We start from the raw sequence: 144,179 nt of genomic DNA on the forward strand, positions 1-144,179 counted from the left end.
GAAATCACTCACCAGCTAATGTGTGTCAGTGCTTACCGTGTGCCAGGCACCTTTGAATCCTCCCACAGCCCTTGAGGCTTTTTCAGTGAATGCTGAGAGGCGGGTGCTTTGCCTGGCTGCCAGGGCCCTGTAATCAGCAGAGCCGGGATTTGCGCCTGGGGGTCCAGGATGAAGCTAAGTGTTAGCGCATCCCCGAGATCCTTCCCAGTGCCCAGACTTCCTGCTTCTCTAGTTCTAAATCACTGGCCATCTGACTGTGGGAGACTATGGCTTAGGCTGGCCACACTTATTCTGATCTTGGGGGCTAGGATGTCCCAGATGGCTGCATCCTGCCATGACCATGGGTAAACAGCTTCACTTGCCCCGAAGCTTCCTTTACAGGGAGAACAGGGCAAGACCCCACAGCAGCCACAGCAGATGCGTGGCTCTCACCACCAGCCTGTGTTTTTAAGGGCAGAGACCTTGTCTTCTCACTTTTGTATACTGCCCCTCTACCCCATGCTTCAGAGAACACGGCACGTGGTACGTGTTCCTTAAACGTTTCTGATTAAACCCAGTGACAAATCCTTTTGCAAAGATATATACCACAGTTGAGCTCTGGCATACTTACTCATGAGATTTTTAAGCATTCATTTATTCAACAAATATTTATGTATGTATTTATTTATTTTGTTTCATTTTTTAAATTACTTTTCTTGGGGGAGGGGGGCTTTCCAGCAAAAACCAGAAAGCCTGCTAGACAAACTCTAAAAGAGCTGTTAACACTTCAACAAATATTTAAATGAGTGCCTACTCTCTGCCAGGCACACACCAGGTGATACGTGATCCAATGGTGATCAAAACAATAGGTCCTCATGGGGTTACAGTCTTGTGGGGAAGAAATGGACTAATCAGTTTCCCAAATGCACATAAAATGACAGCTATGAGAAGGTGACTGAAGGAAAGGGTCACAGGACTGTGGAAGCATAGGCAAGAGGCCTGCCTGGGCTTCAGGGAGGCATCCCTGAGGTGAAGGCTTGCACATTGATCCACCCACCTACCATCTAGTAGGGACCACATTCCAGAGAGACCTACCTTCCTTCCTTCCCTTCCTTCCCTTCCTTCCCCTCCTTCCCCTCCTTCCCCTCCTTCTCTTCCTTCCCATCCTTCCCTTCCTTCCCCTCCTTCCCCTCCTTCTCTTCCTTCCCATCCTTCCCTTCCTTCCCCTCCTTCCCCTCCTTCTCCTCCTTCCCATCCTTCCCTTCCTTCCCTTCCTTCCCTTCCTTCCCCTCCTTCCCTTCCCCTCCTTCTCTTCCTTCCCATCCTTCCCTTCCTTCCCCTCCTTCCCCTCCTTCTCTTCCTTCCCATCCTTCCCTTCCTTCCCCTCCTTCCCCTCCTTCTCTTCCTTCCCATCCTTCCCTTCCTTCCCCTCCTTCCCCTCCTTCTCTTCCTCCCATCCTTCCCTTCGTTCCCCTCCTTCTCTTCCTTCCCATCCTTCCCTTCCTTCCCTTCCTTCCCTTCCTTCCCCTCCTTCCCTTCCCCTCCTTCTCTTCCTTCCCATCCTTCCCTTCCTTTCCCTCCTTCCCCTCCTTCCCTTCCTTCCCCTCCTTCCCCTCCTTCCCCTCCTTCCCATCCTTCCCTTCCTTCCCATCCTTCCCTTCCTTCCCCTCCTTCCCCTCCTTCCCTTCCTTCCCCTCCTTCCCTTCCTTCCCCTCCTTCCCCTCCTTCCCCTCCTTCCCATCCTTCCCTTCCTTCCCATCCTTCCCTTCCTTCCCCTCCTTCCCCTCCTTCCCTTCCTTCCCCTCCTTCCCTTCCTTCCCCTCCTTCTCTTCCTTCCCATCCTTCCCTTCCTTCCCCTCCTTCTCTTCCTTCCCATCCTTCCCATCCTTCCCTTACTTCCCCTCCTCCCCTTCCTTCCCCTCCTCCTCTTCCTTCCCCTCCTTCCCATCCTTCCCTTCCTTCCCCTCCTTCCCTTCCTTCCCTCCATTTTTTTGAGACAGGATCTCACTCTGTCTCCCAGGCTTGAGTGCAGTGGTGAGATCCTAGTTCACTGCAGTTTCAAACTCCTGGGCTCAGGCAATGCTCCTGCCTCAGCCTCCTGGGTAGCTGGGACTACAGGTGGGTGCCACCATGCCCAGATAATTTTTAAAAATTTATAGTAGAGATGAGGTTTCACTGTGTTGCCGAAGCTGGTCTCGAACTCCTGGCCTCAAACAGTCTCTGCCCATCTCTGCCTCCCAAAGTGCTGGGATTACAGATGTCACCTGCCGCGCCTGGCCCACAGGAACAACTTCTGTAGTAGGCAGGTGGATCCTCTATGCAATGATAGAAATTAAATGAATGTCCGTTCAAACTATTTGGAGGCCACACTGCACATCCATTCAGTTATCAAAAATAAATTAACAATATGAAACCTACCATTGACAAAGCCATAGGGAAATAGGTACAAACCATGTATTGCTAGGAGCACTGCAACTTAGTTCAACTTTTTTGGAGGACAACCTGGCAACATGTAGCCAGAGCTTTAGATACTGTACCCTAGGGGTTCGCTTTGGGGAGTGTTTCTTTTCTTTTCTTTCTTCTTCTTCTTTTTTTTTTTTTTGTTTGTTTTGTTTTGTGTGACGGAGTCTTGCTCTGTCACCCAGGATGGAGTGCGGTGGTGGGATCTCAGCTCGCTGCAACCTCCACCTCCCAGGCTCAAGTGATTCTCATGCCTCAGCCTCCCGAGTAGCTGGGTTTACAAGCTCACGCCACCACGCCCAGCTAATTTTTGTATTTTTAGTAGAGACAGGGTTTCACTATGTTGGCTGGGCTGGTCTTTAACTCCTGACCTCAAGTGATCCTTCCACCTTGGCCTCCCAAAGTGCTGGAATTACAGACATGAGCCACCACGCCTGGCTAGTTTGAGGAGTATTTCAAAAGGAAATGCAGTGATATTTATAATAAAAAAAAAATTTAAAGGAAATAAGACCCGATTAATATGTGAAAAACAATAATACATAAATACATGGATTGCAGCAGGCACTGACAGGGTTGTAGTTGTTTATGCGCCTTCCTGACGTTCATGAACGTCACCTCCTTGGATGCTCATGTCACTTCTATGAGGAACAGGAAGCTCTGGGCACCCAGCTGGTGAGGGCAAGAGTCATGTGTGCCCCACATGACACCACACTGCTAACTTCCATCTCACCGGTCCCCAGGCTGTCTGTGCTCCTGAGGGGACTCTGGGGCACGGTGACACTCCCCAGTGGGCAAGGGAGCTGAGGTCACAGTCTGCTTTCAACACTCATACCTGAGTCACTGCCTGGGCCTGAGTAGGGGAAATCCAGCCCCTGCCTGCTGCAGCCACATGGCCTGGCTCCCCCGGCTCTGGGGGATGTCACTGTTCTGTGGGTATCAAGCTGTGTGACGGTGAAGCCAGGTGCCCTCTCCCTACAGCCGCCCTTGGCCCACGGAGCCTGCCTGCTGGGATGCGGAGGAGGGGGTCCCAGCCCCTCCTGTCCCATGTCAGGTCTGTAGCACACAGACTGCCTGCCCAGGGTCCTCAGATCAGCTGTCTTCGCTCTGACCTGCAGGTCTCGGCTCCTGCATACTGCAAGCTGGGTGCCTTCCTTCTACAGAACCCAGGCGCCCTTGCAAGGAAACCATGGAATTTCCCCAGCAAGGAGTCTGCGGCAACTCCAGGCCACAGGAAGGTCACAAATGGTCAGACAAGGAATGAATTCCAGGGAGGAAGCACCAGCCCTGCCCACGCTGTCTGGGGCCCCTACCAAGGGGACAGGAAAGCTCCACAAACAGAACCCGGAGCGTCCAGGGAGCGTCTGGGCTGCAGGTAGGTGTCGCCTTACACACTTTACACCAGGCCCCTTCCTGCCTCCCATTTAGAGCCTCTTGGACCAATCACATCAGAATCTCTAGGGCAGGACCTGTGGGCATCCATGCTTTTTAAAAGTCCTCCAGGGGTTTGCAGTGTGCCGACAAGGTTCAGGGCCACTAATTTAAACCCTGAAATTCTTACACCAGATCTTTCTACAGTTTGGGGTAAGCTACTTTCCTGTCTATGGAAATCCTGCTTGTTCTACAGGGCACATCTCAACCGCCCCCCATTTGATGAAGCCTTCCTTGACTTCCCAGTTTCCTGAGGCGAAGTTAATTGCTTCCCCACCATCATTAATTCTGGTGGGGTCCGGGCCATGCCTGGGTGCAAATCCTGCCTCCATGACTTCCTAGTTGTGCCATGGCCACGTCTCTCCACTTCTGCAAGCCTCAATTTTCTTATCTGTAAAATGAGGCTAATAATAAAAGTACCTATTTTATAGGGTTAGTGTACAATTAAATGCAATCATCTGCTTATAACAGTGGTGGTCAGTAAATGCTAGCCATTTCTTATAACTCAAATTCTTTTCTGCCTTGTCTGTACTTTCAAAATGCAAACTCCTTGAAAGTTGAGCCTGAGTCCACCCCAGCCTCGTGCTCCCCGCACCCTGTCTACACCATCCTCTGCACGTAGCAGTATTCAATAACTATTTGATGAATAAATGAATCGGAAGGGAATCCTTATGTGACATTAGAACTTGCTTCCCAATTTAGCTCTGGAATAAATCCAGAGTCCATATGTTGATTTGTTGAGCAATGTTTTCCTTTATTGAGTGCTTCCTATCTACTGGGCTCTGAGAATTTAAAGATAAACACACAATTACTGTCATTGAGGAGAGTCTGGCGGAGGACACAGATTCATGACCTTGTTGTTTTATTTTATTTTATTTTATTTTTGAGACGGAGTCTCGCTCTGCCGCCCAGGCTGGAGTGCAGTGGCCGGATCTCAGCTCACTGCAAGCTCCACCTCCCGGGTTCACGCCATTCTCCTGCCTCAGCCTCCCGAGTAGCTGGGACTACAGGCGCCCGCCACCTCGCCCGGCTAGTTTTTTGTATTTTTTAGTAGAGACGGGGTTTCACCGTGTTAGCCAGGATGGTCTCGATCTCCTGACCTCGTGATCCGCCCATCTCGGCCTCCCAAAGTGCTGGGATTACAGGCTTGAGCCACCGCGCCCGGCTCTTGTTGTTTTATTATGCTTGTAACATTGTCTCAGAAGTGCCACCGAGGCACAAAGGAAGAAGAGGGGAAGGGGAGGGAGCAAGGAAGTGTTAGTGCAGAGGATACAAGGAGAAGGAGTTTGCTGGGTAGAGAGGCAGGGAAGGGTATTGGAGCTGAGGAAACAGTACCTGCGAGGCCAGAAAGGCCCAAGAGGGCGAGCGGCAATCTGCCAGCCAGGGAGGGTCTGGTCGTGTTTGTGTTCCGAGAAGGTAAACAGAGAGCACCTGGGCTGGTTTCCTTCTCTCAGGCCGTCCTGGCAACCACGCCTTACTGAAAGGAGTCCTGACTCAGAGTTGCTGTGCTGTCCCTTCTCCTGTCCCTGCCTGGAAGAGGCCTCTCAGGTTGACCAAGCTTTGCTCCCACCTGTGGGTGAGAAGGGCAGATGGCCGAGAGTGGGTGCGGAGGAGGAGGAAGATTGGATGGCAATGGTCCTGGGAGTTTCATTCACTGGAGGTGTAACTTTCAGGCTCAAACTAGAGGCAAAAGATGGGGCAGTCCATGAGAAACGGGCGGGGGAGCAGGCGTAGCAGAGGGGCCCCGGCTGCTGCCTGGCCGGGAACTTGCCTCTTCTGTTTGTTTGTTAGAAATCATGACTCTGCCATTATTTGCTGTGACATCTTGGGTACTTAACCCCTCACTCGAGACCTCAGTGTCATCTTCTGTAAACTGAATGGCGTGGGCCAGGTGATCTTTCAACTCTCTAATTCCAAGGAAGAAGGAAGTTCAGGGAGCGGTGTGGATTTTGTAGATAAGGGGCCGAGGGTGGGGACTCCCAGACAGGACAAAGTCTCTTCTGGAGGGAGCAGCAGCTTTTTCAGAGTGGGTGGGTGGCGGAGCTCACCTTCCTTTGTTGCTCCTAGGCCTGGTGCAGCCTCAAACCCCGGCAGATACTGAGGAGGTTGGGGAGTGGAGCTCCTCCCCTCACCCAGCAGAGAGGAGCCGAGCGGAGCAGCCTCAGCGAGGGGCGGAGCAGCCTCAGCCAGGCGGCCCGGGAAAAGTGCTAGGGTACAGCTGCCCCAGGCACCTCTGATCCCGATCCCAGCTGCTCTTCTCCTCCCCAGCACTGTATAGCCCACAGGAGCTAAATCCAGGGCAGACCTCAGGCTTCTGCCGAAGGGTAGAGGGTGGCAGTGGGAGATCAGCCAGGCGTCTGGGCCAAGAGCCCAGAGAAGAGCTGGTGGCCATAGCACAGGCTACGTGAGGCTGGGTAGCGGGCTCACCTCCCCTCAGCCCCCACCCACCTCCTGCTGGCCTGAGGCATCCTGGGGACCCCTCAATCCCCACATCTTAGTCACAGTCCCTCAAAGTCCCCGGGTTCACAAGGATTCTATTTGAAGCAATGGTTCTCTCTACTTTTTTTTTTTTTTGAGACGGAGTCTTGCTGTGTCTCCCAGGCTGGAGTGCAGTGGCGTGATCTCGGCTCACTGCAAGCTCCGCCTCCCGGGTTCATGCCATTCTCCCGCCTCAGCCTCCCGAGTAGCTGAGACTACAGGCGCCCGCCACCACGCCCGGCTAGTTTTTTGTATTTTTAGTAGAGACGGGGTTTCACCGTGTTAGCCAGGATAGTCTCGATCTCCTGACCTCGTGATCCACCCGTCTCGGCCTCCCAAAGTGCTGGGATTACAGGCTTGAGTCACCACGCCCGGCCGGTTCTCTCTACTTTTATAAGCACCCAGCACCAACCTTTTGTGAAGATATAAAATCAAAGTAAAAATCTCTATAATTATTATTATTATTATTATTATTATTATTTTGAGACAGAGTCTCGCTCTGTCGCTCAGGCTGGAGTGCAGTGGCGCCATCCTTGGCTCACTGCAAGCTCCGCCTCCCGGGTTCAAGCGATTCTCCTGCCTCAGCCTCCCGAGTAGCTGGGACTACAGGCACCTGCCACAACACCGGGCTAATTTTTTTTTTTTTTTTTTTGTATTTTTAGTAGAGATGGGGTTTCACTGTGTTAGCCAGGATGGTCTCGATCTCCTGACCTCGTGATCCGCCCGCCTCGGCCTCCCAAAGTGCTAGGATTACAGGCGTGAGCCACTGTGCCCGGCCTATAATTATTTTTTTTTAAGCAAACACTCACACATGGATTAAGAGGACCTGTTCACCATTCGCGCGGCAAACGTTTACTGAGCATTTAGTATGCCAAGCCCCGTGCTGGGCTCAGGAGGACCCAGGACCCAGGGTGGGAGCAGAACCCCATGGAACTGCCTAGGAGGTTCAGGAAAGACTCCTTTAGAGAGGAGAACCTTGAGCTGAGACCAGGAGAGCTGGAGAAATGTGGCCAACTGAAGGAGACAGGCCAGCCTGAGCCAGGGCCAGGAGGCAGGGACTGTGAGTAGTTTATTGTGGTTGAAACAGGGAGTTGACAGGGAAATGTTCCTTTTCCTGCACTCACACAATTGTAATGATCTGTGTTGCTATTTGTTTAGTGTCTGTATCCCCTGCTAGACCACAAGCTCCAGGAGTGGGTACAGTGTATATGTTCACTGTTGCATCCTAGCACCCAGCACGATGCCTAGCACAGGGGTCCCCAACCCCCAGACCAAGGACCAGTACTGGTCGTGGCCTGTTAGGAAGCGGGTGCACAGCAGGAGGCGGCTGGCGTTACCACCTGAGCTCCGCCTCCTGTCAGATCAGCAGTGGCATTAGATTCTCCTCGGAGCTTGAACCCTCCTGTGAACTGTGTGTGTGAGGGATCTAGGTTGCACCCTCCTTATGACAATTTAATGCCTGATAATCTGAGGTGGAACAGTTTCATGCCGAAACCAGCCTGCCCCGCCAGCGGAAAACTTGTCTTCCATGAAACTGGTCCCTGGTGCCAAAAAAGTCAGGAACCACTGGCCTAGCACATAGCAAGTGTTCACTTAAATTGGTGTCACAGGAACAAGTAAAAGAAATAATTCTCATGTGGGTGAGAAGGGGCTGTGAAGTCATGCTAATGAGTTTGGACATTATCCCAGGGCCAACAGGAGCCACTGAAGGTTTTGGGTTTTTTTCTTATAATCATTTAGAATTTTGGGTGCAGTGGCTCATGCCTATAATCCCAGGACTTTGGGAGCCTGAGGTGGGTGGATCACTTGGGGAGTTTGAAACCAGCTTGGCCAACATGGTGAAACCCCGTCTCTACTAAAAGTACAAAAATAGCCAGGCATGGCCTGTAATCCCAGCTAGTGGGGAGGCTGAGACGTGATAATCACTTGAACCCAGGGGGCGGATATTGCAGTGAGCTGAGATCGTGCCACTGCACTCCAGCCTGGGCAACAGAGTGAAACTCTGTCTCAAATAATAATAATAATAATAAATGATTTTATTTTTGTTTTTATGAGATGGAGTCTCACTATGTTGCCCAGGCTGGTCTCGAACTCCTGAGTTCAAGCAATCCACCCACCTGAGCCTCCCAAGGTGCTGGGATTACAGGCGTGAGCCACTGCGCCCGGCCCACCGGAGGTTTTAAATAGAGGAATGACATGGTCATTTTTGCCCTTTACAAATCCCTTTTTGGCTTTGGTGTGGAGAACGGCCGGGATCAGAGAGTTCACTTGAGACCTGAAGTCAGTGGTGTCTCTGGAGGGGCCAGCACAGCTTTGAGAGTTTAAGGAGACTCGATTCAGGGGTGCAGGGAGTGACTGGATGCCAGGAGTGAGGGAGACAGAGGTGGCTGGGAGGACACCAGGCTTCTAGCCCTGGCAGGTTTCCCACTGTGGTCCCCTAGGACGGTGTACACGCCCACATTGCCATGCTTACCTCAGGGCATTGTTGATTGATCGTCTCTTTATGGGACTCGCCCCAGCAAGTGGGCCAGGGAGGGAAGGCCAGGGCAGGCCCTGTTCACCTTTGCAGCTCTCATGCCCAGCACATGAGGGTAACTGCTCAGTTACTCTGAGCATAGTAACTGCTCAGTTAATGTTTAGTGGATGAAATTCTGGTTGGAATTTGTGTATACAGCTTTGTTTTCAGAAGGGTGGGAGATAAATTACTGTTTAGTAAATGCAATGTCTTAGACATAGTGCACCCAAAAGAAAAAAATCATTTCAGGGACAGGTGTAGTGGCTCATACCTGTGATCCCAGCAATTTCAGAGGCCGAGGCAGGAGTATTGCTTGAAGCCAGGAGTTTGAGACTATCCTGGGTGTAGGGAAAAGAAAGAGAGATCAAACTGTTACTGTGTCTACATAGAAAGAAGTAGACATAAAAGACTCCATTTTGTTCTGTATTTGAGATGCTGTTAATCTGTGACCCTACCCCCAACCCTGTCCTTGCAAGAGACATGTGCTGTGGTGACTCAAGGTTTAAAGGATTTTGGGCTGTTCAGGGTGTGCTTTGTTAAACAAGTGCCTGAAGGCAGCATGCTTGTGAAAAGTCATCACCATTCTCTTAATCTCAAGTACCCAGGGACACGTACACTGCGGAAGGTCGCGGGGACCTCTGCCCAGGAAAGCTAGGTATTGTCCAAAGTTTCTCCCCATGTGATAGTCTGAGATATGGCCTCGTGGGAAGGGAAAGACCTGATCGTCCCCCAGCCTGACACCCGTGAAGGGTCTGTGCTGAGGAGGACCAGTACAAGAGGAAAGAAGGCCTCTTGGCAGTTGAGGTAGAGAAAAGCATCTGTCTCCTGCCCGGCCCTGGGCAATGGAACATCCTGGAGATGTGGAGAGGAGGCTGGGAGTGACCTGGAGAAACAACTGTTAAGGAGGGGGCAGAGAATCGAGTGGCCAGGGAGCTCGGGGACACACTGGGAGGGCCACCTCAGGCCCGGAGGTCCTGTTGCCTCTTCTCCTGTGCCGTTACCCAGCAGGGTGACCAGGGGCCTGGGAGAGGGGCCAGCACTTTATGAACAAGCCAGTGCCTTGGGGTTTTGTTTCTTCCGGGTTCTGGCTCACCTTCCTCTTGTGGTCAGAAGAATGCAGAATCCTGTGGTTTCCCGCCGCGCCGTCACACGGCCTGCCTGCCGCACTTTCCTTCAGCTCCGTCACTGAACTTTCATTTCTGCAGACGAACCTTATCACCCTCCTCATAACCCCGGTTTCCCCTGCCTCCGCCCCACCCCCAGAGCGGTCCTGCCACCCTGCAAGTGAGCCAGGCTCTTCCCAGCTGCGCTCTGAGTGGGCTCAAGGGTGTTTCCTGGGCATGACACTACCTCTCCCTCCCACTGCCTCCCTGCTCCTGCTTCCCTTCCCTCTGGTCTGGCTGAGGAAAAGGCCCAGAGCTGGCAGAGCAGGTGGAAAGCCCAAGGATGGCTGTCCCAGCTGCTGCACATTCAGGTTCTGGGAGCTGTGGCCCAGGTGCAGCGGTGTGTTGCTAAATGGATAACAACAGGCTCTGGGGGAAAGCAGTGCAGCATTCGCTGGTTTCTATGACACAAATACTCCCAGCACGGACAATTTTAGGCGACCACCATGATGTTACTGAAGGCAGAATGGGAAGAGGTGTGCAGTAGCACCTGCCATACGATATTTCCACTCCACAGACCCAATGGACAGGAGTAGCCTCAAGAATATCTATAATTGCAAAACGGACTACAAGAATTAGGAAGTGATATGTTTTGAGTATTTATTGCTTTTTAAATAATTTATTTTCAGTCAGGCACGGTGGTTCACGCCTGTAATCCCAGCAATTTGGGAGGCTGAGGCGGGAGGATCACCTGAGCTCAAGAGTTCAAGACTAGCCTGGGCAACACGGTGAAATCCTGTCTCTACTAAAAATAAAAAATTTAGATGGGTGTGTGGCATGCACCTGTAATCTCAGCTACTCGGGAGCCTGAGGTTGGAGGATCACTTGGACCCGGGAGATGGAGGTTGCAGTGAACCAAGATTGCGCCACTGCACTTCAGCCTGGGTGACAGAGCAAGATTCTGTCTCAAAAACAACAAAAGCAAAACCTTATTTTCTCATAAGTTGTTATAATTTAATTTTTAAAATGATGACAATTTAACAACTGCTTTGCAAAATTTCTGAAAATTCCACAATTAGCTCTTGCAAGCAGTACAAACTGGATCCAGCAAACTACTAGCACCAGGAAGAAAGGAGGAGGCTCCAAACCCCACACTCCAAGAGACATGTTCACAGGGCTGTGTATCCTCTCCCAGCATCCAGCTTCCACCCTCCCTCTGCCTGGACACCGTCAGTCTGGGCATCAGGTTGTGGGCAGCAGGCCTCAGAATGCCTGTGTTGGGTCAACCCCAGTGGGAGCAGAGCGTGGCCCCAGGCAGCCCCTCCCACTCAGCAGACCAGCTCTTTCCTGGCCTGGACCTGGGGACCTGGTGCCGGGCAGAACCCAGTCCCCCGGAAACCTACCCTGGCAGGCCTAGAGCAAGGACGTTTCATGGTGCAATGTCCTTCCCCTTGGAAGTGTGAAGCCGTGAGGGCTGGAATTTCCACATTGCTCAGACAGTGGGCTTGCTCAATCATCCCCAGTGAAGAAAACAAAAGAGAACAAGCGGCCACGGCCTCTTTCTAGGTATGTTTCTTCCCCTGGGCTGCAAGGGGCCTGCACTGGGTCTGAACAGAGGGGAAACAGAGGAAAGCTTTGGGGATGCAACTCAACCCGGAGCCATTTCTGGACGGTGAGAATGAACGGCAGTGATGGCGTCATTCACCACATTCCACATGTGCTCCTCTTTGCACTAGGCCTTGGAGGCATCAGGGTGGTGACTCATAGCGGTAAAAACCCTGCCCTGGCTACCCCAGGAAATGAGTGGCATCTGTGGCTTGATGTTACTGTGCTCTTGCTGATGAACCACTCACGATGTCCACGTAGTGGTTCCTGCCAGGTGCTTGTGAAAGCTGGAGAAAAGGGGTCGCCTTCCTACCACGCCCACAGTGTGCCTCGGCCCCTTGTTCATTTCATGGCCCTCGGCCGCAGATGCCTTTCCTTTCTCTCAAGCGCACAGCCCAGCCCAGCCCGAGCCCCCTCTTGGAGGAGCCTCCTCTACACCTAGGGCTCTCCCCCGGGGTCTTCCTTTGAGCGTGGGGTTTATGTGCACTGGTTTCTAAGCTCAAGAAGGTTAAGACCTTGCCATTCATTCATTCATTCATTCATTCAGCAAGCGGGGCGGGGGTGCTGGGAAGCAGGAGGACGGAAGTTTCAAGCAGTCACAAAATATAACGAATGAAAACAAAACCAAAAAGAGGACTAAGGGAAGGGAGGTGGGAAAACACCAAACCCCTGTTCTACCCTCTTCTGAGGCCCTGCGCTGGCGGGTGCCCTTGTAAACAGTGCAACAGTCACCCCAGGGCTGCGAGGTAGGGCTACTTTCTTTATCAGCCCGGAGGTTACTTCTCAGAGAGCGTTTCCGTGGATTCTACGGGGTCCTCACCTGTTTGTGGGCAACCTCACCCCAGCTTCCTGCCTTGTGATAAAGAGCTTTTTATTTCTTTCTTTATTTTTTATTTTATTATTATTATTTTTTTGAGGCGGAGTCTCGCTCTGTCGCCCAGGCTGGAGTGCAGTGGCCGGATCTCAGCTCACTGCAAGCTCCGCCTCCCGGGTTTACGCCATTCGCCTGCCTCAGCCTCCCGAGTAGTTGGGACTACAGGCGCCCGCCACCTCGCCCGGCTAGTTTTTTGTATTTTTTAGTAGAGATGGGATTTCACCGTGTTAGCCAGGATGGTCTCGATCTCCTGACCTCGTGATCCGCCCGTCTCGGCCTCCCAAAGTGCTGGGATTACAGGCTTGAGCCACCGCGCCCGGCTTATTTCTTTATTTTGAGCAGTCACTTTCCCCTAAAATATTAATATGTTGTTCTCACTAAGAGGCCAGCTCTAGCTATATACCATCTGTTTACAGTGGTTGTAAGTTTAATATCTCTTTAGCATCCCTTACAAAATATTTTGGGAGGCTTAGTTTAAACCCAGGCACAGCCTGTGGAAGGCTCAGACGCAAGGCTAGGGCTCCATCTCCTGGTCGATTTTGAATACGACAAAATTAAACTTGGATTGAGCCTCGTGTTTATACAGGTGAAAATCAGCTGATTTAAGTTATAGGTGGAAAGGTGTGAGCAGAAACACATGTAACTGATAAGGCACTTTTGTCAGAATCTATAAAGAACTCTTACAATTTAATATAAAAAATCTTAGCGATTGGGCTGTTAAAAAATCAGTAGAAAAATAAGCAAGAGGCTTAAAGGGGCAATTTCTAAAAGAGGATATCAAATGCACAATAAATTTGTGAAAGATGTTCAACTTTTTATTCTTCGAGACTGCTGGTGGAGGAGAAGGCGGAGGAAAGCCCAGGAAGCCTGTATATTCTGTAAAGAATCATTCAGGTAATTCAGATTTTACCCACTAGAGGGCGTGCCACCCACTTTAGATGTTTTAAATTTGCCCTAGGGAAATATGCAAAATAAAACCGCAACGACATGCACTGCACTGCAGCCTGCCAAGTTGGCAAAAATGGGGGGTAGCGGGTACTCTCATACACTGCTGGAGAAAGTGCAAATTGGTATAACTTTGAAAAATTGTTTGGCATTATCTAGAAAAAAGTTAAAGCATAGGGGTATTCTGTGTCATAGCAACTTCACTCCTTGTTATATGTCCAACAAAAATGTGAGTACATGGACACTAAGAAGCATACAAGATTGCTTATAACAGCATTATTGACAGGTAATAACAAGAACTGGAAACAATTCAAATGCCCACGAAGAATAGGCTGGAAAAATAAATGGTAGTATATTGATGCAATGGAATATCTAACGGAAAAACAGACAAACAAGCCAACAGAACCTGCAGCTACAAATGGCGACAATATGGATGGATGGATTTTATGAACATAATGTTGAGTAAACGAAGACAGGTATAAAATAATCATGGTCATATATAAAGGCCAAAGCAGGAAAAACATTTTATAGTGCTAAATGTCAGGATCATGGTACATTTAGGCCCGGAGAATGAAGGCAGAGATTGGGAAAATATTTAAAATAAATTTTAAAAATACATTTAACAGTTCAATTATAAAGTTTAAAAAAGTTACAGATGGAATGGTAGAGTGGGATTTCTAACCAATAGAATTAGGCAAGAGTGAGGGACAAAATCGAAAATTTGGGAAAGAAGAAAAGCAGGTGTAGGCTGCAAGAAGCAAAACCAAAACAAAACCACCAAAACACCTCCAGGTAATTCAGATTCTCCCCACTATAGGGCGTGCCTCCCTCTCCTTGCCCCGAGTGTTCTTGCCCTACGCAAACATTTGCTTCGATGTGTTTTTTTTTCCTCCCTTGAATTACTAGGTTAGTACAAAAGTAATTGGGTTTTTGCAATTACTTTTTATTTTTATTTATTTATTTATTTTTTGAGACGGAGTCTTGCTTTGTCACCCAGGCTGGAGTGCAGTGGCGCGATCTCCACTCACTGCAAGCTCCGCTTCCCGGGTTCACACCACTCTCCTGCCTCAGCCTCCCGTGTAGCTGGGACTACAGGCGCCCGCCACCACGCCCGGCTCATTTTTTTAAATGTATTTTTAGTAGAGACGGGGTTTCACCGTGTTAGCCAGGACGGTCTCGATCTCCTGACCTCGTGATCCGCCCGTCTCGGCCTCCCAAAGTGCTGGGATTACAAGCGTAAGCCACCGCGCCGGGCCGCAATTACTTTTAATTAATATATCCATGGGAAGAATTTTCATAAGAGGAATAATTTGGCCAAAGGATATAACTATTTTAATGCCCTATTTTATGAATGTTGCTAGATTGTTCTCCAGAAAGAGTGCACAAATCGATAGCCACCCAACAAAGCGTCAAACTGTGTTCCTAAGTCATTCAATGGTAGACTTTTAAAATGGTAGGTTTTAAAGAGCTTGTTGATTGAACATTTGCAAAACAGTAGTACCAAAGTGGATTAATTTACATTTCTTTAGTTATTAGTGAAACAAAACATTTTCCTTTAAAATGCTTGACAATGATTTCCTCTTATACACACTGCCTGTCAAGGTGGCCTTTGCCTGTTCAGACAACTAGGTTAGTGCAAAAGTAACTGCGGTCTTTGCCATTACTGTTAATTACATAATTACTACTAATGCCAAAACCACAACTACTTTTGCACCAGCCAAATATGTTCTCTTTATGTATCTATATTTGATCTCTATATATTAGTAAATTTTTTTATCTATCAAGGTTGTCACAGTTTCTCCCATTCTAATAGTTACTTTTTTTTTTTTTTCTTTTTTTGAGCTGGAGTCTTGCTCTGTTGCCCAGGCCTTGAGTGCAGTGGTGCAATCTCAGCTCATGGCAACCTCCAGCTCCTGGGTTCGAGTGATTCTCGTGCCTCAGTCTAAAGAGTAGCTGGGACTACAGGCGCCTGCCACCATGCCCCGCTAATTTTTGTATTTTTAGTAGAATGGGATTCACCATGTTGACCATGCTGGTAGTCTCGAACTTTTGACCTCAAATGATCCACCCACCTCAGCCTCCTAAAGTGCTGGGATTACAGGCATGAGCTACCACACCCGGCCTATTTTTTAATCTTAATTTTTATTATTTTCTTTTGAAATATACTTGAATGTTCTTGTAGTTACGCTTTTCCATTTTTAACTCTAACTTTTTTTCTATTACCCATAGTATTACACATATTTCTTCCCAAGTTGTGATAAATTTTTTTCTTCTAAAGAGTGTTTTCCAGACTGATTTTCTCTTATTTCTTTGGGTCTGAAAACTTTTCTGAAGGAGTTCCATGGTCAAATAAATTGGGAAAATATTTACACAAAAATAAATCCCTTCCTTTATTTACAGTAATTATAAAACCTTAACGATGGTAATTGATTCATTGAAGAAAATATTTGTTGAGCACCTACTCTGAGGCAGTCTAGGGGCTTGTACAGCTGTGAACAAAAGAGACAGATGCATGTGGTCTATTTCCAAGACAGGGATATCATATACAGATTTTTTCCAGTGTATTTGAGCAAAACTTTTTAATTTTTATTTATTTATATATTTTTAGAGACAGATACTCACTCTGTCACCCAGGCTGTAGTGCAGTGGTGCAGTTATAGCTCACTGTAGCCTCGACCTCCTGGACTCAAGTGATCCTCCCACCTCAGTCTCCCGGGTAGCTAGGACTACAGGCATGGCAGGCTAAGTTTTAAAAATGTTGTAGAGATGGGATCTCACTCTGTTGCCTAGGCTGGTCTCCAAATCCTGGCCTCATGTGATCCTCCCTCTGTGGCCTCCTAAAGTGCTCAGAGTAGAGTTGAGAGCCACTGTACCTGGCTGCTCCAAAACGCTTTTTTTATGCCTCCCCTACTTAGTCTTTTACACTGTTCCACAGAATATCAGAATCTAGAATTTGTTCCAGCATGAAGTGAAAGAATATGAATCAACTTCCATTTTTCCTCATCAATTCATCCATATTTTTAGCAGAATTTATTAAATATAATTCGTCTTTGGTTTTGCTGTCTTCTGTTCATTGAATAGAATTTTTTCTATAATTTGGGAATTTCTGGCATATTTACTTTGTTTCATTGGTTTATAAAGAATAACTGTATCCAGGCTGGGCGCGGTGGCTCAAGCCTGTAATCCCAGCACTTTGGGAGCCCGAGACGGGCGGATCACGAGGTCAGGAGATCGAGACCATCCTGGCTAACACGGTGAAACCCCGTCTCTACTAAAAATACAAAAAAATTAGCCGGGCGAGGTGGCGGGCGCCTGTAGTCCCAGCTACTCGGGAGGCTGAGGCAGGAGAATGGCGTAAACCCGGGAGGCGGAGCTTGCAGTGAGCCGAGATAGCGCCACTGCACTCCAGCCTGGGCGACAGAGCGAGACTCCGTCTCAAAAAAAAAAAAAGAATAACTGTATCCAAAATGAACGAAACTCAATTTCTTCGCCCTCAATTGTTGCTAACATTAAGTGGTACCTGAGGTTTCAGCTTCCCCAGGTACCTGCCAGCTAGAGGCATAAGCATGACAGCAGAGGCTGCAAGGTAACTGGAAACACTGAGCCTCCACAGACCCATCTGGCCACCAGGACGGCTAGCCCTTCCTGGGGGAGGAATACTTGGGAGATGGGGAGGGCTAGCCATGGAGGGAAAACGTGTAGTTAGTGACTACTTGTTGTGTGCTGGTCACATTGTATTAATATATTACTCAGAAACCCACTGTGCAAATGTGGGAAGTGAGGTAGCTTGTCTAAGCTAGCCCAGATGCTGATCCACATCAAGCCCAGTCACAGCTGTTGCTCCTGCCCTGTACTCCCAGTTGACATCTGCCACCACCACCATCACCATCACCACCACCACTACCATCATCATCACTATCACTACCACCACCAGTGCCACCATCACCACCACCACTGCCACCGTCACCACCATCACCACCACCATCATCACCACCACACCATCACCATCATCACCACCACCACCACCACTACCACCATCACCACCATCACCACCACCATCATCACCACCACCACACCATCACCACCACCACCACTACCACCACAGCCACCAAAACCACTACCACGCCAATACCACCACCACCACCATCACTATCACCACCACTACCATCACTACCACCACCACACCATCACCACCACTACCATCACCATCATCACCACCATACCACCACCACCACACCACCACCACCATCACCACCACCACCACACCATCACCACCACCACTACCATCATCATCACCATCACCACCACCACCACCAGTGCTACCATCACCACCACCAGTACCATCATCACCATCATCACCACCGCCACTACCATCATCATCACCATCACCACCACCACTGCCATCATCATCACCATCACCACCACCACTACCATCATCACCACCATCACCACCGCCACTACCATCATCATCACCATCACCACCACCACTGCCATCATCATCACCATCTCCACCACCACACCACCACCACCATCACCACCACCACCACACCATCACCACCACCACCACCAGTGCCACCATCACCACCACCACTACCATCATCACCACCATCACCACCACCACTGCCATCATCATCACCATCCCCACCACCACACCATCACCATCATCACCACCACCACGGCCACCAAAACCACTACCACACCAATACCACCACCACCATAACCACCATCACTACCATCATCATCACCACCACTATCATCACTACCACCACCACCACCATCACCACCACAGCATCACCACCACCACCACCACAGCTACCATCACCACCATACCAACACCACCATCACCACCACGACCATCACTACCACCATCACCACCACCACCACCACCACCACCATACCATCACCATCATCACTACCATCACCATCACTACCACCACCACCATCAGCATCACCACCACCACCATAACCACCACTGTCACCATCACCATCACCACCATCACCACCACCACCACCATCACCATCACCAAACTCCTGACCTCAAGTGATCCACCTGCCTCAAACTCCTGACCTCAAGTGATCCACCCACCTCGGCCTCCCAAAGTGCTGGGATTACAGACATAAGCCACCGTGCCCGGCCCTTTTCTGTGATTCTTTTTCTTATTAGTTGATTTTGCTGTTCTGATTAGCAGGAAAGCAAAGGTCTTGCTTCCCCATATATAAGGATTTAGGAATTTACAAGCATGCCCATAAAAGTACCAAGCGTGACCTTTGTGCTACAGTTCTTCCTTCTCGGGTTCTCTTTCTGGCAGCTGTGAAAATGGCCACGGTGGCAACAGTGGAGGCAGATGGCTGCCCGGCAACTCAAATAGCTTGTACTTGATGAAAATAGTCTCACTCCTTCTGCTACTGCTTCCCTAGGAGCCCTTGCCAGGAAGATGTGAGCCTCCCCAGGCTGAACATGGGGCATGAAAAGAAAGGACTGGGCTCTGGAGGGCTCCAGCATTTAAGGAGCCAGAGGAAGTGGTCAGAGAGGTGAGAGGAGAGCCAGGAGAGTGCAGGCATGGAAGCAAGGAGGTGTCTCCAGGGCACCCTGGTCACAGGGTCAGAACGGGCAGGGCCAGTGAGAACTCAGCTGCACAGGAGCCGGAGGCAGCTCTGCAAGTCCTCCCTTGGGAGAGGCTGAGCTAGGTTCTGGAGTGAACAGGACAAAGCCGCTAGCAGGAGGTGTGTGTGTGTGGCACGTTCCTTTGTGTGTGGCGGGGGCGGAGGAGAGGCTTGGGGATGTAAACTCTGGAAGAAGACATCCAAGAAGCTAATACAAGTGGTTACTTTATTAGGGGACAGACAGTGAGGACAACGGGAGCAGGAGGATGAGCTATTCACTGTCTTTTTAGATTGCTTTGATTTTTGGATCGTATGAAGGTTTACGTGTTGAAAATAAAGAAAAATATTTACGGGAGGCTGAGGCAGGAGAATGGCGTAAACCCAGGAGGCGGAGCTTGCAGTGAGCTGAGATCCGTCCACTGCACTCCAGCCCGGGTGACACAGCGAGACTCCATCTCAAAAAAAAAAAAAAGAAAAATATTTAAATCTAGTAACTTAAAGGGCTGAAACATGTCCAGTGGCTATGTCACTTGGAATAGCATTGGTGACCTCAGGGGAGAAATTTTGGTCAAGCAGAGACAATGAAATCCAAAGTATATTAATCGATGGGTCGGGCACGGTGGTTCATGCCTGTAATCCCAGCACTTTGGGAGGCCAAGGTGGGCGGATCACCTGAGGTCAGGAGTTCAAGACCAGCCTGACCAACATGAAGAAACCCTGTCTCTGCTAAAAATACAAAATTAGCCAGGTGTGGTGGTGCATGCCTATAATCCCAGCTACTCGGGAGGCCGAGGCAGGAGAATCCCTTGAACCCGGGAGGTGGAGGTTGCAGAGTCAAGGTGGCGCCATTGCACTCCAACCTGGGCAACAAGAGCAAAGCTCTGTCTCAAAAAAAAAACAAATAAAATAGATCAATAGGTGTGATGGATAATATTAGATGTCTCGATTGGATTGAGGGATGCCTAGATGGTTGGTAACATGATTTCTGGGTGTGTCTCTGAGGGTGTTGCCAAAGGAGACTGACATTTGAGTCAGTGGACTGGGAGAGGCAGACCCACCCTTAGCGGGAGTAGGCACCACCAATTGACTGCCAGTGCAGCTAGAGCCAAGAAGGCAGACGAAGGAGGATGGGCTGGCTTGCTGAGTCTTCTGGCTTCCATCTTTCTCCTGTGGTTCCTCCTGCCCTTGGACATCAGACTCCAGGTTCTTTGGCCTTTGGACTCAGGGACTTGCACTGGTGGCCTGCCTGGGTCTCCTAGGCCTTTGGCCACAGACTGAAGGCTGCACTGTCAACTTCCCTACTTTTGAGGCTTTTGGACTAGGACTCAGCCACTACCGGCTCCTCTCTTCCTCCTGCTCCAGCCACGTGATGCGCCTGCTCCCGCTTAGCCTTCCACCAGGATTGGAAGCTCCCTGAGGCCCCTCCAGAAGCCGATGCTGCCATGTTTCCTGTACAACCTGCAGAACCATGAGCCAATTAAACCTCTTTTCTTGGCCGGGTGTGGTTGCTCACACCTATAATCCCAGCACTTTGGAAGGTTGAGGTGGGCAGATCACCTGAGGTCAAGAGTTTGAGACCAGCCTGGCCAACATGGTAAAACCCCATTTCTACTAAAAATACAAAAAAAAAAGTTAGCCAGCGTGGTAGCAGGTGCCTGTAATCCCAGCTACTTGACAGGCTGAGGCAGGAGAATCACTTGAACCTGGGAGGCGGAAGTTACAGTGAGCCAAGATCACGCCACTGCACTCTAGCCTGGGCAACAACAGTAAGACTCCGTTTCAAAAAAAAAAACAAACTATTTTCTTTACAAATCACCCAGTCTCAGGTATTTCTTTATAGCAACATGAGATTGGACTCATAGAATGGACGAAAGGGATTTTGCCTGTGAGAGGAGGGATGGAAGCAGGGCAGTGCCAGAGGTAGACTAAAGGTCAGGGTGGCCTAGTTTGTTGTTCCTCCAGCTTGGGAGAGATCAGAAGATGGAAGGTTGGAGATGGAGGACGATGGAGCACAGGGGGGTGGAACTGAGAGCCCAAGCAGCCCAGTGAGCCCCGCTGGGGCCGGGCATAGGGTGGCCTGAGGCCTGGATAGGTGTGGAGTCACAGGGACAGCCCAGGATTTTTGGATTTTGGGATATTTGTGCTTTGCAGAGGGTTGTGCAGATAGCTTCTGAGGCCCCTGCCCCTGTTTTTCTGTGATTCTAGAGCAGTGGTGTTCAACAGAACTTTCTCAATAATGTTAATGTGCTAAACCTGTGCTGTGCAATATGGCAGCCACTAACCACATGTGACTGTTGGGTGCTTGAAATGTGGCTGGGGTGACTCAGGAACGGAATTTCTAAACGTATTGAATGTTTTTAACTCTTGTTTTAAATTGAGATATAACTGACATAGCAGGGTCTGCACATATTTAAAGGGTACAGTTTGGTAAGTTTTGGGACATGAGTGCACCCCTGTGAAACCATCACCACAATCAGGACAGTGAACACATGCAGGACCCACACGAGTTTCCTCCGGCATCTTTGTAATCCCTCCCTCCTGCCCTTCCCTGCTGCCACTCATCCCCAGACAACTACTGACCTGCCTTGCGTGACGATAGGTTGCGTTTTTTAGAATTTTACTTTTGCCCCGTCTTACGATGCTGAGCATTTTTAAGAATTGTATGTAAGTGGAATCCTATGGTATTTACTCTTTTTTGTCTGTCCCTTTTGCTCAGCATAATTATTTTGAGATTCATCCATGTCGTTGTGTTTATCAATAATTAATTCCTTCTTATCACCCAGCAGTATTCCATTGTACGGATATGCTATGATTTGTTTATCCGTTCATCTGTGGATAAATATTTTTTCCCCAGTTTTTAGCCATTGTGAATAAAGCTGCTATGAACATCATTATATAAGTCTTTGGACGTATGCTTTAATTTTTCTTGGGTAAATACTGAAGAATAGAATGGCTAGATCATTTAGTAGAATTTAATTTTGATTAATTTTAATTAACATTTAAATGGCCAAATGTGGCTAGTGATTACCATATTGGACAGCACAGCTCTGGATATTCCTTAATCCAGTGATTCTGTAACAGGGAAAGACTTCCACTCCTTCTCTAAAATCTGAATTTATTTGCTCATTATTCACTCAGCAAAGATTTATTGAGACTTACTTTGTGCCCTACATTGTGGTGGTTACTAAGGATGGGATGGGGCAAGCTGGACATGGGCCCTGTTCTCAAGGTGCTTATAGTCTAGTGGACTCAGTTTGGTTGGGCTATGAGTGTGTTCAACATTGAAGTCAGTTGAGAAATGGGAGGATGAATCCAAAGCAAATTTATAAAGCGGAGTGATTTCTGTTTCGGCATTGAGATGTCCCCAGGAGAGGTGTGGGGTTTGGTGAGGGATCCAGGCTCTCCCACTCCTACTGAGATAATCTGTAAAATGAGAAGCAGGTACAGGGATGAGGGAGGTGAGTTTGGAGGATGGGGTGTAGCTGTCTGTGAACCTGGTGTTTCAGGTGTGTGTGGGGTGCTTATTGAGAAGGAAGGGGAGGAGGAGGACGTACTGTGCTAGTACAGCTGTGCCTGTCCTGGGGATGTGGTGGGGGAACAGTGGGGGAAGATTCAGCTCCTGAGAAACTCCTAGCAATCCGAGCTCTCATTCTGTCACTGTGACACGACATACACACATCTCTCGTTAGGTCTCTCCCTAGAGAAAAACTATTTTTAGGCCATGATTGAGTGGGTGTGGACGCATTGAACCAAGAAGCTTCCGAAGAATTTTTAGGTCCTTCTGCTCATGACTCATCAGGTTCTGCTCCTAATTCTGCAGAAGCAGCTCCAACCATAGGCTTTTGGTGGAAAGATGAGGGAAGGGGCTGTGATAGGATGTCACTCCTGAGCTGATGACACGTTCTGAGCTGGGATGATTATGAGTGATGGCTTCTGAAGCAGACCCTGTATCCTACTGGTATATTTAAGTCCGTGATTTTGAACCTGTTAGAAGGGTGCTTGGAAAGATGGTGAGGCTAGGGAAGCTTCTAATGAGGCTAGGGAAGCTCAGGAACCCTCAATAGGAATAATGACAACCATAGCCACCATTTATTGACTACTAACATATGCCAGGCATTTTGCATGCATTATCTCATTTAATTCTCACAACAGTCCGACAAGGTCAGCTAATATTATGAGTCCCCATGTCACTGAGTGCCCGGAAATGAGCTGTCTTCTCTCCCCATTCCCCCTGTTCTCTATTTTCTACTTAGCCCTTCAGAAATGCAAATACAACCTTTCACCTCCCCCTCACCAGACACTCCCTGCAGACAAGTTCTTCTGTGTGCGCCAAGACAGATCTCTCTTGAGAGCTGGCAGATTTGCCGACTGTGTCATGCCCACCACGGAACTTTCACCTCCAGAGGGTTGCCTTGGGACATTCATCCACCAGGAGGGCACAGCAAAAGCACATCCTTTTCCCACTTGGCCATTTTACAACTTCTGCCCAGGAAGGTGCCAACTCAACTGGATGGTAAATAAGGCACCAAAGTAGCAGAGGCACCCCCTGCCCTTATGCATTCCCCTCTTACTTTATCAAAGTGTCTCCTTTCCGCTCCAGAGGGGAAGCAGCACATTTGAAGGCAGGACACTTGGTGCTCCTCCCCAAGCTAGTGTGAAAGGAAATTAAATCTTGGGACCCTCAAATCATGAAGCTAAAGGAAAAAGTCAAGCCGGGAACTGCTTAGGGCCCTTTGCTCACTGAAATAAATGCATATCTGATTGCCTCCTTTGGAGAGGCTCGTCCGAAACTCAAAAGAATGCCATTTGTCTCTTACCTACCTATAGGACCTGTAAGCCCCCTCCTCCCCGCTTCCCCCTTTCCAGATCGAACCAGCGTTCATCTTGCACATGTCAACTGCAGTCGCATGTCTCCCTAGCAGGTATAAAAGGGAAAACTTTGCTCTGACCACCTTGGGTACATGTCACGGGTGCACATCCTCAACTCTGGCAAAATAAACTTTCCAAATTAACTGAGACCTGTCTCAGATTTTCAGGGTTCACACCAGCTTTGCAGTAAATTCACTTTTTTACTCTCAGGCCTTGCTCTTGTTGGACTGTACATGCAACGAGCAACCAACCTGCATTTCAGTTACACCCACTTTACCAGTGAAAAATCTGAGCCCAAAGAGGTCAAATAATTTATCCAAGGTCACACCAGCTGAATCTAAATTCAAACTCAGGATCAGTTCTTCCCCATTGCGAGGCTATATGTATGAAATGACCTGGCCTAAAACCCCTGATAACAGTTTCTTTCCATTGTCGACGAAAAGAGTCAAACTATGTAAAATATTTGAAGAGATTATTCTGAGCCAAATATGAGTGACCATGGCCCATGACACAGCCCTCAGGAAATTCTGAGAACAGGTGCCCAAGGTGGTTGGGAGATGGCTTGGTTTTATACATTTTAGGGAGACATGAGACTTCAGTCAAAAACATTTAAGAAATACATTGGTTCAGTCCGGGCGCGGTGGCTCACGCCTGTAATCCCAGCACTTTGGGAGGCTGAGGCGGGTGGATCATCTGAGGCAGGAGTTCAAGACCAGCCTGGCCAACATGGCAAAACCCCATCTCTACTAACAATACAAAAATTAGCTGGGCATGGTGGTAGGCACCTGTAGTCCCAGCTACTTGGAAGGCTGAGGCTGGAGAATCACTTGAATCTGGGCGGCAGAGGTTACAGTGAGCCGAGATCATGCCACTGCACTCCAGCCTGGGCAAGAGACAGAATGAGACTCCATTTCAAAAAAAAAAAAAAAAGAAATACATTGGTTCAGCCCAGAAAGGTGGGCCAACTCAAAGGGGTGGGTGGGGATTCTAGTTTATAGGTAGATTTAAAATTTTTCTGGTTGAATATTGGTTGAGTTTATCTAAAGACCTGGAAGCAACAGAAAGAAAATGTCTGGGTTGCAGTAAGAGGTTGTGGAGACCAAAGTTTTATCATGCAGATGAAGCCTTCAGTTATCAGGCTGCAGAGAGAATAGGCTGTAAATACTTTTGATCAGACTTAAGATATGTGTTAATGTTTAATGCTGACAGGTATAATGAGGGGTATATGTCCCCCACTTCCAGTCATGGCCTGAACCAGTCTCTCAGGTTACATTTTATGGGTCCTGGCCAGGCGCAGTGGCTCACGCCTGTAATCCCAGCACTTTGGGAGGCCAAGGCTGGTGGATGACTTGAGGCCAGGAGTTTGAAACCAGCCTGGCCAACATGGTGAAATCCCATCTCTACTAAAAATACAAAAATTAGCTGGGTGTGGTGGTGCACACCTGTGATCCCAGCTACTTGGGAGGCTGAGGTAGAAGAGTCGCTTCAACCTGGAAGGTGGAGGTTGCAGCGAGCCAAGACTGTGCCACTGCACTCCAGCCTGGGCAACAGAGACCCTGTCTCAAAAAAAAAAAAAAAAAAAAAATTTATGAGTCCCTTGGCCAAGAAGGAAGTCCCTTTGAGACAGCTGGGTGGGAAGGGCTCCCTGGCAGAACCTCTGACAGCCCGCACACTGGGAGAAATGCACACTGGGGTGGAGCCCTAGGAAGTTAGCGCCCTTGGCAGGGAAGGAGCCTGGCCTCTCTCTCGTTGCGGGATATGGTACCTGGGATTCAATCTGCGAGGCAGGAAGCACACTAGCAGGACTCTGGCTTTGCAGATTCCCTGTTTCCCTTTTTTTCCTTTTCGCCCAATAAATCCCATTTTTCTCACCCTTCAAATTGTCTGCGAGCCTAATTTCTCATGGTCGTGTGACAAAGACCCTGCCTGTATCTGAACTAAGGAAAAGTCCTATAACACATTCAGATGGTTGGCCTCAGAATTTCATTTTTGGTTTACACCATCCTTAGATTAATCCCTGAGGAGAGAATCTACCTGAATTAGACTAAATTAACTATGTGTCCAGTAGGGAGGCCCTCAATTTCTCAATCATAGAGTAAGGAGTGCAGGGGGTTGGGGGATGGGGAGGTGGGGAGAGATAATGTATCAAGAACTATGCTAGATGCGGGTTTTTTTTTTTTTTTTTTTTTTTTGAGAGTGAGTTTCCCTCTTGTTGTCCAGGCTGGAGTACAATGGCATGATTTCAGCTCACTGCAGCCTCCGCCTCCCAGGTTCAAGCAATTCTCCTGCCTCGGCCTTCTGAGTAGCTGGGATTACAGGCATCCACCACCATTCCCAGCTACTTTTTTGTATTTTTAGTAAAAACGAGTTTTCACTTATGTTAGTCAGGCTGGTGGTCTCCCAAAGTGCTGGGATTACAGACGTGAGCCACCGCGCCTAGCTATGCTAGATGTTGTATGCACTTTTAGTTAATCCCTAAAGCAACCTTGTGAATGAAGTTCAGGGTGTTATTCTGTTGTACAACTGAAGAAAAAAGGCTTAGAGAGGTTTCGACCCTTCCCAAGATCACACAGCTATTAAGTTCATACAACTGAAACAAAACCCACTTCAGCCTGGATCCAAACCCTCTCCTTAACATCCTACCATGCTGGTTCACTAACAAAGTGGACAAGAGAAGAGACAGTAAGAGCATAGCCCCCTCAGGGTCTTTATTTGCAGAAAAATTCAGAAATCCTCTGGTAGTTCTAGGAGAGATGGGGACAGAGTGAAAGTAAGTGTATATACAGTTGGGCCATTATTGATAGAGCAGGCTCCTTCCCACCGGGCCCTCCTCACTCACATCCGCCGCATCCACACAGCTTCCCCTGCAGGCAGGTTCTGTCTGTGGCCTGGGGCAGCCACCCAGCCTCCTCAGGAGGCTTATGAGAATGTCATGCAATTCTGCACTAGATCATGGACAGTGTTGGTCCCAGCTGGAGAATCTCACCATGAAGGTTAAGACTGGGAATGCTGGAGCCAGATCAATTTGTATTGGAATTCCAGCTCTGCTACTAATTAGCCAATCTTGGGAAGTTACCTAACTTTTCTCTGCCTCAGTTTCCTCATGCATACAACAGGGGTGATAGTAATTCATAGGACTGTTTGGTAGGATTCGCTGAGTTAACACCAAAAAAGCTTTTAGAACAGTGCTTGGCAAGTACAGTGTGGAACACTCAATCGACATTTATTATTATTATCATTATACAGACAGCTAGACTGAGCCCTAGCAAAACAGAGTAACGTGTCCGGCGAGACACGTTTAGCAAAGCTGGGACCAGAACCAGTTCTTCTCTTATTTCATTTTATTTTATATTTAGATATAGGGTCTCACGATATTGTTCAGGCTAGTCTCAAACTGCTGGGCTCACGTGATCCTCCTACCTTGGACTCCCAAAGTGCTGGGATGACAGGGGTGAACCACTGTGCCTGGCTGTCTCTTAATCCAGGGTATATGTATATACTTGGTTAAATATTTTAACAGTGAAGATAAAGATTATTGATTTTTAAATCCATTAATACTTTGAAAGTATCGTCAGCCACTTTCATGTTGGCTCACACCTGTCACCCCAGCACTTTGGAAAGTTAATGCAGGAAGATCACTTGAGCTCAGAAGTTCAAGACCAGCCTGGGCAACATAGGGAGACCTCATTTCTACCAAAATAAATAAATAAATAAATCAAAAAAATTAGCTGTGCATGGTGGCACATGCCTACGGTCCCAGCTACTTGGGGGGCTGAGGTGGGAGGATTGCTTGAGCCTGGGAGGTCAAGGCTGCAGTGAACCATGATCCCACCGTTTCACTCCAGCCTAGGTGATGGTGAGACCCTGTCTCTTTAAAAAAATAAAATAAAAAAGGTAGTAAGTGAGCTCTCCCACAGTTTCAAGCTGCAAAGAGTCACCTTATTAATTCATTTAAAAAATAGTCTGTTATTAAAAAAACAAGCTGTTATTAGCAAGGCTAGAATTGTTGTGAACCAGCTCAGTGCTACCACTGGGCTGACAGGGAGATGATCATGTTCTGTAAGGGACAATAACTGCTGGCCATTACCACTTTTAGTTGTAATTATATTATTGTCTGGAGTGTTTCAGAAATGTAGCTAATTTCTGTTGTAAACTTAAAGAGATAACACAAACCGTAAAGACTTGCATAGATACAGTATATAACTACACATACTCTAAGTATAAAAACCCAAGTCTTTGTAATTGGGAGATGGCAAATCTGGAATATTTTTATAGAAGGGCAGTTTTATGTTAGGGTTTCAGTTACATTACAGGAGACAGGTTAGAGCCTTGACAGTGGGGGTTCTTAGGGCTCCTTAAAATTTTTCTGTGCAGAGATAGATATTTAATGAATCCCCAACTGTGGGGACATTCATGTAGCCTATGAGTGTTCACTGTCTCCCACACTGGAGATTCAAAGACCTAGGTCCTGCCCCAGTGGCTGTGGGTGATCGACACCATGGCTCTCCATGGTGACCAAGTGACGGAGGCACCAAATCATGGAGGCCTCCTTCACATGCAGGAGCAAGAAACCTTCTTGGAGATGATTCTGGAGGGAAGTTGTTAAGGAGCCGTTGGTTTCAGTGAGGTACAGAAGTTGAGGAATAAGATCTTCTACGTAAAGAAGGGAGCAAAGATGAGCTGCAAGATGAGCAATGCTCACTTAGTCCAGTAAAAATAACAGCAGGCACTGCATTTGTGAAAATTAACTTGTGGCTAAGCACAGTGACTCACACCTGTAATCCCAGCACTTTGGGAGGCCGAGGTGGGTGGATCACTTGAGGCCAGGAGTTTGAGACCAGCTTGGCCAACATGGCAAAACCCCATCTCTACTAAAAATGGAAAAATTAGCCGGGCATGGTGGTGTGTGCCTGTAGTCCTGCTACTCGGGAGGCTGAAGCAGAAGAATTGCTTGAACCCAGAGGCGGAGGCTGCAGTGAGCCAAAATCGCACCACTGCACTTCAGCCTAGATGACAGAGTGAGACTCCATCTCAAAAACAACAACAAATAACAACAAACAAAAGAAAAATCAACTTGTAGTAATAATAGCTAACATTTGAGTTTTGTGTGTTCTCAGTATATTTGTGATATAGCTCAGTTAATCCTCGTAAAAGTCACATTAGAGACAGTTATTATCCCCGTTTTCTGATGAAGAAACTGAAGCACAGAGAAGTTCAGCAACTTTCCCCAAATCTCACTGCCAGGGAGAGCCACGATGGAAACCCAGGCAGCCTGCTGAGTCCCTGACTCTGTGTGATCTCACAAGGAAAACATCTAAGTATTTGGTTTGGAGCTACCTAGTAACTAACCCAGATATCAGCTGGATCTTACCCATTCCTCAAACAAGATAAGATCAGTTTTAACCTCCAATTCTGTGACTTGTAGAAACTTCAGTGCCTTCCTGGGTGTTTCTGTGAATTACCAGAGGCTTATGTTTTTGTTTTGTTTCCAGTGGGTTCATATTGTCTATGCAGCATTTCCTAGCACTTTGGGAGGCCAAGGCGTGTGAATCACGAGCTTAGGAAATCAAGACCATCCTGGCTAACACGGTAAGACCCCATCTCTACTAAAAAATACAAAACATTAGCCGTGCGTGGTGGTGGGCGCCTGTAGTCCCAGCTACTCGGGAGGCTGAGGCAGGAGAATGGTGTGAACCCGGGAGGCGGAGCTTGCAGTGAGCTGAGATGGCACCACTGCACTCCAGCCTGGGCGACAGTGGGAGACTCTGTCTCAAAAAAACAAACAACACAAACAAAGTGCGCAGCAGTGTCTGGAATGCAGTCAGGGCTCAATAAGTGTTAGCAGTTATTTATTTCCTTGGTTAACCAAAAGCTGCCTATAGTTTGGTACGGCTGACACATGGGAACTAGGCTAGTGGTGGTGGGAAAGGCTGGAACTGCAGGGTGTCGAGATAAGCAGTGACCAGACCAGGACTTTGCATGTCATTACCAAGAGGATGGACTTTATCTTCCTGGTCACAATTTCTGAAGCCATTCCTAACGGGAGACAAGTGTGATCTTCCACCTACAGGAGTGGGGCTATGGCCCAAGAAGCCCTCCAAAAACATAACAGTGTTTTGTTTCTTGTTTAACTTTAAAAAAACCCACAGCTATTGTGTGTTCTATTTCACAGCATGTTCAGTGGCAGGCTGATGATCTTCCTAGGTAATTCTTGGTTGAATATAAAATGGATGACATTTGGAATAATCTCAGTCCACTTCAGAAAAAAAATTCCCGCTGGGTGCGGTGGCTTATGCTTATAATCCTAAGCACTTTAGGAGGCCAAGACGAGTGGATTGCTGGAGCCCAGAAGTTCAAGACCAGCTTGGCCAGCATAGTGAAACCCTATTTCTACTAAAAATATAACAATTACTTGGGCGTGATGGTGCATGCCTATAATCCTAGCTGCTTAGGAGGCTGAGGCACAAGAATCTGTTGAACCCAGGAGGATGAGGCTGTAGTGAGCCAAGATCACACCACTGCAGCCTGGGCGACAGAGTGAGACTTTGCCTAAAGAAAATTAAAAAAAGAAGGAAAAAGAAAAAAACCATTTCCAACCTCTTGACCCAACCTTTTTTTTTTTTTTTTTTTTTTTGAGACGGAGTCTCACTGTCGCCCAGGCTGGAATGTAGTGGTGCGATCTCGGCTTATTGCAACCTCCGTGCCCTGACCCCGCTCCCAGTTCAAGTGAATCTCCTGCCTCAGCCTCCTGAGTAGCTGGGATTACAGGTGCATGCCACCATGCCCAGCTTATTTTTATGTATTTTTAATAGAGACAGGGTTTTGCCATGCCATGTTGGCCAGGCTGGTCTCAAACTCCTGACCTTAGGTGATCTGCTTGCCTCAGCCTCTCAAAGTGCTGAGATTACAGGCGTGAGCCACCGCATCTAGCCTGAACCAACTTTTTGAGATGTCAACATTTCAATATCATGATATCTTAAAGATGAGATATCTTTTTTTGAGACAGGATCTCACTCTGTCACCAAGGCTGGAGTGCAGCAGCACAATTTCAGCTCACTGCAACCTCGACTTGCTGGGCTCAAGGGATCCTCCCAAGTAGCTGCGACTACAGGTGCGCACCATCGTGTCTGGCTAATTTTTTGTAGAGATGGGTTTTACCATGCTGCCCAGGCTGGTCTTGAACTTCTGAGTTCAAGCGATCCTCCCTCCTGAGCCTCCTAAAGTGCTGGGATTACAGGGGTGAGCCACCACGCCCAGCTGAGAAACACTTCTAAAACCAAATACACGTCAATGACTAATACACTAAATTATATAACACTCTGTTTTAAGGTTTAAAAAATATCCTGGACTTTGGAAAATATTCTTATATAAATAAGCAAAAAGATGATGGAACAGACTTGTGCTAACACTGAAATTCCAGTCAAGCTGTAAACTGAGAAAGAACGTGTTGGAACTAGGAATTGCCCCATAGCCTTCACAGGTGAGTATGATAGATTAATGAATGGAAGTCCAGGAAACACTTCTTACTTTCACCTCAGTCCTTCATGCCCCGACTGAAGTCAAACATTCACTGTGATCACTGTTCAAAGGTAACTACTGGTGTAACCATTGAAGCTGTTAGCAGGTTTTCTCTGGAAAGGAAGTGGGGTCAGATCTTCAAATGCTAGGAGAGTCAAGGGAGCAGAGATGGTCTGTCTTGCTTCAGGGCTAGCCTTGCTTTCATGAGGTCTCCAAAATTTTCCTACTATAAAAAATCCTACTCTCTTACCAAGAAATAGCTCGGTGTATTTTGGAGAAAAAACAATCCATACATATTTTTCCCATAGCATTAGCATTTTGTTGAAGTGACAGTGTTAAACAAACAAACACCAACTAACCACAAACCAATGTGCAGAAACTGGCAAGTGAAACACAGACAATAGGAATTTGAAAATCAAACCAGAAAAAAAAAAAAAATTTTAAGTCCAGGAGACATGGAAGCAATTTGATAATTCACACAGTATCCCCTTCATGTTTGTAGGGTAAGACCCATGGCCAACTTTAATTTGTAGTGCTCTGTAAAAGTTACATGAGAGCCTGTTAAACCAGAATGCTGCTTGAAAATGTTATCTTTGGTGATAAGACTGGATTTTTAAACCTCCTGTCTTAAACACATGACTCATGTACAGATTATATTTTGTCATAGGTTTCATACTTTCTATTTGTGCCTAGTCTATTTCATCATAGCTTATAGCAATTATTATTATTATTATTTTTTGAGACGGAGTCTCACGCTGTTGCCCAGGCTGGAGTGCAGTGGCGCGATCTCGGCTCACTGCAAGCTCCGCCTCCCGGGTTCCCGCCATTCTCCTGCCTCAGCCTCCTGAGTAGCTGGGACTACAGGCGCCCGCCACCGCGCCCGGCTATTTTTTTTGTATTTTTAGTAGAGATGGGGTTTCACTGTGGTCTCGATCTCCTGACCTTGTGATCCGCCCGCCTCGGCCTCCCAAAGTGCTGGGATTACAGGCTTGAGCCACCGCGCCCGGCCGCTTATAGCAATTATTATGGGATCATAGTTGAAGTCGAAATATAACCCAATAATACTATCCTACGAATACACTAAAGTTTAGCATAAACAAGAGCTTGTAAGACCACAAATTAGTATTTAACATCTGACATGGACCAAAAAAATGACACATCAAAATAGAAATATGGCTAGGTAGACAATCAAATAATACGTTAACATCTCAGCCTTTACTAGTATATATAATACATATATATATATATATATATATTTTTTTTTTTTTTTTTTTTTTAAACAAGGTCTCACTCTGTCGCCCAGCAGGCTGGAGTGCAGTGGCATAGTCTTGGCTCCCTGCAACATCTGCCTTCCAGACTCAAGCAATTCTCCAGCTTCAGCCTCCCGAGTACCTGGGACCACAGACGTGCCACAATGTCTGGCTAATTTTTTTATTTTTTGTAGAGATGGGGTTTCACCATTGTTGCCCAGGCTGGATTCAACCCCTGAGCTCAAAGTGATCCATCTGCCTCAGCCTCCCAAAGTGCTGGGATTACAGGCTCAGTCTTTACTAGTATGTTTACAACTATATTTTATTACAATATGTGTTAAATATTGTTGTCCTTTGCTAGGAAATTTAAAAACCTTAAAGAACATCATTTGTGAGCTCTCAGTTGGCACAAATTACCTTTTCTTAACTTTTTGTGATAACAAGTGAAAACTCTAAAAATCAACTGAATAAGCTTTTATGTTGAAAAGTATTCTTAGGCCGGGCGCGGTGGCTCACACCTGTAATCCCAGCACTTTGGGAGGCCGAGGCAGGTGGATCATGAGGTCAGGAGATCGAGACCATCCTGGTTAACACGGTGAAACCCCGTCTCTACTAAAAACGCAAAAAATTAGCCAGGCAGGGCGGCGGGCGCCTGTAGTCCCAGTTACTTGGGAGGCTGAGGCAGGAGAATGGCGTGAACCCGGGAGGCGGAGCTTGCAGTGAGCCGGGATCGCGCCACTACACTCCAGCCTGGGCGACTGAGCAAGACTCCGTCTCAAAAAAAAAAAAAAAAGAATACTTAAATGATCCTGCTGATCACGGTGTTCTAGTAAGAAAGTGCTCTGCTAGTGATGTTACAGCATATTGCACATGAATAATATTTGATATCTTGCTACTTTTTTCTTATACTCTGCCCCAAACCCAAAGGAAGATTAAAAAGAGAAAAAAGGTAAAGGTATGAAAGAACCTTTGGTGACTCAGGTGGCTTCAGATTTACGAGTCACAAAAACTTGCAAGCAGGTTCTAGGAGACTTCACTGCATCCATATATGCTGTTATAGTTTTTTTTTTTTTTTTTTTTTGTGAGATGGAGTCTCACTCTGTTGCTTGGCTTGCTGCAACCTCCACCTTCTGGGTTCAAGTAATTCTTCCACTTCAGCCTTCTAAGTAGCTGGGACTACAGGCACCTGCCACCATGCCAAGCTAATTTTTGTATTTTTAGTAGAGATGGGGTTTCACCATGTTGGCCAGGCTGGTCTCAAACTCCTGACCTCAAGTGCCCACTCCGGCCTCCCAAAGTGCTGGGATTACAGGTATGAGCCACCGCACCCAGCTTGTTATAGTCTTAAAACAGTCTACACCAGGGGTTGGTAAACGTTTCCTATAAAGGGTCAGATAGTAAATATTTTATGTCACTATGCAACTCTCCACAGTAGCATGGAAGCAGTCATAGACAATACATAACTAAATTAGTGTGCTGTGTTCCAGCAACGCTTTATGGACACAGAAATTCACTTAAAATCCATATAATTTTCACATGCTATGAAATTTTTTTTTTTTTTTTTTTTTTTTTTTTGAGACGGAGTCTCGCTCTGTCGCCCAGGCTGGAGTGCAGTGGCGCGATCTCGGCTCACTGCAAGCTCCGCCTCCTGGGTTTACGCCATTCTCCTGCCTCAGCCTCCTGAGTAGCTGGGACTACAGGCGCCCGCCACCGCGCCCGGCTAATTTTTTGTATTTTTAGTAGAGACGGGGTTTCACCGTGGTCTCGATCTCCTGACCTTGTGATCCGCCCGCCTCGGCCTCCCAAAGTGCTGGGATTACAGGCGTGAGCCACCGCGCCCGGCCATGCTATGAAATATTAATCTGTTTTTTTTTTTTTTTGGTGGGGGACAGGGTCTCACTGTCACTCAGGCTAGAGAGCAGTGGCACCATCACAGCTCAGTGTAGCCTAGACCTCCTGAGCTCAAGCAATCCTCCTATCTCTCAGCTTCCTGAATAGCTGGGATCACAGGCACATGCCACCATGCCCAGTTAATTTTTGTATTTTTTGTAGACATGAGGTTTCACCATGTTGCCAAGGCTGGTCTTGAACTCCTGGATTCAAGCAATCCACCTGCCTTGGCCTCCTGAAATGTTAGGATTACAGGTGTGAGCCACTGCACGCAGTGATTTATTTCTAATAGATGTAAAAATCATTCTTAGTTGTTGGGGCAAATAAAACAGGCTTGCAGGCCAGATTTGGCTTGGGAGGTATAGTGCGGACTGGTCCACATGATTGGAGAGTCAGCAGGCTCTTACTCTCAGACTTCCTGGTCCTCACCAGTCTATTTTGTAGTGGCTTCTTCCTTTCAGCCACTGTTGATGGGACTGTAAGGTCACTGCATGTGACTGACACAAAAAGAGAAAGGTTCTTTTAATAAATCTTTCCATACTATCTAGAAGATTTTTTTCAGTTTTATTTCTTAAACATATAACAGGGCATCCTAAAATGACATAATAAAACTAGATAGGTTATAATAGATTTTCTTCTGTTTTTAAGAACAATGTTTTTAGGCCTAGTAATATTACTTAATAAAAAGAACAGATATTTAAGGGACTGTACATTTTTATTTAATAAACCACATGGCAAAACAACACTTTAATAAATGTATAGGAAATTACAATTTGTAAGTTGCAAATACAGTACATATATATATATATATATATATACTTTGATCTTAATTAACATGGACAAACCCCAGCTTCAAAATCTTTCTAAAATCAATTATATGCAAAATACCTGGTTTCTGAAAGGGCATATGATAAAGTATATACAATTTCTTAAACTGTGATATGGCTTATTTAATAACATGTATTTATTGAGAGAAGCATAAACTTTCCAAATATACAGTATCTTCCAGGTAGAAAGACGACATACTGGCATATTTCAATTTTGTGTTGCAGTTATTTGAGAATATACTAAATTACACTATTTAAATGGACACTGTCATAGATTTAACTGGGAAAGTCTTCATAAATGTTTTCCAGTCTTATCAGAAATCAAATTGGTCTTCAGTGATTGGAAGAGCAGGTTAAACCCTTTATAAGCGAGAATTCAATGACGGGTGGGCCCGAGTGCACACATGTAATTCAATACTGAGGAACTCCCACAACACTGTCTTCTAATTTGCATGCTCCCACGAACATCACAAATAATATACCTGATTGGCAATCAGTAAAACAAATCTCAAGCCCTGGCTGTCAAGATTCACACGACACATCTGGAGTTAGGTTTTGCAAACTGTATTTTGGCTACAGAGATATTGAGCTTTATCAATTATTTGGAGATCAGACTTGCCTCCCCTCAACATAGCATATAGTGATGTGTGTTCATTTATGACTAATAACCAACTGGCTCATGAGCTTGGCTTGGTTCAAAGACAAACTGAACCAAATGAACTAATCTTATATCTAGGAAACACTCTGTAACTTTAAATTTGCTATATACAAATCAGAGCCGACAGCAAAACTGACTAAAACCTTATTTCAAAGGGGCTCATATTCTGTAAGAACACCATATTATGTTGAACCAATACCATATATGCATAAAAGAAAAACAGATTTAGCTAACTGCTTGTTTCAGAATCAAATGATTAATTCTACAAAAGCTGTGAGAATGGCTGTTTTGAGAAACATGACGCAGAGTCTTCTCAGCAATGATATTCACTGGTGGTTGCGCAGTGTAGTCTCTTTGTCTACCACACTTACTCTACGAAGTCCAGCATGCAGAGAAATCTGGATCAGAAACAACCAGCCATTTTAAAAAGGTTCTTTCCTACCTGGAAATACATTTCTAAGTGGTGCCTTGTCTCTGAAAGATGATTTTCCTCACATTAAAATGAGAGAGAAGCTCATGTGTCTGATCTTGATTATGTCTATTCTGGAAAGTCTACCAAAGACAGACACTGTCAGGTGGGACACCTGGGTTCAAGAGGAACACTAAGTCTCGTAAGAGCAAGAAACTTGGTTTTAGAGAATGGAAATAAAGCACCCAAAGTTGAAAAGAAAACAGTAAAATAAGAAAACCGGTGATGTTGCAAAAAACACTGATGGGAACTCTTAAGTTGTAAAAATCTGCACTCACATTACATAAGGCATAGCTAATGGAAACGTATGTAGGAATTACAATAGCTTCCAGTTCTGCATATCAAAACCTTCTGAGATATGCTTTCTTCAATTACACTCCCATTACGTTTCTAAGGCAGCATATTTGTTAGTGGAATAATAGATCTTTTCCTGAAACAGATCAAAAGGCTGCATCTGGCCATAGTTGTAAAACACAGGTTTATGTACACAAGTAACTCTGATTATTTGCAAATATTAATTAAAGTATGTCACACCAAAGAACTGCCAAGTTTTTATATTGTGGTCTGTGGCCCTGTCGTAATCTGTTTTCCCAGTGCAAAATTAACAATGCTATGTGTTCATCCAACTTAGTCACTGCTTTTCACAGGGCATAGAGCTCGTTGAGAGCTCAGCTGAGAAGTGTAATGAATGGTTGTAGCTCAACAAGTGAAGGGTAGACCAAACGCTTTTTGTCAGAAGTCATTCAGTCCTTGGTCCTATCTGCTTTTAACATCCTTTTCTGTGGGTTTTGTTAAGTTACAAAAAGTGAAATCAAATTCTCAAATCTCATAGACTCAGTAAGGTACAGATACAAACTAGGTAGTTCTTGCTACAAAAACAAAGCACAGGAAACTTTATGTGTACCTCACTTTAAGCAGAACACAATAGTTAAGATTTACAAAAGTTTAAATCTTAAACTTTTGGCCGGGTGCAGTGGCTCACACCCTGTAATCCCAGCACTTTGGGAGCCCAAGATGGGAAGATTTCTTTGAGCCCAGGAGTTCAAGACCAGCCTGGGCAACATAAGGAGACCCCATCTCATTAAAAAAAAAAAAAAAAAGACTTACAAAGGTTTGCAGTGTTTCTGTATTTTACAAAAGGATTATTTTTGGCTGGGCACAGTGGTTCATGCCTACAATCCCAGCACTTTGGCAGGCCAAGGCAGGCAGATCATTTGAGCTCAGGAGTTCAAGACCAGCCTGGGCAACAAGGTGAAACACTGTGTCTACCAAAAATACAAAAAATTAGCTGGGTGTGGTGCTGCATGCCTGTGGTCCCAGCTACTTGGGAGGCTGAGATGGGAGGATCGCTTGAGCTCAGGAGGCGGAGGCTGCAGTGAGCCGAATTGTGCCACTGCACTCCAGCCTGGATGACAGTGAGATAGCATCTTAAAAAATTTAAAAAAAAATTATTTTCAATACTCAAATGAATTTTAGCCTGTTTTATCAAATACATTTTTAAGGAACAGGTCGATATAAAAAGCAAGATATGCCTTTATAAGATAAAGAAAAGTTTATAAGAAGCTCAATAGATATAAAAAAAGATTAGAGTATGATGAATATTTTTTTCCTTTCTACTTGCTAGATACTCAAAAGTTCATAAATATGTCCAGATGTCCACTGAAATATCTCTCATTTATTACTTGGTTTCTATATGTAAGAATATTTTGATTTAAATAGTTTATATGCTCCTGAAATTTCTGAGAAATTCAAGTCATTATTTTAAATGACTTTACAATAGGAATCCCATCATGTACATTTTCTTTTCCTTTTTTTTTTTGAGATAGGGTCTCATTTTGTTACTCAGGCTGGAATGCAATGATGTGGACATGGCTCACTGCAGCCTCAACCTTCCGGGCTCAAGCACTTCTGCCACAGCTTTACAAGTAGTTGATACTATAGGTGTGCATGACGCCTGGCTAATTTTTATATTTTTATAGAGACAGGGTCTCCACAAAAGACCATGCTGGTTGTGAACTCTTGGCCTCAAGTGATACTCCCACCTTTGCCTCCCCAAATGCTGAGATTACAGGCATGAGCCATTGTGTCTGGCCACATAAATTTTCAGTTCAGTTCAACAAACATCTACTGGGTTTCATTAGAGGGACCATCAATCCTTTTATTGACACCATTAACTCCCAACAATCTTATAGGTAAATCTGGGTTTTCTTATCTTAGGTTTGCTTATAGTAAGGTACTTGGTAAGAAGATAAAATGTTTCCTATTCTTCATTTATATTGTAAGTCATCTGCATTCTTATCTAGAATTTCAACTCACAATTTGCCTGGTACATTGTTACCCTACTCTGATTCTTAGAGGAGCCCAAGAACCATATCCATTTTTGGTGTAAGAAACTGTCACTGTTGAAAAGGGACTCCAAATGTACATAAAAGATAATCTTCAAACCAATGGTTGCAAAATGAAAGATGAACAGTTAAGCTCCTTCTTTAACAGAGGCATTTACAATCAGGTTGCCTTCAGTTTGGAAACCTCTATGTTTAGTTTCCCTGCAACACAGATTTAATGTCCATCCCTATCTAGTGCTTTAAAACACACACATACAGGCCAGGCATGGTGGCTCATGCTGTAATCCCAGCACTCTGGAAGGCCGAGGCAGGCAGATCACCTGAGGACCTGAGGTCAGGAGTTTGAGACCAGACAGGCCAACATGGCGAAACCCCGTCTCTACTAAAAATACAAAAAAATGAGCTGGGTGTGGTGTACCTGTAGTCCCAGCTAGTTGGGAGGCTGAGGCAGAAGAACCACTTGAACCCAGGAGGCAGAGGTTGCAGTGAGCAGAGGTCACACCACTGCACTCCAGCCTGGGTGACAGGGTGAGACTCTGTCTCAAAAACAAAAACAAAAACACACACATACATAAGGTCAAAAATCCTTTACATTTCTGTTTTCTCAAAGTAATGTCTTCCCCCAACCCCTTGGACATTTCTGCTATAGTATTATTGGAAGACCTCAAAATTGTATTTTAGGGTTTCTGGAGTCCACGGAGAATCCTAACCCATATCATAAAACATTAAATATATAATAAAACATAACCCACATCATAAAACATAAAATTCTCTCTGGAGTAATGTTGTGAAACTATATGTGAAAGGTGGGAATTATAAACTGAACCCTCTAGCGTTTACCCTGAAAGGCACACACAGATGACCTGGTGTGGAGGCAGGAACCAACGTACCACACTTTTTGTACAAATTGTTGGCAGTTCTTAAAGGGACAGAAGATTACTGTTTACATTTTGCAGTCTCTTGCCTTTTTAAGACAATTCCATGAATGATAAAAGTGATGTCGGGAAGACATAAACCTGAAACTCCAACAGCCATCCTCGTTCCTTTATTTTGTTTTAAATCATTATATAGTAATTTAAGTTTAAGACTAACTTCAGCCATTCAGAATAATATTGAAAGTATTTCCTAAATCATTTAATAACAGCGACCACAATAAGTAAAGATTTGGTTCTAAGATTACAAATAATCAAAAATGTTAACTTTGAGGTTCAAAACCCTGTAGCATCTGGAAAAGGTTGTTTATAAAGTATAACCGTAACAATAACATTAAAACTTATTTGTGAAATAAAACATTTCTGAAACACTTAGAATACATGCTTATTCCACTTTTGGGATAACTACTAGTACTTTCTGAAATATGTTGGGTAGTGATTTCTGTAAAAAGAAAGCAGCAATTCCAGAAGCTGGGTGTCGAGATTATTGTACATAATAAAAAAATTCAGTTTTCCAGCACTGGCTTAATATAAAATGGACTTAAAAAGTATTTTTAAATGCAAATATTGAATTCTTGATGCTTCCTTTAAGATATGTACTCTGTCAAATTAATGAAGTATGATCTTGGATTGTCTTCTATGAGGTATCTGTAGAGTCACGTCTCATTCTGTAAACAGTGTTTGGGAAACATCTTCATCTGAAAATTATGGCAAAGTCTCCTTTTACCATTAAACAGAGACTAGCACTGTCAGGCTGGGGTGACTGTTTGAGAGACTGATGCTTGATATGGACACAGCTGTCAGGGATTCCATTTTCTCATTTAGGTTTGCATTTATTGCTCTCAAGTCTGTGACTGCAGGATAAATAAGGCAGGAGTCCCCAAAATGTATAAAATTAGGGACTAGAACTCTGACAATTTGCACAAGTTCTGTCCACTTCTTGCCTGTAACTCTGAAGCTGAATAGTACATCTATACATGCCAAATGTGTTCAATAATAAATGGTTTGCTTTGGACTGTACTTCCTCCCATTTAGATGAACTTCCAGGAACTGCAATGTCAAGAAAGTATCATTACTATCCATTGTACAGTTACATCTTGAATAAGATACAGGGAAAAAAACAACTGAAACATACTGGGAATATATTTTAATTAGTCTGATTTCTACCCTCTCTAAGCTATTCTGTTAGATAAGTATGTCAATTTACACATCCTTAATGGCTTCTCATTATTCTAACTTCTCCAGTCTACTCTCACGTAGAGAAAGAATACCAGACATCAATTACAATCCTGTCATTAAAAGATCTTATGCACATTAAAAGTAAAACCTCATGCATGTATTATTTTGATTTAAAAAGCATCAATAGCATGAATCTGTTAAATGACTCGAAGAAATAAAAACGTTAAGAATCTAGCTTTTCCGCTGGGTGCGGTGGCTCATTCCTGTAATCCTAGCACTTTGGGAGGCTGAGGCGGGCCGATCACCTGAGGCCGGGAGTTCAAGACCAGCCTGACCAACATGGAGAAACCCTGTCTCTACTAAAAGTACAAAATTAGCCAGGCATGGTGGTGTATCCCTGTAATCTCAACTACTTGAGAGGCTGAGGCAGGAGAACCACTTGAACTTGGGAGGCGGAGGTTGCAGTGAGCAGAGATTGTGCCATTGCACTCTAGCCTGGGCAACAATAGTGAAACTCTGTCTCGGGGAAAAAAAAAAAAAAAAAAGAGAATCTAGCTTTTCCTATGTAGAAAAGAGCATGGGAAACATTCTTTCTTTCTTTTCTTTTTTTTTTTTGAGATGGAATTTCACTTCTGTTGCCCAGGCTGGAGTACAATGGCGCCATCTTGGCTCACTGCAGCCTCTGTGTCCTGGGTGCAATCAATTCTCCTGCCTCAGCCTCCCAAGTAGCTGGGATTACAGGCACATGTCACCACGCCCAGCTAATTTTTGTATTTTTAGTAGAGATGGGGTTTCATCACGTTGGCCAGGCTGGTCTTGAACTCCTGACCTCTGGTGATCCACCCACCTTGGCCTCCCAAAGTGTTGGGATTATAGGGATGACCCAACGTGCCAGGCCAGGAAATATCCTTTTTTTTTTTTTTGAGATGGAGTCTTGCTCTGTCACCCAGACTGGAGTGCAGTGGCGTGATCTCGGCTCACTGCAACCTCCACTGCATGAGTTTAAGCAATTCTCCTGCCTCAACCTCCCAAGTAGCTGGGATTACAGGCATGCACCACCACGTCTAGCTGATTTTTGTATTTTTAGTGGAGACGGGGGTTTCACCATGTTGTCCAGGCTGGTCTTGAACTCCTGACCTCAGGTGATCCACCCGCCTCAGTCTCCCAAAGTGCTAGGATTACAGGCGTGAGCCACTGAGTCGGCTGGGAAATATTCTTAATGCCTTTAATCTGAAGGTTAAAATCAATTTGTAATATCTCTAAGAGAGAAAATTATTGTTCTGGTATCAATACTGACCTGCAACTTACCCTTTAAAGAGCCTTTTGTTTAAGGCTCTTAACAAAAGCCTTTGTTTTTTAAAGACAAGGCTTTTGTCTTAAAACAAATCTTTTCAGCAGAAAAGTCTTCCTACATAATTATAAGCAGGGATGTTTAGTTTCAAAGGCAGAAGTCCACCAACCCCAGGCCCATTTACTACCAGCAACATACTTAGCTGTATGTGAACTATGGCAGTAGATTTTCCTGAAGTGAGAGACCAGATATTTAAATCTTCGACTGAATATACATCTTCTATTTTCATCAAGGCTTCTTTGACATAGTCTACATTCAAATGGCTTGGCACACCTATTAGGAATATATAATTTAAAAGTAAAATTTATTTTAGAAAAAAGGAACTTTTACATTACTGATAAGACATTTCTCAAAGAAAACAAATGGCTTTGCTAAATTCAGTTTAAACAAATACTTTAAAACATTAATACTTTAAGATAAACCATGTACACATATATTTTTATTGAAAATGTAAGATATATACAAGAGGGTAATGCATACTTTAAAGACATACTCATTCTCACTAAAAAGGAATGCCAATCAAACCAGAATACTTCATTAACAGTTAAGCTAAGACAAAAAGGAAAAAAGAAGGAAAGAAAAGAACATATAATGATGATAAACCTATTGTTAAGAACTTTTATTTTCATGCTTACACATAGTATCAGTAAGGGAAGGAAGCAGTAAATACAACAAAGTCACAAGTTAAGTGGGAATTAAGGAATTAATACATAATCTAGAATTGCATTTTTGTCCTAGTGCTATAGTTTATTAGCAACATGACCTTAACCAAAGTATGTTATCCCTCTGAATCTCAATTTTCTTATTTGTAAATAGGGATAATTTACCACATTATCTGCCTTACCTACTCTGCTTAGCTATTATAAGTGTCAAACGGGTAAAAGATGGGAGAGTGCATTGATTCTTAAATGTTATATACATGTAAGGTACTGTTATATAGCCTAATAGGTATTAGTAGAAAGTAAAAGATGTAATTCCTATTCAGAATGTCCCCTGACTCCCAATCTGCTTTAGGGATGTAATAAACTCATAATGAGGATATTAGTGAGATCTTACCTTCTAGTATTATAACTACTGTATCCCATATGATTCGAAATGTTGTAAAAGCCACAAGTAATGAAAATACGTATGTACAGATGGGATCAGCAATCTTGTATTCTGGCTAAAGGGTAATAGATCAAAATTTATGATTAAATATAGACAGACATAAAACAGACTACGAAGCAAAGCAAGGAATATGTCCCTTCTTCCTTGATTTTCTTTAGCAGAATTATAGAATATCTTTAAAACTTGGATATTGTAATTGAAAAGCATCTTCACTCTATCCTAGACTATTTACATTACTTGCCTCATGGGACCTATTTCCAGAAATGTAATCACTTGTTCTATTGCTCCTTGTGCCGTCTCTAAATCTTCTAGAATATCAGAGCGGGAAAGAATTTTGCGTCTGTGTGTGTGTGTGTGTGTGTGTGTGTGTGTGTGTGTGTATTTTTAAAGACAAAGTCTTGCTATGTTGCCCAGGCTGGTCTTGAACTCCTGGGCTCAAGTGATCCTCCAGCCTCAGCTGGGATTACAGGCACAGCCACTGCACCCAGCTCTGGAAAAAGTTTTAGCAGCTACTAGTCTAAGCCCCTTACAATAAAGAAGAGGGAACTCAAGTTTAGAGTTGAGGCATTTGCTCTCAAGGTGAAAGCATTAATGGCAGAGCCAAGACTAGAACCCACCCAGGTCTCTGGATTTTTAGTCCAGTGCACATTTTACTACTAGCAATTCAATCACGAGTTTTAAAATTGAGTTATATGGGCAAGCATGGTGGCTCACGCTAGTGATCTCAGCACTATGGGAGGCTGACGTTGGTGGATCACTTGAGGCCAGGAATTCAAGACCAGCCTGGCCAACATGGCGAAACTTTGTGTCTACTAAAAATATAAAAATTAGCTGGGCATGGTGGTGTGTACCTGTAATCCCAGCTACTTGGGAGGCCGGGGCACAAGAATCACTTGAGCCTGGGAGGCAGAGGCTGCAGTGAGCCAAGATAGTGCCACTGTACTCCAGCCTGGGCGAGAGACTGAGACTTTGTCTCAAAAACAAATAAATAAATAAATAAGAAAATTGAATTATCCAGTGAAGGCACTACAAAAGCCAAATATAGATAAGTTACCCTGTGATGTGATATCATCTTGTTTACTGCTAACAAAAGAACTATAATGACTGTCAAGTAAACTTATATCAATGTAAAATGAATAGAACTGGCATTGATGTCCAGTATACTGATAAGACAATCAGCCTTAGTTTTCATGTTGAAATTAAATACATTTTAAAATAGAAAAATTACCAATCATATTACCTTGAATCGTATGATGTATGCAGCTATTAGCACACCAACACTCTGTACCAAATCTCCCAAAGCATGTACAAATGCAGCTCTCACTGCCAGGCTATCCTGCCCATGGTTGCGTTCACACCCAGAACCTGTGGTAGGGGAATTTGAAGGCAGGGAGTGGGAATGGGAGTGATGGTGACCAGACTGGTTCAACAGAAACCCCATTCTGTTAAAAATAAAAGAAAACATTATTATTTTTCCTAATATTGACAAAAACATTTGTTACTAGTCAGACACTAATGAGGTAACATGGAACTCATTTATTTAATAAATTTGGAGCAACTATTATTTATCAGGTACTGTTCGAGGTGCTGGGGTCAAAACAGTGATAACACAGACATATCCCTATCCCCATGGAACTTATGTTCTAGTAGAGAAGGCAGAGAAGCCAACAAATAAATACATAATGTACAGCCAGGCAATGTGAAATGCTTTGGAGAAACATAAAGCATTGTAAGGGAATGGAGGATGATAGGCAGAGTGGTAAGGGAAGGCCTCTCAGATTATCTCTGAGCAGATACCTGAAGGAGGTCAGGGAGCAAGTGGTAGAAGAGTGTTCTAGGCAGAAGAATAGCAGAGCAAAGGCCCTAACATGAAAATGTGCTCCGTGGACTTGAAAAAAAAAAAAGACAGCCACTGTGGCCAGAACAAAGTGAGCAAAAGTGCTAGGAGATGAGTTGTAGAGGTACACAGAGTCTTATTAACAAGACTGCAGTAAAAATTTGATTTCATTCTAAGTATAAATAGAAGCCACTAGGGCAGGGATTGGTAAACTGTGGCTGGTAGATCAAATTTGGCTCACCGATTTTTTTTTTTTTGTACATAAAGTTTTATTGGAACACAGCCATGTTCATTTGTTTACATGCTAAGTGTGGCTGCTTTTGTTTTATAACAATAGTGTTAAGTAGCTTTGAAAGAGAATATATACATCTCAAAGCTTAAAATATTTACTATCTAGCCTTTTACAGAAAAAAATTGCTGACCCTAGTCTAAATGATTAAATCTGTAACTTCAACTTTATTATTTTTTGTTTGTTTTTGAGACAGGGTCTTGCTCTATTGCCCAGGCTGGAGTGCAGTGGCCCAATCAGAGCTCAATGCAGCCTTGATATCCTGTGCTCAAGTGACCTTCCCACTTCAGCCTCCCAAGTAGCTGGGACCACAGGCACGAGCCACTGTGCCAGGCTAATTTTTATTTTTAGTAGAGATGAGGTCTCACTATGTTAGCCAGGCTGTCTTGAACTCCTGAGCCCAAGTGATCTGCCCGCCTTGGCCTCCCAAAGTGTTGGGATTATAGGTGTGAACCACTGTATGTGGCCTAACTTAAAACTTTAAAAAGTTTCTCCCCTAAAAAGTTTTAAGGGAAAAAAATTGATAGCTTAAGAAAAAAAATCTAGTTAACACAAAAGTATTCTAAAAGTTAAAAACAAAAAACTTTGTCCTACCTAAATTCATAATTTTGACTCAATTTCCAATATACCTGGGCAAACTAATGAGGAATTTATAATGTCCATAGTGTTTCATTTATCAGAAAAATTAATGAGCTATATAATTTTTAAAATATCAAAATATCACTGAATATTACTGAATGCATATGCAATAGTCTCTGAGTTCTCAGTACTTGAAAATATTAATGTGAAAAAATACAGCTTACATTACATTAACTGCAACTCCAACAGCTGCGGTGATGAGCATTATATCTCCATTTATTTCATAGTTCATATGGATAGTTCTTTGCACAGCTTCATATAAGAGGAATCCCATAAGTATATACACCAACAGCACACTAATCATAGCTGACAAAACCTCTAGAGGGAAAAATACATATAACAAATACATTTTCACCATGGTTATTACACTTCATACCAACTAAATATTATACAGTCTTTTTTATATTCTTTCCTCTAAGGAGATAAAAGCACTATATCGTTTCTGTCACGTCAATTTTCTTTTTTATTTTTTTGAGACAGGGTCTCACTCTGTCACCCAGACTGGAGTGCAGTGACCTGATCATGATCATGGTTCACTGCAGCCTTGATCTCCCAGGCTCAAGTGATCTTCCCATCTCAGCCTCCAAGTAGCTGGTACTACTGTAGGCACAAGCCACCACACCTGGCTAATCATTTTTCTTACTTAAAATGTGTTTAGCACTTACAGAAAAAAAAAAATGTTTAGCAGCTTGACTGATCTGGATCCTCCACTAATTTACCCTTACCTCTCCCTACCCTCCACTCATCTCTCTCCAGGGTCAAATTATGCATATTTACAGACCATGCACAAGGTAAAAAATGACAAAATGAGAAAAAATATTTGTAACATATGTGATCATGACTAATTTCTTGATATAAAAAAGTACACTCAAAAGTCAGTAACAGGCTAGGTGTGGTGGCTCATGCCTGTAATCCCCTAACACTTTGGGAGGCTGAGATGGAAGGATCCCTTGAGCCCATGAGTTTGACATCAGCCTAGGCAACATAGTGAGACTCCATCTCTCTTTGTTCTTCCCTTCCCTTCATGTCAAATGGGTAATGTGCCAACATTATAACAAGGTTCCAGGGTGGCACATGTCACAGATGTATGCGAACACTTAATTACCAAGCTCATGAACTACAAGAGGATCAAGACTCTATCTCTAAAAAAAATTTTTTTAATTAGCTGGACATGGTGGTGAGTGCCTATGGTCCCAGCTACTCGGGAGGCTGAGGTGGGAGGATTGTTTAAACCCAGGAGGTCCAGGCTGCAGTGAACCATGTGCTACTGGACTCCAGCCTGGTCTCCAGAGTGAGACCCTGTCTCAAAAAAAAAAAAAAAAAATCAATAAGAAAATTCATAGTAAACAGAAATGGCCAAATTCTCAAAATCAGTCATAATAAATGAAATTCAAATAGGAATAAGATTTATTTCCTCCTACAAAACTGGCAAACTTTTTTTTAAAAAATCAAGTTTGATAATAGCCAGAGTTAGCAAGGATCTACTGGTGGAAGTATCAAATAGTATTACCTTTTTGGAGAGCCAATTGGTAAAACTAATCAAAACTTAAAATGTATACATTCCTTGATCTAACAACTGTACTTTTAGGACTCTACCTGATAGAAACACCTCCACGTGTGCAAAAATACCTACAAGGCTTTCACTGTAGCATTGTCTGTAGTATCCAAAAAAAAAAAAAAAAAAAATCTGGAGACATCCTAAATGTCCACCAAAGAGGAACTTCATAAGTTATGATTTATATATATATATAGTGGGGATACCACACAACCATTTATTTTTCTAAAAAGGAAAAAAAGAAAAATATCAAATTGATAATCACAAGAAAGTATTACATTTGAGAAGTGGTACTAGAACTTTAGGGGATTTATTTTTCACTGTATTATTTTTGGTAATATTTGAAGTGTTTTAAGTTTTTACCATAAACACATATTACCTTTAAACTAAAAAAAATTTTTTAAGGCATGCAAATATTCATGCCTTCATGAAGGCTATTAATTAAATGCTGTATATAATAGCAAATTACTGGAAACAACCAAAAAAGTGATTAGTAGGGACCCTGTAACATGGAATACTATGCATGTATAAAGAAGAAAAAAGCTTATTCTGGTAAGGAATAATGCCCAAGACATAGTATTATGTGAAAAAAAGCAAAGTACACAACTGTGTATGATATATTACCATTTGTGTAAAAAAAAAAAAAGAAAAAGAAAAAAGAGAATATATGAATAATCACCTGTAAATGCAATCTCCAGAAGGATTATACAAAATACTCATAAAAAACTGGTTATCTCGGGTGAGGAGAACTGGTGGCTGGGAGACAGGGATGACCTTGCCCTATATATGCTTTTGTACCACTTGAATTTTCTACTATGTAAATATAAAGCAAAATAATTTTATATATTTTCAAAACAACAAAAAGAGCAACGTGAAGTACGTTTAAAAACAATAAGGCCAGATGCGGTGGCTCATGCCTGTAATCCCAGCACTTTGGGAGGCCAAGGCGGGCAGATCATCTGAGGTCAGGATTTCAAGACCAGTCTGATCAACATGGCAAAAGCCTGTCTCTACTAAAAATACAAAAATCAGCTGGGCCTGGTGGTGGGTGCCTGTAGTCCCAACTACTTGGGAGGCTGAGGCAGGAGAATCGCTTGAACTCAGGAGGCGGAGATTGTAGTGAGCCGAGATCATGCCACTGCACTCCAGCCTGGGTGAAAATTAACATTATTATGTGAAACAAGCATTAACCCTCAAACAATAAAAGCAAGAAAATAATTTAAGGAATATTTTTCCTTTAGAGAAACCTGACGCTAATCCTGTAAGTGTTAATAGGTAAAATAATCTGGAAAACTGTTACGTAGGACAAATCATTGCTCAAAAGTTGTTTAAGTATATTGGACTTTGACACATTTTCATTCCAACTTATAAATTATAACACAAAACAATTATCTAGCAATTATAGGCTATTTCCTGAAGACACCTAATGTAGCTAAAACTCCTATAAAAACTGCCAGGCACGGTGGCTCACGCCTGTAATCCCAGCACTTTGGGAGGCCGAGGCGGGTGCATCACAAGGTCAAGAGTTCGAGACCAGCCTAGCCAATATGGTGAAACGCCATCTCTACTAAAAATACAAAAATTAGCCAGGTGTGGTGGCAGGCTCCTGTAGCCCCAGCTACTCAGGAGGCTGAGGCAGGAGAATCACTTGAACCCGGGAGGGCAGAGACTGCAGTGAGCCAAGATCATGCCACTGCACCCCAGCCTCCCCGACAGAGCGAGACTCTGTCTCAAAAACAAAAACAAAGAAACACTCCTATAAAAACCTGTGCATCAACAGAACAGATATTAGAATAAAACAAAAACATACCATTTCTATTCAAAAACCATGGAACACCTATTACTAACATACAGATAATCATACTTTGAAAGAGATATATTAATATACTTTTAAAAGAGATGTAAGCTGGGCCGGGCGCGGTGGCTCAAGCCTGTAATCCCAGCACTTTGGGAGGCCAAGACGGGCGGATCACGAGGTCAGGAGATCGAGACCATCCTGGTTAACACGGTGAAACCCCGTCTCTACTAAAAAATACAAAAAACTAGCTGGGTGAGGTGGCGGGCGCCTGTAGTCCCAGCTACTCCGGAGGCTGAGGCAGGAGAATGGCGTAAACCTGGGAGGCGGAGCTTGCAGTGAGCTGAGATCGCGCCACTGCACTCCAGCCTGGGCGACAGAGCGAGACTCCGTCTCAAAAAAAAAAAAAAAAAAAAAAAAAAGAGAGATATAAGCTGAAAGAGAAAAGATCAAATGAAATATACAAAGTTATGGAGAGACCTCTATATTAAGTACAGACTATACGCTTTTTGAGGATATGGTCCAAGTCTTATTCCATGTCATATTTACTGTAGTACTTAGGAGAGTAGTTCACATATAGCAGGTATTCAAATATTTATAGATGATTTTGTAGAATGAAATTAGTCAAGGGTTAAGCAAGGGAAGATGATAAAAGGCTATACAATTAAGAAAATGAAGCTAAATATGAATAATAGGTTATTACTTAATCCCCCAAAAAACAAAAAGTAGTAAGTTGAAAGAGAAGGCGTAAGCCAAATAAAAAAAAGAAAATACATGGGATTTCTTGTCAAAGTTATAACTGCTGATGGTAAAGTACACATATAAAAATACTGTAAAGAGGTTGGTGGCAGTGGCTCATGCCTGCAATCCCAGCACTTTGGGAGGCCGAGGTGGGCAGATCACCTGAGGTCAGGAGTTCAAGACCAGCCTGGCCAACATGGCAAAACCCCATCTCTACTAAAAGTACAAAAATTAGCTGGGTGTGGTGGCAGCCACCTGTAATCCCAGCTACTCAGGAGGCTGAGGCACAAGAATTGCTTAAACCTGGGAGGTGGAGGTTGCAGTGAGCTGAGATTGCACCACTGCACTCCAGCCTGGGTGACAGAGTGAGACTCCGTCTCAAAAAAAAAAACAAAAAACAAAAAAAACAAAAACGAAATAAAACTGTAAAGAAGAAATAATTTTAAAAATTTGAAACTGTAGAATCTCGTGTGCTTGTGGTAGCCTCCTACCACCAGGAGAACTTCAACCAAGTATCAAGGCTGAAGCCAGCAGTTAGCTCACCATAGTTTTTAAGGTGCCCTAATCAAAATTTTAATACAAAAATTATAAAGCATGTGGTGGCTCACACCTGTAATCCCTGCTACTTGGGAAGCTGAGGGGGCAGGATAACTTGAGGTCAGGAGTTCAAGACCAGCCTGAGCAACATAGTGAGATCCTGTCTCTCCACCCAAAATTGGCCAAGTGTGGTGGTGTATGCCTGTTGTCCCAGCTACCTGGGAGGTTGAGGCAGGAGGATCACTTGGAGTTTGAGGCTACAGTGAGCTATGATAGTGCCACTACACTCTAGCCAGGTTGAGAGTGAGACCCCTGTCTCTCAAAAAAAAAAAAAAAAAAAAAAATTACAAAGCAATACACTTTACATTTACAAAGATTCACAGCCACACAAGTTAATGACATAGAGATGTGCTTGGTTATGAAAATTTAAAACCCATAATTAAAAATTACTTCAAAACCCCTTATATAAATTAGGTTGTCTATACTTTCCAATTTTTCTGGGATAGTCCCAGTTTATGTTTGCTGTTCTGGCATAATTATGAATAGTGCCCCGTTTCACTCTCAAAACTGTTCTGGTTTGGATGATAAATTATAGTTACCCTAGTAGGTCTGTCAGATATAATATTGGATGCCCAGTTAAATTTGTATTTCAGACAACAAATAATTTTTTAGTGTAAATATGTCCTATTCAATATTTCAGATATATTAGGCATGCTGTGAGTATGCTAAATCTGGCAAACCCCACACTCCAGTGATTTTACTAAACCACTTAAAAATCACCTTTTTGTGAATTCTCAGATAAGGCAAACCTACATTCAAGATAAAGTGAAATGAAAGTCAAACAAAAAGCATGAACAGAGCTCCCTGGCAGGACTCCCACCCTTACAAGGCCCACTATATTCTGGCAGCCTGCGGCTGAAAAGTCAGTCCTCTATGCCACAGTTTTCACCCACATGAGCAGGATAAGAGATTCTAATACCTGCCTACAGTTAACAGTAAAGGAATTCAGCTGATTTCTAGAAACTCCCAAAATAGCATATTAAGATACTGCTATCAATGATATTCCTTTTCTAGTCATTAATAAAGAATATGCCTCATTAATAAGGAATATCGTTCCCTTGGTGAAAAGCAAAGACACTCGTCTGTTATCTTTTATTCTAATCACCTGCCAAAATATCTTCTGGGATACAGTAGTAATAAATGCAAAAGGGAAAAAAAGAAAGTAAACTTTTAAGTAGATTTTTAGGGCTGAGACTTATAATTGGAAGTATAAAGCACAGACAATACTATCTAAAAATTCTAAGAGCAGAAATATAATCATTTATTCTGATAATACAAAAAACTCTTTCATTTGAATACATTAAGCTTTGGTGAAATACCATAAATAGGACTAACTTAGGGTTTAAAAATTTTTCCTTCATGATATTCTTAACATGATGGAATGCAGATAAAAATAGGCAAGATTCTGCTCCCTCCCACTCCCCTATTTAAGAGAGAGGGAAGCTTTCAATCAACAACCAAATTATATTATTTTATATATATATAATAATATAATTATATATATCCAATTTTCTCCTTCTTGCTCTGGGTTGGTCTTCGGTCACATAACTTACAATAAAGTTTTCCAAGACAAAAGGAGTACATATCGGATGACTACTTCATTTTCTTAAAAGAGACGCAGGAACTTTCACAATTAAAATTCTGGATTTCTGTGAAAGCTACCACCCCATTAACTTCAGGTAAATTCGTTTTTTTAAATAGAGGCCGGGTATCACTATGTTGGCCAGGTTGGTCTTAAACTCCTTGCCTCAAGCAATCCTCTCACCTCAGCCACTTTAGGTGAACTTGAATGGTCATATTTCAATCAAAACAGAAATTTAGCATTTAAAAGTCTTGAAAAATGGCCGGGTGTGGTAGCTCATGCCTATAATCCCTGCACTTTGGGAGGCTGAGGAGGGCAGATTGCTTGAGCTCAAGAGTTTGAGACCAGTCTGGGAAACATGGTGAAATCCTATCTCTGAAAAAATAAAAATAAAAATAAAAAAAAAGTCAGGTGTGGTAGCACATGCCTACAGTTCTAACTACTCGGGAGGCTGAGGTGGAAGGATAGCTTGAGCACAGGAGGTCAAGGCTGTAGTGAGCCTTGATCATGCCACTGCACTTCAGCCTAAGCAACAGAGAAAGACCCTGTCTCAGAAAAAAAAAGATTTTTATGAAAATACTACAAAACCCATTAGTATAGTTTCGTTTTGTTTTGTTTTGCTTTGCTTCTCTCTGTCACCCAGGCTGAAGTGCAGTGATGCAATCTCGGTTCACTGCAACCTCTGCCTCCCAGGTTCAAGCAATTCCCTTGCCTCAGCATCCCGATTAGCTGGAATTACAGGCACATGTCACCATGCTTGGCTAATATTTTTTGGTATTTTTAGTAGAGACGGGGTTTCACCATGTTGGCCAGGGTAGTTTCGAATTCCTGACCTCAGGTGATCCACCCATATCGGCCTCCCAAAGTGCTGGGATTACAAGCGTGAGCCACCACACCCGGCCTAATATAGTTTTAAAATATATTTTGCCAACTAAGTCTACACATATATATAATTAAATCACTCTACTTGGCTGAACTGGAGCATGAAAGGAGGCAGTAAGATGAGTGATTATGTGTATTTGCTACAAGATCACGGGTCTTTTCATTCAGCTGAAATATAAACAAATGTTTATAGTCAATGATCTAATAAAAACTAAAACACACCCTGAATTTCATATATAGAGAATAAACAGTTTGAATGGCTAATAAATTGTAAAAGAAAAAGTTAAATAGGAGAACACATAGATGATTATCAAGTTTTAATAGTGCCATAAAATATGAAAATTGTTTACTGTATATTTTAAAACATCAATACATTGCCAAAACTAGGAGTTTGCAAGGTTCACATGAAAAACACTGGAGTCCTTCTCTGTCATCCTGTTATTTTCCATCAAGTACCTTATTCTTTCTCTTCCTAGCATTTATTACAATTTGTTATTATTTTTATGCTTGTATACATACGTACTACCTATTTCCCCACCTATACTATTATTCATTCATTCAACAAGTAACTATGAGGCACTATAACAATTTGCTTCAACTAGGTAAACCACACACAACCCAAGCATATTTATTTTCAGGGGTGTTATATAAATGTACTGACCTACCATAACTGTTAACTTTGCTAACGCTATGATGCCAGTAAGGAGTACCGTTCACTTAACAAAACTCAGTCAGTTTCACTTAAACTATATAACACTTGTCTTTCCATTGCTGAAAAAAACTATATATAGCAAACATTCAGAGGTCTATAAAAATGAATAGGGAAGGAGAGTGGAGCTATATTCTCTCTTCTACTTCCTTCTGCGCTATTTTTCTTTTCTACCTTCTTCCAATAGAGGATAGGAAGGAAACAGAAGGAAAAAGAGTGGGCTATATTGGATTTGCCTAGGACTTCTAAACTAGTACACATTTGTGCACCCCTAATGAGAAAATTCAAAACTCGAAATGCTCCAAAATTTGAAACTTTTTGAGCACCATTATGATGCTCAAAGGGGCATTTTAGATTTTGAATTAAGGATGCTCAACCTGCATTTGTATTTCAACTCAGGCTAAAGACATCATATAGGATTTCCAGTGGCCCACTGTCACCACCAGAATGGCAAGCTAAACTCCAAAGTTTGTCTTTCGATCTTCTCCCCTTCCATTATAAATAATCTCCTACTCCTGCCTTATTGCTCCCCCTACACCACACCCAAGGTGCCTTCTACTCTCAAGGTGACGTCTAGCTATCCAGCGTGGACTACCTCACTCATGCCTTCTTTCAGTTTCAATAAAAACTCCCATCCCTAGGAAATTCTAGGAATTTATTCTTTTCCTATAGATGTTTATTTGATGTGATTAAATTCTCACTAAGACGTGAATAATTAATAGGCATAACTTTTGTCAGTGGTGGGAGGAAGTTTGTCAAAATCAATCACTAGGAGATTATGGGTTTTTTTTTTTTTTGGCTGTGTGTTTGTGGGAAGACTTTTTAGCTGAATACTTTTCTATCCCTAGAGCATGAGGGGATTAAAAAACCCAACTACACAGAATTAGCATTGTAACCAGGTACCTAACCCAGGACAATGCATCATCTAGCCAGCTCTGCCAGGGTTTCTGCTCAGTAAAACTACACATCATTAGGAAAGACACCTATCCTATACTGTCGCTTAGCCATGAGCCTAGGTTGTTTTTTTTTGTTTTTTTTTTTTTGAGACGTAGTCTCACTGTGTCACTCAGACTGGAGTACAACCTTCAGCTCACTGCAACCTCCGCTTCCTGGGTTCAAGCGTTCCTCCTGCCTCAGCCTCTTGAGTAGCTGGGACTACAGGTGCGTGCCATCATGCCTGGCTAATTTTTTTGTATTTTTAGTAGAGACTGGGTTTCACCGTGTTAACCAGGATGGTCTCAATCTCCTGACCTCATGATCTGCCCGCCTCGGCCTCTCAGAGTGCTGGGATTACAGGCGTGAGCCACTGTGCCCGGCCCAGGCTGAAGATTTTTATCACCATAGTGCAAATCTTGCTTTTTATTTCAAATACAAACAACTCTGCGTGCTACAGTCCTTTCACATGATTGTTATCTTTATCTAATTCGCACAACCTCTTCAGCCCACCATCTGGAAGAAAAACCATATAAATATAGTCAATTACTTTCACCAGAAGGACAGAAGGATAGAAGGATAGAGGCAGAAAGTAAGCAAGGGGGTGGAGCCTGTTCTCTTTAGAATGGCATCTCCTCTTTGTCTGGAAGAGAATGCTATTCCTCCTGAGAACTTGTGGGATTTCTCCTGCAGTGTGGTTTCATTACATTCAAAATTATATTAGCTTCCAGAATAAGATTACATGCCCACAATCAAATAAATCCAGGCATGTAAAAATAACTCACATATGGCTCCTACCCTGCTCTCCATCTTCCTACACAAAGCTGTGATTGTAATTCATTATAAAACAATGAAATAAAATAGATGAAAAATAAAAACCTGAATGATTTTATACAATCTGTAGTCTCACATGAAGGAAAAGTAGCAACACAACAGAACTGCCTCCTGGAATAGCCACCGTATCCCACAAATCTAAGACTGCCCTTCTCTCACCTTGACGGATTTTTGCTAAAATGAACTGTTACACTGCAAATAAATTACCAAAGACTTACAAGTTTAAAAAGCATGTCTTTAAAAACCGTTATTTAATCATCAGAGTGAATCATCTTTTTCCCTACTATTTAGCTGAGATAAGAATTCTGATTGGGGGAGAATAACAGTAGGCCATTCTGGACCATGGTGCATCTTGAGAGATACGAAAAATCTGGGTAAGATGATATACAGGCAGGAAGAAGAGGTAAGGAAAAACAGAAGGCTGAAGTTAACTTTTATTGGGAATTTACTCTGTGCCAGAACCATGTTAGGTACTTTATTTTCCTTACCACATTATTTACTTTTCACAATTCTGCAATACAAATATTATCACCCCTAGTTTACAGAAGAAGAAACTTCTAGTTCAAGAGAGTAACTTACTCTCCAAAAGGTCATATAGATGGATCTCAGATTTGAACCAAAGATGATTTATTTAACCACGAAGTTCTAAGTGGTAAGTACTAAAGCAAACAAACAGGACCGGCCGGCTTGAGTATTTTTAGTCTATTCTGTGAACATGACCACAGTTTTAGAATTACAGAAAAATATTTTCAAGTTCCAAATATTTAGTCCCCAAATTACAAAAACACCACTACTCCAAGTTTGGCAACTGGTTTCATTTACTCCCAAAACAAATGATTTAAGGATTATGCATTGTTCTAAACTGTCTGTTTCACAGCTTTCATGCCCTTATTTATTCAGCCCGAATACGCAAACTTACGCTTTTGTCTTGTTTTAGACAGTCTTGCTCTGTCCCCTAAGCTGGAGGGCAGTGGCATGCTCACTGCCCTGACCTCCTGGGCTCAAGTGATCCTCCTGTCTCAGCCTCCTGAGTAGCTGAGACTATAGGTGCGTGCCACCATGGCTGGCTAATTTTTTAAAAAGTTTTTGTAAAGATAGGGGTCTCGCTTTATTGCCCAGGCTGGTCTCAAACTCAAGGGCTCAAGAAAACTTCCTACTATGGCCTCCCAAAATGCTGTGATTATAGGAGCGAGCCACCACGCCTATCCAACAATTAGTGCCAGACACAGAGAGTTTAATATTACCTGTTCCTGTCCTGATTTACTCATCGTCTAGGAGACAGAGTTTCACAAAAATAGCTATAAAGGCCGGGTGCAGTGTGGCTCATGCCTGTAATCCCAGCATTTTGGGAGGCCGAGGCAGGCGGATCACGAGGTCAGAAGATTGAGACCATCCTGGCTAACACGGTGAAATCTTGTCTCTACTAAAAATACAAAAAAAATAAAAATTAGCCAGGCGTGATGGTGAGCGCCTGTAGTCCCAGCTACTTGGGAGGCTGAGGCAAAAGAATGGTGTGAACCTGGGAGGTGGAGCGTGCAGTGAGCCCAGATCATGTCACCGCACTCCAGCCTGGGCAACAGAGCGAGACTCTGTCTCAAAAAAAAAAAAAAAAAGCTATAAAAGATGTGATAAATGCTGTTAACCACATATAAATTGTTATGAGAACATGAAATAAACTTAGAGGATGATACTACTAATATCTGTCATTCACAGACACAAATCCTTTTTTAAAAAAAAATCCAAACTTATAAACAAATCAAACAGGGGTGACTTCATTCTAAAAACAATTCTTCATTACATATTTTTACATTAGTGACTTTTTACTTTTCTTTTTTTTTGAGATGGAGTTTCGCTCTTGTTGCCCAGGCTAGAGTACAATAGCACAATCTCGGCTCACTGCAACCTCCACCTTCCAGGCTCAAGCGATTCTCCCGCCTCAGTCTCCTGAGTAGCTGGGATTATAAGCATGTGCCACATGTATTTTTAGTTGAGATGGGGTTTCTCCATGTTGGTCAGGCTGGTCTCCAACTCCAAGCCCAGGTGATTTGCTCGCCTCGGCCTCCCAAAGTGCTAGGATTACAGGCATAAGCCACCACGCCCAGCCTATATTTTTTTGTTTTTTTGAGACAGGGTCTTGCTCTGTCACCCAGGCTAGAGTGCAGTGGCCTAAACATGGCTCACTGCAGCCTCAACCTCCTGGGCCCAAGCAATCTTCCTATCTTAGCCTCTCAAGTAGCTGGGACCACAGGCGTGTGCCACCACATCTGCTAAATTTTCTTTTGGGGTCTCACTATGTTGCCCAGGCTGGTCTCCAACTCCTAGGCTCAAGTGATCCTCCTGTCTTGGCCTCCCAAAGTGCTGGGATTAGAGATATGAGCCACAATGCCTGGACTATTAGTGACTTTAAAAGGTTCCATTCATCAGGCCTGGTGCAATGGCTTATGGTTGTAATCCCAGCACTTTGGGAGACTGAGGTGGAAGGATAACTTGAAGCTAGGAGTTCAGGACCGGCCTGGGCCACAAAGCAAGACCATGTCTGTACAAAAAATTAAAAAATTAGCTGGGTATGGTGGTATGTGCATGCAGTCCTAGCTACTCTGGAGGCTATGAGGGTAAGATTTCTAGAGCTCAGGAGTTCAAGGGTGCAGTGAGCTATGATGGTGCCACTGCATTCCAGCCTGGAAAACAGAACAAGCCCCTGTCTCAAAAAAAAAAAAAAAAAAAAAAAAAAAAAAAAGACTCCATTCATCTAAAGATAATTTACACAAAAATTTCAGAAATACATCTGCCTGTTTGTCTACTATCAGTTTCTATACACCTTCACATGTATAATATACTTTTATTGAATACTACTAGATAATCCAAATTAGATACATGTATCAGCTGTAATTTGACATTAACAATATTAGAAATAAATATTAAAAACTCTTTATTACACAAGGAGAAGCAAAGGCACAGTAAAACTATTTACCCTAGATCAACAGGACAAAAGAAGACCCGAAATTAAGTTTCATTTCCTCATTTTGTATTTTATTCAATAAAAGCTAATCCTTTTAGAATGTCATGGACTCACCGGGCACGGTGGCTCACGCCTATAATCCCAGCACTTTGGGAGGCCGAGGCGGGCGGATCACAAGGTCAGGAGTTTGAGACCAGCATGGCCAATATGGTGAAACCCTGTCTCTACTAAAAATACAAAAACTAGTTGGGCGTGGTGGTGGGCGCCTGCAGTCCCAGCTACTCGAGAGGCTAAGGCAGGAGAATCGCTTCAATCTGGGAGGCACAGGTTGCAGTGAGCCAAGATCGAGCCACTGCACTCCAGCCTGGGTGACAGAGCAAGACTCCATCTCAAACAAACAAACAAACAAACAGGTCGTGAACTCAAAACAAAAAAACAAAAAAAAAAACCAGGCCGTGCATGGTGGCTCACGCCTGTGATCTCAGCACTTTGGGAGGTGGGAGGCCGAGGTGGGCAGATTACCTGAGGTTAGGAGTTCAAGACCAGCCTGACCAACATGGAGAAATCCCATCTCTACTAAAAAGACAAAATTAGCCAGGCGTGGTGGTGCATGCCTATAATCCCAGCTACTTGGGAGGCTGAGGCAGGAGAATTGCTTGAACCCAGGAGGCAGAGGTTGCAGTGAGCCGAGATTGTGCCATTGCACTCCAGCCTGGGCAACAAGAGCAAAACTCAATCTCCAAAAAGTTAAAATAAAATAAAATAAAAATAAATAAAAATTTAAAAATAAGAAAAAATAGCTCATCTTTGGGTTACAGAAGAAACAAAAATGATTCCTTCTTCACTCCAGATCATTTGGAGGAGCTGAGAGGGGAAGTCATAGTCTCCAGAGTAACTAAATGGACAGTACTTGATCATGTAAAGCTAATTCTCTATTAAGAAAATTCCAGATTCAGTTTAAACTATACAGAAAGAACTAATGGGAAGAGGAGAAAACTAAAAGGTGAATAGCACATAACAACATCACTGTTTTACCATCAAGTAGAATTGCCCCTTCAATTTCTTTTATTTCTACCTTTTTAGCAAAACTATTCTCACTTGGGTGAGAACCCATTTTTATTGGTACTTCAAAACTATTCGTAGGCAAAAGTCAGTGTCAAAAACATTTAGTAACTCAAAAGAAACAAAAGGTGAAAGTAGAGACTGACAAGAATCTCTCCGGCTTTCTCCCACTGGGCTCATCGTATTTCGTAAGGGACTAAAACTGACAAACTGTTTTATCACTAACACCTAAAAGCAATAAATGTGATTTGTTACCATATTATGATGAAATTTAACCAAAAAATTTTACAGATCGGATATCCTACAGTTTACAGTGACATTTATGTATATATGCCTAAAAGCTACATATAAACCTTGAATTCATTGAAAATTATTTCCAAAGAATAAATGAAGGCTGCTTTTGAAGTGTCAGGCATTTTTCTAATTACTTTACAAATATTAACTCATTTAATAATTGTAATAACTCTATTTTGAGGTAGGCACTATTATTAGCTTCCTTTTACAAATAGAAAATGGAGGCACAAAGATGTCAGGTAACTTGCCCAAGGTCAAACTGGTAGGAAGTTAGGGGGCCAGGGCTTGAGCCAAACTATTAGTCTCAGGGTCTGTTCTCTCGGCGACTTCTCTTTGTTGTTTCTCATGGGTCCTTGTCAATACCAATCAAAAGTCTATAATCAGCCAGGCGCGGTGGCTCATGACTATAATCCCAGCACTTTGGGAGGCTGCGGCGGGCGGATCACCTGAGGTCAAGAGTTCAAGACTAGCCTGGCCAACATGGTGAAACCCCATCTCTATTAAAAATACAAAACTCAGCTGGGCATGGTGGCACACGCCTGTAATCCCAGCTACTTGGGAGGCTGAGGCAGGAGAATCGCTTGAACCCGGGAGGTAGAGGTTGCGGTGAGCTGAGATCACGTCATTACATTCCAGCCTGCGTGACAAGAGCAAAACTCCATCTCAAAAAAAAAAAGGAAAAAAAAAAGTCTACAATCAATAGTCCATACATAAATATAAACCAATCTAAAGCCTACAGAGGCTGGGTGCGGTGGCTCAAGCCTGTAATCCCAGCACTTTAGGAGGCCGAGATGGGCGGATCACGAGGTCAGGAGATCGAGACCATCCTGGCTAACATGGTGAAACCCCATCTCTACTAAAAAATACAAAAAACTAGCCAGGCAAGGTGGCGGGCACCTGTAGTCCCAGCTACTCGGGAGGCTGAGGCAGGAGAATGGCGTAAACCCGGGAGGCGGAGCTTGCAGTGAGCTGAGATCCGGCCACTGCACTCCAGCCTGGGCGGCAGAGCGAGACTCTGTCTCAAAAAAAAATAAATAAATAAATAAAGTAGAAAACACATCCATATAACAACTAAAATGGCAATTACAGCTAAGCTATGGTTTGATATTTACTATTGTCAGATAGCGTATAAAATTTCATTCTTCAGTGTAGAAGAAATTTCCAGGAAATCTAATTTTCTGCTTCCTCATGCAGAATGCCAAGACAATATCCTGTGTTCAATTTTTATTCAAAAGGAGCAAGGGAATATTACTTCTTTCTGAAGAGTTAAGTGGTTGTTCTCCTTCTTTAAGCTCTGACATTTTCAAACCAGAAGCTTCTATGTACTGTTATAAAGTGATCTCCTGGAGGTGGAACTCTATATAGAATCACTGCCTCCAGGTCTAGAGTTGGGTATACAGTATACTACTTATTGCATAAAAAAGGGTGGTAAGAAGCAGGATATGAACATATATATGTATTTCCTTATGTTTTCAAAAGGAAGTGCTGGAAGGATAGGCCAGAAACCAATTAAAAGGGTCTACTCCTATGGAATGGGATGGGGGGATGGAGTGGAGGGGAATGAAAGCAAGACTTCTCTGTGTTTTCTTTTAAAAAATAATTTTTGGCCAGGCACGATGGCTTATCCCTGTAATTCCAGCACTTTGGGAGGCCAAGGTGGGTGGATCACTTGAGCCCAGGAGTTTGAAACCAGCCTAGGAAACATGGCAAAACCTCGTCTCTACAAAAAATACAAAAGTTAGCCAGGCATGGTGGTGCACGCCTGTGGTCCCAGTCCCAGCTACTCGAGAGGCTGAGGTGGGAGGATTGCTTGAGCCTAGGAGATCAAGGCTGCAGGGGGCTGAGATCACTCCACTGCACTCCAGTCTGGGCAACAGAGTGAGACCCACTCTCAAATAAATAAATTAATTAATAAAATAAAATTTGACTTTTGCAACATGTTTTGCATATTTACAAAATAAGTCAACAGAGAGAAAACCCATCCCTGTCCCACGCTGCCATGTCATCAAAACAAAATCAACAACAATGGTAAAAACCAAGTTTCTTGTAGGGATTCCCTCTGTAAAGTTCTTCAGGACTTGAATCTCCAAGTCTGGAATTAAAGATCACATAAGCTACCCTACTTAAGTGTGTCCAAATGTAAATATATCTCTCTCCACAGAACTTCAAGAGATTACTCTGAAGCAATGGTACTGTGGAACTCAGGGACACCAACTGCTTTGGTTTACAGCTTTATTAATCAAATTCTATGTATCTTTGAATCTTCCTCAAGCAAACTAAGTTTTTTCTCCCAAATCTCTACCATTACTTCATAGAGCAGAATAAGTGAAATAAGGTCTAGATATCCCCTCATAGTATTTTAGAATACAAAACAGAGAAAAGAAGATCCCAAAAGTTTCAGTGTGAAGCTTGAGTGCCTCCTTAGCTCTGGAAATACCCATCTATCTATATCTTTAACAATTCCCTCCCTTTCATTTTTTTAGATGACTTTAAAAAATTGAGATAAAATTCATGTAACAAAATTCACCATTTTAAAATGTACAATTCAGTGGTTTTCAGTACATGTACAAGGTTATGCAGCCATCATCACTACTAATTCCAGAACATGTTCAACACCTCAAAAAGAAATACCATATGCATGAAGTGGCTACTTCTTTTTATTTTTTAAGTTATATTTTTCTGAGGTTCTTAATAGTAAGACTTGGCTGGGGGCAGTGGCTCATGCCTATATTCCCAGCACTCTGGGAGGCCGAGGTGGGTGGATCACAAAGTCAGGAGATCCAGACCACTCTGACCAACAATGTGAAGCCCTGTCTCTACTAAAAATACAAAAATTGGCTGGCTGTGGTGGCGTGTGCCTGTAGTCCCAGCTACTCAGGAGGCTGAGGCAGGAGAATCGCCTGAACTCAGGAGGCGGAGGTTGCAGTGAGCCGAGATGGCGTCACTGCACTCCAGCCTGGGGGACAGAGCGAGACTCTGTCTCAATAAATAAATACATAAATAAATAAGGCTTTGGATTTCCTAGATTGTTCTTTTATAGTTTTTAACTTTTTCACTCCAGCCTGGGGGACAGAGCGAGACTCTGTCTCAATAAATAAACAAATAAATAAATAAATAAGGCTTTGGATTTCCTAGATTGTTCTTTTATAGTTTTTAACTTTTTCCTCCTGTTCCTATCACATCTTCTTGTTCTGTAGTCTGGAAGACTTTCTTGACTATATTTTCTAGTGTTTTTTTTTTTTTTGGTGATGGGATCTGGCTGTCACCGAGACTGGAGTGCAATGATGTGATCTCGGCTCACTGCAACCTCCACTTCCTGGGCTCAAATTATCCTCCCACCTCAGCCTCCCGAGTACCTGGGGCTACAGGGTGTGCTACTACCACACTCAGCTAATTTTTGTATTTTTGGTAGAGACGGGGTTTCACCATGTTGCCCTGGCTGGTCTCAAACTTCTGGCCTCAAGCGATCCTTCTGCTTTGGCTTCCCAAAGTGCTAGGATTACAGGAGTGAGGCCTTTTTTTTTTTTAGAGGTGGAGTCTTGCTCTGTCCCTCAGGCCTGAGTACAGTGGTAGAACCACAGCTCGCTGCAGCCTCAAACTACTGGGCTCAAGCAATCCTCTTGCTTCAGCTGGGACTACAGAAACATACCACCATACCTAGCTAATTTTTAAAATTTTTGTAGAGATGGGCTCTCACTTGGTTGCCTAGGCTGGTCTTGAAGTCCTGGCTTCATGCAGTCCTCCCACCTCAGCCTCCCAAAGTGCTAGGATTACAAGTGTGAGACACTGCACCCAGCCTAGGCCTTCTGTTAAAAATAAAAATTTTGGCCAGGCACAGTGGCTCATGCCTGTTATCTCAGCACTCTGGAAGGCCAAGGCAGGAGAAACACTTGAGCCCAGGAGTTCGAAACCAACCTGGGCAAAAAAGTGAAGCTCTGTCTTTACCAAAAAATAAAAATAAAAATAAATAAGTAAATAAAATAAAATAAAATAAGATAGCAGGGCCCAGTGGCGTGTGCCTATAGTCCCAACTACTTAGGATAAGCTGAGGTGGGAGGATCCCTTGAGCCCAGGAGTTTGAGGTTGCAGTAAGCTATGATGGTGCCACTGCACTACAGCCTGGGTGACAGAGTGAGACCCTGTCTCAAAAAAATAAAATAAATTTAAATTTCGGGAATGGCTGGGTGCATTGGCTCACGCCTGTAATGCCAATACTTTGGCAGGCCGAGGTGGGTGGATCACCTAAGGCCAGGAGTTCGAGACCAGCCTGGCCAACATGGTGAATCTCCACCTCTACTAAAACAAATACATATATATATTAGCCTGGTGTGGTCCCAGCTACTTGAGAGGCTGAGGCACAAGTTGCTCGAACCCAGGAGGCGGAGGTTGCACAGTCAAGATCCTACCACTAGGCCAGGCGCAGTGGCTCACGCTTGTAATCCCAGCATTTTGGGAGGTCGAGGCGGATGAATCACAAGGTCAGGAGTTCAAGACCAGCCTGGCCAACATAGTGAAACCCCATCTCTACTAAAAATACAAAAATTAGCCGGCTGTGGTGGCACACACCTGTAATTCCAGCTACTCCAAAGGCTGAGGTGGGAGAACTGCTTGAACCCCGGAGGCAGAGGTTACAGTGAGCTGAGACCATGCCATTGTACTCCAGCCTGGGTGACAGAGTGGGACTCTCTCAAAAAAAAGATCCCACCACTGCACTCCAGCCTGGGTGACAAAGCAAGACTCTGTCTCAAAAAGAAAAGAAAAGAAAAGAAAAAAAAATAGGCTGGGCGCAGTGGCTCATGCCTGTAATTCCAACACTTTGGGAGGTCGAGACAGGCGGATCACCTAAGGTCAGGAGTTCAAGACCAGCCTGGCCAACATGATGAAGCCCTGTCTCTACTAAAAACACAAAAATTAGCCGGGTATGGTGGTCCACACCTGTAATCCCAGCTACTCCGGAGGCTGAGGCACAACAATCACTTCCACCCGGAAGGCGGAGGTTGCAGTGAGCCAAGATCGCGGCACTGCACTCCAGCCTGGGTGATAGAGTGAGACTCTCAAAAAAAAGAACTGGTATAAATAAAAAATAAATTTCAGGAATAATTTTAATTTCAAAGAGCTATTCTTGTATTTATTTTTCTAAAACATTTTACTGTTTTATTATTCTGAGCACATTAATAAGATAATTTAAAAACTTTTCTCCTGGTTCTGTTCTGTTCTTTTGAGACATTGTCTCACTCTGTTGCCCAGGCTGGAGTGCAGTGGCTGGATCTTGGCTCACTGCAAGCTCCACCTCCCAGGTTCAAGTGATTCTCCTGTCTTAGCCTCCCAGGCAGCTGGTATTACAGGTGGGCACCACCATGCCCAGCTAGGTTTTGTATTTTTAGTAGAAACAGGGTTTCACCATGTTGGCTAGGCTGGTCTCAAACTCCTGGCTTCAAGCGATCAGCCCACCTTGGCCTCCGAAAGTGCTAGAATTACAGGCGTAAACCACCGCGCCCAGCCTCTTCTGGTTCTTTAAGTTACCTCTCTTTCCTTTAGGGTTAATTTTTCTGTTAGTTTAGTTTTGATCATTTTAGTTCATGCTGCTGGTTCTTCCCACATGCTGGAAGATTCTTGGTTGTCTATTCATACTTAGGGCAGAAGGATAGGGAAACTATCCTTTGTAAAAAGGAAACGCTGGAAGGATAAGCCAGAAATGAATTGAAATAATATTTTTTGGTAGAGACAGGGTCTTCCTATGTTGCCCAGGCTGGTCTCGAACTTCTGGGCTCAAGGGATCCTTCTGCATCAGCCTCCCACAATGCTGGGATTGCAGGCATAAGCCACCATGTCCAGCCTAAAATGGTTATTAATATGTGGTGTAGGGCAGGGCAGAGAACTATATTCCTTTAGGGTGAGTAGATGGAGAATCAGGATATGAGGTGGCAGAACTCTGAATTCTAGTAAAAATAAGACTTATTTTGGAACATCAACATCTACACTAATTCTCAGTTTTCCCCAAACATTTTGTTCAGTTTTTTTTCTAGAAGAAATATCTGGTGTTTTACCTGGGGGAAAGTGTAAGCTGCCCGAGTAGAAGTAGGAGTAGGAAGGGAGGTAGGGGCATAGTGACCACTGGGAATGGCTTCCCATTTATTCAATTAATCTTCCCTGTTTTCAGCCCCAATTCTCATTTCTGCTCATCTCTGTCCCTAAGCCTTAAGATCTGTTGGGCTGGTCCGGTTCCTAGTTCAGAGTATGTTCTACACATTGCTTCTTGGCTTGTTTTCTCCTTCAACCCACTCCTATCTACTTTACAACTTCCAAAAATTTCTGGAAATTTGTTTATTGGTAACCCAATCATGTAATTCTCTTTGGTGTTTTGGTACCTCTATGTTTTTATTTTAATGGACTCTCAGAGAGACAGGAATCAAATGGTGCTGTCTGGTCTACCTTCTTGGAACTTAGTACTTTTAAGGAAAGGGAAAGATTTGACTTTCTATAGAAAATTCCAGAGACACAATAGGACCAGTCAGTTCTATTGTCTCTTATTTTTACACAGTACTTATTTATGAAGAAGCAAAGTGACTATGTAGAACAAACACTAAGTACTTCTTTAATATTTAACAGAATTTTCATCATTATGGGTTCTTATATGTGTAGCATCTTCTATATTCTGTTATTGCATGTTTCTGAGGGAGTGTTTCACTGCTTTCATCAGAATTCCAAGGGGTTTATAACCTAAAAGAGTTTAAGAACCACAGGACTATATAAATGTACTCTCTCAAACAGTGTTAAAAGATTCCCATTCCATGATGATATGTTTACATTTTAGATCTTAACTGCAGGTGTTTAAATCACAAAAAAATTAATGTTTAAAAATAATTTTGAAGCTGTTTAAAAATCCCAAGGCAACCAGTAAACAAACGACTATATAATATGTTGAGAAGCAGTGGGGTTTCTTTTAGGAACACATTCTTTTTTTTTTTTTTGAGACAGAGTCTTACTCTGCTACCCAGAATGGAGTGGACTGGCATGATCTAGGCTCATTGTAACCTCTGCCTCCCAGGATCAAGCGGTTCTCCTGCCTCAGCTTCCTGAGTAGCTGGGATTACAGGCGTGCACCACCATGCAGAGCTAATTTTTGTATTTTTAGTAGATACGGGGTTTCACCATGTTGGCCAGGCTGGTCTTGAACTCCTGATCTCAGGTGATCCACCTGCCTCGGCCTCCCAAAGTGCTGGGATTACAGACGTGAGCCATCACACCCGCCACGAACACATTCACATGCATTATGCAGTAGCTTAACAAAAGAAAAACTTCACTTGGGGCTTTAGCTCTTTTGTACAGTAGCTGAGAGTACTGAGGGCTGGGGATGCTAAATAATTTTTCAACCCAATGACCTGGATAGCTACTTGGAATATCACCATTTAGGTACAGTGTCAAATTTTGCACCAGAAGACCTAGTCACTAAGTAAGAAGTCCTAGATGCTGTGGGCCGGTCATGGTGGCTCACACCTGCAATCCCAGCACTTTGGAAGGCCAAGGTAGGAGGATGGCTTGAGCACAGGAGTTTGACATCAGCCTGGGCAAGGGATGACTCCCTTGTAGGGAGACCCTGTCTCTACAAAAAACACAAAAATTAGCCGGGCATGCTGGTGCACACTGATAGTCCCAGCTACTTGGGAGGCTGAGGTGGAAGGATCACTTGAGCCTGGAAAGTGGAGGTTGTAGTGAGCTGAGATCACACCACTGCACTCCAGCCTAGGCAACAGAGCAAGAAGATCACACCAATGCACTCCAGCCTGGGCAACAGAATAAGACTCTGTCTTAAAAGCAAAAACAAAAAACAAATACAAAGAAAACACAGGTAAAGAAACAAAAAGTTTACTGCACTCCAGCCTGGGCAACAGAGCAAGACTCTGTCTTAAAAGCAAAATCAAACAACAAATACAAAGAAAACATAGGCAAAGAAACAAACAAAAAATCTACAGTCTAAAATTTTTTTAGGCTAAAAAATAACAAAGAAGATGAGGAATTGATTGATATATTAGCCAGGAGCATCAGTATTCCTACAAAATGAAATTATCAGATATTAACTCTAGTTCTTTGAGGCAAGTTTTGCTGAAGCTACTTAAATGTCAACTTTTGCATTCTGACTCTGGATAAATGTTACTTCACATAATAGTTCAGGTAATTATTTTACATATATTTTCAAAATAAGCAAAAAATTTAAAAACAGTAATATAGTAAGAAGCAGAGCTGTGTAGATCACAATGTATGATTTTAACTCTATAATTAAACTTTAATATTGTTCAAAACAGGCAAATAAAAATATGTGTGCATTTGCACACTTATATTGATACAATGGCTGCAGTCAAGCTCAGCCACACAGCATGTGATAGCTCTGCTTAAAATCTAAGCCATGGTAGCTTTGGCTGAAATATCTGAAGTAAAAGGGAGAAGCTAATGCTCACTAATGGGTTAAACCCATGTGGTTTTGCTTTGTTCAATTAACTGAAAGTAAACTTTATTCTGATGATATCTTCAGGACACAGGGAACAACGTTTGAAGATTAATGATTATCATATAATTTTATATGTGTAAACTGTTTAGCTGACTGGGCTGAATGTACCCTGGAAAAGATGTTTTTGAATAAATCTTGTTTATCTATTTTCATTTGCTTTGTTCAAACAATATATCACTGGAACGAGTTCAGTTAATCAGGGTTATAGTTCATTGTGGTTTTACTATAAAACATTATAAAACAAAAGAAACGCCAACTACCTACCTAAGCGATGAAATCCAAAGGTGAATCTTTTGGTTGGTGATTTTGATGATAGCCACAAAGCAAGCAGGGTGAGTATGATGGCGCTTAGGTCAGTTAACATATGAAGTGCATCTGTCATGATTGCTAGGCTATTTGCAATGTATCCACCTTAGAGTTACAAGTAGGAGGAAAAAAGGAACAAGTTAATTTTTTTAAAAAGCAAGCAATCAAACTAGAAATATGCAATATCCTACAAAACATGAACTTCTAACTAAATCTTTGTCCCATTACAATTAAATCAAGGTATTCTGAAATTGTATTCAAAATATTAGATACAGGTACATTTTTCTGGTGAAATATCAACTTCTTTTCTTTTTTTTTTTTTTTTTTTTTGAGAGGGAGTCTCACTCTGTTGCCCAGGCTGGAGTGCAGTGGTGCAATCTCTGCTCACTGCAACCTCTGCCTTCTGGGTTCAAGTGATTCTTGTGCCTCAGCCTCCTGAGTAGCTGGGACTACAGGCATGCACCACCATGCCAAGCTAATTCTTGTATTTGACAGGGTTTCACCATGTTGGTCAGGCTGGTCTCAAACTCCTGACCTCAAGTGATCCGCTCGCCTTGGCCTCCCAAGTGCTGGGATTACAGGCATGAGCCAATGTGTTCAGTCAGAATATCCATTTCTAGTAACACATTCTGCAAGGAGTCAATGACCTTTAGAAAGTTAAGAACCACAAAGCAAATATATATAGAGAGATTTTGTGTCTTGGTACTGAAGCTTTTGTTCAATTTACTAATTCTATTAGACAGTGAATGAATAACCATAATATCTAAATATTACAACAAAGCTGAAGAAAAGGATGTTCACTTGTTGAGGGGCATTTGAACATAAAATTAAAGTGAGGAAACCTACAAAATGTATGTTAGTTTGATATAAAATATGTAAAAATTACCTGATTCACTTAGCAGTATCTCTGAAGAGGGGTACAAAAGGTGGTATTGAGGATACAATTTTTGTTATTGATTTTCCAGGCATTTAATATATATATTATACATTGTTTCACTGTGTGTCTGTATTGTCCCATAATGGACAACCAATTTTCCCAGCACTACTCATTGAATAAGCTTTTATGTGTATCAGAATCACCTGGAGGGCTTGTTTAACTACAAACTGCTTAACCCCACTCCCAGAATTTCTGATTCAGTAGGTCTGGGATGGGGATGGGGATGGCACCTGAGAATGCATATTGCTAACATGCTCCCAGGTAACGCTGATGCTTCAAGTCTTGGAACCACACTTTGAGAATCACTGTTATAATGTACAGCAGAACTGCATGATCAGGTTAAGTGTGCTGAGCTGTGGATCCTCCTCATTCCTGGGCTAGGTGTGTAGAGACAAGAGCAGCAGGAGACTAGGGGCTGATGATCTTTTAGTCACATCCATTTACCCCAGTGTGCTCTATACAAATAGCATTTTTATGTATTCCCCAACATGAAAAAGCTGGAAAGCACCAAGAGAAGGCTGGAGGTAAACAACATGAAGCTTTGGAGTCTCAGAAAGTCTGAATGAGTTAATCTTTTTGAGCCTCAGTATACTCATCATTTTATAATGAGGATAATTCCTTAAAGCAACTCTGTCCAACAGAACTTCAAGATGATAGAAATGTTCTGTATCTGAGTTGTCCAATGGTGTAGTCACTAGTCACATGTGGCTTTTCAGCATTTGAAAAATGGCTAGTAAGGGTGGGGCACAGTGGCTTATGCCTGTAATCCCCCGTTTGGGAGGCCGAGGTGAGAGGACTACATGAGCCCAGGAGTCTGAGGCTGCAGTAAGCTATAATGGCACCAGTTCACTACAGCTTGGGTGAGAAGAGTGAGACACTGACTAAAAAAAGAAAGAAAAATGGGGCCAGGTGCAGTGGCTCACGCCTGTAATCCCAACACTTTGGGAGGCTGAGGCAGGCGGATCACCTGAGCTCAGGAGTTCGAGACCAGCCTGGGCAACATGGTGAAACCCCATCTCTACCAAAAGAATAAGTAAGAAAGAAAAAGAAAAATGGTTAGTGAACCTAAGGAATTTAATTAATTAAACTTTTTTTTTGTTTGTTTAAAGAGTCAGGGTCTCGCTCTGCCACCCAGGCAGGAATGTAGTGATGTGATCATAGCTCACTGTAGCCTCAACCTCCTGTGTTCATGTAATCTTCCCATCTCAGCCTCCTGAGTAGCTGGGACTACAGGCATGCACCACCATGCTCAGCTAATCTTTTTATCTTTTTTTTTTTTCAGGAGATGAGGTCTTGCTATGTTGCCTAGGCTTAATTATTTAATTAACCTAAACTTAAAAAGCTACATGTTGGTGACATCAGCCAAAAAAAAAAAAAAAAAAAAAAAAAAAAAAAAAAAAAAAAACACGTTAAGGACCTCTGAAAATCATCTTCACAAAAAGAATGAAAACATTGACAAAAATAGTCAAAATGAGCTTTTTCAGAACTTCGGAAGTTAGCCAAAAGCTTATACACATAGCACTTAATCAAGAAAAATAGCTGAATCTCAACAAGAACAGTTACCTTTGTGGTGTTTTAATTTGCGGTGTACCCGTTTGTTGTCCTCCAGCTCTGTGGTAGCCTTGAAAACCAACAGGCCACAATCACTGTGAAAACCTCATGTTGGCAGCCACTGGAGGATACAAAATGAGTCTGGAGCTCCTTCAATGCCCCATTCCCAGAGAACTGTCATTATTTGACCTGCCTAGTCGTTCCCTAAAAGACGTGCAAGGATGCTTTTATTTGACTGGACACTTGAAGCTGGCCTTGTATGAACAGCCCCCATCTTCCCATGCTTGTCAAAAATCAGAGGCAACTAATACTGCAGCTTCCTGAGGTAGGTAATGATGGTTCCCTGTGTTCAGAAATTTCACAATGTCTACCCTGGCATAGATCTTTTTTCCCCCAATTTGCTCTTTCAATCTAGAAATTTGTGGCCAGGCACAGTGGCTCACACCTATAATCCCAGCATTTTGGGAGGCTGAGGCAGGTGGATCACCTGAGGTCAGGAGTTCGAGACCAGCCTGACCAATATGGAAAAACCCTGTCTCCACTAAAAATACAAAATTAGTCAGGTGTGGTGGCACATGCCTGTAATCCCAGCTACTTGGGAGGCTGAGACAGGAGAATTGCTTGAACCTAGGAGGTGGAAGTTGTGGGGGGCGTGGAGGTTGTGGTGAGCTGAGATTGTGCTATTGTACTCCAGCCTGGGCGACAAGAGTGAAACTCTGTCTCAAAAAAAAAAAAAAAAAAAAAAATTATAGAAATGGGTATCCTCCAGTTACGGGAAAACTTCCTAAACTATAAACTATAGTGTTGAAGATTTCATCAACTTTGCTTTCTCTCTTTCTCAAACTCCTTCCTGTTATTTGGAGTTTAGACTGATATTCTAATTTTTTTTTTTTTTTTTTTTTTTTTTTTTTTAAGACAGAGTCTCACTCTATCACCCAGGTTTGGAGTACAGTGGTGCAATCTCAGCTCACTGCAACTTCCGCCTTCTGGGTTCAAGCAATTCTCCTGCCTCAGCCTCCTGAGTAGCTGGGATTGCAAGCATGTGCCACCACGCCCGGCTAATTTTTGTATTTTTAGTAGAGATGGTGTTTCATCATGTTGGCCAGGCTGGTCTTGAACCCCTAACCTCAGGTGATTGCCCGCCTTGGCCTCCCAAAGTGCTAGGATTACAGGCATGAGCCACCACACCTGGCCTCTAAATTGTTTTTGCCCTTTCTCTCCAATTATACAACTTTTTGCTCAATTCTATGAGACAGTACCTTAATTCATCTTCTTTTTTTGAGACAGGGTCTTGCTCTGTTGTCCAGGCTGCAGTTCAGTGGCACAATCATGGCTTACTGTGGCCTGGACCTCCTGGGCTTAAGTGATCCTCCCACCTCAGCCTCCTTTGTAGCTGGGACTACAGGCATGTGCCACCACACCTCACTAATTTTTTATTTTTATTAGAGACAAGGTGTCACTATGTTGCCCAGGCTGGTCTTGAATTCTTGAGCTTAAGCAATCCTCCTGCCTTAGCCTCCTAAGTTGCTGGGACTACAGGAGCATGACACCATGCTTGGTTTTTTTTTTTTTTTTTTTTTCCCCCAATTTTTAGTAAAGATGAAGTCTCACTATATTGCCCAGGCTGATCTTGAATTCCTGGGCTCATGTGATCTTCCCACCTCAGCCTCCCACAGTGCTGTGATTTCAGGCATGAGCCACTGCAGCCAGCCCTTAATTTATCTTCTAACTTTTCTGTGGAGTTTAAAAGAAATTTCAACTATATGTTTTTACTGTGCAAAAGCTCTTTTCTTTATCCTGAATTTCTTTGTTTAATTTTTTTGAGACAGGATCTCACTGTCACCCAGGCTGGAGTGCAATTGCACAAACACTGGGCTCACCACAGTCTCAACTTCTTGGCATCAAGTGATCCTCCCACCTTAGCCTCCTAAGTAGCTGGGACCACAGGTAGGCACCACCATGACCTACTATTTTTCTTTCTTTGTTTTTTGTTTTTGTAGAGACAGGGCCTTGCCATGTTGCCCAGGTTAGTCTTGAACTTCTGGGCTGAAGTGTTCCTCCTGCCTCAGCCTCCCAAAGTGCTAGTATTATAGGCATGAGCTACTGTGGCCACCCTGAATTTCTATTTTAAAGCAGTCTGTTCTTGCTTCATGGATACATGATCTTCTTTTATCTCTGAGTATACTAATTATATAATTTTACTATTATATCTGACTGGCTCTTAAATAGGTTTAACTAGCTTTCCTTATTTTAGCCACCTTCTTCACCCACACTTCCAGAGGTACCTGGTACAACCAATCTGGAGCCTACTTAGGATTTTCTAGTGCAGTAGTTCTCAGATATGGTCCCTGAATCAGCAGTGTTAGCATCTCCTGGCATCTTGTGTTTTAACAAGTTCTCTACGTGATTCTGATGCACACTAAAGCTTCAGAATCACTGCTATAGTATAAACTGGGTTGGTTCTCAGCCTTCTCCACTGCTGGCTTAGGTGTATGCTTTCTTGAGTCTACTAAGTCAGTTACCTCTTTATCTGTTTCCTTTCCAGTTTCCAAAATTTTTTTAGCTATCTTTTCCTCTCCAGTTTTCCTCATATGCATGGATTTATATCTTAAAAAAAAAATCTTTATTGTATAAGAGGCCAGGTATGGTGGCTCATGCTTGTAATCCCAGCACTTTGGGAGGCCAAGGTGGGAGGATCACTTGAGGTCAGGAGTTTAAGACCAGCCTGGCCAACATGGTGAAATCCTGTCTTTACTAAAAATACTAAAAATTAGCTGGGTGTGGTGGTGTGCACCTGTAGTCCCAGCTACTCAGGAGGCTGAGGCAGGAGAATCACTTGAACCCAGGAGGCGGAGGCTGCAGTGAGCTGAGATGGTGCCACTGCACTCCAGCCTGAGTGACAGAGCGAGACTCCATTAAAAAAAAATCCCCTGATTGTATAAGAGAGGCATCAGGAACAAGCAAAATTAGATGCATGAGTTCAATTTGCCATCTTTACCTGGAAGGTTATATTCACTCTCAATTAAGCATTTTCATTTTCAATAAAAATGCAATTGTAACTCTGTTACCAAATCCAAAGGATATTTTAGTTCTCATCTAATTAGGCCTCTCAACAGTTTCAACCTATTTATTTCCACTTTGAAATACTTTTTTTTTTTTTTGAGATGGAGTCTCGCTCTGCCGCCCAGGCTGGAGTGCAGTGGCCGGATCTCAGCTCACTGCAAGCTCCGCCTCCCGGGTTTACGCCATTCTCCTGCCTCAGCCTCCCGAGTAGCTGGGACTACAGGCGCCCACCACCTCGCCCGGCTAGTTTTTTGTATTTTTTAGTAGAGACGGGGTTTCACCGTGTTAGCCAGGATGGTCTCGATCTCCTGATCTCGTGATCTCCTGACCTCGGCCTCCCAAAGAGCTGGGATTACAGGCTTGAGCCACCGTGCCTGGCCAATACTCTCTTTTTTAAAAAAAAAAATTTTGGAACACCTTTTCCCTCTGCCTGACTTCTAAAGTTGGGAGTTCCTGGAGACTTGAGCTCTCTAGGTAATTTTACCTATTCCTACGGCATTATATACGTATCTCTCTCTACCTTGACCTCTCTTCTAACCACAGACTCATGCTCTTGCTTCCAAGAATATACACTCTAGTCCATTCTTTTTTTTTTTTTTTTGAGATGGAGTTTTGCTCTTGTTGCCCAGGCTGGAGTGCAATGACATGATCTCGGCTCCCTGCAACCTCCGCCTCCCGGGTTCAAGTGATTCTCCTGCCTCAGCCTCCCGAGTAGCTGGGATTAAAGGCATGTGCCACTGTGCCGGGCTAATTTTGTATTTTTAGTAGAGATGGGGTTTCGCCATGTTGGTCAGGCTGGTCTCGAACTCCTGATCCATTCTTTATGTAACAGCCAGAGTAATCTTTCAAAAAAGGTAAATCTCATCTTGTTACTCTCCTGCTTAAAACCTTATCTGGTTTTCCACTGCACTTAAAATAAAAACTACACTCATTTAACATGGCCTACCAGGACCTGCCTGATCTCTTCCTCCTGCCTCTTTCCCTCATGGTTACACACTGAAACCAAACTGGCCTTCTTTCTAATTCCTTTTGAAGAATTGAAGGCTTTAGGACCTTGGTACATGCCGTTCTCTTCTCCTGGAAAACCCCTTCACTCTGTTTGGGTAACTCCTACTATTCGTTTTTTTGGCTTAAATGTACCTGGTCCATGCACAAACTATGTCCTACTGGTTACTACATCTTATTGTACCTTGTTCTTTTTCTTCCTAGCACTTAAGACCATCTAAATTTTAAATTTACTTAAGTGTTTAATGTTTGTCTCTTGCATTAGATTCTCCAGATAGTAGGGATCGTAATAGTTTTGTTCTGCATTGTATATTCAGAACATGTAGCACAGTGCCTGGCACATAGTGTAAGTACTCAAAATATACTTCCAAAGAGAAGAAAAGAATGGACCTTGACCAAGGTCTCAAAGCAAGTTAAGTGGTAAAGCCAACCAAGTCTATCTCAGATCATTAAATTACTTCTTTTTTTTCCCTTCTTTTTGAGACAGAGTCTCACTCTGTCACCTGGGGTGGAGTACAGTAGCCAGATCTCAGTTCACTGCAACCTCCGCCCCCTGGGCTCAACCGATCCTGCCACCTCAGCCCCGGAGGAGCTAGGACACAGACACACACCACCAGGTCAGGCTAAGTTTTTGTATTTTTTGGTAGAGGGGGGGTTTCATCATGTTGCCCAGGCGGTCTTGAACTCCTGAGCTCAAGGGATCCTCGGCCTCCCAAAGTGCTGGGATTACAGGCATGAGCCACCGCACCCTGCCAAATTGCCTCTTTTTTTATTACTCCATATTTCCTATATGAGACACTTCCCATACCTGGCCAAACTGCTTCATTTTTAAAAATTATTTGGCCAGGCGCGGTGGCTCAAGCCTGTAATCCCAGCACTTTGGGAGGCCAAGACGGGCGGATCACGAGGTCAGGAGATCGAGACCATCCTGGCTGACACAGTGAAACCCCGTCTCTACTAAAAAATACAAAAAAACTAGCCGGGCGAGGTGGCGGGCGCCTGTAGTCCCAGCTACTCGGGAGGCTGAGGCAGGAGAATGGCGAGAACCCGGGAGGCGGAGCTTGCAGTGAGCCAAGATCACGCCACTGCACTCCAGCCTGGGCGGCAGAGCGAGACTCTGTCTCAAAAAAAAAAAAAAAAAAAAAATTATTTCATTTAATGTAGTCTCACTCTGTTGCCCAGGCTGGAGTGCAGTGGCATGATCTCAGCTCACTGTAACCTCTGCCTCCCAGGTCAAAGCGATTTCCAGCTAATTTTTGTATTTTTAGTACAGACGAGGTTTCACCATGTTGGCCAGGCTGCTCTCGAACTCCTGACGTCAAGTGATCTGCCCGCCTCAGCCTCCCAAAAGTGTTAGGATTTCAGGTGTGAGCCACCGTGCCTGGCCAAATTGCTTCATTTTTTATTTCTCCATACTTCCTACATAAGATGCTTTATTTCTTTTTCTTTCTTTTTTTGAGACAGAGTCCCATTCTGTCGCCCAGGCTGGAGTGCAGTGGTGCAATCTTGGCTCACTGCAACCTCCACCTCCCAGGTTCAAGCAATTCTTGTGTCTCAGCCTCCCCAGTAGCTGGTACTACGGGCACGCTGTGATGCCTGGCTAATTTTTTTGTGTTTTTAGTAGAGATGGGGTTTCACCATGTTGGCCAGGATGCTTTCCTCCTAACCTCAAGTGATCTGCCTGCCTCGAAGATGCTTTATTTATAAGCGCTTCGGACACACTTTAATAAATGCTGCATTTGGCCGGGCGCAGTGGCTCAAGCCTGTAATCCCAGCACTTTGGGAGGCCGAGATGGACGGATCACGAGGTCAGGAGATCGAGACCATCCTGGCTAACACGGTGAAACCCCATCTCTACTAAAAAAGACAAAAAACTAGCTGGGCGAAGTGGCGGGCGCCTGTGGTCCCAGCTACTCGGGAGGCTGAGGCGGGAGAATGGCGTAAACCCGGGAGGCAGAGCTTGCAGTGAGCTGAGATCCGGCCACTGCACTCCAGCCTGGGCGACAGAGCCAGACTCCATCTCAAAATAAATAAATAAATAAATAAATAAATAAATAAATGCTGTATTGTATACAACTGAATTCCATATAACATTCTGAATAATATTGTTCATGCTTACCCTAAGTACTACTATCATCTCTGTATTGTTTAACAAAATATTTCCACATTTGAGAATAAAGTCAGTATTTGAAAGGAAATACTTATTGTGGCTTTCATAAAACAACATTTACCAAATAACAGATTTCAGGCCGGGCGCGGTGGCTCAAGCCTGTAATCCCAGCACTTTGGGAGGCTGAGACGGGCGAATCACGAGGTCAGGAGATCGAGACCATCCTGGTTAACACGGTGAAACCTCGTCTCTACTAAAAATACAAAAAACTAGCCGAGCGAGGTGGCGGGCGCCTGTAGTCCCAGCTACTCGGGAGACTGAGGCAGGAGAATGGCGTAAACCTGGGAGGCGGAGCTTGCAGTGAGCTGAGATCCGGCCACTGTACTCCAACCTGGGCGGCAGAGAGAGACTCCGTCTCAAAAAAAAAAAAAAAAAAACAGATTTCAGAATTGAGAAGTCAAGACAATTATATCTTAATGATTTTTACTTAGGTGAAATAAACTCTGAATTATTAATCACTTTAAGGAGGGATGCTGTGATTAATGTTATTTTAACTTCAAATATTTAATGTTAACTTCAAAAATCATTAAACCTGAATGACTTGATATTCTAGTTGTGTTAGTTTGGGCAAGTCACCGAATCTTAGTCTGCTGAGACCATGGTGTTTCATGTGGGGCACAGTTTCACTCGTCTTTTAATTTCTTTACAGCTTAAGCATTTATAATTATCTAACAGAATAAAAATTAACTAATTCAACAAGCTTACTGAGTATCTACTTTGTGCCAGTCACTGTTCTAGGTGCTAGGAATTCAGCCTATATTTCAGTGGAAACAGACAGGTAACATTAAATGAGTAAATAAATAAGATATCTCAGATGCTGAGGACTTTGAAAGTTGAAGAGGGAACAGGGGACAAAAGGGATTTACTTTAGTCAGTCAGAAAAGGTCTCTCAAAGGTGTTTTTTTGTTTGTTTTTCATTTTTGGTTTTTTTTTTTTTGAGACAGAGTCTTATTCTGTTGCCCATGCTTGACTCACCACAACTTCCGCCTCCCAGGTTCAAGCGATTCTCCTGCTTTAGCCTCCCGAGTAGCTGGGATTACCGGTGCCCGCCACCACATCCAGCTAATTTTTGTATTTTTTTTTTTAGTAGAGACAAAGTTTTACCATGTTGGCCAGGGTGGTCTCAAACTCCTGACCTCAGGTGATCCACCTACCTCGGCCTCCCAAAGTGCTGGGATTAAAGGCGTGAGCCACCGCACTCAGCCGGGGTGTCTTTTTAAATAGGACAAGAATGAGAAGAAACTGGCCAAGAAAAGATTTGGGAAAGGCAGTCTATGTAAAGCAGTGTTTTTCAAACTAAGGCCCTGACCTACTGCAGTGGACACATGAAATCCATTTAGTGAGCTGGGACCACAATTGAAAAACTATTTGTATACATCACACGAAGGAAAACTTTTGTTTCTGTTATAAGTATATTATACACATGTGACCTGTGTGTATTCTCATACATATGAAAGCATGCATGCCTAAATGAGTCACAATATGAAGTGTATTTCTTACTATAGTGAGGTCAAAAAATGCTTGAAAGCCACTGAGATAAAAGGACCAGCCACTCTGAACGCCTTAGAGGCAAAAAGAGCTTTGGAGTTGGAGGAGGAAAAAGAAGACCAGCATGGCTGAAGTGAGCCCTGGGGAGGAGTGTTATGAAAGGAGGTAGGAAATGCATGTAATTTTTCCTATATAGAACCCTACAGTCAAGCATCTTAAATCTGGACTGCCACCTGTTTTTGTCATGGTTCATCATTAAGAGATAACACGTGAGAATCATCTCCCTGCTTTAATGTCACTTTGTAAACTGTCACTGAAAAGTTAGTAGTTACACCGATGTGATTGAAAATAACCTCTAAATTAAGAATGTATCTTATATTGAGAACGGATTGTTCGTATAATTAAAAAATGAACAAGAAAACAGGCTCATAGAAATCTTGCGGAGTTCTCTGGTTCATTTCAGGCCCTCCTTATAATGTAAAATTTTCATGCTAGTTGGTAATTAATTTTACAAATCTCTTGGCTATAAATACAAAAAGAAACAGCATAAAAGAAACCACTTAGGTCAAATGTAGAGGGAAAAAATGCTGGGACTGTAGATATGGCTCTTCCACTAACTCCCTAAGTGACCCTCACGACTTATTTCACCGGTTTGAGCCCTGGAAACCCTTACATGTTTAAAAAAAAAAAAAAAAAAGGAGGTGAAGTAGGTGTTCAGTAAGGTCCCTTCATACTGTAAAATTCAATGATCCTAAGTAATTTACGATCATTTACTATTTTAAACGTTGCAAAAATTAACCTGGTATTTTACCAGAACTTTGTAAAAAGAGGAAGTTACACGACATACAATGAAGATAACGTCCTTAACTTTACGGTAGATGACAGTGTTTGAAGAACTAGAAGATAAAGTCAAAGTTATCTCGGGGAGTTTATGTTGTACTTAGATTGAGCTGCACTTTGGAACCGTGTGGCCTTTTCCCATGAGATCAGTGTCTTGATAAATACAAACTTCCTGAAAAGATGGGTTAAACCTCAAAGCCTGTGTAACTACAGCTTGACAAAGACTCTCGAGGAAAGGTAAACGGAAAGTGAGTTGGCAACACAACTCACCTACAAGTTCTCCAATCATGAAAAGCAAGTAAAGAACGGCAGCAATGGTCAACCTGGTCTTCACCTTTCTCTGCTTCAGTATCTCTCTCTGTTTGCTGCAGTTGTCACAGGAGTCCACCTTCAAACTCAGCTGACTGTTGGTCAAAGGTAAGTCTTGGTCCAGTAAGGAATCATCGTCGGCCTGGAGGGTCGGGTGCGCCCCGTTAAGAGGCCTTTCCGGGGCTTCGGAACCGTCATCGGCCACCACAACTCGAAGTTTGTTGAATCGAGAAAGCCCCTCGTCCCCCGCCTCATCCGAGAAGTCAAAGGCGCTGGTGTCATTTAAAAACAGCGGCGCATCATCCTTCCTCAGCAGAGATTTGAGGCGCTTCCACGCGCCAGAGCCGGCCATGGCAGAGGCTGAACGGCCGCTGTGCGGAACGGCTTGGGGGAGGCGGACGGCCGGCGGCGCCTACTTCACCGGAGCGCCAGTTCTCGAGGGCAGTGCCGCGCGTCCCTCCCCATCCTGTGGAAAACGAAACACGTTATAAATTAAAGGCGCCCAACCCTGTCCTCAAGTTCCGAAGCCACTGGCGGCGGGTCGCAGGGCCGGCCCCGAGTCTCCGCCAGGGCTCCGCGAGGGGGCGGCACATCTATTTAATACCTGGGGCGCTGCCGCGGGGCCGCAGCTCATCTCCCCGCCCCCAGCCGGCTCAGCGAGGCCGGCTCGCGCTGCTCCACCCGGGGCAGCGGGAGAGGCGGATAGTGCTCGCGTCCGCCGCGCCGGCCGCTGGAGGTTGGCTCCCAGGTCTGACAGGTTCGGGGCCGGACGCCCACAGCCGCCGCCTCTCCGCGCCCTGCGCGAGGCCACGCGCGTGCGCCGGGCGAGGCGCGCGAGGGAGGGGTCGGCGCCAGGACACGCAGGCCTGGCGCACAGGGCTGGGGCGCCCGCGAGGGGCGGGGGCGCGTGGCCCGACCCGACCCGCCCCTCGCCCCGAGGCTGGCTTGGGGGACCCCGCGCCGCCTCCGCCCAGGGATCACTCACTGGCGAACCAAGGGGACTCCGGTCGGCCCTTTCCACCTCCCCAGGCTGGGAGGCAAGTGCGGTCGGAGGGTCACGCCGGGGGCTGGGCGTTGCTGCTAGGAGTTCCTTCACCAAAAGTGGGTCTCAGGATTCTTGGGTCGGGATCTGGGTTGCGGGTGCTCGGCAGAAGACAAACCCAGCACTTTTCTTGCTAACTGGAAAGGCAAGCAGCTTTTCTCTCCTCGAATTGCTTGTCTCTGGCAAATTGGCAACATGTGCTGCAGTCAACTGGAGAGGGCAAGGCTGTCGTCAGCAGTTCTGTGTCCTACTGTTTTTCAGCAAATATGTATTGTCCTCTTTGTGCTCTCTGCCATGTTCCTTTTTCCTTCAGGGTATTTACGATATGGACTAAACCCAAGCACAGAAAATCTAGTACAGGCATACCTCGGAGATATTGCGAATTTGGTTCCAGACCACCGCAATATGGCAATAAAGTGAGGTGTCACAAATGTTTCATGTCCCAGTGCAAATACAATCATATATATAATGTAGTCTATTAAGTGTGTTATGTCTAAAACAATGGGCGTACCTTAATTTAAAATATTGGGAGAGAGGGAGGAAGAAGTATATGTACTTTGGTTAATTGCTCTGAGGAAGGAGGGTCGCTTGAGCCCAGAAGTTGGAGATTACAGTGAGCTATGATTGTGCCTCTGCACCCCAGCCTGGCGACAGAGTGAGACCCTGTCTCTAAAAATAAACGAGTAAATAAAATACATGACTGCTAAAAAATGCTAACAATCGGCTGGGCGTGGTGGCTCATGCCTGTAATCCCGACCCTTTGGGAGGCTGAGGCAGGCACATCACCTGAGGTCAGGAGTTCAAGACCAGCCTGACCAACGTGGAGAAACCCCGTCTCTACTAAAAATACAAAATTAGCCGGGAGTGGCGGTGCATGCCTGTAATCCCAGCTACTAGGGAAGCTGAAGCAAAAGAATCGTTAGAACCCGGGTGGCGAAGGTTGTGGTGAGCCGAGATCGCGCCATTGCACTCGTCTGGGCAACAAGAGCAAAGCTCCGTCTAAAAAAAAAAAAAATGTGCTAGCAATCATCTGGGCCTTTAGCAAGTCATTTTCTTTTCTAGTGGAGGGTCTTTGCTCCATGTTGATGGCTGCTGACCGATATGGATGGTGGCTGCTGAAGGTTGGGGTGGCTGTGGCAATTGCTTATAATAAGACAACAATGACATTTGCTACATCTGTTGACTCTTGTTTTCATGAAAGAGTTCCTGATGGCGTGTGATGCTGGTTAATAATATTTCACCCACAGTGGACCTTTCAAAATTGGAGTCAATCCAGTTTTCTCAAACCCTGTCTCTGCTTTATCAACTAAGTTTATGGAATATTCAAATCCTTTGTTGCGGTTTCAACAGTGTTCACAGCATCTTCACAAGGAGTAGATTCATGCCGGGCGCGGTGGCTCAAGCCTGTAATCCCAGCACTTTGGGAGGCCGAGACGGGCGGATCACGAGGTCAGGAGATCGAGACCATCTTGGCTAACACAGTGAAACCCCGTCTCTACTAAAAAATACAAAAAAATAGCCGGGCGAGGTGGCGGGCACCTGTAGTCCCAGCGACTTGGGAGGCGGAGGCAGGAGAATGGCGCAAACCCGGGAGGCGGAGCTTGCAATGAGCTGAGATCCGGCCACTGCACTCCAGCCTGGGCGACAGCGCGAGACTCCCTCTCAAAAAAAAAAAAAAAAAAAAAAAACAAGGAGTAGATTCTATCTCAAGAAACCACTCTCTTTGCTTATCTATAAGAAGTAACTCCTCATCTGTTCAAATTTTATGAGATTGCAGCAATTCAGTCACATCTTCAGGTTCCACTTCTAGTTCTCTTGTTATTTCCACCACATCTACAGTTACATCCTCCATTGAAGTCTTGAATCCCTCAAAATCATCCATTAGGGTTAGAATCCACTTCTTGCAAAATCCTGTTGATGTTGATATTTTGACCTCCCATGAATCACGAATTTTTTTTTTTTTTTTTGAGACGGAGTCTCGCTCTGTAGCCCGGGCTGGAGTGCAGTGGCCGGATCTCAGCTCACTGCAAGCTCCGCCTCCCAGGTTTACGCCATTCTCCTGCCTCAGCCTCCCGAGTAGCCGGGACTACAGGCGCCCGCCACCTCGCCCGGCTAGTTTTTTGTATTTTTTAGTAGAGACGGGGTTTCACGGTGTTCGCCAGGATGGTTTCGATCTCCTGACCTCGTGATCCACCCGCCTCGGCCTCCCAAAGTGCTGGGATTACAGGCTTGAGCCACCGCGCCCGGCCTGAATCACGAATGTTCTTAATGGCATCTGGAATGCTGAATCCTTTCCAGAAGTTTTTCAATTTACCTAGGTCCATCAGAGGAATCAATGGCAGCTATAGCCTTATGAAAGGTATTTCTTCTTCATTTATTTTTTTTTTGAGATGGAGTTTCACGGTCGTTGCCCAGGCTGGAGTGCAATGGTGCAATCTCAGCTCACCGCAACCTCTGCCTCCCGGGTTCAAACGATTCTCCTGCCCCAGCCTCCCAAGTAGCTGGGACTACAGGCATGTGCCACCACACCTGGCTAATTTCTTTTTTTTTTTTTTTTTTTTTTTGAGACGGAGTCTGGCTCTGTCGCCCAGGCTGGAGTGCGGTGGCGCAATCTCGGCTCACTGCAAGCTCCGCCTCCCGGGTTCACACCATTCTCCTGCCTCAGCCTCCTGAGTAGCTGGGACTACAGGCGCCGCCACCATGCCCGGCTAATTTTCTGTATTTTTAGTAGAGACGGGGTTTCACCGTGTTAGCCAGGATGGTCTCGATCGCCTGACCTCGTGATCCGCCCGCCTCGGCCTCCCAAAGTGCTGGGATTACAGGCGTGAGCCACCGCGCCCGGCCAGCATTTTTAGTAGAGACGGGGTTTCACCATGTTGGCTAGACTAGTCCCGAACCCCCGACCTCAGGTGGTCCGCCTGTGTTGGCCTTCCAAAGTGCTGGGATTACAAGCGTGAGCCATTGCGCCAGATGAGCTATAGAGCACAGGTAGAGTAGATTTAGAATAATTCTTAAGGGCCCTAGAATTTTCAGAATGGTAAATGAGCACTGGCCTTAACTTAAAGCTATGGGCTGCATTAGCCTCTAACAAGAAAGTAAGATTGAAAAACTTCTGGAAAGGATTCAGCATTCCAGATGCCATTAAGAGTAGGATTGTCCTTTTGAAAGTCTGAAGCCAGGCATCAACTTCTCTCTAACTATGAAAGCCCTAGGTGGAATCTTCTTCCAATAGAAGGCTGTTTCCCCTGTATTGAAAATCTGTTGTTTAGTGTAGTCACCTTTAATGATTGTAGCTACACCTTGTGGACAGCTTGTTGCAGTTTCTCCATCAGCATTTGCTGCTGCTGCTTGCACTTTTATGTTATGGAAATCACTTTTTTCCTTAAACCTCATGAACCAACCTCTGCTAGCTTCAAACTTTTCTTTTTTTGTTAAAAAAAATTATTTTATTTATTTATTTTTAAATAGAGACAGGGTCTTACTATGTTGCCCAGGCTGGTCTGGACATTTCTACTTTCCTTCAAGAACTTTTCCATTTCCCAGAGTCAAGCGATAAAAGTTTAAAACAAACAAACCCAAACAATCAAAAAGAACTTTTCATTTGCATTTACAACTTGGGTAAGAAAAGGCATAGCGCAGGGTGTGGTGACTGACACCTGTAATCCCAACACTTTGGGAGTGGCCAGGTGGATCACCTGAGGTCAGGAGTTCAAGACCAGCCTGGTCAACGTGGTGAAACCCTGTCTCTACTAAAAATACAAAACTTAGCTGGGTGTGGTGGCACATGCCGAGTAGCTCCCAGCTGCTCAGGAGGCTGAGGCAGGAGAATCACTTGAACCCGGGAAGTGGAGGTTGCAGTGAGCCTCATACTATTACACTCCAGCCTGGACAACAGAGCAAGACTCCGTCTTGAGAGAAAAAAAAAAGAAAAGGCATAGCTTTCAGCCTATTTCAACTTTCTTTCTTTTTTCTTTCCTTCCTTCCCTTCCCTTCCTCCCTTCCCCTTCCCCTCCCTTCCCTCCCTCCCTCCCTCCCTCCTTTCCTTCCTTCCTTCCTTCCTTCCTTCCTTCCTTCCTTCCTTCCTTCCTTCCTTCCTTCCTTCCTTCCTTCCTTCCTTCCTTCCTTCCTTCCCTCCTTCCCTCCTTCCCTCCTTCCCTCCTTCCCTTCCTTCCTTTTTGGAGTGCAGAGGCACAATCATGGCTCACTAAAGCCTCTACTGCCCGGGCTCAGGCAATTCTCCCACCTCAGCCTCCCAGAGTGTTAGGATTATAGGCGTGAGCCACCATGCCCATCCCTGTCTCAGCTTTCCATATGCCTATCTCACTATGGTTAATAATTTCAAACTTTTGATTTAAAGTGAGAGATATACAACTCTTCCTTTCACTTAAACACTTAGAGGTCATTGTAGGGTTATTAACTGGCCCAATGTTAATATTGTGTCTCAGGGAATAGGGAGGGCCAAGGATAGGCAGAGTGAAGGGGGACGGCTGGTCAATGGAGCAGTCAGAACACATACAACATGTATCAGTTAAGTTTGTCATCTTTTATGGACAAGGTTCGTGATGCCCACAAATAATTACAATAGTAATATCAAAGATCACTGATCACAGATCACCATATCAGATATAATAATAATGACAAGGTTTGAAATATTAAGAGAATTACCAAAATGTGACACAGAGACATGAAGTGAGCCCAGGTTATTGGAAAATGATGGCGACAGACTCGCTTGACACAGGGTTGCCATAAACCTTCAATTTGCAAAACTGGCAATATCTGAGAAGTGCGAGAAAGTGAAGCACAGTAAAACAAGGTATGCCTGTAGAGATGTCCTTTGGCTTTTGGATCTGTTTAACGAAAACAAAAAACAACAAGATGCGGTAACTCACACCTGTAATCTCAACACTTTGGGAAGCCAAGGGGAGAGGATCTCTTGAGGTCAGAACTTCAGGACCAGCATGGGCAACATATTGAGACCCCATCTCTCCAAAAATTTTTTTTAAAGCCTCCAAGGAATTGGCAGTTGCAGTGAGCTATGATTGTGCCACTGTACTCCAGCCTGGGTAATAGAGTGAGACCCCATCTTTATAACCAAAACAAAACAAAACCAAAAAAAGAGGAAGAAGAAATAATTGCGGTTTTTTTGTTTTTTGCTTTTTTGAGACAGGGTGTCGTTCTGTTGCCAAGGCTGGAGTGGAGCCGTACGATCTCAGCTCACTGCAGCCTTGACCTCCTGGGCTCAATCTATCCTCCTGCCTCAGCCTTTTGACTAGCTGGGACCATAGGCGCTTGTCGTCATGCCCGGCTAATTTTTGTATTTTTTTCCTTGTAGAGATAGTGTTTTGCCATGTTGCCCAGGCTGGCCTTGAACTCCTGGGCTCAAGTGATCCTCCTGCCTCAATCTCCCTAAGTGCTGGGATTACAGGTGTGAGCCACCACGCCCAGCCAATATTTAAATTCTGAGTAGTAGCTTCTGAGTTAAACCTAAATTATAATGTCACAATGGAATGGCAATATGCACCCCTAGCAAAGTCTTAAGAGTTTTTTTGTTTGGTTGGGGTTTTTTTTTTTTTTTTTTGAGACAGGATCTTGCTCTGTCACCCAAGCTGGAGTGCAGTAGTGTGATCTTGGCTCACTGCAACCTCTGCCTACCTGGTTCAAACAATTCTCATGCCTCAGCCACCCAAGTAACTGTGATTACAGGCAAGCACCACCATGCCTGGCTAATTTTTTTATTATTTATTTATTTATTAATTATTATTTTTTGAGACGGAGTTTTGCTCTTGTTGCCCAGGCTGGAGTGCAGTGGTGCGATCTCTGCTCACTGCAACCTCTGACTCCAGGGTTCAAGCAATTCTCCTGCCTCAGCCTCCTGGGTACCTGAGATTACAGGCGCCTGCCACCACCCCCAGCTAATTTTTTGTATTTTTAGTAGCGATAGTATTTCATCATATTGGCCAGGCTGGTCTCAAACTCCTGACCTCAGGTGAACCACCCGCCTCGGCCTCCCAACGTGCTGGGATTACAGGCGTGAGCCACTGCGCCCAGCATAATTGTTCTATTTTTAGTAGAGACGAGGTTTCACTATGTTGGCCAGGCCGATCTCAAACTCCTGGCCTCAAGTGACCCACCCACTTCAGCCTCCCAAAGTGCTGGGATTACAGGCATGAGCTACCACGCCTGACTGTTTTAGAGATTCTTAATCTAGATTTTCTGAGTGGGTTTTAGGGAGTTTGGGAGGCCTTAAACTTATGTGCAAAATTTTGTGGACGTGTATATTTTCTGGAATAAGTCTTTTAGCTTTCATCATATTCTCAAATTGGATTGAGTCAAATTAGGTTAAAAACAATAACATTGTCAGGAGAGCTCATCTTAAAGGTCGAGCCCCTAGCTTCTACTTGAGTTGAATTGTAGGGCAAACTCCTATTTATCCAGCGTTTTTTTTTTTTTTTTTTAAGACCGACTCTGGCTCTGTCACCCAGGCTGGAGTGCAGTGTCGTGACCTCGGCTCACTGCAAGCTCCGCCTCCCGGGTTCATGCCATTCTCCTGCCTCAGCCTCCCCAGCAGCTGGGACTATAGGCGCACACCGCCATGCCCGGCTAATTTTTTGTATTTTTAGTAGAGACGGGGTTTCACCACGTTAGCCAGGATGGTCTCGATCTCCTGACGTCGTGATCCACCCACCTCGGCCTCCCACAGTGCTGGGATTACAGGCATGAGCCACCGCACCCAGCCATCTAGCGTTTATGAATGTTGTATTTTTATAACAGTCCACATGTATTACCAATTTCAAGTCACAAGAAATACAATAAAAAGTCACATGAAACATCATTTTCCTCTGAAGATTGAAATGGCACTTTAGAATCTTGTATGCCTCAGATGCAAGAAATAAGCTCCTTTAAATATGACTCCTCGGATTTAAATGCCCACCATATTTCTACAGAGCTGCAGCCATGGGAATCAAGGTAGGAAACCTAGATCAGAGATTCCATGTTCCCTAGACCAGGAAGGGAAAACTATTTCCCGGTTAACCAGGGCACTCTGGTAATAATCAGCTGAAAGGAGAAATCTTACTGGGAGTTGCTTTCCTAACTCCAAATATTTTAATCCACCGGATTTGGGAGTAGGTTTTTTTGTAGTTGTTTTGAATTTCACTTTGTTATACTGTCTGAAATTCTAATGAGAGATACAAATTAATAAAGAAAGTATTTTAGGAGTGTAGGATCATTTTCTCTTTAGTATAAATCCTTCAAAGAAGATTCCATTAAAGGAAAGTGGATAGATGTTTTTAAGAAAAGTTAAGGCAAGAGCATGGATTGTTTGGGGTACTTACAGCAAGCTTTGTTGAATAGGCCTGCAGTTCTGCATCCCAGTTTGTTTTTATTATTTTTCTCACTGGGTACCTGGAGAAAGTGATGGGAGGACAACAGAAACTCTATATGGTGATTTTAAAGTATATCCACAAATTCTGTGATACTCTATCCATCAAGAGGTGGAGCTTAATTTCCTTCCTATTGAGCGTGGACTGCACTAAATGAGTTGCATGTGTCCTATAATGAATATGGCAGAAGTGACTCTGTGTGACTTATAAGACTAGGTCATAAAAGGTATTGCAGCTGCCTCCTTATCCTCACACTGGGATCACTTGCACTAGGAGGAGCCAGCTACTGTGTCATGAGGAACTCACGCAGCCCTGTGGAAAGGCCTGTATGATGAGGAACTGAGGCCTCTTGCCAACTGCCGTGTGAGTGAACCATTTTGGAAGAGGACCCTCTAGTCCCAGCTAAGCCTTCAGATAACTATAGACTGGGCAGTGCTAACTAAAACCTCGAGAGATCCGGAGCCAGAACCACCCAGCTAAGCCATTCGCAGATGACCCACAGAGACTGCCTGAGATAAGAAATGTTTGTTTTAAGATGGTAAGTTTTGAGATACTTCGTTACACAGCAATAGATAACTAATATGTTACGTATCAATTTTCCTCTGTACCAGGAAAGACACTTTTCTTATTCCTTTATCACATGGGCTCTTGTTCCTCAGCCTGTCTTCAGACTAGTGGCATGATTCTATCATTGAGCTTCAAAATGGGCTAAATACATAGACTTCTGCAAATAGGCTTGGAATGCAACTGCAATTTGCAACCTTATTTCTACACACTCAGAGTTTTTAACAATAGACAAATGAACTTTTGAAACAGTGCCCACTTATAATCTCGGTACTGCCTGCAATTCTGTTTGCTAGCTATTGCTCAGTAGGTCATTCTTTTTTAAGAGACTTCGTATGGTTTTCTAGTCTGAAGAATTTATTTATTTTTTATTTTAGTGAGACAGGTCTCACTATGTTGCCTAGGCTGGTCTTGAACTCGTGGGCTGAAGCAATCCTCCTGTCTCAGCCTCCCAAGTGTTGGGATTACAGGTGCGAACCACCAAGCCCAACCTGAATAACTTCTTTGCATGTCAGATGGAAAAGGTTGCCAGCCATTTAGCTAGTCTCTCAACCAGGCAACTCATAATATGCAGATTTAGGCAACAGCAGAAGCCTGTCAACTGAATTGCAAAACACATACCTTGGGACAGTTTAATGGGATGGACACAAAATTTCCTATGTCAAAATTTGTTTTCTGGTTCACATATCTCTTGAAAAACATGGCTGGTTGTTGTGGCTCACGCCTGTAATGCCAGCACTTTGGGAGGCTGAGGTGGGCAGATCACCTGAGGTCAGGAGTTCGAGACCAGCCTGGCCAACATAGTGAAAACCCAGTCTCTACTAAAAATACAAATTAGGGCTAGGTGTGGTGGCTCACGCCTGTAATCCCAACACTTTGGAAGGCTGAGGCAGGCAGATCACGAGGTCAGGAGTTCGAGACCAGCCTGACCAACATGGTGAAACCCCTATCTCTACTAAAATACAAAAATTATCAGGGCATGGTAGTGCGTGCCTGTAATCCCAGCTACTCAAGAGGCTGAGGCAGGAGAATTGCTTGAACCCGGGAGGCGGAGGTCGCAGTGAGCCAAGATCATGCCACTACACTCTGGCCTGGACAACAGAGCGAGACTCCCTCTCAAAAAAAAAAAAAAAAAAAGAAAATTAGCCGGCTGTGGTGGCGGGTGCCTGTAATCCCAGCTACTTGGGAGGCTGAGGTAGGACAATCTCTTGAACCTGGGAGGCGGAGGTTGCAGTGAGCTGAGATTGTGCCATTGCACTCCAGCCTGGGTGACAGAACAAGACTCTGTCTCATTAAAACAAACAAACAAAAAACCTACTGAAAATAATATCATAGCTAGGATACTTAAGGCTTGTGTGCCAGGTACTATGAGGGCACCTGACTTACATTAACTAATTTAATCATTACCACATCACTGTGATGAAGGTAGTGATTGAAAGCATGGGTCTTGGAGTCAGACAAATTATGTTTGAGTCCTGGCCTCACCACTTATAGTTGTATGGTCTCTGGCAAACTATTTAATCTCTTTTTGCTTCAATTTTCTTACATATAAAACGGATATAATAGTACCCACTTCACAAGGGTTGTAGTAAGGATTAAATAAGATAATGCCAGTAAAGCATGTAAAACTTAGCATACATAATTCCTAGCACACAGTACGTGTTCAATCAATGCCAGCTATTATTATTTTTATTTTTATTTTCCTTTTTTTTTTTTTTTTTTTTTTTTACTTTTGACACAGCCTCAGGAGGTCCTGAGGACATGTGCCCCAAGCTATTATTTTTTTATGTAGATGAAGACATAGAGTCTCAGGGAGGTTAAGTATCTTGGTCAGGATCATGCAATTAGCAAACAGAGCAAGAACTCAATTTGGATCAGCTTTGTTTCTGAGCTCAATCTCTTAACCATACCACACTATCTGCTCAGTTTCTTTCTGCCCAAAGTGGAACGGTCTACAGAAAAGCATCTAGACTCCGAAGCATGTCAGGAGAGATGCCTGTTTCGCATATCAATGATTTTTCAGAACCTTGAGACTTCAGTATCATCCTGTGAAATCCCCATTGAAAATCAGCAAAAAGAAAGTGGAAAAGTTTTTTAAAATTGAAATATGGGAGAAGGTGCTCCTTGGTTGAGGTTCAAATTCTGCATATTCCCCATCCCGAGAATGCATCTCTATTGGAGTATGTGGCCGTAGGAGGTTCCCATAGGATGTTTTAGAATGTGTCCCCTTATCTTCTTCAGGAGGGGATGAAAGCTGTTGAACGCATGGAACAAGGATTAGTGATGTGATACACAACTACAGTGAGTGTAATTGTTTATTCCTTCTATGAGTTGTTACCAGAAAGGAGTCCTGATTCAGACCCCAAGAGAGGGTTCTTGGATCTCGTACAAGAAAGAATTTGAGACAAGTTCGTAAAGTGGAAGCAAGTTTATTAAGAAAGTAAAGGGATAAAGCAAGGTGACTCCATAGGCAAAGCAGCCCTGAGGGCTGCTGGTTGCCCATTTTTATGGTTATTTCTTGATTAAATGCTAAACAAGGGCTGGATTATTCATGCCTCCCCTTTTTATTATTTATTATTTTTTAGACAGAGTCTCATTCTGTTGCTCAGGCCGCCTAGTTTTTGTATTTTTAGTAGAGACGGGGTTTCAGCATGTTGGACAGGCTGGTCTCGAATACATGGCCTTATGTGATCCACCCGCCTCAGCCTCGCAAAGAGCTGGGATTATAGGCATGAGCCGCTGTGTTGGGCAATGCCTCTTCATTTTAGACCATATAGGGTAACTTCCTGACATTGCCATGGGATTTGTAAACTGGCATGATGCTGGTGGGAGGGTAGCAGTGAGGACAACCGGAGGTCACTCTCATCACCATGTTGGTTTTGGTGGGTTTTGGCCAGCTTCTTTACTGCAACCTGTTTTATCAGCAAGGTCTTTAAGATCTGTATCTTGTGCTGACCTCCTATGTCATTCTGTGACTTAGGATACCTTAAGTGTCTGGGAAGGAAGCCCGGTATGTTTCAGCCTTATTTTACCTAGCCCCTATTCAAGATGGAGTTGCTCTGGTTTAAATGCCTCTGACAGAGTGACTGGAGTTTCAATTTAATACCTCCTCTCAGGGAGGAGAAAGAGAAGGAGAAGGACCCAAAATAGATAAGAGAATCACCCAAAGATGGCAAAGGCCCCCTTTTGGACAGGGAGGAGATAAAGGAGAGGGTCAAGAGTCCATCTACCCTGTAAGGCAAACCAACCTGCCAGCCAAAACCGAAATGAAGTCAAGTTCATTGTATTCATAGCTTTGTTTTTTGCTTTCCCTTAGTTTTGTTTTTGTTTTGTTTTGAGACAGAGTTTCACTCTTGTTGCCTGGGCTGGAGTGCAATGGCACAATCTTGGCTCACTGCAACCTCCACCTCCCGGGTTCAAGCAATTCTCCTGCCTCAGCCTCCCAAGTAGTTGGGACTACAGGCATGTGCCACCATGCCCGGCTAATTTATGTATTTTTTTTTTTTTTTTTTTTTGAGACGGAATCTCGCTCTGTCTCCCAGACTGGAGTGCAGTGGCGCGATCTCCGCTCACTGCAAGCTCTGTCGCCTCCCGGGTTCACGCCATTCTCCTGCCTCAGCCTCCCGAGAAGCTGGGACTACAGGCGCCCACCACCACGCCCGGCTAATTTGTTTTGTATTTTTAGTAGAGACGGGGTTTCACCACGTTCGCCAGGATGGTCTCAATCTCCTGACCTCGTGATCCGCCTGCCTCGGCCTCCCAAAGTGCTGGGATTATAGGCGTGAGCCACTGCGCCCAGCCTAATTTCTGTATTTTTATCAGAGATGGGGTTTCACTGTGTTGGCTAGGCTGGTCTCGAACTCCTGACCTCAGGTGATCTGCCTGCCTTGGCCTCCCAAAGCGCTGGGACTACAGGCGTGATCCACCGCGCCCGGCCAAAGTGAGACCCTTAGTTTTAAAGTAAATGTTCCTATGGATTTCTCTAAGCATATCTGGCTGAAATTAGCGGGAGTAGGAGATCCAAGATGAGAAGGGGTTTTGAGTGTTAGGATACCAGCCCCAGAGCCTGAGGTGGTGACTGGACTGGAAGAGCTTAAAGTTGAGGGTGGAAGGCTGAACTTGGAAATGCATTGGGAGTTTCATCATAGACAGGAGCACCACAAGAGAACTCAGAGAACCTGATTCAGTTTCTAATTTTGTAATCCATTCACTGTGATCCCTAGCAGTGTAATATTAATAATTGTTCAGCTTATTTTCTTGTCTGTAAAAAGTGGAAAATAATGTTTGTCTTACCTATTTCATAGCAACACTGTAAGAATCAAATGGGATTTTGTATTAAGGGAGGACACCACCCCTCATATCATCTTATGCCCAATTTCTGCCTCCAAAGAAAGAAGAAGTAAAAACTAAAAGGCAGAAATGAAATCCACAGGCAGACAGCCCGGGCGCTGCACCCTGGGCCCGGCAGTTAAAGATCGACTCCTGACTTAATTGGTTCTGATATCTATAGATTACAGACATTGTATAGAAACGCACTGTGAAAATCCCTGTCTTGTTTTGTTCCGATCTAATTATCCCTGCATGCAGTCCCCAGTCACGTACCACCTGCTTGCTCAATCAATCACGACCCTCTCACATGCACCCCCTTAGAGTTGTGAGCCCTTAAAAGGGACAGGACTTGCCCACTCGGGGAGCTCAGCTCTTGAGACAGAAGTGTTGCCGATGCCCCTGGCCGAAGAAACCCCTTCCTTCTTTAACTCGGAGTCTGAGGAGTTTTGTCTGCCGCTCGTCCTGCTACAGTATATGAAAGCATCTTCCTTCACCACTTTACCAGAAAGAGACATTAAAGACCATGCCACCTGAACTAAACTACAAAGCAAGGGTATGGACAAATGCCAATCATCAAGAATTCTCAGTCGGGGGTGGTGGCTCACCCCTGTAATTCCAGCACTTTGGGAGGCCGAGGCAGGCAGATCACTTCAGGCCAGGAATTCAAGATCAGCCTGGCCAACGTGGTGAAGCCCCATCTCTACTAAAAATACAAAAATTAGCCGGGCGTGGTGGTGTACGCCTGTAATTCCAGCTACTCAGAAGGCTGAGGCATGAGAATCACTTGAACCTGGAAGGCGTAGGTTGCAGTGAGCCGAGATTGCGCCACTGTACTCCAGCCTGGGTGATAGAACAAGACTCTGTCTCAAAAAAGAACTTTCCACTTAAGTTTGTCTCTTCTTAGGATTGCTAAACCCAGTCCTTGGTTTATTAATGACACATTCAGACTTATTTAGAACTTACTTAGAACTCCACCACACATTGTTACTTCATTCCTATCCTAAGCTGTTTTTGCATCCATAGCACCTGACCTCATACTTGCAGCAGGAACCCTGTAAATACTCATGGACAAATATATGCAAATATTTTAATCAGAGAGAGTTTATCCATAACCTTAAATTCTCCTTTAACATAAACATTTCTATTTCTTTAAGCTGGAGTGTAAGGCCATTTCTGAGGAATTTTTTAAGTGGTGATGTCAATGTGTCTTGTAAGATCAGTGATTATTAATACACTGATAGTTCGTATTTGTACTATATCTATTTCAAAGAACATTATAACATTTAGGAATCAAGCCAGAACAAAGAAGCAACTGCAGACAAAGTGACTCTTTTGTGGCCTCTAGTAACTTGTGGCTTCAAACAATGAAGGCCATTGTATAAACTCCTTTGAGGGGTTATTGTGAGAATTAATTAGATTAAAATCTGCAAAGTGCTTTGAAGTTTTCCCAGAATTCCATTATAAATAAAGATGACATTAATTTTTTTTTTGAGGTATCTTTATGTCGGTCCTCCCAGAATCAAATGTAACAAGTTCACCTGCTATTGAACTGCCTGTGTTCCCTGAAGCAAAAACCCACGACTAAGCCAAATTTTACCTTTGGTGATTTTAAGCTGACCACAAGAGCACACACAATGGAGCACAATTTGTTGCCTTTATCACAAAGAGCTTGGTGTATGATATGCATGATGCAGTGTCTCATAATCCCTATGCCCCATGGTAATTACATATAAATTACTGTAGTTATTACAGCTATTTTATAGTGACCAACAAAGTTTTACCCTCCTCTTTGTTATTTATATTTGGATAATTTACATTTGGTTCATTTACAATAGGATTTAAAGCAGCCTTATCCCTAAACAATGTAAATGCTGAAAAACTTTCCTGATTCCAGTAACTGTTTACTCCTCATTGTATGAACAGAAGCACAAGCAGATATTAAAGACAGGAGTCTTAGATTCAACTGTCTAACAGCTAGGGCTCCTTGGGAACCCCTTCTCCTTAGTCTCCTGGTCTTCTCTGATCCCAATCTTATACCCAATGACCCCCTCAGCCCATGCTGTCCTCCCCCCTTCCCAAGAAGGAGCAGCTCTGAATATTCTGAGTGCTGGGCTTGGGGCAGCAGAAACTGTGGAGCAGCCCCAGGTGGGCACTGGGGAACAGCGGGATAAGAGGCCTGTTGTAAATGAGGAACCTGTCTGGCAGGTGACCAACCTGGTTTGCTTGGGACTGAGGGGGGAGGTTCCCAGGACATGGGACTTTCAGTTTACTGGAACTAATTGACCTGGGCATTAGATTAGGGTCTGGGACCCTGATATTGGCGGAGTCTTTTCTGGGTGGGGACAGAATCTTACTTGGGAAACACACCTTGTTCCTTTTGGTTCCCGCAGCACACTGGTCTGGGTTTGTCTTCTCAGGGAACTCTGGATGTGACTCCTGTACATGAAAATGGAAGAGGTCAGAGTTGTCCAAGAGGGAGGCGAGCCACATCCAGGCAGGGCCCCCATGGCCAGAACCCTGCTAGAGCCACCAAGGTCCCAGGTCAGTTCTGCAGCTTTGCAGGTGTTGAAATGACACCTGTGGGTCAGGCTGGGGGAACGAATGCATGTTAAACAACTGCCCTGAGAGACTGGGTGGATTACTGTTCCTAATCTTCCTAATCCTGGGGGAATACACCTTTGCCATTTCCCTGGATGGCCCCCTTCACAGGACCAGTGATATGAGGAGCCAAGTTACCTTAGAGCTAGAACAAAAGTTTTTGTTTGTTTGTTTGTTTGTTTGTTGAGACAGAGTCTCCCTCTGTCACCTAGGCTAGAGTGCAATGGCACAATCTCGGCTCACTGCAACTTCCGCCTCCCGGGTTCAAGCGATTCTTCGCTCTAGGCTCCCAAGAAGCTGGGATTACAGGCACCCGCTATCATTCCTGGCTAATTTTTGTATTTTTGTAGAGACGGGGTTCCACCGTGTTGGCCAGGCTGGTCTTGAACTCCTGACCTCAGGTGATCCGCCCACCTCGGCCTTCCAAAGTGCTGGGATTACAGGCATGAACCACCGCACCCAGCCTAGAACAAAGGTTTTGAAAGGAGAAAAAGGTTGGTTGGTTGGTTGGAGACAGGGTCTTGCTCTACTGCCCAGGCTGGAGTGCAGTGGTGTCATTTGGGGTCACCTCTGCCTCTTCCTATGTGTAATTTTTTTTTTTTTTTAGACGGAGTCTCGCTCTGTTGCCCAGGCTGGAGTGCAGTGGCGCAATCTCGGCTCACTGCAAACTCTGTCTCCCAGGTTCAAGTGATTCTCCTGCCGAGGCCTCCAGAGTAGCTGGACTACAGGTGCCCGCCACCATGCCCGGCTAATTTTTTGTATTTTTTAAGTAGAGACGGGGTTTCACTGTGTTAGCCAGGATGGTCTTGATCTCCTGACCTCATGATCCGCCTGCCTTGGCCTCCCAAAGTGCTGGGATTACAGGCGTGAGCCGCCATGCCCAGACCCTATGTGTAATTTTTAAGTGAAAGTGCAAAATCCTAGTCTAATCTTCCCGGAAATTTTTCCCCAGGCCCACATCAGGTGAGGCCCACAGATAACCAACCCCTCTACTATGTACTGATTCTTATAATTTAGGGGAGGACACTCACGTACTACTACTCTAACTCTCTTTAATCCTCCCAGTTGTGTTTAGTCCTGAGTTGTGACCTCAAAGCTCATAGGCCTGTCTTCCTTTTGTAAATAGTTTGGGTATTTTTATCTCAAAGTGCATTATTTTGCACTTGCTCCCACAAGTGCTCGTTTGTCAATTGTCAGATCACATGGTCAGATTTATGGGCTCTTCTGATTATCTAGCTCAGGGATTGGCAGACTTTTTCTATAGAAGTCCAGATAATAAATAATGTCAATTCCACCACTATTGGTCTGCAGCTCTTCTTATGGTAGCAGTTGTTGCATTTCTCTGTGGGAAAGAAAAGAGGATTAAACACCTCTTTCTTAGCAAAACAGAGAGTAGGCATATGTGTGACAGACACAAGATGTATTCTGTAGTTTTGTTTGGCAGGAGATGATCCATTTCAAAACAAATTAAGAAGACTTGGAAAAAATATAATTCAGTATTTGAATAATGCTGTTTCTTGTTCTTTTAAAAAAATAATTTTAGGCCAGGCGCGCTGGCTCACACCTGTAATCCCAGCACTTTGGAGGCTGAGGCGGGCGGATCACGAGGTCAGGAGATCCAGACTATCCTGGCTAACATGGTGAAACTCGTCTCTACTAAAAATACAAAAACTTAGCCGGGCGTGGTGGCAGGTGCCTGTAGTCGCAGCTACTTGGGAGGCTAAGACAGGAGAATGGCGTGAACCCGGAAGACGGAGCTTGCAGTGAGCTGAGGTCGTGCCACTGCACTCCAGGCTGGGTGACAGAGCAAGACTCCATCTCAAAAAAAAAAAAGTAATAATAATAATAATTTTAGCTTTGCAGCAATCCTCAGGTGTCAGTCAGTTACTCTGCCTTGTAGCAGCAGCCAACAAGAGAGTAAACAAATGAGCATGGCTGTGTTCCAATAAAACTTTATTTATGGAAACTGGGATGTGACTTTCATATAATTTTAATGTGTCACAAAATATTAGTTTCTTTCCATTTTTTTCAACCACTTAAAAATGTAAAAACCATTCTTAGTTTGCAGGCTGTACAAAAACAGGCACTGGTGGGATTTGGCCCAGCACTTACTGATCCCTGATCTAGACCTATCTGTGTAGAAGTGTTGTTAGAGGTTTTATCGCATATGCTCTCCTCCAGATCATTACACATGTTAGTGTGTCCTTTCCTAGCACGGATGCCTGAGACTTAGGCTCTTGGTTTCATCAATCCTCACTTCCCAATGTTTTTAAAAATTTATTTATGTATTTATGTATTTATTTACTTATTTTGAGACAAGAGTCTCGCTCTGTTGCCCAGGCTGGAGTGCAGTGGTGCCATCTCGGCTCACTGCAGCCTCTGGTGCTCCTGGGTTCAAGCAATTCTCTACCTCAGCCTCCTGAGTAGCTGGGATTACAGGTGCCCGCCACCATGCCCGGCTAATTTTTGTATTTTTAGTAGAGATGGGGTTTCACCATGTTGGCCAGTCTGGTCTTGAACTCCTGACCTCGTGATCCGCCCACCTCGCCTCCCAAAGTGCTGTGATTACAGGTGTGAGCAAAAGCACCTGGTCTATTTTATTTCTTATTTTTATTTTTATTGGTTTTTCTTTTGAGACAGACTCTCACCCTATTGCCCAGGCTGGAGTGCAGTGGCACAATCTTTACTCACTGCAACCTCAGCTTCTGGGTTCAAGCAATTCTTCTGCCTTAGCCTCCCAAGTAGCTGGGACTACAGGCACCCACTACCATACTAGGCTAATTTTTTTTTTTTTTTTTGAGATGGAGTCTTGCTCTGTCACTCAGGCTTTAGTGCAGTGGCGCGATCTCGGCTCACTGCAAGCTCCGCCTCCCAGGTTCACACCATTCTCCTGCTTCAGCCTCCTGAGTAGCTGTGACTACAGGCGCCTGCCACCACGCCCGGCTAATTTTTTGTATTTTTAGTAGAAAAGGGGTTTCACTGTGTTAGCCAGGTGGACCTCGTGATCCACCCGCCTCGGCCTCCCAAAGTACTGGGATTACAGGTGAGAGCCACCGCGCCCAGCCTCATGCTTGGCTAATTTTTGTATTTTTAGTAGAGACAGGGTTTCACCATGTTGGCCAGGCTGGTCTTGAACTCCTAACCTCAAGTGATCCACCCACCTCAGCCTTTCAAAGTACTGATATTACGGGCATGAGCCACTGTGCCTGGTCCTCAAATGTAGTATTAAGGTGGCAGTATTTATACCACCCAACTGCCTTTGTTTGGGTCGGGTATAGCTGGGGCCCCGGAACCCACCAGAGTGCTTGCTTGTGGCTGTTCAAGCCTCTTAGTGGCTCCTGTGAAAATACACTGGACCTTTCAAAATGGAAATCTGATTGTGTCTCCAACCTCTTCCATGCCCCCACCCTCAGCTCAGGCACTTGCCTTCCTCCGAGCTGTGGCTGCGCTAAACTTATGTTTTCTGGGGTTCTGACCACAGGCCTTTTCATGTGCAGTTTCCTCACTTGGAATGCCTTTCTTCATCATTCCTTTAGCTAGTTAATTACGTAAGCTCGCTAGAGCCACTCTCCTCCATGGCACCCATCATGCCCCAAGTCTGGATGAGTCCATTTGTTACATGTTTCACTGTGTGATGTTATCTTCATTAGTGGCATTATTTGACTAATGGCTGCTACTAACTCTCATTAGACTCTAAGCTCCAAGAGAGTGGGGGACTGTATCTTTGCACACCACTGTATCTTCTGCACCTGGCACTGTGCCTGGCACAGAGTAGGTGGTCAACAAGCACCCCAGTAGGCCACAGCCTGCTGCCTGGGGCACTGATGCCTATGACAGTTCCCTCCCTTTACTAGCAGAGTGAACTTAGAGGAATTATAAGATCTCTTTGAGTCTCAGTGTCCTTCTATGTAAAATGGAGGTAATAACATAACTAGTGTCTTTGGGTTATGGTGACTTAAATGAGAGAATGTGTCTGGCACATGGCCCGATCTAGTCACTACTAGATTAACATTAGTCTCCTTCTCCCTTCCTTTTATTGAGGTCCATTCCGTGGGTACCTGACACCCAAATATCACTTGCCCAGATTCTCCCAAGTGCACGGGTCTCCATCTTTCTGTTGAGAACTGCACAGTTTCCATCGATAAATCCAGAATTAGAGATGTGACTACCTATGCCCTTCATATATCTGCTGCCTTCCCAGGAACTGTCACTTGGGCCTCTACTTCCCTCCCCTACCTTGAATCAACAGGCCCCACCCATTATTTTTGCTTCTGAGCTAGTTCCTTATTGCCTCACAAAACATTTCACTTTCACGCAACTCTTGTTATTAGCCTGTCCTTTGGAAACCTGTCCAAGGTTTTATTAAGGTTTCTAGGTGAATAATACTAAGCTGTTCTTTATCTACTTTTCCATTTTTTTAACCACATAAAAATGTAAAAACCTAACAGAAATTTGTCAAATTTTTTCTTTGAAGACATCATCTTGACAGTCTTCTCTGAAATTAATTTTATTTATTTAACTTGCCTATTTCACAAATGAACCATAATTTCCTAGGTTCCCTTTATAAATTTTTAAATGATAATAAATATTGTCATGTAATAACAATTTTAATATTTTGCACCCACTGTGTTAGGAACCTTACATACACTAATTAATTAATTATTTATTATTATTTTTTGAGACAGAGTCTCACTCTGTCACCCAGGCTGGAGTGCAGTGGCACAATCTAGGCTCACTACAACCTCCACCTTCCGGGTCCAAGGGATTCCTGGGCTTCAGCCTCCTGAGTAGCTGGGATTACAGGCATGCGCCACCACGCCCGGCTAATTTTTTTGTGTTTTTAGTAGAGACAGGGTTTTGCCATGTTGACCACGCTGGTCTTGAACTCCAAGTGATCCACCCACATTGGCCTCCCAAAGTGTTGGGATTACAGGTGTGGGCCACCACGCCCAGCTCACTATTTAATATAATCCTTATAACAATCCTGCATAGTGGACACTATTGTTCCCATTGTATACATGGAATAAATAAAATTTTATAAATATTTTGTTCTAAGTCACACAGTTAGGAATCAAAATTTGTATCAGGTTTGTATGAGTCAAGTGCCCATTGTCTTTTCACTCTGACGTTTTTCCTCTCTTCTTATGCTTGTTGGTTCATAATGGTGGTGGGGAGGGTATGTGTGTCATATTTTTACTTTTCCAACCTCCTAAATGTACATCCAGTTGTTATAACCAGTTACCCAATTTTGCCAATGGCCCCTCAATGTCATGTTGCACTTCCATCAGAAGTTGGGTAGGTCTTGAAGTATCATCCTTGTGTTGAAAACAGTAATTATCCATCAATCTATCCATCCACCCATCCATTCAATATTCCTTAAGAGTCTATACCAGATGCTATACTATGTGCTAAACATGTCTTAGGCCAAAGAAATGCGTCCCTAGTTTTTAAAATGAAGACATTGTGGAGTTAGTGGAAGAGGCATTGGTGGGTTGGGGGATTAGGGTAGGGATGGAGAAGAGAAAGGAAGTGAAAGGAAAGAACTTCCTATGAAGTCATTCACCTGGGCACATGAGTATGATGGGGGAAGGCAGGGGAAGATATTGAGATTCTTACACAGCAAGATAGGAATGATAAGGCAAAACCAACAGAATTTTGCCCTAGCATGAAATACTGCCTGTTGGCCGGGCGCGGTGGCTCACGCCTGTAATCCCAGCACTTTGGGAGGCCGAGGCGGGCGGATCACAAGGTCAGGAGATCGAGACCATGGTGAAACCCCGTCTCTACTAAAAAAAATAGAAAAAATTAGCCAGGCGCGCGGCGGGCGCCTGTAGTCCCAGCTACTCGGGAGGCTGAGGCCGGAGAATGGCGTGAACCCGGGAGGCGGAGCTTGCAGTGAGCCGAGATTGCGCCACTGCATGCACTCCAGCCTGGGCGACAGAGCGAGACTCCGTCTCAAAAAAAAAAAAAAAAGAAAGAAATACTGCCTGTTTGTGGTACCTTATGATTTTCAGTTCCCTTCTCCAGAAGCTGATACTTTCCTGTATCTCTGATGTTCTGTTTACTTTTTTTAAGCCACTTTTAGAAATTGGCCAGCATATGGACATGGTGGTGCAGCATATGGATGTGGTAGTCCCAGCTACTTGGGAGGCTGAGGCAGGAGGATCACTTGAGCCTGGGAGGTTGAGGCTGCAGTGAGCTATGACTGAGTCACTGCACTCCAGCCTGGCATGATGACAGCTCACTGCAAGCTAGGTTAGTGGAAGATAAAGGCTCTCTCAGGCTGCCAACTCTCAGGCTGCCAAAAAAATCAAGTTTCTGACTCTAATCAGGTCTTGAGAGCAAGACCGTCTCAAAATAAATAAATAAATAAATAATCAGCCAACATAGATGTTAACCTTTGCATTTTGTGTTCTCTGTGTAGGTAGCATCCCCACTTATCTCAACAGCCTACCAGAATTGTGACAGTAGATTCAAGTTATGCTTTTTAAAAGTTTTAAACTGATTTACTGGACTTAAGAAGGGGTTTACTTCTTTTTTTTTTTTTTTTTTGGAGACGGAGTTTTGTTCTTGTTGCCCAAGCTGGAGTGCAATGGTGTGATCTCGGCTCACTGCAACCTCCGCCTCCTGGGTCCAAGCGATTCTCCTGCCTCAGCCTCCCGAGTAGCTGGGATTACAGGCACGTACCACCACATTTAGCTAATTTTTTGTATATTTAGGAGAGATGGGGTTTCACCATGTTGGCCAGACTGGTCTTGAACTCCTGACCTCAGATGATCTGCCGGCCTCAGGCTCCCAAAGTGCTGGGATTACAGGCGTGAACCACCACACCCGGCCTACTTCATTTTTTCCCTTGGTTTTCCATGTGTTTGTATGTGTGTAGTAGTCTGTTCTCACACTGCTATGAAGAAATGCCCAAGACTGGGTAATTTATGAAGGAAAGAAGTTTAATTGACTCACAGTTCCACATTGCTTGGGAGGCCTCAGGAAACTTACAGTCATGGCAGAAGGCAAAAAACAGGTGCCTTCTTCACAGGGCAACAGGATGGAGTGAGTGCAAGCAGGGGAAATGCCAGATGCTTATGCAACCATCAGATGTCATGAGAATTCATTCACTATCATGAGAGCAGCGTATGGGAAATGGCCCCCATGATCCAATTACCTTCACCTGGTCCTGTCCTTGACATGTGGGGATAATGGGATGAGGTTTGGATGGGAACACAGAGCCAAATCATATCAGTGTGCATGATGAATGCATGTGCACACAAGTGTGTATAGACTTGTACATGTGAAAAGCAAGGGGGACCTGGATTGTTGTTCAATCATTAAAACATGCTCAGACAGAGGAATCCTGGTGACTAGAAGAGTCCTCACAAAGTGGCCTTTATCTTGGTAAGTTCATTGTGAAGTCAGACTCTGAAACTTGATTTTATTAACAGCCTGAGAGTGCCTTCATCTCCCACTAACCTAGCTTATGAAAACTTGTACATACAAAGGGAAATATTGTGAGTATGCAAGAAAGTGTTTGTATGTTTTAGAGATCCATACTAAAGTAAATGGTTATCTTGGTCAGCCTGGGCTGCTACAACAAAATACTATATACTTGGTGGCTTAGAAACAGCAGGAATATGTTGCTCACATTTCTGGAGGCTGAAAAGTCCAAGATGCAGGTGCCAGCAGATTCCATGTCTGGTGAGGGTCTACTTCCTGCTTAAGAGATGGCTGTGTTCTCCCTCTGTCCTCACATGGTATAAGGGGCTAGGGGCCTCTTGAGATCTTGGCACTTATCTCATGACGGCTCTGTCTCCATAACTTAATCGTCTCCAAAGAGGCTCCACCTCCTAATATCACCTGGGTGGGGTAGGATTTCAACATATGAATTCTGGGGGACAGAAACATTTACACCATGACAGTAGGGAGGGATCTAGGATTTTCTTTAATATAGTTTAGTTTTTAAAAGTGGGAGAAAGTGAAGCAAGTGTAAAAAAATCTTGATTATGATCAAACATGGTTATAGGGTATTTCATACTATTCATTATACCTTATATATATTCATCATATTATTTCCTTCACTTTTTTCCTTTTACTTATTTAAAAACCTAGAATACTTTTGTATGTTTCAAATTTTTCTTTTTTTTTAACTTTTATTTTAAGTTGAGGAGTACACGTGCAGGTTTGTTTTACAGGTGAACTCTTGTCGTGGAGGTTTGTTACATGGATTATTTTGTCACCTAGGTATTACAAGCCTAGTACCCACTAGTTATTTTTCCTAATCCTCTCCCTGCTCCCACCTTCCACCTTCCAGTAGGCCCCAGTGTGTGTTGTTCCCCTCTTTGTGTTCATGTGTTCTCATCATTCAGCTTCCACTTATAAGTAAGAACATGTGGTATTTGGCTTTCTGTCCCTGCATTAGTTTGCTAACGATAATGGGCTCAAGCCCCATCTATGTCCCTACAAAGGACATGATCTCACTCTTTCTGGTGGCTGCATAGTATTCCATGGTGTATATATACCATATTTTCTTTATCCAGTCTACCATTCATGGACATTTAGGTTGATTCCATGTCTTTGCTATTATGAATAGTCTTGCAACAAACATATGTGTGGATGTGTCTTTACAATAGAATGATTTATATTCCTTTGGGTATATCCAGTAATGGGATTGCTGGTTCAAATGGTAGTTTTGTTTTTAGATCTTTGAGAAATCACCACACTGTTTCCCATATGGTTGAACTAATTTACACTCCCACCAACAGTGTATAAGCATTCCTTTTTCTCCAAAACCTTGACAGTACCTGTTACGTTTTTACTTTAACCACAGCCATTCTGACAGGTGTGAGATGGTATCTCATTGTGGTTTTGATTTGCATTTCTCTAATGATCAGTGATGTTGAGCTGTTTTTCATATGCTTGTTGGCCGCATGTGTGTCTTCTTTTGAAAAGTGTCTGTTCCTATTAATGGAGTTGTTTTTTTCTGTAAATTTGTTTAAGTTTCTTTAAAATAATTTAGTTTAGTTTTTAAAAGTGGGAGAAAGTGAAGCAAGTGTACGAAAATCTTGATAATGATTAAATCTAGTTATAGGGTATTTCACAGTATTAATTATATATATTCATTGTATTATTTTCTCCACTTTTGTGTGTTTGAATTTTTTTCTTTCTTTCTTTTTGTTTTTGAGACAGAGTTTCACTCTTGTCGCCCAGGCTGGAGTGCAATGGAGTGATCTCAGCTCACTGCAACCTCTGCCTCCCAGGTTCGAGCGATTCTCCAGTCTCAGCCTCTCCAGTAGCTGGGACTACAGGCATGAGCCACTATGCCCAGCTAATGTATTGTATTTTTAGCAGAGACAGGGTTTCACCATGTTGGCCAGGCTGGTCTTGAACTCCTGACCTCAGGTAATTCACCCTCCTCAGCGTCCCAAAGTGCTGGCATTACAGGCGTGAGCCACTGCACCCAGCCTGAAATTTTTCGTAATATAAATTTTAAAAATATTAAGAAAATGACAATAATTTACAGAAATAAATAAAACAGTCAGGTGGCCTGATTATTCAAGTTACCTTAACTGGATATACACATAGAAAACTAATTTGATTAAGACTTCTGGGTCCACCTGCAATCCTAGCAAGGACAGATAGCTGTAGGATCCAAGCACAGAAGATTAATGCCCTACTGGTTTAGTCTGTGTGTGCTATAACAGAATACCTTAGACTGGGCAACTTAAAAAGAACAGAAGTTTATTTCTCACAGTTTGGGAGGCTGGGAAGTCCATGATCAAGGTACTGGCAGGTTTGGTTGTCTGGTGAGGGCCTCATCCTCTGGAGGGGAGGTGGAAGGATAAATTAACCAAATACTGCCCGAAGCTTCTTTTATAAGGCACTTAATCCCAAACCTGAGGGAGGAGCTCTTACGGCCTGATTGCCACTTAAAGTCCCCACCTCTTGAAACTATCACTTTGCAGCCTGGCCAACATGGTGAAACCCTGTCTCTACTAAAAATACAAAAATTAGCCAGGCAGTAGTGGTGTGCACCTGTAATCCCAGCTACTCAGGAGGCTGAGGCAGGAGGATCACTTGAGCCTGGGGACAGAGGTTGCAGTGAGCCGAGTTCACGCCACTACACTCCAGTCTGAGCAAAAAAGTGAGGCCCTGTCTCAACAAAACAAAAATTCTATCACTTTGGCAACATCTGAATTTTGGAGGGGCCGTATTCAAATGATGGTACCTACTATCCGTATAAAATGAGGTAACTACCTGTTTTTATTCTCATGTCTTTCTTCAGAAAAAACGGATTTGATCTCTGTTTACTAAATTACAACTTCAGTACAGTCTTGCCTCCCCCAAAATACTCACAGAGCATCTTCGAGGGGCCCAATCTCTTTGATTGCTCGTTTACAGCCTCCTAGTTTACTCCAACAGATAACTGATTCCCTCCTTTGCGTTGAATTCTTGCTAGAATAACCTTCAGAGAGTGACTCATTCTCTCATCTGCAAATTTTTTTTTTTTTTTTTTTTTTTGAGACAGAGTCTCGCTCTGTTGCCTAGGCTGGAGTGCAGTAGTGTGATCTTGGCTCACTGCATCCTCCCTACCCCAGGTTCAAGTGATTCTCATTCTCATCTGCAAATCTTGAGGAGTGCCTCACTATTGTTCCTTCCTCACACCAACCATATCTCAGATAGTGCTATCCATTATCCAGCACATAGCACAATTAAAACCTAATCTGCTCTAATCCCAGTACTTTGGGAGGCTGAGGCAGGTGGATCACCTGAGGTCAAGAGTTCGAGACCAGCCTGGTCAACATGGGGAAACCCCATCTCTATTAAAAACACACACAAAAAAGCTGGGCGTGGTGGTGGGCGCCTGTAGTCCCAGATATTTGGGAGGCTGAGGCAGGAGAATCGCTTGAACCCGTGGGGCAGAGGTTTCAGTGAGAGGGGATAGTGCTACTGCACGCCAGTGAAAAACTCTGTCAAAAAACAAAACAAAACAAAAAACCTAATCTGCTCAAGTCCACCATGAACAAGCCTGTGGTCTGACAAGGGAGTGCACTTCAGAATTGTGAAATGCTGCCCTCAACAAGGTGTTACGGGTGGGTCTTTGTTCTTAGAGCTCCCAAGATGGCAGCAAGCCTTTTGTTCTCTGACCAGAGGTTTTTGGCCTCACTGATTCCAAGGAATGGAACCTTGGGCCATGCGGCGAGTGTTATAGCTCTATTAGAAGCTGTGGGTCACGGAAGAGAACCATGAAACCCAGCGACTACTGTTCAGCTCAATTAGGCACCTAGCCGTGCAGGAACAATGGTGAGCCTCTAGCTGGAACGGGAGCAGCAAAGGGCACCTCGCTAGATCAGAAACGCAGCGGACACCCTTCTGGATCCGGAGGGGTGGAAGTCAACGGTGGGTCTGTGACAGCAGCGAACAGCAGTGGTGGACAGTGGGTGAAAGCTCACCTCGAGCCGGAAGAAACACGGACCAGAAGAGTGTGCAGTTGCAAGATTTAATAGAGTGAAAACAGAGCTCCCATACAAGAGGAGGGGACCCAAAGGGGGTTGCCCCTCCCTGCTCAAATGCCTGGGATTTATATCCCAATCATTGTCCCTCCCCCTGTGCTCTAAGATGATAAATTATTTGACTATTTCTTTACCTCTTGCTTTTAGCTTAATTAGTGTTTTAGTGAGCCCTCTTTACTACCTGATTGGTCGGGTATGAGCTGAGTTACAAGCCCAGTGTTTAAAGGTGGGTTTGGTCACCTTTCCCAGCTAGGCTTAGGAATTCTTAGTCAGCCTAGGAAATCCAACTAGTCCTATCTCTCAGTCCCCGCTCTCAACAGGAAAACCCAAGTGCTGTCGGGGAGGTTGGCCAACGACTACTCTAACTGCTTCCTGCTGAACTGGGGCATAGTAGGGGTCATGCAGTTGAGATTTCCTTGGGACAGGTGCCTTCAGTGACATCAAACATTGGAGCATGGGCTAGCAGGCCAGTCCAGGGGTCTGTGGTAGAGCTTAGTCATGGACTGCATCTAGGGCTCCATTTGAGGAACTTATAGCTTCGCTTCTGGAAGAGACAAACTTAACAAGGAGGTTAAAGATTAAAGGGATTGAAACGTATAGCTTGAAGTGCAGGGGATTATTTCTTTGGCACACTTCACAGGCCCTGACTATCCACTTGATAGATTTGAAAAGGCCTGGTCCAGTAAATAATGATTTGGCCATCTGATGGGTGCTATCAATGCCTAAGTGAAAGGTTTGGTGAAGAGTTTTAAGTAATTTCCATTGCTTAGCTCCAGGCAAAAGTATTTTTCTTTCTTCAGTGGCTAGCCATCCTGAGGGGAGGAAACTATGTCCTCGTGAGGTTCCCCATTCTATTTCTTCTGCTGAGTACTGGGGCTTGGTTTCCCGGAGGGGATTACCCCATACTAGGGGTCCTTCAATAAGCATTTCTAATCGAGGATCCCACCTTGTGGCTTTTTTGGCTTCAATATCCGCTTGGCAGTTCCCTTCTATTTCCCTTTCCTTTCCTTTCTGATGACCCTGGAAGTGTAAGACTGCTACCTCTTTAGGTTTCTGTACAGCCAATAATAATCTCCTAATGGCTTCCTGATGTTTGATACGTGTTCCCGCAGAAGTTAGGAATTCCCTTTCTCTCCATATTGCTGCGTGGGCATGGAGGACTAGGTAAGCATACTTAAGAGTCTGTATATATATGTACCCTTTTTCCTTCTAATTCTAGTGTATAATGGCCCCTGCTTTTGCTGGGATGTCTCTCCCTAACAAAGGAGTGGGGCTTTCAGGCATAATTAGAAAGGCATGTGAAGAGAGTAAAGTTCCCCAGTCACAACTTAGTGGCTGGGAGAAGTATCTAGTGACTGCCTGTCCTAGGACCCCTCGGATAGTGACAGATCTGGAGGACAGTTGTCCAGGACAGAAGAGTAAGACTGAGAAGGCTGTGCCAGTGTCCAGGAGACAGTTAACCTCCTGGCCCTCAATGGTCAAGCATACTTGGGGCTCTGTGAGGGTGATGGCACGGGCTGGCGCTTGCCCTGGGCACCCTCAGTCCTGCTGCTGGATCATCTGGTTAGTGGCTTCTGACTCAGAGGACCTTCATCACCTGGGGCAGTGGGCCTTCCAGTGATTCCCTTGACATAAGGGACGTGGAAAAGGGGTGGCTTATTTCTATTTGGACAGTTTTTTTGAAGTGTCCTTGTAGACTCCACTGGAAGCAAGCCCTATTAGGTATTCGATTTTCCCAGCCTTTGCCTTTTCCAAAGCCTCCAAAGTCTGCTTGCCTGAGGGTCATGACTAAAGTGGTGACCTTCTTTTTATCCCGTTTGTCCTGTTCTGCCCGCTCCTCCTGATCTCTATTATAAAAAAATGGAGGTTGCCAAGTTCAATAGGGTTTCTAAGTTTTGCTCCAGTCCTAAGGTGGACTTTTGAAGTTCTTTCTAATGTCTACAGCTGACTGAGTGATAAACTTATCCTTTAAGATTAGTTGGCCTTCAATAGAGTCAGGTGACAGAGGTATGCTTCCTCAATGCCTCCTTTAGTCTCTCCAGAAAGGCAGTAGGATTTTCTTCCTTTTCTTGTGTTATAGTGGACATCAGTGAATAATTTATAGGCTTCTTACTAGTTTTCCTTAGTCCTTCTAGCACTCAAGTTAGCATTGTCTGTGGCACCAATCTCCATGTTCTGATTCTGTGTCCCAGTGAGGGTCTACACTGGGAACTGCCTGCTGGCCTGTGGGGAATCATTCTCTTTCCTCTGTTGTCATCCTATCATTGACCTGATTTAGATACCAGAGATCGCCAAACTCTCAGGCTGCAGTTAGGGCGGCACTTCTCTCATTTGGGGTTCATGTCTGATCTAGCAGTAACATTGTATCTCTCCATATCAGATCAAAGGATTGTCCTAACCCTTGTAAAACATCAATATAGCCATCCGGGTTGTCTGAGAATTTACCTAGGTCTCTTTTAATTTGCTTTAAGTCTGAGAGGGAAAAAGGTACATGCACTCTGGCTGGGCTGAATTCTCCAAAATACATCTTAGGGGCATTTTTTGCCTTGGAGGGAACATTTCCCATCTGAAAAAAGAACATAGGGATGCCAGCACCCCTAGTCATTTCCTGACGAGCATTAGTCCTAGAGCGTCTTCTATGGTCCTAATGCTTATTGCTTTCCAGGGTGCATAACCACCCACGGACCTCTGCTTATCGGATTAGTTACGCTCACCCATGTAGCAGTGCTGCACCTGTTTTCCCACCTTTCTTGACCACAAACAAAGGGGTCCGGGCTCCTGGATTCTAGTGGTCCCTTACCAGCATGCCCAACATTGCCTTTGCACTCAGGGGTGAGTTCCAGAGCTGGGCTGGGTTCCTGAGTATTTCATAACAACCAAGCTGCCCCATCAAGATGTACTCCCATAAACAACAGTTCTTATGCAAATTCATTTCAGAGAGGGTGTAGGTAACCTTTTAAGTCAGGATTGAGATAGAGTTTTTTGATTCTGTAAGTACTTTAAGACTTGGCTTAGTGCAAATAGCTTGCACCTTTGAGCAGACCAATTATTAGGCAATTTTCCTAACTCTGCTTCTATAAGAGTTTCCCTATTAATTACTGAATACCTATTGTGTGTGCGTGTTTTTTTTCCCTCAGTCACCTGGGAGGACCCATCTATTGTCCTGTTCTGATGGGAGTTCCTCCTAGGTCTGGTCAGACCTTTGTATGGTAATTAAGATTTAAATCCCTCATTAGGAAACCTGCTAGGTTAAGGGAATTTTCAGTGGTTAATGTTAAATCACCTTTTTCTAACAGAATAGCCCCACACTTTAAGATTTTTGAGTTAGTAACCTACCTTTTTGCTTTATTTGACTTAGAATAGTTCTGAACTGGTGAGGTGTGCTCACAATGAGATTTCCTCTAAAAGTTATTTTTCTACTTTCTTCTGTTAGCAAAGCAGTTGCCGCTATAGATTGAATGCATTTGGGCCACCACGGGTGACTGGGTTGAGGATTTTTGATAGGAAGGCTAGGGGTTGTCAGTGGTCTCAGTGCTTTCGGGCTATGCCCTTGTTTAACAACAAGTTGGTATTGGAATGTTATAGGGTCATGGAGAAGACCTTCAATTATTAATTATAGGTTCTAAATTTACCTTGCTTCTAAAGGAATAGGGTACACTTCTTTACTACTTCTCTCTTTCTTTCTCTCTTTGACTTTGTCTCTTTCTTTGACTCCCTCTTTGACTTTCTGTCTCTTCCTCTCTCTCTCTGCCTCTTTTCCTCTCTCTTTCCTCTCTTTGTAGATGGATTTTGGAAACACAGAGGAAGGACGTTCCCTTGTTGCTCCCATTTGCCACTATAGGAATATGCGCCTCCCTTTAATTTACTCAATTCGCTTTCATCCTAATCTATTATGTTGTCGTAGACCTAGTTCCAGTTGTTAAAGTATTGAGTTATCAGTTCTAAGGCCCTGGCCAAGGAGCCAAGGCTTGGAGATTGTATTGCAGGGAGGATAAACTGGGTAGAAACTGGGGGGAGGAGAGCATCTTATACAATGGGAAAGCAATTCTCTTAGCCATTTACAAACTTGGGGCCCTGGCAAGGGTGGTGGGGAATGGGTCCCACATAACTGCCCATGTCGAAGCTATATACCTAAATTCGGGGGGCACCGGGCAAGACTCCCTGGGTTCATAGCCTAGATGCCTAAGGACGTAGCGTAGAGCTTCCCTAGATCCCTTTGGCGATAAAACTTGCTTTAATACTTGAGAGAGGGAGTGAAAGTCTGAAGCACTACTATCTAGCAGGCAGGGATCAGAGGAAGTAGATTCCGAGATAAGGAGAATTTTGGGGCTACACTTTCAAGAAAGTTGTGGTCGGGACCCAGGAGGTATGGGTCAGAAGGAGAGGTAGGGGTGCACGCATGGTGACTGTTGAGTAGAGACTTCTGGCTATGCCATGATCTCCATCAGCCAATGCTGGGAGTTCGGGATGACAACTTTCTGCCTCTAGTTGGCCCTCAGCTTCCCCCAGGAAAATTGTGAAAGCGGAAGCTGGTTCCAGGCAGACCAACTCTTCCAACCCAGAAGGGTTGGGGGTTGTTAGAAAGCCTTTTCCCAGGAAGCCTCACACCTGAGTCTTAAGTTTGGCGGCCACGCTAATCATTTTTAACCAGCTGACAGGTGCCCAGTATTTTCCTCCAATTCTAAGGAAGAATAGGACCGAATAGCAAGTGAAAGTGATCCGATATGAGTCACCGCTTTGGAGAATCCTTGTATGAGGCTACCAAATGTTATGGGTGGTTCTTTGTTCTTAGAGCTCCCAAGATGGCGTGGGCCACTCCCAAGATGGTGGCAAGCCTTTTGTTCTCTGACCAGAGGTTCTTGCCTCACAGATTCCAAGGAATGGAACCTTCGGCCATGTGGTGAGTGTTATAGCGCTATTAGAAGCCGTGGATCACAGAAGAGAACCGTGAAACCCAGCGACTAGTGTTCCGCTCAATTAGGACAAACCTGGGCACTTAGCTGCACAGGAACAATGGTGAGCCTCTAGCCCAAACGGGAGCAGCAGTGGGCGCCTCGCTAGATCCGAAACACAGTGGACATCCTGCTGGATCCGGAGGGATGGGAGTCAATGGGAGGTCTGTGGCGGCGGTGAACAGCAGTGGTGGACAGTGAGCGAAAGCTCACCTCGAGCCGGAAGAAACATGGACCAGAAGAGTGTGCAGTTGCAAGATTTAATAGAGTGAAAACAGAGCTCCCATACAAGGGGAGAGGACCCAAAGGGTGTTTCCCCTCCCTGCTTGAATGCCTGCGGTTTATATCCCAGTCATTGTCCCTCCCACTATGTTCTCAGATAATAGATGATTTGACTATTTCTTTACCTCCTGCTTTTAGCCTAATTGGTATTTTAGTGAGCCCTCTTCACTACCTGATTGGTCGGGTGTGAGCTGAGTATCAAGCCCCGTGTTTAAAGGTGGGTTCGGTCATCTTCCCCAGCTAGGCTTAGGAATTCTTGGCCTAGGAAATCCAGCTAGTCCTATCTGTCAAAGGGAACTCTAGCAGCTGCATTCTCATGGAAATGTTTAGATTAACTGGAGGACAAACCTTTTTTTTTTTTTTTTTTTTTTTTTGAGACAGTGTCCGTCTGTCGCCCAGGCTGGAGCACAGTGGCGCAATCTTGGCTCACTGCAACTGCTGCCTCCCGGGTTCAAGGAATTCTTGTGCCTCATCCTCCCGAGTAGTTGGGATTACAGGCTTGCACCACCACACCCTGCTAATTTTTTTTTTTTGTATTTTTAGTAGAGTCGGGTTTCACCATGTTGGCCAGGCTGGTCTTGAACTCCTGACCTCAAATGATCCTCCCATATCAGCCTTCCAAAGTGTTGGGATTACAGGCATGAGCCACTGCACCTGGCCCGAGGACAAACTTTCCTTGTGTGTCTACAAATGAGTGAATGAAAGATCATTTTTAGAGAATGAAACCTAATTTCAAGAGCGTAGAGAGGGGGCAGAGACTTCTGGGATCTGAGCTCTCCCATGTGACGTTCACGCCCTGGGACTGTAGTAACTTCTCGTGTGTGTGTGTCCTCAATCTTCCTGGCATGTGACGACGAACCCCAAGTTTATACTCCAGACAACATAGCCGCTTCAAAACCTGAGAAATAGGACTGTATGAGGATTCTTGACCTGTGGCCCAACCTCTCTGCCCTTTTGCCCAGCACTAGCCTCCTGGAATAACAGAGATGGCTAAAGCAAAACTTCCTCTGTGTTTACAAATTGTTCTCAAAGACATGGTTTAATCTCATCCTCCTTCAGATCTGTGAGATAGCTATTATTTCTATTTAAAGAGACAAGACACTAGGTCACAGAGAAGTTAAGTAATTCGTTCACGGTCACAGAGTTAATTGATAGCAGAGCCATGATGTGAACTGAGATATTCCATCTCCTGGAGGAGTTCATCTGTATCTAAATCCAAATTATCACTAAGCTTTGAGCTACAATCTTTCTTTTCTTTTCTTTTCTTTTTCTTTTGTTTTCTTTTCTTTTCTTTTTTGAGACAGAGTCTTACTCTGTCACCCAGGCTGGAGTGCAGTGGCGTGATCTTGGCTAACTGTCACCTTGACCTCCCTGGGCTCAGCTGAGCCTCCTGAGTAGCTGGGACCATAGGCATGTGCCACCATGCCCAGCTAATTTTTGTACTTTTTGTAGAGACAGGATTTTGCCATGTTCCCCAGGCTGGTCTCAAATTCTTGGGCTCAAGGGATCCGCCTGCCTCTGCCTCCCAAAGAGCTGGGATTACAGGCATGAGCCACTGTGCCCAGCCTATGATACTTCTGTAAGAAAAATATTGGTTATAGCCACCAAGTTATGTTACCACAAGAAATGACTCATTATTAGCTGCAGGCTTAGAATGTTCATAGCCAAAAGCCATATTTCATTCTGTGTTGAACTCATTAATTTAAACCATTCCTAATTTTTTATTGTGATGAGTCAATAGATATTTATAGTTAATAAATCAAGAAAAACAAATATAAGTATATTACATATACCGATTCAATGGTAATCAACAATATAACTTAAAAGCAAACTATTAATAAATCTGGGTAATGGGTGTGGAGTGTGGATGTTGTGGAGATGGGTGCAAGAGACATTTGTTTTTCATTTAAAACAACTCAGTACAGTCTAAATTTTTCAAATGTGCAAATGTTACTTCTATAAATTAAAAAAATTTTATTTTATTTTATTTTGAGACAGAGTCTTGCTCTGTCACCCAGGCTGGAGTGCAGTGGTGCAATCTCGGCTCACTGCAACCTCTGCCTCCTGGGCTCAAGCAATTCTCCTGCTTCAACTTCCCAAGTAGCTGGATTCACAGGCGTGTGCCACCACGGCTGGCTAATTTTTGTATTTGTAGTTAAGATGGGGTTTCACCATGTTGGCCAGGCTGATCTCAAACTCCTGACCCTGTGATCTGCCTGCTTCGACCTCCCAAAGTGCTGGGATTACAGTCCTGAGCCACTGTTCTGGGCCTAAAAAAAATTTTTTAAATAGGAAAATGAAGTAAAAAATATTTTATCAATGAGTGATTGCTTAGTCATATGTAGTGCTATGTAGCCAAAAAAAAAAAAAAAATGAGGTACCTCTATACAAATTTTAAGAAGAACACATTGCAGAATGATACTAGAATAATACTATTTATTTCAAAGTGTGTGTGTGCGTGTGTGTAGATAAACTTGCATACCAAACTGGAAGGATATATGCCAAAGTGTAGGAATAAAGAAAGAGTAGGGAGGAGAGAAAGACTTTATTTACTTTCTTTCTTTTCTTTTTTTTTTTTTTTTTTGAGATGGAGTCTCGCTCTGTTGCCCAGGCTGGAGTGTAGTGGCGCCATCTTGGCTCACTGCAACCTCCACCTCCTGAGTTCAAGTGATTCTTCTGCCTCAGCCTCCTGAGTAGCTGGGACTACAGGTGCACACCACCACGCACAGGTAATTTTTGTATTTTTAGTAGAGACAGGGTTTCACCTTATTTGCCAGGCAGGTCTTGAAATCCTGACCTCATGGTCCTCCTGCCTCAACCTCCCAAAGTGCTGGGATTACACGCGTGAGCCACTGTGCCCAGCTGATTACTTTCTGTCACACGCGTCCATGTGAAGAGACCACTAAACAGGCTTTGTGTGAGCAATAAAGCTTTTTAATCACCTGGGTGCAGGCGGGCTGAGTCCGAAAAGAGAGTCAACGAAGGGAGATTGGGGTGGGGCCGTTTTATAGGATTTGGGAGGTAGTGGAAAATTATAGTCAAAGGGGTTTGTTCTCTGGTGGGCATGGACTGGGGTCATAAGGTGCTCAGTGGTGGAGCTTCTGAGCCAGGAGAAGGAATTTCACAAGGTAATGTCATCAGTTAAGGCAAGAATTGGCCATTTTCACTTCTTTTGTGATTCTTCACTTGCTTCAGGCCGTCTGGATGTATACATGCAGGCTTGAGCTCAGAGGCCTGACACTTTCCATACTTCTATATATTGTTTGATATTTTTCAGGGAGCATGTGCGTTGAATATGAATGTATATGGACAATTCTGCAGGTTCAAAGCTAAAGTGATTCTGCGTGTTTTCCTTTTCTTTTCATGCCATGAAAGAGCCCAAATGCGGTTGTATGGTGTTATGTATGAGAGTCAGGATCTTACACTGATTTGTAGTGAGGAAATCCACTGGTTCTCTGCTCCATGGTATTGTTGCAGAAGGGAAGTTTATGAGTCAAATAACTCCACTCTTGTGCCTTAACGTCACCACAGAGCTGACCAAAAGTCTGACTCATGTTTCTTTTTATATTGTTAGATTTCCTTTCTCTGCTTGGTTTTGAGCATATGTCACCAGAACACATGGAATTTAAATCCCCAAATCTAGAATTAATATTTCGTGACTGTAACAAGGTATCTGTCCCACGCTTTGGAATTCTGGACTTTGGGTCTTGATTTACCCTGGTACTTATTAGAATCTTTTTGAGACCTTGGCAATGAAATGATTGACTTTGAGCCTTGGTATCTTCATCTGTATCATGAAGATGTTAATAATATTAATCCCACAGTATTATTGCCAAGATCAAATGGGATAACCTATATGAAAGCCTTTGAAAATTATAAGCAATATACAAATAAATATAACATACTATTATTTTATTAGTCCTAGTAACAAAAAGATACTTAATTCTCACTGACTACAGGGTTAGAGAATGAACATGCCCTGCCTTACTTCTCCTTTCCATGCCGTGCAAAATGTTCCCGCAACTCCATCCCACAAAAAAAGATTTGCTTGGCAGTACAATTTTGATTGCTTGATGTTTCCATAGCGGTGTACCAAGAATCATAGGCAAGACAAGGAACTTGTAGCAAAATATTTCCTTGTTCTGTCCCCAGCCCAGATTTGTCCCCAGCAATACCAGGTTATTTATACCTTTTCTTCCCTTTATACTTGGCTCCTAGGAGAGCCAGGGGCCATGGCCTGTGCAGTGTTTTATTAAAGGGTCTTCCAGTAGGATTGTAATGGTTTTAAAAGATGATCACAAATTCTTTGACATTTCTCCCATTGAGTGTGGGATCTATATTCCCTTCCTTTGAATCTGGGTGGATTCATGACTGCTTTGACTGATAGAGTATGGCAGAAGTGTTGCTCTGTGAATTTCAAGCCTAAGTTATAGAAAACCATGCAGCCTCTGCCTTGTTAACTAGGACATTTGTTTATAGATTCTTGTCATCATAAAAAGTCCAGCTACCCTGAGCCACTGTGCTAGAGAGGCAATGTGTAGATGATGTGATCAGTAATCCCTGTTTAGCCTGGTCTTCTAGCCAAGATATCAGAAACACGAGGGAAACCAGCTTGGACCCGCCACACCACTCTGCATGCCAGATGAATGCCAAGTGTCCTCCACCAATGCCTCATGGAACAGAATTCTCCACCTGGTCTCTGCTTAAATTCATGACCTACAAAATTGTTTTGGGGTAGCTTGTTACATAATAATTGGTAACCAGAACAGGAACGATAACCCCATTTTAGTTCAACTTTTGGACAGATTACGCATAATTATGGGGGTCAGTTTATCTTTCTTTTTTCTTTCTTTGCAGTGAATTTTTTTTTTTACAGAGTCTTGCTTTGTTGACCAGGTTGGAGTGCAGTGGTGCCATCTTGGCTCACTGTAGCCTCAACTTCTTGGGCTCAAGCAATCCTCCCACCTCAGCTTCCCAAGTAGTTGGGACTACAGGTGCGTGTCACTGTGCTTGGCTAATTTTTGGTTTATTTTTTGTAGAGATGACATCTCACTCTGTTGCCTGGTCTCAAACTCCTGGGCTCAAGTGATGCTCCCATTATGGCCCCCAAAGTGCTGGGATTGTAAGCATGAGCCATGATGCCTGGCCTTCCTATGGCACTCAGTATTCCAAGAGGTCTCCCATCCAAGCACTAACCAGGCCCAACTCTGCTTAGTTTCTGAGATCAGATAAGTTCCTTTTATTAAAAAAGAAATAGAGCTTACTGACTATTTTTGATAACTAGGTATTTAGATAAAGACTTCCAAAGAGATATCCTAAGCTTGAACTCTTACCCCAAATAGGGAGCACCAGAGCTTCTTTGCTGTCATCTTGCCTGAGAAACTTCCTTGCACTGGGGCTACTGAGTCAACAACATTCTTCATAAAAAGAATTTTCCTTTGGGAGTCTGAGGCCGGTGGATAATTGAGGCCAGGAGTTTGAGACCAGCCTGGCCACTTGGTGAAACTCTGTCTCTATAAAAAAATACAAAAATTAGCCAGGTGTAGTGACAGGTGCCTGTAGTCCCAGATACTCAGGAGGTTGAACCTGGGAGAGGGAGGTTGCAGTGAGCCAAGATTGTACCATTGCACTCCAGCCTGGGTGACAGAGCAAGACTCCGTTTCAAAAAAAAGAAAAAAAAAGAATTTGGTAAGAATATTCATAGGTACTCACCGTTTCTCTTAGGTAAAGAGCTAAGAGTGGAATTCCTGGGTTATGGGATAGATATATGTTTAACTTGGCAGGAAATTGCTAATTTGTCAAAGTATTTATATTGTTTTACACCTCCATTAGGAAAGGATGAGTGATCATTCCTCATCTCACCAACATTTGGTATTGTCAGGTGGATTTTTTTTTTTCATTTAATTTTGGTGAATTCTAATTTATGTGTTTTGTTTTTGTTGTTGTTGTTGTTGTTGTTGCTGCTGCTGCTGGTGTTTTTGGTATTGTATCTTAGAAATTGTTGACTAATCCAAAGTCACAAAGATTTACACCTGTGTTTTCTTCCAAGCGTTTTATAGCTTTAGCTCTTACTTTTAGGTGTATGATCCCCTTTGAGTTAACTTTTGTACCTGATGTGAAGAAATGGTCCAAACTGATTCTTTTGCATGTGGATATCCAGATGTCCTAGGATCTGTTGTAAAGACGGTTCTTTCCTTACTGAGTTGCCTTGATCCCTTTGTGGAAAATCAGCTGACCATAAATGTATGGATTTATTTCTGGACTCTCAATTCGACTGATGTATATGCCTATCCTTATGCATAGTTTTAATTGTGGTAATTCACTGTAGTCTTTTTTTTTTTTTGGCGGAGTCTCGCTCTGTGGCCCAGGCTGGAGTGCAGTGGCCGGATCTCAGCTCACTGCAAGCTCCGCCTCCCGGGTTCACGCCATTCTCCTGCCTCAGCCTCCCGAGTAGCTGGGACTACAGGCACCCGCTACCTCACCCGGCTAGATTTTTGTATTTTTTAGTAGAGACGGGGTTTCACTGTGTTAGCCAGGATGGTCTTGATCTCCTGACCTCATGATCCGCCCGTCTCGGCCTCCCAAAGTGCTGGGATTACAGGCTTGAGCCACCGCGCCCGGCCCACTGTAGTCTTAATTGTGGCAATTCATCATAGTCTTAATTTGCATTTAATTGTATTTTCCTGATGACTAATAATTGCCCTAGAAAGTTCCTTCTTACCCATGCCAGTCAATCCCTTTCCTCAGCCCCATTCCCCCAGAGCTAGCCACTGTTTTGATTAGTTTCCACTGTAGATGAGTTTTAACCTGTTCAGGACCATTATATGAAAGGATTCACACAGTGTACACTTTTTAGTATGGGCTTCTTTCACTCAGCCTGTTTTTGAGATTTATCCATGTATGGTGTATATCATAGTTTGTTCCTTTCAGAAGAAATTTTTACCACAAAGATTTTCAAATTTATCTCAACTTATTTCTTTTTATTTAATTTGTATGTGAAAAATTTTAGCCTATTTTTTACATTTCTCATCCAATTGCAGATTATTTTAAATTTGCAGTTTTAGCTTTGCCCAGTTTTGGATCTCTAACGTTTTGCTTATTTCTGGTTTTTGTCAAGCCCAGGCACTTAACTTCCGCTAGTCCCTTGAAGGCTGTACCACAGTCAAGGGCCATTTTCTTCCTTCTTTTAAAGCTCACATACATTGCCATTTTTTTATTAGCTGACGTGTGTATTTATCCAAACATCTGATTTATTCCAGCTTTAGATTATATTTTTGCATCTGAGTTATTAAAATACACATTTAGTTTACAATACCTACAAGCATTTATCAAAAATTTACTGAAGTTATTCATGGTATTTTGGGGGGAAACACTATCTAAAAGGGACCCGTGATTATTTGTTTATTTATTTACTGCACTTGATTTTGCAGACGAGTCTGGAAGTGTTAGTTGCAAAGGTATGCATTTGCTTCTCTGGCTACAAGAAAGAACAGAAATGCACAAAGAGGAGCAGTGTGAAGAAGAAGAGGCGATGATCCCCAGACCGACCAAAGCCCGCACTCCGCTGCATCCTGGGCCCAGCGCCCATGTCCCACCACGGTCGCTGCCACCATGCCCGGGAGTAAGGCTGAAGGGGATGCTAAAGGAGATAAAGCCAAGGTGAGGTAGAACCACAGAGAAGATCCACAAGGTTGTCTGCTAAACCTGCTCCTGCAAAGCCAGAGCCCAAGCCTAAAAAAGGCCTCTGCAAAAAAGAGACAGAAGGTACCTAAAGAGAAAAAGGGAAAAGCTGATGCTGGCAAGGAGGGGAATAACCCTGCAGAAAATAGAGATGCCAAAACAGACTAGGCACGGAAAGCTGAAGGTGCTGTAGATGCCAAGCGAAGTGTGTGCATTTTTGATAACTGTGTGCTTCTGGTGACTGTACAGTTTGAAATACTATTTTTTTTTTTTTTTTTTTTGAGACAGAGTCTTGCTCTGTCACCCAGGCTGGAGTGCAGTGGCGCAATCTCGGCTCACTACAAGCTCCGCCTTGCGGGTTCACACCATTCTGCTGCCTCAGCCTCCCGAGTAGCTGGGACTACAGGCGCCCGCCACCACGCCCGGCTAATTTTTTGCATTTTTAGTAGAGACGAGGTTTCACTGTGTTAGCCAGGATGGTCTTGATCTCCTGACCTCGTGATCCGCCCGTCTCGGCCTCCCAAAGTGCTGGGATTACAGGCGTGAGCCACCACGCCCAGCCTGAAATACTATTTTTTTTTTTTTTTTGAGACGGAGTCTTGCTCTGTAGCCCAGGCTGGAGTGCAGTGGCCGGATCTCAGCTCACTGCAAGCTCCGCCTCCCGGGTTCACGCCATTCTCCAGCCTCAGCCTCCCGAGTAGCTGGGACTACAGGCGCTGCCACCTCGCCCGGCTATTTTTTTTTGTATTTCTTAGTAGAGACAGGGTTTCACCGTGTTAGCCAGGATGGTCTCGATCTCCTGACCTCGTGATCCGCCCATCTCGGCCTCCCAAAGTGCTGGGATTACAGGCTTGAGCCACCGCGCCCGGCCGAAATACTATTTTTTAATCAAGTTTTATCAAAATGCAGATTTTGTTTTGCTTTTTTTTGTTTTTGTTTTTTTAAGCTATGTTGTTACTACACAGAACACTTAATTATTGTTTTGAGGGGAAGGGCCGTGTGTCACTAATAGAAAGTCCTCGAGGCTGGACTGATGTGTGGAAAACACCTTTTCCTTCTAGTTTTGAGAGACTTCCTCTTGGGCCCCAGGAGGAGGGATTCCCTGACTTTGACACACATGGCCACCTTGGTACAAAACCCTTGTGGTATGAAAAAACAAATTCATTTTGTATGTCCTCTTCTTTCTACCTTTCAGAATAGACTTAAATCCCTTAAACCCAGACATCTTCTAGGAGCTGACCTCCAATAACTGGTCACCAGTGTGTCAGACAATCTGGACTTTCCCCTCAAAAGAGCAGTGGTTCCTGTTTCTAGGTTGGGGATCTTCAGATAAATTGTGTCATTTTCATTTCACTTCCTGAAAGCCAGGGTCGGCTCACGACAAGTTGTTAAACAGCATATGCTAAATGTGAAATGTCAACCCTCACTCTAAACTTTCCCTGTTCAGAGCATCAGAGGAAGACTTCACTGGATGTTACAGTGGCTTTCTGATTTTTGGTAGTCCATTGAAGAAGGGAGTTTGAAATTTGTTGTATACTGTTAACGATTGTCTGCCCATGTGCTGCCCAAAATACCACGATTCTTTATGGAAATTAGCTTTAATAAAGCTGGATACAGTTTGGCTTGGGAAAAAGAAATGCACAAAGAAGGCAAAGTGAGCTTGTGCTGTTCTGAAGAATAACCTGAAGAAGAGTGAGTTTGTGGGATAGCCAGTCTCCTCACCTTTTCCACCTTCACTCTTGAATTCTTGGTCTCCTCTGGCTCCTGTCTTTTTTGTCCCTTTTTTTTCCCCCCAAATAATACCTGCCTTAGGCAAAATTATCAAATCAACCCCCCTGCCAGTACTCCCGTTGCTGCCTGATTCTCCTCCTTTATTCCTCTGTGCAAGCCCCCTTATGCTGAACCTCCAACCCTCAGGGTTCAACCAGACAGACAAAACCAGCAGGAAATATACATTAAGAGAGTTTTTGCACAGAATTGGCTTGTGTGATGGTGGCAGCTCGCAAGACACCCTAGAAAAGCAGGCCTGGTCTCTTAGACACCAGCTGAAGTTAACTACAGAGAAATTTCTTCTTCTGCAGAGAGGCCTTAGTTCTGCAATTACAACCTTTCCACAGATTAAATCAGGCCCACTCAGATGATTTAGAATAATCTCTCTTACGTAAAGTCAACTGATTATGGATTTAATTCACATCAACAAATTACCTTCATTGAAACACCTAAATTAGTGTTTGATTGAATAAGAGGGGACTGTAGTCTAGCCAAACTGACACATAAAGCTGACCATCGCACTCTATTTCCTACAGGAGTTGGCTTTCACATACTGGCTCAACTGGTAACTAAAATGTAGCTGATAGAAGCTGAATGCTCAAGAGTAGTTTTGTTTTATGAAGAAATCTTCAAGAAACAATATGAAATAAAAATAGCAAAGGTATGTGTGGGGTGGGGTACCTATTCAAAAGGCAAGAACTGCTCACAGGCATGGTCACCCTTTCTCATTGTCCCCTCAATCTCGTGAAATATCAGCCATTCGGAATCTTTTATGTTATCTCTACGTAGTCCTCTACCATCCCCACCAATGTACCCACCCAACAGCTCTTGACCAGCACCTCCAGGTTTCCTCCCATGAAAACACCTTGAGATCTACACCTAACATCTACTTTTAGGCTTCCCCCATCTTCTCAGCCCTGTGCATATATTTAGGGACCACACTTTTCTCTCATATTTAATTTGTCTCCTGTGGAAGTCTTTATGAAGATCAAATTATTCATGTATTCATCCATCAAATGTATGTCTAGGGCAATGGCAGGTGGTGCATATAAAATAAATGGATTCACTTCCTCTGTGTCCTGGGCTTGTTTCATCCTGTCCCTGTGTGCTAGAAGCCCAGGACACAGAGGAAGAAGCAGTGTGTTCTGACTGAGGGATTTCGGAAAGCTGAATAGAGTCCATCAGCTGGTTAAGAAGGATTTTGATGGATGGAGAAGAGCATTTCAGGTTTAGTGGACTACATGAACAAATGCAAGGAGTCCTGAAGATGAAGGCATGATTCAGAGCCTGCTCCTGGATTTGGATGCAGTATGTCGCTGGCTGAAGAGTCACATTTGGGGCACCAGGTTTTCACCAGCCTCACTTCATTTAAATGAGACTGAAGCCTACTGATAATTAGAAGACACTAAGGCTTAGGACAGATTTAGAAGAAGTGGTTAAAAAGGTGGAATGTCAGAGAATACAATACCCGAAAGTCAAGGGAGGATGTTGTAAATTATGTTTTGTTGCCACAGACATAAATCTAATGTCTTGTGACTCAGTGCTCAGCTTTCTGTCTTGCTGGGCTGCCCTGTTTGAGTCCTTTGGCTAGAGATAGCAGGCTTTTCTTGGTGTTTTTTCTCCCCCGTGCACAGTGACACAAGCTTCTCCAGCACATAGTCCACAAAATCTTTTTTATTTTTATTTATTTATTTTTTGAGACAAGATCTTGCGCTGTCGCCCATGCTGGAGTGCAGTGTCGCAGTCACAGCTCACTGCAGACTTGAACTCATGGATTCAAGCAATTCTCCTGCCTCAGCCTCTCAAGCAGCTGGGACTACAGGTGTGTGCCACCATGCCCAGCCAATTTTTAAATTTTTGGTAGGCACAAGTCTTGCTATGTTGCTCAGGCTCAGGATATCTTTATAAAGTTTTTTCCTTTTTTATTTTTTTGTGGGGGGAAGACACAGTCTCACTCTGTTACCCAGGTTAGAGTGCAGTGGTGTGATCACAGCTCACTGCGGCCTTGACCTTCTGGGCTCAAGTGATCTTCCTACCTCAGCCTCCTGAGTAGCTGGGACTACAGGTGCATGCCACCGTGCCCAGCTATTTTAATTTTATTTTTTTAAATAAGAGACAAGGACTTGCTATGTTGCCCAGGCTGGTCTTGAACTCCTGGGCTCAAGTGGATCCTCCTGCCTTAGCCTCTCCCAAAGTGCTCGAGTTACAGGTGTGAACTACTGTCCTTGACCTTTAAAGTTTAAAATCATTTTTTTTTTTAGGTATCCTTTACCTGCAATAAAATGTACTCATTTCAAGTATACAGTCCTATGAATTTTTTCTTTTCTTTTTCTTTCTTTCTTTTTTTTTTTTGAGATGGAGTCTTGCTCTGTTGCCCAGGCTGGAGTGCAGAGGCACGATCTCGGCTCACTGCAAGCTCCGCCTCCCGGGTTCACGCCATTCTCCTGCCTCAGCCTCCTGAGTAGCTGGGACTACAGGCGCCCATCACCACGCCAGGCTAATTTTTTTGTATTTTTAGTAGAGACAGAGTTTCACCGTGTTAGTCAGGATGGCCTCAATCTCCTGACCTCGCGATCCGCCCGCCTTGGCCTCCCAAAGCGCTGGGATTACAGGCGTGAGCCACTGCGCCGGGCTTTTTTTTTTTTTTTTTTTTTTTGAGACACAGTCTCACTGTGGTCACTCAGGCTGGAGTGCGGGGACATGATCATAATTCACTGCAGCCTTGAACTCCTGGGCTCAAGTGATCCTCTCACCTCAGCCTCCTGAGTATCTAGGACTACAGGCATGTGCCACCATGCCTGGCTAACTTTTTTTTTTTTTTTTTTGGTAGATAGCAGGGTCTCACTGCATTGCTCATTGTTCAGGCTGCTTTTGAATTCCTGGTTGCAAGTGATCCTCCTTCTTCAGCCTCCCATCTGGAACTATAGGTGTGAGCTAGCATGCCCAGCCTTGAACTTTGAAAAATACATGCAATTATGTAACTATCATTATAAGATACAGAACTTTTTCATCATCAAAAAGTTTTCTTTTTTTTTTTTTTCTTTTTTGAGACAAAGTCAACCTCCGTCTCCTGGGTTCAAGCGATTCTCCTGCCTCAGCCTCCTGCGTAGCTGGGATTACAGGCACACACCACTATGCCCAGCTAATTTTTGTATTTTTTAGTAGAGACAGAGTTTCACCGTGTTGGCCAGGCTGGTCTGGATCTCCTGACCTCAAATGATCCACCTGCCTCAGCCTCCCAAAGTGCTGGGATTACAGGTGTGAGCCACCATGCCCAGCCAAAAGTTTTCTTATTTAAGATGTTAATACTACCCACAGTGAACTACAGATTCAATGTGATCCCTATCAAAATCCTAACAATGGCTGGGCATGGTGGCTCACCCCTGTGATCTCAACACTTTGGGAGACCGAGGAGGGAGGATTGCTTGAGGCCAGGAGTTCAAGACCAGCCTGGGCAACATAGTGAGACGCCCCCAGCTCTCAAAAAAACAAAAAAACAAAAAAACAAAAAAACAAAAAAAATCTAACAACCTTTCTTGCAGAAATAGGAAAATACATCCTAAGATTCATAAGGAATCTCCAGGGACCCCAAATTGCCAAAACAATCTTGAAAAAGAAGAAGAAAGTTGGACTTCTTACACTTTCCAGTTTCAAAACTTACTACAAAACTATAATAATCAAAATAGTGTGGTTCTGGCCTAAAGAAGGACATATGGATCAGTGGATTCAGAAGTAAACCCTCAGATATAAGGTCAAATGATTTTTGACAGGAGTGTCAAGACAATTCAGTAAGAAAAGGATAGTCTTTTTCAACAAATGACGATGGGAAAACTGGATATTCACATGTAAAAAAAAAAAAGAAGTTGGACCCTTACCTTACACCATATACAAAAATCAAATAAAAATGGATTACAGACCTACATGTAAGAACTAAAACTATAAAACTCAAATGAAAACATAGGGGAAAAGTTTTGTGGCATTGTTTTAGCAATGATTTATTAGCTATAACTCAAAAAGGATAGGCAACAAAAGAAAAAAGATAAATTAGATCCCATCAAAATTAAAAACTTGTACATCAAAGGACACTATCAACAGATTATAAAGGTGACCCAGGGAATGGGAGAAAATACATGCTAGCTAATCATAGCTCTGATAAGTCATTGATATCTAGAATACATAAAGAAGAAATATATTTCAACAACAACAAAAAACCAAACAACCCAATTTTTAAAGTGGGGCAAAGGACTTGAATGGCATTTCTTCAAAGGAGATATACAAATGGCAAATAAGCACATGAAAAGATGCTTAACATCACTAATTATTAGGGAAATGCAAATCAAAACCACAAGGATGCCTGGCCTGGTGGCATGTGCCTGTAGAGTCTGGGCTATTAGGGAGGCTGAGGCAGGAGGATCCTTTGAGCCCAGGAGTTTGAGGAGTGGGTGATAATTGCACCTGTGAATAGCCACTATATTCCAGCCTGGACAACATTGCAAGATCCTATTTATTTAAAAAATCTGCATACAAGGAGTTACTACTTTCCACTTTACACTCATTAGAATGGCTATTATACACACACACACACCTATAGGTGTTGGCAAGATGTGGAAAAATTGGAACCTTTGTGCATTGGTGGGAATGTAAAAACATGCAACTAGGCTGGGCATGGTGGCTCATGCCTATAATCCCAGCACTCTGGGAGGCGGAGATGGGCTGAACACTTGAAGTTAGGAGTTCGTGACCAGCTTGGCCAACATGGAAAATCATGTCTGTACTAAAAATACAAAAATTAGCTGGGTGTAGTGGCACGTGCCTCTAGTCCCAGCTACTTGGGAGGCTGAAGCAGAAGAATCACTTGAACTCAGGAGGCAAAGTTTTCAGTGAGCCAAGACTATGCCACCGCACTCCAACCTGGGCGACAGGGCAAGACTCCATCTCAAAAAAAACAAACAAAAAAAACCAAAAACGACAGTAACAACAATAAAAACCATGCAACTGCTATGGAAGATGGTGTGGTGTTTCTTCAAAAAATTAAACATAAAATTACCATATGATCCAGCCTTTCTACTTCTGATTATAGACCCCCAAAAAAGTGAAAGCAAAAACTTGAACAGATGCTTGTACATCCATATTCACAGCAGCATTATTCACAATAATCAAAGGAAGGAAGCAACCCAAGTGCCCACAGGTGGGTGAAAGAATAAACACAATGTGTGTACGCACAGTGGAATATTATTCAGCCTGAAAAAGGAAGAAGATTCTAACACATGTTCCAACATGGATGAAACTTGAAGATAGTATGCCAAGTGAAAAAGACAGCCACAAAAGGGCTGGGTACGGTGGCTCACGCCTGTAATCCCAGCACTTTAAGAGGCCGAGGCAGGAGGATCATGTGAGCCCAGGAGTTTGAGACCAGTCTGGACAACATAGCGAGACCCAGTCTCTACACACACAAGAAAATTAGCCAGACATAGGCTGGGCACGGTGGCTCACACCTGTAATCCCAGCACTTTGGGAGGCCGAGGCAGGTGGATCACCTGAGGTCAAGAGTTCGAGACCAGCCTGGCCAACATGGTGAAACCTCGTCTCTACTAAAAATACAAAAATTAGCTGGGTGTTGTGGCGGGCGCCTGTAATCCCAGCTACTCAGGAGGCTGAGGCAGGAGAATCGCTTGAAGCCGGGAAGTGGTGGTTGCAGTGAGCTGAGATTGTACCACTGCACTCCAGCCTGGGTGACAGAATGAGACTCCATCCCCCCTGCCAAAAAAAAAAAAAAGAAAATTAGCCAGGCATGGTGGCATGTACCAGTAATCCCAACAACTCCAGGAGGCTGAAGTGGGAGTATCACATAAGCCTGGGAAGTCAGCAGGGCAATGAGACATAACTGTGCCACTACACTCCAACCTGGGTGACAGAGCAAGACTCAGTCCCAAAAACAAAAGAAAGAAAGAAATATGATTAACTTTTATAACAATATAATGACTAGGAATATTAATTTATTTATAGCACAGGAAAGGTGGAGGAAGGAATAGAGAGAGAGATACTACATTATGAAGGGGACATTGGCAATCCCATAGTCCCACTAACAAATCTAGACTTAAAATTTGGTTAATATAGAGAATATGGTATAAGCAGGGAGGACTAACAATTTCTCCTTAACTTTTTCCTGTGGTTTCTGTCAGGCCTCTGAGCCCAAGCCAAGCCATCATATCCCCTGTGACTTGCACATATACGCCCAGATGGCCTGAAGTAACTGAAGAATTACAAAAGAAGGGCAAATGCCCTGCCTCACCTTAACTGATGACATTCCACCACAAAAGAAGTGAAAATGGCCGGTCCTTGCCTTAAACGATGATATTATCTTGTGAAATTCCTTTTCCTGGCTTATCCTGGCTCAAAAAGCTCCCCCACTAAGCACCTTGTGACCCCCACTACTCCGACCTGCCAGAGAACAACCCCCCTTTGACTGTAATTTTCCTTTATCTACCCAAATCCTATAAAACGGCCCCACCCTTATCTCCCTTCACTGACTCTCTTTTCAGACTCAGCCGCCTGCACCCATGTGAAATAAACAGCCATGTTGCTCACACAAAGCCTGTTTGGTGGTCTCTTCACATGGACGGGCATGACAGTTTCATCTTGCCATTCCTTGCCATCTTCCTCCCCTTAAATAAAAGGGAGGAAGGGAGGAAGGAAAAGGGCAAGGAAACGGAAGATGCACCCATAACTCCCAAAACTAGAGAAGGTTTGGGCAAATAGTACTTGAAAGAGAGATAACTCGGGTTCAGTGGCTCATGCCTGTAATCCTAGCACTTTGGGAGGCTAAGGTGGAAGGATCACTTGAAGCCAGGAGTTCAAGACCAGCCTAGGCAACAAGGCGAGACCCCTGTTTTTTGTTTTTTGTTTTCTACCTTTTTTTTTTTTTTTTTTTAAAGAAAGAAAACTCTAAACAGTTGAGATACCTAGTTTCTTGAAATAATTGTTAGTAGTGACAATCCTGAGTTGTTTCTTATTTCTGACACATCAGAAATGTGAATCCTATTGTAGTCTCAAGTGACTTTGAAGGAGTCCTTGCTGAGGCATATAGGGCCATCCTATTGGGAGAGAACTGGGCTCCAACCAGCCAGGGGCCTCTCATGATAATGCCAACGGGGCAGGGCATGCTGATTCTCTTTCTTGCTTCTCTCTCATCTCATCTCTCTCTTTTCTTTGCCGCTCAGCAGCTATCTTGCTATCTTGTTCCAACGGTGTCTTTTTTTCTGTCTTACCTTTTCCCTTTCCCATTCTTCCAGCATACTTCTGTCAGTGAAATGAATGCTCATGGTTTTTAATGAAACTTTTAAAAGCAAACACCCACTGATTCTGTAGCAAGACTGCTAGTTGCTTTCCAGCCATCCATACTCCCCGTCTTTCCAGTGTTTTACCTGTGTTCGTGGCTGTTCAGTGAAAGACTGCATCTCTTAGCCTTTCTTGCAACTAAGACTAGCACGTGACTAAGTTCTGGTCTTTGGGATTTGAGTGGGGGTGATACATGCAGTTCCAGCTCATGGCACAGAGAGGTGTCCTCTCTTTCCAACCCTTCATCCTGCTTCCTGACACGGGCATGTGCTGGGGCCCTCTGGGACCATACAGATGAGGCCAGTACCCAAAGGGTGACAGAGCTACAAGCTACCAGGACCCCATGTCCCTGTGTGAACAGATAGACTTCTGCCTTGTTTGAACCATTGTTACCTTGATCTTTGTTACAGCAGCTGAATATATACTCTAATATAAATCCTACCATGGGCAAGAGACTGGATTAGGCAATAAACATCTAAAGATGAGTGAAATGACTTGAAAGTGCAAATCCTGAAAGAGTTCGAAATTGTCCCAGTTGTCTCAGAGAACTAATATTTATGATTTTTGAATAAATGTAGCAATTGATTCTCCCGGGTCTTAAGACTTGAAACTTACATTTGTCTTACCTCAGTTCCTTCCTCAGGAAACTGACCCTCAGGCAAAGAATTGAAACTCATGAGATCACCACATCCAGACAATGAGTGGCCAGACTCCCTCATCCATCATGATTGCTTCCCTACCCCTCCCTCATTCCTTTTCTCCCCAACTTCCCCGCTACATAAACCTCCCAATTTTAGTTGGTAGGGGAGACGTATCTGAGACTTACCTCCCATTCTCCTCTGCTGCAGCACCCAATTAAAGCCCCTTCCCTGGCCCTACTCATTGTCTCCGTGATTGACATTTCATACAGTGAGCAACAGGACCTAGACTGAACCCCTGGCGTTTCTGTAACAAGTTCACAACCAAGTGGAAAACATAGCCACAAACTTAGTAACTGTAATACAGGGTAGACTATGGAAACGACTTTATTGGAGATGTAAACAAAGGCTGCTGCGAGACATTAATTCGGGTTGTAGTGGTACTAAGAAAGACTTCCTGAATGAGGCAATATATGACTTGGGATTTGGACAGTGAATTGAATTCTGATAATGAAAGAGGATAAACAAGGCACTCCAGGAAGAAGGAACAGTATGTGTAAAGGCACAAAGACATAGAAGTGCACATCGTATCTAGAAAATAACCATTAGAACAGGCAGAATATCAGTGAGTGTTGAGGAATAATAGCCCAACTAGGTAGGGACCAGATTGTGATGGCCCTTGAATGTCATATTAAGGAATTTGGGCCAGGCTCAGTGGCTCATGCCTGTAATCCCAGCACTTTGGGAGGCTGAGGTGGGTGGATCACTTGAGGTCAGGAGTTTGAGACCAGTCTGGCCAACATGGTGAAACCCCCGACTCTACTAAAAATTACAAAAATTAGCCTGGTGTGATGACGGGCACCTGTAATTCCAGCTACTCGAGTGTCAGCTCTGTGTCCCCATCCAAGTCTCATGTCAAATTATAATCCCCATGTGTTCAAAGTGGGGCCTGGTGGGAGGTGCTTTGATGGGGTGATTTCTAATGGTTTAGCACCATCCCCCAGTGCTGTCTAATGATAGAGTTCTCATGAGACCTGATGGTTTAAAAGTGTGTGGCAGTTCCCTGCTTGTTCTGTCTCCCTCCTGCCTGGCCATGGTAACAAATGCCTACTTCCTCTTCACCTTCTGCCATGGTTGTAAGTTTCCTGAGGCTAGCCATGCTTCCTGTTAAGCCTGCAGAACTGTGAGCCAATTAAATTTCTTTTCTTCATAAATTACTCAGTCTCAGGTAGTTCTTTATAGCAGTGTGAAAATGGACTAATACAAATAATGACATACAAAAGCCAGAGGGTCTCCTAGGCAGGAAATAACTAGACTCTCAAATCTTGAAGTCAGATGGCAGCAAAAGTTGAAGAAAAGGCCCAGGACTAAAACAGGAGCCAAACTTGCTCCATAGAAGAGTGAATTTTTGGCCAGGTGTGGTGGCTCACGCCTGTAATCCCAGCACTTTGGGAGGCTGAGGCAGGCAGATCATGAGGTTAGGAGATCCAGACCATCCTGGCCAACATAGTGAAACCCTGTCTCTACTAAAATTTTTTTTTTTTTTTTTTGAGACGGAGTCTCGCTCTGTCGCCCAGGCTGGAGTGCAGTGGCACGATCTCGGCTCACTGCAAGCTCCACCTCCCGGGTTCACGCCATTCTCCTGCCTCAGCCTCCTGAGTAGCTGGGACTACAGGCGCCCGCCACTGCACCCGGCTAATTTTTTGTATTTTTAGTAGAGACGGGGTTTCACCGTGGTCTCGATCGCCTGACCTTGTGATTCGCCCGCTTCGGCCTCCCAAAGTGCTGGGATTACAGGCGTGAGCCACCGCGCCCAGCGTCTCTACTAAAATTACAAAAATTATCTGGGTGTGTTGGTGGGCACCTATAATCCCAGCTACTTGGGAGGCTGAGGCAGGAGAAGCGCTTGAACCTGGGAGGCGGAGGTTGCAGTGAGCCAAGATTGCACCACTGCACTCCAGCCTGGGCAACAGAGCAAGACTGTTTCTAAAAAAAAAAAAAAAAAAAAAAAAGAAGAGTGAATTGGCAGGGCACTGTGGGTGGCTCACACCTGTAACCCAAGCACTTTGGGAAGTTGAGACGAGTGGATCCCTTGAGCTCAGGAGTTCAAGACCAGCCTGAGCAACATGGCGAAACCCCATCTCTACAAAAAATAAGCCGGGCATGGCAGTGTGCACCTGTAATCCCAGCTACTTGGGAGGCTGAGATGGGAGGCTCACCTGAGATGAGAGGCTCACCCGAACCTGGGAGGTTGAGGCTGCAGTGAGCCATGATAGTGGCAGAGCAAGATCTTGTCTCAAAAAATTAAAAAAAAAATACATAGAAGAGTGAATCCTCAGCCATGCCAAGTGTGTTACATCAATGTCAGTGTCTTTGCTGGGAGGAAGTGGGATCCTGAAACTTGAGATGGAAAAATCCAGGTTGATAAACTTGAAAATCTTGAATCCTCAGATTCCCCTGAACCCTCTGGGTCTGAAGAAGCAGCTCAGTCCTTCCTGTGAAAGGCCGATGATCCCACTTTACTTAAAATGATGTAGATGGTTAGGCCTAGCTTCTGCGGGAGAGTGGTTGGTTGTGAGGGCCGCAAGATGGGCATTCTTCCAGAATGTAAAAATATCTCACTGTGGGTGGAAGTTCCCAAAGACCTGGAAGATCCAGAGGTGTTTCAGGCCCAGAGGCGGCTGCTAGAAGCCACGTATGGCCCAGAAGGGTCACAGATCCCTTACACTGAGCAGGTAAGCAAGGCCATGCTTGAGCTGAAGGCTCTGAAATCTTCAGATCTCACTGAGGTCATGGTTTTTGGCTCCTATTTGTACAAGCTCTGGACCAAGTGGATGCTGCAAGTCCGTGGCTGAGTGGTTCCAGCTTGGTTTAAACTCTGCTCCAGAGTGATGAATTAAGGAAAAAACCATCTGTTTTGGCGTCTCTGCCCTTGCTCTGACTCCAGTTGTGAATATCGTTTTTGAATGTTGCAAATTCAAGAATAAAGTTTTAAATAAACAGTAAATAGTTTTAAAAAATGACTTAGAGGCCTTTGGCTTGCATCATCCCCATAATGCATAAGATCACATCCATCCATCCCCATAATTAACTCTCATCTCCCCACCCGGCCACCAGACCAGTGCTGGGATCAGGGAGCACCGTACCTAGCACCTCCCTTAGCTGCTAAGGGAAACATGGATCACCTGCTAAAAGAGATGCAGGGTATAGCTAGTATGTATTGGCAGGAGCTGGGAGGGAATATATGGAACTGGATGCTAAGGAGGCTGGATCAGTAGAGATAAAGAAGAATTTATGGATAAGGGAGCACTCTTCCATAACACAGGATTTAACATCTTGGGAAAGAGTGTTAACTTGCTGCCAAGATAGTTTTTGAGAAAGCTTAGAAGAAATATAATAGAAAATTCAGACTGCTTTGGAACATAGCAAAGGAGTAAAGGGTTCAGAGATATGTGCTTTCTAGAGTAGTTATATAGGTCTGGAAAACCCATCTGCTATGTTCTGCAGAAGAATCCAGATGATACTCCATTTATTAAAGGGATAAGGAATGTGCTGGTAAAAGGAGGCACCAGAATCATTGAGAAACTCAGTGATCTTCTGTAGGCCAGGCCATAGAAGTAAGATAAGCCATTGTAAAACTGGGCTCCCTAATAGACAGGGGTAGGATAGGATTCTATCATGTAACAGAGGTTAGGTAGTAGCACTTAAACCATCACATGCAAAGTAGGTGAGATTATCATAGTAAGCAGAAAAAAACAGAGCGTTTCCCAGAGGGGTCTGAGACAAAGAGGGCTGTGGAGATGGTTGTGAGATGATGGGTCTAGGGGCAAGGTGGACAACCAGTACAAGTTTTGACTATTGCTCAATCTATAAAATGAAAAGAAATTAAGAATGAATGATCAGGAGGCTGAGGGCAGCTGCCCAAATAAAAAGACATGGTTGCTTGGCCAGTTTCTGTATCTGAGCCAGTTTTCAGGTCCAGAACCCAGTGGGTGAAGTCTGCCGTGCCAGATGTATCCTTGCCAGTGAAGACTAGTATGGTCTCAGGTACAGACTGTTGGCCTGATGAATACAGTCATTTCCATCCTGATAAGAAAGGAGAATAAGAATCAGTTCAGGCCAGGTGTAGTGGCTCACGCCTGTAATCCCAGCACTTTGGGAGGCCAAGGTGGAAGGATCCCTTGAGCTTAGGAGCTTAAGACGAGCCTGGGCAACATGGCGAAACACCATCTCTACAAATTGCAAAAATTAGCTGAGCGTAGTGACTCACACCTCTAGTCCCAGCCACTTGGGAAGCTGAAGTGGGAGGATGGCTTGGGCCTGGGAGGCAGAGGTTGCAGTGAGCCAAGATTGCACTACTGCACTCCAGACTGGGCAACAGAGTGAGATCCTGTCTCAATTAAAAAAAAAAAAAGAAAGAAGAAGAAAAAAAGAATCAGTTTGCATTCATGTGGAAATGGACACAATAAGTATTAATTTATGTTTCCACCCTAGGGCTATGTTAACTTTTCTGTCCTCACATAATATAGTAGAAAGACATTCAGATCACCTGGAGATGCAGATTATCACATTGGTTTATTACAACTATCACTTCATTGAACTGGATGAGCAAGAAGTCGCCAACATGTGGGTGGCCCTGGAAAAAAAATTTGTGCTCCAGAGAGTGGGAGAGAAACCTTATGAAGATTCAGTGTTCTAAGACATCAGTGAAGTTTTTTTTGTTTTGTTTTTTTGTTTTTTTTGAGATGGAGTCTCGCTCTGTAGCCCAGGCCGGAGTGCAGTGGCTCAATCTCCACTCACTGCAAGCTCCGCCTCCTGGGTTTACGCCATTCTCCTGCCTCAGCCTCCCGAGTAGCTGGGACTACAGGCGCCCACCACCACACCTGGCTAGTTTTTTGTATTTTTAAAGTAGAGACGGGGTTTCACCATGTTAGCCAGGATGGTCTTGATCTCCTGACCTTGTGATGCACCCGTCTCGGCCTCCCAAAGTGCTGGGATTACCAGCTTGAGCCACTGCGCCTGGCCGGAGTTTTTAAAGGTCTAGTGGAGGGTATGCTAGGACATCCCCTCTGAAGTAAAGGATACATTGTTGAGTTTGTATCTGCCATCACTAGGAAGGAAACGCAATACCTGGTAGAACTCTATGTTCTGGTGGCAGCATATACCAAGCTCCAGCTCATTTATGGTGTAATGTGGAAAGCTTTCCAGAGCAAGACATGGCTTTGCAACAGGTCCAGCCTGTGGTGCAGGCAGCACTGTTATTTGGACCTTAAGATGGAGAAGCCCCTATGATGTTGGAGGTATCAATGGTGGGAAAAGATGTCTTGTGCAGTTTATGGCAAGCCCACATAGACCCTAGGATTTGGAACACGGCCCACCATCTACACAGAATTTATAGACCTTTTAAAAATCAGCTTCTGGTATGCTACTGGCCTTGACAGAAATAGAGCATCTGATTATGTACTATGTATCCATGTGACCAGAAGGGCCCATTATGAGCTAGCTTCTGGGTTCTACAAGAACCACCAAGTCATAAGGTCAGGTAGGCCTAACAGCAACCCATTGTAATTGGGAAGTGGTACATCTGGACTGGGTACAAGCAGGCTCAGAGGGTACAGCTATCACCTAGGCACAGCTATCACACAGACCCCAGTTACATTGACAGACCCCAGTTACATTGACAGACATTGCCACTTTTATGGTTTTAGCTAACATGACCTATGTGAAAAGATACTAGCAAAACTTTGTCTTAGTAAGGTTCCAATTAGGAAGACATAAATGATTCTGAGTATTTGAAAATAGAGTTTATGATAGAGAATTGTTACTATTGATAGATAATTGTTAATCAACAGGGGATGGTGAGGCAATCCAGAGATTAGCAATGATAGGCAGCCACTGTACCCTTGGCTGGAGAAGAAGTGGTATTCCTGGAACCCAGGGGTAGGGGTTACCTGGTATGCCAGTCATCAATTTATTGTCTCTTCACTCCAAATCCATTCTTCATTGCCTGTAGTCATAATTCTAAGATGGCCCCCAAGATTCTTATAGGACCTTGTCCAGGTCCTGTGTAATCCCTTTTCCTTGAGTATAGATGGGACTGTGAACATGATGGATTTTACTCCCGTGATGAGGTTACATCAGATGACAAAGATGAAGATGTAATTGAGATCTCAAATCAGTTGACTTCGAGTTAATCGAAGGGTGGTTTTCCTGAGTGGGTCTGACCCACTCAGGTGCTTTCTTGAAAGGGAAAGAGGACTCTTCTTGGGAGAGGAGATTCAAAGTTAAGAGGGCCCATGGAGGGGGCAACATGGCCAGAGTACCCTCTAGTTGTTGAGAGTGGTCCCCGGTTGACAGCCAGCAAGAAAAACAAGGTCTTTAGTTCTACAACTGCAAGGAACTAAATTCTGCCAATGACCTAAATGAACTTGGAAGTGGATCACTTCCTACTTGATCCTCCAGATGAATATGTAGCCAGCTGACACCTTGATTTCAGCTGTGTGAGACCTTAAGCAGAGTACCCAGACAAGATGTGCCAGACTCCTAAGCCGCAGGAGCTGTGCAATAATAACTTTGTGTTGTTTAAGCCACTAAGTTTGTGGTGATATGTTATGCATCAATAGCAAACTAATACAGGCCCTGTAAATAGTTTTCCTCCTGCATGATATTAAGCTTTACTGGTAGACGGTGCTGGCGAGACATTGCACAGGAAGGTTTTTTTTTCTCTCTCTTTCTGACTTCCATGTGCTCCTCTCACGGTGTTCCTGCAGTATGTACAGCATCTGCCATACTTGGCTCCTGCAACACACATGGCTTCTGTAGTGCCCAGCTTGTGCATGCAGCTTCTGCAGTATTTCCTAGCTGGCAGCACACAGTACCTCCCCATGGGGAATTTCCCCAGCATCGCCTAAGGTAGCTGTGCAATGGGTGGCAAGGTTTGGCATCTCTCTGTAGACAGCTTCTGTTAGTACCTCAGCAAGGGCTTCTGGCATGGCACCTCAGCTTCACTATCCAATGAGCCAAGGCTATTCCCTCTCCAACAAGATCTGGATTTTTGTCTTGGTGAGGTTGCAGAGATCTTACTTGGATGCTTTATCTCAGTCCCAGGGTTGTGACTGCTCCTTATATCTGCTATTCTTGTATTCTTTAGAATTCTCTTTCTTACTGCGTTACTCCAATATCTCTCTAATAAATTTTCTTTATTTTAAATTTTAATTTAACTTTTTAATCTTATTTTTTGAGTTGGGACCTTGCTATGTTGTCCAGGCTGGTCTTGAACTCCTGGGTCCAAGCAATTCTCCCTCCTTGGCCTTTCAAAGTGCTGGTATTACAGGCGTGAGCCACTGTGCCTGGCCTAATTTTCTATATTAAATTTTTCCTGTTTAAATTACTGTGTGCATTATTTTTCCTGATTGGACCCTGACTGATATATCTGACAAAGTTGGACTCACAGCAGGACTCTTCAGTTGGGAGCTGGGGCCAGATGGGAGAGCCCGTCATTTCTCCAGTTGTCTTCTAAGGCAAAAAGGAAGGAGAAATACCTTGATTTCTTCTTTACCACCCACTTCCAATCTCCCAGCCTGTAACCTCTACTAGTGCCTCCCATTGGCCAAACTCAGCTGGAAGCAAGCTGGCACGGGGACCAGGAAAGCCAGCCCCTGTGGTAGGGGGCAGAGCAGGGAAGGTGAGGGTAGGACTGAGGGTAACCAGGACTGATAAAATCCTGCAGTAGTCATTGGCATTCAGGGATTAGTTCTGCTAAGTTTATGATGAGATACAGACAGACTATATTTATCTCTTTATTAAGTAAATTAATTTAAAGTCTATTTTTCCCTCTGGGAGCACATAATAGAGATTTTTCTGAAAACTTAGAGGGAAAAATGACATCTTGAAATATTTAGCTGTTAATAAAAATTAATGCCTTTAAATATACTCTTTCATCTACTACATCAAATAAGCAGTTTAGAAAAAATACTTTAAAATGAAGATAAGTGAATAATTAATTTTAAAGACAGCACTTTCATAAATAAATTCAAAAAATATTGACAAGAAATTTACAGGAAGTCCAAAGACTAGGGCAATAATTTAGAAATTACTTGATCCACTGGCTTTTTTTTTTTTTTTTTTTTTTTGAGACGGAGTCTCGCTCTGTCACCCAGGCTGGAGTGTGGTGGCCGGATCTCTGCTCACTGCAAGCTCCGCCTCCCGGGTTTATGCCATTCTCCTGGCTCAGACTCCCGAGTAGCTGGGACTACAGGCGCTCGCCACCTCGCCCGGCTAGTTTTTTGTATTTTTTTAGTAGAGACAGGGTTTCACCATGTTAGCCAGGATGGTCTCGATCTCCTGACCTCGTGATCCGCCCGTCTTGGCCTCCCAAAGTGCTGGGATTACAGGCTTGAGCCACCGCGCCCGGCCTCCACTGGCATTTTTAAATTGAAAAAGGAATTGGAGACTCTGAACTCTTTGTATTATTGACCTCATTACATTATAAGGAAATTGAATTTTTAAAATATCATCTCACCTTTTGATCTGGAGAATCTTTGGAAATAATTCACATTTAGCAACTGAAACACTTTGAAGAGAACATTTTAAGTAAAAAAAGGACTATTTTGCAAAGCTAATGCAAGTACTTATTTTAGCAATTTTAAATGAAGCATGATCTATCTCCTAGCTAATTTAAATAAATCTATCCTAAAAGGAAAGCTGAGTCCTGGAATAATATATGATGCCTATGGTCATTAAAATCACACTTTTTCCAAAACATAGAAAGAGAATAAAGTAATAATGACATATGGCTACTTCGATGTCTACATATCAGATTAACAAATGAGTTTTGTGTAAACCCCAAAGTGGAAGAAGAATAGCTGTTTTTTGAATAATAGTTAAATTTACTTGAATGAATCACCATCTGTGACTAGTTTTACTAATAGTTCAAAAACACTGATACTATTTCAAATGATTAACACTCAATATTATGGATATTCATTTACTGTCAGATTTGATAATACTAAATAAAAAATTAAAAAGATACCCCACCTGCCAATGGAAGCAGAACACTGGTATTGGTGATGTTCTCTATCCCTCACAGTTTGACCATCTAACTTTGCAGGTTTGGAACTTTAGTTGCCAGCTTAGCCAGTTGACATTAACCACTAAAAAACTGCCTATTGTATGAAGTTGATTTGCAAAAACGAAGTGAATTTTAATAAAACATAGAATTGCCAAGCCCTCTGATATTCATTTAAGTCATTTAGTCCCTCTTATTTCAACAGAAAAGTCTACATAAGAAGCCAAATTAAGGTTGAATGGTTACTTAGGAAACCTAAAGTCTATTTAAGATATCACATTAAAGTTAGTGAATATATGTATCCAAGACACTAATAATAGAAATAATACTATTTCTTCTAGCCATAATAAATGCTCGGTTAGTGGGTGCTATTATTTACAATAGTGTCTTGCAACAGTTTACAAATCTTGTTCATGTAATATGTGCTTGATTCTTACAAGAACTACACGGAATAATGGGTCTAGTATTATCATAAGCATGCCTCTTTTACTGATAAAAAACAGAGGTTCAGGCTGGGCGCGGTGGCTCAAGCCTGTAATCCCAGCACTTTGGAAGGCCGAGATGGGCGGATCACAAGGTCAGGAGATCGAGACCATCCTGGCTAACACAGTGAAAACCCGTCTCTACTAAAAAATACAAAAAAAACTAGCCGGGAGTAGTGGCCGTCACCTGTAGTTCCAGCTACTCGGGAGGCTGAGGCAGGAGAATGGCGTAAACCCAGGAGGCGGAGCTTGCAGTAAGCTGAGATCCGGCCACTGCACTCCAGCCTGGGTGACAGCACGAGACTCCGTCTCAAAAAAAAAAAACAAAAAAACCCCCAAAAAACCAAAAAAAAACAGAGGTTCAGAGAGTAAGTGACTTGACTAAAATCTCGTAGCGGATATTTTTGACATCTATTGTTTTGGTTGGGCCAATTTCCTTCCTCTTTTTGGTAATAGGACTCTGATTTTTCCTTTAAGGAACTACTCAGTGCCTTTCTATAACTCCTAGCAGGTCTGCCAATCAAGGGGCTCTGCCTCTGTCTGTTATGTGTGACCCACACTGACCCATCAGGGTCCACTATATTCCCCTGGATGCAGAGATTGGTGTATGGGTGGGCATGTGATCCAAGTTATTTTTATTTTTATTTTTTTCCAGATGGAGTCTTGCTTTGTTGCCCAGGCTGGAGTGCAGTGGTGCAATCTTGGCTCACTGCAGCCTCTGTCTCCTGGGTTCAAGCAATCCTCCTACCTCAGCCTCCCAAGTAGCTGGGATTACAGGCATGTGCCACCACACCTGGCTAATTTTTGTATTTTTAGTAGAGACGGAGTTTTACTATGTTGGCCAGGCTGGTCTCGAACTCCTGACCTCAAGCAAGCCACCTGCTTCAGCCTCCCAAAGTGCTGGGATTACAAGTGTGAGCCACTGTGCCTGGTTTCAAGTGTTTTTTTTTTTTTTTTTTTTTTTGAATGCTAGGAGCAAGCTGGCTTCACTTGGGAGATGTAAGGATCATGAAACCCTGGAGCTATTTTCCTATCACATTGAGAGAGCTGTTAGAGTAAATACTACATAGGAGAAAGCGGAGTGGAGAACTGAAGGGAGAGAGAGGGAGAGAATCCTGTGGATCAAAACTTCCTTTGTTTGCTTAGGAAGGTCTGGACTTTACTGGCTAGTTAGTTAGACAAAAATCTAATACAGCTAATGATTATCTTAGCTGGGCTTGAAACAAATCTTTTGACTTTAGCCCTTTGCTCTTTCTTTTTTTGGGATCTTTGAGGTGTTGTTTTTCTGGCCGGAAACCTCTGTGGCTGGTGGTGCCTTTGCCCGAGTTCTTGTCCTGTGTCCAGGAAGAATGATGTATGCAGACAAATGGACGGTGAGCAAGATGAAGAAGAACTTTACTGAGTGTTAGAACAGCTCAGAGGAGGCCGGGCGCGGTGGCTCAAGCCTGTAATCCCAGCACTTTGGGAGGCCGAGACAGGCGGATCACGAGGTCAGGAGATCGAGACCATCCTGGCCAATATGGTGAAACCCCGTCTCTACTAAAAATACAAAAAACTAGCCGGGCGAGGTGGTGGGCGCCTGTAGTCCCAGCTACTCGGGAGGCTGAGGCAGGAGAATGGCGTAAACCCGGGAGGCGGAGCTTGCAGTGAGCTGAGATCCGGCCACTGCACTCCAGCCTGGGCGACAAAGCGAGACTCCGTCTCAAAAAAAAAAAAAAAAAAAAAAAAGAACAGCTCAGAGGAGACCCTCCTGGGTTCAAGTGATTCTCATGCTCAGCGAGCAGCTCCTCTCTGTGGGCAGGTCATCCCATCGAGTGTGCAGCTCTCAGCAGAGAGGAGGCCTGGAGTGGGTGGCTCCTCTTTGCTGACAGGTCATCCCCACAAGTGTTCAGCTCTCAGCAGAGAGAGTAGTTCCTCTATGCAGCTGGTCATCCAGATGTCTGCCCTGCTCTGGCTGAGTCTGGGGTTTTTATGGTCTTCATTCAGAGTGGGGGGGAAGTGTATGCTGATTGGTCCATGGGCAGCAATGGGTGGGCTCAGGAAAAAGCACTGCAAGTTCCTTGTCTGGTGGGCAGGACCGGTAGGACCTTCCCTGGCTTGAAGGTGGGGCTTCAGTGGGGACCCACCCCCTTCCTCCCAGGAGCCTGTCTGCCTCTCACGGCCATTCATTAGCACCCAGGATGTTTGTGCCAAGAGGTGCCTGCAGGCCAGTGTTGAGCTGCCTGCAGTGCCCCTCAGCTTTCCTCCCACGATCCTCATCACCCAAAGTCTGGAGGGGACTGATGCAGCAGGGGGCTGGTGTGTCAGCACTGCTCTGAGCATAAGCCCACCTGGCCAGGCTGCAACAGTGCTGGGGCTTGGCCCCAACCTTGCTCCACAATTGGAGCAGGTACTGACAGTGGGAGAAGCCAGGCAGCAGGAACAGGTGCTGGCAGTGGGAGGGGGGCCCTCCCAGGCTCCCAAGAGCACAGAGACACCTGGGTCTGCAGCCACTGCAGGACAGCTGCAGTGGCATCTGGGAAGGGCAGGGCTCCTGCCTGCTCCATGCAGTGTATTTTCCTTTAAGGAAATACTCAGTGCCTCCCTGCTGTAGCTGGCGTCTTGGCAATGGCCACTCTAGATGAGTTGCTGCTGCCATCATTTCTACTGAGGTATACCTTAGAAAGGTGTCCCTGACTATAAATGTCAAAACTGGTCATGTGCTTTTGTGAGTGATTTGAAATTCTGCCCTCTTTCTATACAGGTATACTGTCCTAAGTTACTTTCTAATGTTAGTTTTAAAAATTAAAGCAAGAGAATGGGAAGACCAGCCATAGACTGGGAGAAAATATTTTCAGAAACATGTCTTATAGGCCAGGTGCACACCTGTAATCCCAGCACTTTGGGAGGCTGAGGCAGGTAGATCACCTGTAGTCACGAGTTTGAGACCAGTCTGGCCAACATGGTGAAACCCTGTCTCTACTAAAAATACAAAAATTAGCCGGGTGTGGTGGTGCATGCCTGTAATCCCAGCTAGTTGGGAGGCTGAGGCATGAGAATCACATGAACCCAGGAGGCAGAGGTTGCAGTGAGCCAAGACTGCACCACTGCTCTCTGAGCTGGGTGGCAGAGTGAGACTTCGTCTACAAAAAAAAAAAAAAAAACAAAAAAAAAACATGTCTGATAAAGTACTATTATGCAAAATATACAGAGAACTCTTAAAACTCAGTGATAAGAAAACAACCTGCTTCAAATATGTGTGAAAGATCTCAACTCACATCTCATTGAAGAAAATTATATAGATAGCAAAGAAACATATGAAAAGATGCTCAACATCATATGCCATTAGGAAATTGCAAATTAAAACAATGAAATACTACTACACAACCATTACAATGGGTGAAATTCAAAATACTGACACCACCAAATGCTGGTGTGGATGTAGAGCAACAGCAACCCTCATTCATCGCACGTTGGTATGCAAAATGGTACAGCCACTTTGGAAGAGTGTTTGGTAGTTTCTAACAAAACTAAACATACTCTTACCCTATGATCCAGAAATCTCACTGCTTGGTATTTACCCAACTGATCTGAAAACTTACATATACACAAAAATCTGCACATGGCATTAATAGCAGTTTTATTCATAATTGCCAAAACTTGGGAACAACCAAGATGTCTTTCAGTGGCTGAGTGTACAAGCTGTGGTATATTCATACAATGGAACATTATTCAGTGCTAAAAGAAATGAGTTCTTAAGCCATGAAAAGATATGGAGGAAGCTTAAATGCATACTAGTAAGTGAAAGAAGGCAGTCTGAAAAGACTACATACTATACGATTCCAATTATGTGACAATCTGGGGAGGGCAAAACTATGCAGTCAAAAGATCAGTGGTGGCCAGGAGCTGCAGGGAGCGAGGGGTGAATAGGTGAGCACAGATGACTTTTGGGGCAGTGGAACTATCTTGTATGACACTCCAGTGGTGAATATATGCCATTATACATTTGTCAAAACCCAGAGAATGGGGAATATCAAGAGTGAATCCTAATGCAAACTATGGACTTTGGGTGATAACAATGTATTAATGTAGGTTCATTGATTGTAATACGTGAATCATTTTGGTGGGATATTTTGGTAGTGAGGGGTATGAGTGTGTGTGAGCAGGGGACATAGGGCACCTCTGTACTTTTTCTCAATTTATTGTAAACCCAAAACTGTTCCAAAAAATAAAGTCTAGGCCGGGCATGGTGGCTCACGTCTGTAATCCCAGCACTGTGGGAGACCGAGGAGGGTGGATCACC

General features: G+C 44.0%; 1 protein-coding gene, 1 long non-coding RNA gene, 3 other non-coding genes and 1 pseudogene across 7 annotated transcripts; 2 read left to right on the plus strand and 4 right to left on the minus strand.

Annotated features, from left to right (window-relative positions):
* Positions 1-704: 704 nt before the first annotated feature.
* On the minus strand, positions 705-767 carry LOC123574805 (U7 small nuclear RNA). The gene has a single exon (XR_006699990.1). It is a non-coding gene; the product is annotated as a U7 small nuclear RNA (small nuclear RNA).
* Positions 768-5,089: 4,322 nt separating this feature from the next.
* Positions 5,090-10,047, minus strand: LOC135971794 (uncharacterized). The gene is made up of 3 exons (XR_010588054.1): positions 9,954-10,047; positions 9,132-9,198; positions 5,090-5,437 (listed from the first exon to the last, which is right to left on the minus strand). It is a non-coding gene; the product is annotated as an uncharacterized lncRNA (long non-coding RNA).
* A 25,167-nt stretch (positions 10,048-35,214) lies between these two features.
* On the minus strand, positions 35,215-81,080 carry SLC30A4 (solute carrier family 30 member 4). Of its 3 annotated transcripts, none has more exons than XM_073995748.1 (8): positions 80,874-81,080; positions 80,295-80,735; positions 68,865-69,011; positions 46,316-46,469; positions 44,627-44,828; positions 43,336-43,441; positions 42,418-42,552; positions 35,215-40,799 (listed from the first exon to the last, which is right to left on the minus strand). In XM_073995748.1, the coding sequence occupies exons 3-8, from the start codon at positions 68,980-68,982 to the stop codon at positions 40,645-40,647; spliced, it is 870 nt and encodes a 289-aa protein (XP_073851849.1). In that variant the 5' UTR covers positions 68,983-69,011; positions 80,295-80,735; positions 80,874-81,080; the 3' UTR covers positions 35,215-40,644. The 3 variants fall into 3 exon arrangements, with proteins under 3 accessions (XP_073851849.1, XP_045251329.1, XP_065403956.1); XM_045395394.2 differs by having other exon boundaries at positions 80,231-80,735; XM_065547884.2 differs by lacking the exons at positions 35,215-40,799; positions 42,418-42,552; positions 43,336-43,441; positions 44,627-44,828; positions 46,316-46,469 and adding an exon at positions 55,295-55,461 and having other exon boundaries at positions 80,231-80,735.
* LOC123575040 (small nucleolar RNA U13) lies at positions 47,177-47,280 on the minus strand. The gene has a single exon (XR_006700209.2). It is a non-coding gene; the product is annotated as a small nucleolar RNA U13 (small nucleolar RNA).
* Positions 81,081-88,964: 7,884 nt separating the features above from the next.
* Positions 88,965-120,975, plus strand: LOC123574423 (putative Dresden prostate carcinoma protein 2; annotated as a pseudogene).
* Positions 97,474-97,601, plus strand: LOC123574988 (small nucleolar RNA SNORA41). Its single transcript, XR_006700159.1, has one exon. It is a non-coding gene; the product is annotated as a small nucleolar RNA SNORA41 (small nucleolar RNA).
* Positions 120,976-144,179: the final 23,204 nt, after the last annotated feature.

Source organism: Macaca fascicularis, chromosome 7 (genome assembly GCF_037993035.2).
Source record: "Macaca fascicularis isolate 582-1 chromosome 7, T2T-MFA8v1.1".
In the NCBI taxonomy this organism is placed as follows: domain Eukaryota; kingdom Metazoa; phylum Chordata; class Mammalia; order Primates; family Cercopithecidae; genus Macaca; species Macaca fascicularis.

What these genes read in the sequence shown, in the direction of transcription:
- SLC30A4 (XM_045395394.2), bottom strand. Translation starts at nt 80,621, where the DNA reads ATGGCCGGCTCTGGCGCGTGGAAGCGCCTCAAATCTCTGCTGAGGAAG. An exon ending in CATGATTGGAGAACTTGTAG is followed by an intron (nt 69,012 to 80,230) that starts GTGAGTTGTGTT and finishes TGTAACTCTAAG; the next exon opens with GTGGATACATTGCAAATAGC. An exon ending in CTTTGGATTTCATCGCTTAG is followed by an intron (nt 46,470 to 68,864) that starts GTAGGTAGTTGG and finishes TTTTCCCTCTAG; the next exon opens with AGGTTTTGTCAGCTATGATT.